The sequence below is a fragment of the Phytophthora infestans genome, genomic scaffold, assembly GCF_000142945.1.
Source record: "Phytophthora infestans T30-4 supercont1.3 genomic scaffold, whole genome shotgun sequence".
NCBI lineage: Eukaryota > Oomycota > Peronosporomycetes > Peronosporales > Peronosporaceae > Phytophthora > Phytophthora infestans.
The window spans coordinates 1,312,415-1,451,673 of record NW_003303756.1 but is presented as its reverse complement, the minus strand read 5'-3'; the positions used below and the strand labels follow the sequence as shown (position 1 = coordinate 1,451,673).

Here is a 139,259-nt window from a genome sequence, read left to right as displayed (position 1 = left end):
TGTCTACATGGACGAAACCAACTTTATCTTCTGGTCTTTGGGCTTGTCTTGGACAACGCGCTGTGCCATTCCCGTGCTAAGGAAGATTTCAATGAAATTGAGATTTCGGGAGCAAAATTGCTACGTTTGAGGCCCTTTTCGCCAATGCTAAGCCCCACTGAAAACGTATTTTCAACCTTCAAAAGCGTTGTAAGGAGTTCGTGACTGACAACCGCATGGCGATCATCGATGTTCCGGCGGGCGTCACAATGAAAGCCCATTGGCAACCCTTCTCGCATCGCGCGGCGAGCCGCTACCTCCCCGACGTAACCACAGCGAAGCGATGCCAGCCCTTCATCGCCACACGCTTCGCTTTCACACCTTGGTAAGCGACCTCCAAGACATTCCAGTCGGAATCTAAGGTAGCACGCAACGTTTTCATACTGCCAGTCAGATCTGCAAATTTGCTTTTCTACAAAATTCCTTTGGCAGGGTAGTTGTTTTCAATATAAATGATGTGTTTGACCTAGCTCTTTACAAAGTTGTTTATGCTCAATGCCGTTGCTGTTGACAAACTTGGGCTGGAAAAGGTGTATGTTGTGATTGCAATTTCTTCATATCTACTCGTCTGCCGTGCCAGAATCTGCGTAGTGTTTTGGCCGCTCGAGTGAAGGAGCACAAATTTGAAGTTGCACAGCTTTACCCTCTATGGCCAATGAAGGGAAACGAGACTAATCCCGAGTACAAGAAGCAGAGCTTCGAGTACAGTTATATTTTTTTTTAAATATGTTCTTAACACTGAACGGGGAATCAGGATATTCCGGTATAACCGGAAGGACGCCGAGTACACAATTGAATTTAGCAACTGGGGAGCCTTGAAGATCCTGAGCCGATGCCTTTGGCAATTTGTTGGTTTCTGGAGCCATTGCGCTAGTCACTTTGCGCGCCAAACGGCTATCTACTAAATCCAAGAGCGTGTTGTTGCTTGGCCTCGTAGGCCGATTCTCAGACTGCAGTACGTCCTTCCAACCCAGCTCTGACTACGATGGCGCTGCCGGGCTGCCTACCGTGGCTGTTGTAACATGTCGCTCAATCCGTTTTGTACAGGGCATGTCGCGTCCCTATCCTATTTCCCGCCTTCGTGCGCTTACAAAGGTATCTGGTCATGAGACCAAGATTAGCGCGCTGATTGCCATGGAGCTGTACGACGCACACAGGTACGTTCATGCCCACAACGACGGCAAACATGGGAGTACGGACACGAACAAGTGTGCGGAACACCATAAATGTGGCCGCTTCTTCCGCACCCGAAAGTCTAATGCGACAGAGACAGGAACTTTGCCCTTCGTGCTCGAGGTGAAGGGGTCTCACTCGGACAAGCTGACTGACCACAAGAAAAAAGGCATCCACCCTGCCTTCGTTGTGGAGGTGAATGCGGCTGCAATGAGCAAGGACGGCCCACAGATCATTCTTAACAGCCTGCACATGAAGTACCAGGATCACGAGCATATCTTGCGTCATCTACCAGCACGAACGATGCTCAAAAGCCGCAGGGTGTACCTCATGGACAAGGCAGCTGAAGCGGCAAAGATCGATTCGTTAGCAGACTTGTACCAGTGGGCACCCATACGAATGTGCCTGAACGAGGTTAGGTTTTTAATGGGAAAAAATCCGAGCACTGGAGTGACGAGGCTGCGCTTAGCGCCGAGACGGCGGGTGTCCAAAATGAGATGCTGTCTTTCAAGTGTTTTCAGCACCGCTTCGACGAGAATGGCGCCTCCAAGAAGTCATGCGGTCTTGTTTTGACTACGTGCCGCGTCTTTCGCAACGCTCTGTACGCGGTGGAGGGCCAGCAGAGTGATGTTTTTTTTTGCCGCTGCAGACGGCACCTACAAATTACACTATGGTACGTTTCTTCCTCGAGTGTTATGGTATGGCTATCATGTTTATTTGTTAAATTAACTGATTTTTTATATTGACTCGCATGGTACACTTTAGGGAACTGGGTCCTAGTGGCGTTTGGCACCTACCGCAACCGGAACGCCGACAAACACGTGTATAGCAGGAATTTCGTGCCATGGGTCTACTTGTTTGTCAGGACTGAGCACCAGTACGCATACGAGCAGCTATACCGGACCGTCACCGAGTGCGCAGAGTGGATTTCAAGGTAAACTTGAATGTAAAGTACGGTAGTTTGAAACACGCAGCCTATATCACCAACGCGTATATGGCTGTGCGTGGCCTGACATCACGTTGGTAGACTGCTATGCGCACGTGGCGCGCAGTGCCGAGAGAAAATCTGTCTACTCACGGTCCCAGACTACTACAAATTCAACGTGGAGATAAATATTAGGCAGCTGCACCACACGAGATCGTCGGAGGGGTTCAAGGCTGTGGCGAAGCTTTGCACAGACAAGTGGCGTGCGGACAAACAAGATGCGTACGCTGACTGGTTTACCGAGTGGTTTTCGTCAGAGCTTTGGTCGAGGTGGCACACGATGAGTGCCATCTCTGGTATACTGCCATCGCAGAATGCGTTGGAGTACCATAACAGGGCGAGCAAGGCGTGCGGCGTCAGGTTCAAGCGCGCCAAGACCGGTGTGGCGTAGCGGGATCAGCAAATCAGCGAGATTGCTGGATCCAACTTACCAACTGCGCCCAGACACCAACTAACGGAGGGGGTCCCCCGATGATCCGTGTTCTGCTGAACTTTCCTCACCTTGTGTACCCGTCGGTAGGGCGGGATCTTGCTCTCTCGGTAACTTCCGAAGAGCTCAAGTGGTGAAGCTTGAGTGTCTTGGCGAGACGTGGGGATGGGGTGGAGCAGCAGTGGTAATGTCTTCACGCTGCGTCCGTGGCTGGTTCTGGATCCTAAGCGAATATTCGAGCTTAAGTGGATCCAAGGCCTAGATCGTGGATCTGGCCGTAGGGGTGCCTTGAGGGTGTGTTCCCTTGCCTTTGCGTTTCCCTTGCGTCGTACTTGCCGCCTCCTGTGACAGGATCTTGAGAGTTGAGATCTTCTTGGGTATACCCGGTCAAGTAGTAAATCCGGTTAACCAGGTCGGATCTGCACGTGTAAGGAAAAAGCTCATTAAATTGTAGGATCTGGCCAATGTATTATTCAGTTATCACTACCAACACTAGATTCGCAATTCCCGACCTTCTCCGAGCTCGTACGGTCAATGTAGCTCCGATTCTTGAGGGCAGGAAGGCACTTGCGTGTTACTGTGCAAATAGAAGTCTGTATTGATTCTTAAGCCTCTACCTGCCTGGATTTCTACTTTCTATGTCTTTTACCTGTTAAATCCCTTACTAGGCTCGGCTGCATGTCCTTTCTCTCCTTGATCCATCATTCCAGCTGTATTATCATCAGATCCACCGGATTCATGGCGTAATCATTATAGTCACCCTATTATGGGTATACTCATCCGGACCCAGGTCACTTTGATCTACCTCACTGTAAGTGTACACTCGTTTTGGATCTGAGCTCTCCAATCATCCAACATCATCTTGCGACCGTCTGTGATCTCCATTGTCCCACGAAAGTTCGAGATCCACTGCATCCATCATCCCTGTATCCCGGATCCAGGTCCCTCTATGCGGGATCCTCCCCTCCTTGGATCCGAACTCAGAAGTATGGGATCCGGGACACCTCGCGGTGGATCTTGACTTCTCATTAGTCGTGGCTACTAGATCCACCTTCAGATGACACCTACCACCATTCCTTCATAGGACCCACACTCGATCCACCGCTACATAGTATATCCCATATCCACCTAAGTGAACCCAGGTAAGGGTAGATCCGAGATATTCCTTGTTGGATCTTGCCTTCCCGAACATCACTCATACCAGATCCATCGTCGTCTCATACGGGGTGCTGCTCGTCATGGCCAATCCACCTCAGGCAACTTGCATCCGCGCCGGACGATCCAAATCCTCTCTAATCGCTTGAAATTGTCACTGATTCGGGATAGTGACCCCTTGCTGGGCCCATTCTCTTATTTCTGAGAAAGCACTTCACCACACCGGTGCTGTCCTTAACGACTCGATGCCGCGCTTTTTGGCAATGGTCGGAGCAGACTCTCCTAAGGGTCCGTTTGGCCACTATTGTGAGGGTGCGTTTACTTTGCTTAGATGTCAGTGCCGGTCAGTGTTGCGTGGAAAATAATGTATTTTTTGTATGCAGGGCCTTTGCCAAGTCAGATGGTTCTTCGCGCTTTGGAGCACGTCGCCCCAGATGCACACTGAATGAAGCATGGTACAGTGAAACGAATGCGAGTTCTTCGTTGCATCTTTTTCAGCTCCTCCGCCTATATGGATTCACCGAACCGCGCCAAAAGCGGAAAGGTCACGAAGCAAAGAGCGACTCGGTGAGCTTTCTGTTTTTGCTTTAATCATGATCGTGTAGTGACATTACTGGTTATGCTAATAGGTATCGCGAGGCGAGAGACGGTACTACTCGGAAGGGCTACACCGTAGAGGACATCAACATCAACTACCTCTCGATTCAACAGGCTAAGGTCCTCGGTGAATCCGGTCAAATGGCCAGGTTTCGTTTCAGCCTCCAACCAGTCATTACTAGTGACAAGGTAGCGTGCTACGTCGGCAGACGAGCAGGACCTGATCTCATCGAATCGGATATTGCTTCGCAGATAAAGAAAATTCGAGCGCTATACAGGTGTGATTGCAAGGCGTTCATGTCGGTTGGTTGGGCCTGCTCGCACCTCGTGGTTGCCATGGCTCTCAATGCGTAGTTCGATCTCGATTTGGCTGCTACTAGACTCCCGACGATGAAGCTCAGTGGAGTGCAGCGGAAGGTCCTTGGTGCCTTGACCTTCGACGATCCGGCCAATGGAGCACTGTCGCCAACTAAGTCCTTAAAGCGACTGCAGCGAGAATCCCTGTATGTCCACAATTGGCAGGTGTGCAAGGATTTCGTATACGAGGAAGACGGCGTTGAGACGACTGAGTTCATCACTGGCAAATTTAAGAGCGCCAAACTGAAGAACGGACGCTTGAAGTTCGATGATGACGACGAGCTGTTCATGCATGTCCTCAGATACACGCGCAACAATGTCTTGGTTGATTTCCATCAAAGCTACGAGGAGTTTTTCCAGCTCGTGGGTCTTGTGCTGCCTTTTCTCGAGCTCAATTATGCGGATCCAAAGTAGGGCTGACGTAGTGCATTTACATCTGCTCTCGCTCACACTTGAATCACCGATCCGCATCGACACCACAATGGTCGCATCTTTACTTGTCATGCTTCTATGTTTGAACTTGTATCTGGTTTTGGGCTTGTGTGTTTGTGATGTTTCGAAAAGGTGAGTGGCAAAAATAGTCTAAACCGTGGCCGAAACCATGCCACCAGCGATTTAAATGGAGGGAAAATAATATCCGATCAGCGAGAACAGGGTGATGAAAAGTGCTGAAGACTTTTTAGACAGTGATATAGTTATTCGATTAGAAAGGAAAGTCGCTGAAGGCGATAATGTTGCATTAACGAGAGCATGTTTTTTTTCGTATCTAGTAGAGGAAGTACGATTCTAACATAGTATATCCTTCTCTCAAACTTGTTTAAAGCAAGTATCTACAATGTTAATGAAGGTTGTACTACATATCTTCAGATTTGATAAAGCACCCTAGCTGGTGTCACGAATTTCGTTCTTCACCGGTTGGGTATACATTCATCCACCTTTGCATAGAATATCAGATACCATCCAATATTCCGTCAGTTAAACCGAAATTAATATTGGAGTGATTACATCGGCATCCAGTTATTCGTTTATATAGGATCCACAAGGGTTTTCGATCCCATTTAAATATCCAGAGAACAAAAGGAGCGAATGGTTTCTGAATTGGGCGACCAGCTTCAAACCGAATGACTTGATCCTGCATATCGCTTTGTAAAAAGACAAATTACGATTTAGTAATATGTGCAACTCACTTATGTTGTTAACTATCGATGTCTACTGCATTCGTCTAAATCTGTAGCTGTCTCGCCCCACGGGGTTGCTTCTAAACTCGCTGTCTTATCAGGACGATTGGAGTGATACGACGTTAGCCTTGAGGCCGAACGTAATAAGGCCTGTGCATAGTGGACAGCATCGAACTACGCTGTCCGACAAAAGTATATATACAATCTTTTCTGTCCGTATCTTAAAGCCTATTTCTCCGGTCCATTAAAGAAATAACTGTCCACTAAACTTGTGATAACGTTTGCAATATCGACTAAATGTAGACGGAACGAGTTTCACTGTAAAGCCATTTATTCGCACTACCCCAAGTAATTTTTAGCACAGCGAGTTCTTGCCATTAGCGTCAATAAACGACCATTTAAATGATCACTTTGTGGAGGGCTGAGGGTTTTGCTCGCAGCGTCATCAGAAATACTAAGAATCAAACTTAAAAATACCCTGAAGAAAGAGGAAAAGGGGCTTATTCCAGCGATACATCACTAAAAGCAATCTGATTCATAATCGTTTTAAATCAGCCAACCAGCTTGACATACAAATTATCTAATGATGTATTTTTATCCAATCATATGAAACAGTTGGCGGTGACCCGGGTCACCGGTACTCAACTATTCTGTCATAAAACATATGCATTATTTAAGTTTCTGTAGTCAGGCAGTGCCGACTATCCTTTCCTTGCTGCAGCTCGAGATGCACTGCAGCTTCGATCCAACGTCCGAGCTAAGCCAAATGATCTCGTTCCTAAAAATATGTGGTGTCGCCATCAATAATTGAGGTTGCCGATACTGAACTGTTGTTATTGGCGTCGACGGCGTGGTCATTAGTCATCACTGTGCTGCTAGAAGTGCCCGAATTCGAATCATCGATATGCAGGCTGCTTGGTATTTGTGGACGGGGTATCAGAAAGCGCAGGATAAATGTAAATTTTGTTGTATGAGCTTGTTGCTTCCGAGGTCGTCCAATTGGTCACTTTGCTTGCACTCTTACAGCTATTTTCTCTTCGTACTTCTTTCACCTTTGTTAGCGTCATTAGGCTCGTCCTTATTCTCGCTGAATGCTGATTCATCCGGATAGTAAGTAAATACTCGGCAGGAATCGAGAAATATTTTAACGACAACGATTTGAGTTTTACTGCTCAACTTTCCAAGTGCGAAGTAGGGCACAAGCACGCTCAAATGCAGTATGTCGATTCCGAGGATTTTGTTTCTTCCGTGATGCAGTCTGACTCGAGCCACCTGTGCCGCCAGCTCGTCGTTCTGTCGTAGGAGGGTCGCTCATTTGAGCCAACAGTGGAAGGATCGCAGTCCAAACGAGAAATGGTACTGAAGTACCTGGTGCTAAAATTAAATAAATATTTCAGATTTTGCTCTAATAAAAGTTGGTGACCCAGGTCACCCACCGCCAATTGGTTCATATACGTAAGAAAAGGTCATGGACCAAACAAACAAAAGAGTTCTTTTAATAAAAAAAAACCTAGCTGTTAATTCCTTAACGAACCGGAGAAGTACCTAGAGATAGGCTATTAGCAATATATTTCAAAGCCACATTCCACGCAAATAAGCCTTATATATATGGTGTCCATAAGATTTGTCGGGGAGCAAAATTCAGCTATGTAAATAGGTGATCCAGCTACACTATCCGATTGATGTACCCTCTAGCTCTAAGTATTCTTTGAGGTATGGACAACACATGGGTGTATCGATATACTTTTGTCGCGCAGTGTGATATATCTATGGAAAAGCGGAGTCGACCACTGAGCGTCTCTGTTTCTCTCTCTCTGGATTGGGTAATTCCGTCCTTAGCCAGCCCTCTAGGGCCCATTGTCAACCGAACGCACCGCACCGCCTGCGCCCGCATCGGTTGGAAATGCCAATGTGACCTCATGTTCCAGCCTATTCCCTTGGTCGCCCTGATTGGAGCAACATCATCAGTTGAAATGTGCTATTATATTAGTTTCTCACCATCAAACTACTAGTATTGAGGTGTGTTTGATATACTTCCCAGCCTGCACACTACCTGTAGTGTATTAGCTTTGTAGTTAATCTGTGCTCAATAATCCCTTGGAAAATGCGCTCACTGTATTTGAGTGTGATGTGCAGCAAACTAGATGCGGAGCGGATTCAACATTTTAACTAGTCGGAATTATCACGTAGTCTGATTAGTTATTTGTCATGCGAGCCCTAAACATCGTCGTGCGGCTATTTTTTCTCTCGCATGTGTCGAAGGCGCCGAATGAGCGTCTATTTTTGTACTTTGCCACATGCGGCCACCTATCCCTGAAGTCCGTCTAAGCCAATCATACGCCTCTATTTGGACGCATGCGGCGGTTGAGAATGGGCCTAAAACCGGTCATGCTGAGACAAACCAGATTAGCACGGAGCCAGTGTCCTAATTAAGGATGGGAAAAGAACATCAATATGCCAGAATTTTAGAAAGGCACAATATTACACAATTATTAAGAGGGCCACTTTTCAATTGATATTTTAAGTTTCAATCTGTTATCATTTGCCAAACTGTCTAAAACACTACTCTACTAACGTGTCCGTCTGTCGGTGACTCCGTCCGTAGCACAGATATGCCCATCTCACTGAACGAAATGCTGTCGAGTGTGCGATGGCTGGCCCGGCCACCGGCTGGTATTTAGTCAAATCTTAGGGTAAATTTTACTGAATACTACTCCCGCCCGCTGATTAACTAATAAATTTGCGCTTCTTTCAGTCCGCCCATTTCGAAAAGCGGAGAGGCGGCGACAGGCAATGGACGAAGGGCGCGCGCGATTCCGGGACGAGCGCCGAGCAGGGGCCGCAGCCAACGTAGGTAGGTCGCAGTTTGCAACAATTGCTCGTTTCATGCATTCTAACGTAGCTTAGCCTTTTCATGACGACTTACTAGACAAAGAAAGACAAGTTAGCTTTGAACGATTAACAGTTTTGAAAGGATAGGTGATTTAGAGAACGATTTGTAGAATATGAGAATGAATGGCATACGAGTCAAGTGCCATTCGCTAAAAAAACTCGCCACTCACTTCACTTTATTTCTGATGGTAACGGCCAAGTCAAGTGAGCTTCGCTGGCGTGCCGTCACCTTAGTACACATCAACGACATTGAGACGGTAATCGTCGCCATGGTTTTGGGTGCTTTAAATGGTCTGTGCAGATATGGTATGCGTGCCTTCTGACTCGAAAAGCCGTTGAACGCGCTGTAAAAAGCATAAAACGACAAGATGGTCGCATGAAGTCTGCGGTTTTGAAGGTAAATACGCAGAATTACACCCGTGCTTATATATCGACGAGCTCCGCATTGTTATTAAGGCACGATTTCAGACACTTCGAAATACATCAGATACAACGATCTGTACAGTGCTTCGGATTGATATTCATCGCACCCGCAAACTCTGAGTAAGCGAGCAGCGAGGCTGCGCCTGCCGAGAATGCCGTGTACTACAGCAAGTTACTCCCGCTCTATTCTGAGCCTGACCAGCTTGTTTTCCGTGACGAGACTGCTAAGGCGGGACGTGATTGCGTGTGTCGCTACGCTTGGTCATCAAGCGGTTTGCCAGCTGTGGTAGATCCTCCTTTTGTTAGAGGAGAGAGAGTTTCGGTTCTTGTAGCAATATATACTTCGGGAATTTTGGCTGGAAAATGACAAGAGGAACATTTTCGCGAAAATAATTTCATAACGCTGTCCGAGAAATAATTGCACCGTTTTTAGACGCGTGGCCACTTCCAAGGAGCATCGTCATTCTTGGCAGTGCCAAGATACATATGTGCTGTGTGCTAAAAGAGCTCGTGCATTCAGCTGGCGCCTTACTTTTCTTCCTCCCTCTGTATGGCCCTCAATTGAACCACGTCGAGGTTTCGTTCTCTTTATTTAAAAGATGAAAGAAAACGAAACCCGGAGGAGCACCGAGCCAGACTATGTAGATGATTGGACAGAAAAATAGCACGAATAACGGAAGGCCGCGGACGATGAAAGAGGACTACCTCAATGAAATCACCTAACGATTCTGAAAAGCACGAACTACGGAAGAGCGGGCTACCATGGGAAATGGGAAGGAAAATAATTAAGAGCGCACGGACCACAGAAGAGAGCTGAAATAATGACACCCCACGGTAGAACACGTAATTGCGTCAGCGCACGGAGAAAGAATTGTTCCGCTACACCACGGTAGCGCTCGGAGCACGGTTGACGGACCGAACATGAAGCTGCGGGGGGCCATAAACGGAAGATCACCGAGTATCGGAACACGATATCAGGATAAAACCGGAGCTTATCGATCCACGGAGCACGATACCACCGGAGAACACGATAATACGGGTGGCAGATATACACTATGAGACCACGATAGCACGGTAGACGGAGCTACACCAATAGACCACGATATACGATAGCAGGATCACACCACTATCAGCACGTATCCCACGCAAGTGCACCCATGAACCACGAAATTGGACCACGAAACGTAGAGCCCACATAAACATTTGAGAGCAGCACCTACGGAAGAGGGTCGTGCTAAGGAAGAGCGTGAAACTAAAAGAGAGAGGGCGTATAACCACAAAGCTGCGTAAGATACGGGTGAGGAGGGAGCCACGAAGCCAGGAAGGCACGAAAAGACACGGGCCAGGGAAGAACGTGGTGTCCAATCTGTAGTACGGGACAACGGAAGCGTACGAAACCACGACATCGTACGGGTCACGTGAGACTACCGAATGGTAAGGTTTTTAAGTACACGAAACCACGACATACTGAGGTGGATGTGCGCACAGGAAACGTCGAAGTACAAGCTCGTCACCAAAACTGAGTGACACCACGAAGAACTTAAAGCGGCGGCCACCTCATCTCCAACAAACCATGCCACCCCGCCGCGTAGCGGCGGCGAACGGCTAGTCCTAAAATATCAAGGCTAGTACGGTGTTCGTCCGTCCATCACACGAAAAAGTCAAATTATTGACCATTCTTATTGGCTGCCGAGCCAAGCAAAGGCGCGTCCGATTTGTTTATTTAGGAGTATGTAGTTTACGTCAGTGAACTCATGTAGCTCACAGAGTACATTTGAGGATTTGCCCAAGCTATTCATAATTCGAAGGTGGCATCGCTCTAGTCAAATTTACTTTTTAATGATGCAGTGCTATCGCTTGATTTTAATGCTGCAAGGTGCTTAACGGACACGCAGGAATGCGCGTTTCCCACCGAGTCATGCACCGGCAAGTTACAATGACAATCATCGACTAAAAATAATTACCATGATTGTTGTGTTGTAAAAATTAGTTTCATAAATCACTTGTAACTTATTTTCACCTATTTACTCAGTGAGTGGGTTTCGATGAGGTAACTCTCAAATCGTAGTTCAACAGTAGCTGGTCGTAATAAATGGCCGTAAGAACAACGCTGTGCTAAACAAAACGTTGTCGCTTGAGCCACAACGATAGATAGTTTTAGATGGAGCGAAAACAACTCATATGTGATGGTGATAATTACTAATAATACTGTAATCGAATTGAACTTGGCCAATGGTTTCTAAAAGTTGGTAAAACAGCAAAAACTGATAGTACTTTACTGGTGGACGTGTCGCCGAAAAGGGCGTAGGATAAAGTTTTAAATGGAGTGGAAAGACAGCAACACAACATGAGATGCGCAAATTATGGCTGGTTAATTATACTCTATTAAGAAACGTTAAACTTAGAGTATAATTGATCGCTAAACCATCCTGGAACCTTAGTTAAACTATCAAATAAAAACCACCGCCGCCAACAACAACAGCAAGGCGTCTTGCGACGCATTATCCAGATGTTTTAATCACAACTGGCAGATTCAAATGTCTAGTGACTCAAATTAAATCAGCACAAAATGAACGTACTTCAATGCATTAACGATCTTACAGTTCGAATATTTTCTTAGATTTCATTGAGTTTGGTATGATAAGTGATCAATCTTCAGCTAACTACAAGATCAAACATGCCGTACAAGCGGGTATTTTGTGTAAGCTAAACAGGTCATTACTAGTTTTTGCATTGATGCGAGCTAAGGTTCATAGCAGCTCAGAAACGACCCATGATATCGAGCACGAAGCTAAACTAAATATATTGTGAAGTGTTTGTAGACATGCCATTTGAAATGTAGGTAATTCTGGGTGGAAGATGAAGGTACAGTGATAGCCTACAATAATAAAGAGATTGTGTCAAGATCACTGGAGCAGTCTTTGCTAAGCACGGTAAGTATGATGCTAAGGGCACTGTCGTTTGTAGAAATAATTGCATGGCTTACTGGTAGCTTAGCATTTTGTAGCGGCTGGTCTAAATTAAACCCGTTTTATATAATGAAAGAGGTCGATTTAGGCACATAGGGGCTCAGAGGTTTTAATTATCCCGCCGAAGCGAAGTGGAGGCGGGAAGTAAACAACTATAATAAAACCTAAACTACCGCCGTGTAGCGGCGGCGCTCGGCTAGTACTAAGTAAATAATTAGAAGTTGTCAGAGCTTTTTTAAAGATTAGTGTGTTAGCACGTAAATATTGTTTTGTGATCTCCTACAAACACTTCACTCAGATTTGATGCAACACGAGATGAGCAACAGAAATATACTGTGTAGCTCGTGTTTTGTAATTCTACGCGGCAAGCACTACGCCCCACACAACGTGTGTGGTAGGGTTAAGCATCGTACTTAAAGGAATATTTTCAGTTGTGCAATATCTTTGTTACCGTGTGCACTAAAGGGTACTGTATCGCATGCCAGCTCGATTCAGAGCCAGATACAGGAGTAAATTAAATCTATGTTTCATACAAACCTGTATATCTGATCCTCTCTGCATAAAGAGTATGAAGAAGGACCCAAAAGAATTAATCGGATAAACTATGCGTGCTGCTTAAATAATGTAAAACTTTAAAATCCAGATTTTTGCATTTTTAGGCAACATTTAATGTTAATTAAATGAGCCGCCCGTTTTGGTAACCAACTTGAGCCAGACCTTTTATGATCGACCCTCTACTCAATTCCATTTTAGCACCATCAGACGCTAGCTCACCCTCATTTAAAGTCACCGGATGACACAACGCAAGTGCTTGATACTCGAGGAGAAGCTCAAGGCTCATCTGAAGATCAAGCAAAACCCATCCATCAGCAATTCCATGCGAAATGAGTGGATTTACTAATCGTTGAAGGTCAAAGTAAGCTGTGCTACGCTTTAAGCGTCGCTTAGTATTAATGGGCTGAGCAACATACCCGAATCTTACTGTATACACGCCGATATGTCGGCTACAGAACGGCGTCGTGTAAAATACCCTGAATCTGAGCGCAGTTGAGAGACTTTTCCTAAAGAACAAAGAAAAAGTAAAACAATATAGGATGACATATTCTTGATGATGTGGCTAACATCCTTGGTATCGACGACAAGCAGGACCGTATCAGCAACGCACAAATCTTAAGCTTCAAGAAACGCAACGGTATTCGGTCGAGCGCTCTTAGCGGGGAAGGGGGAGGCGCGGTCTGTAGAAGCTGATGTCTTACGTGAGGCAAGGCTACATATATTTATTTAAATGCATGACTCAATGCCTCCACGGGTCACTGAAGGTGATTATACTATAATAGTGCTACCAAATATAAAGCGCTGTCATATCAACACCATTGGACAAACTTAGTGTTTTGTTAGTGAAGCTACTTCGCCCTTGGAGACGACGCTGCAGAATGCGATGGTGCTATCGCCGGGAGAGCGCGTTAACAGCACAGATGAAAACGGCCATTTCACAGTGGGTGAACCATTTTCACAGAGCGTGTTACCTTTTCACAGACCGAGGATCCCAGCTGTCTTATCGGATTTGCTTAAAATTAAAAGCATGTATCAGTACTTCCTGTTAAGTGTAAGCAAGTTTCCTTTAAGATACAAACTCCAAAAATGAAACAAACGAGATGACGAATGCCTACCAACGGAGGAGACGATAGCCATCGCCACATCGACCATAAGCTCGGGGAAAATAGGCAGCATTGATACGAATCTATAGCTTTTAACTTGCCGGCAGAGCTGGTGACGTAGGCAAAAAGCGACGGTTCCAAAGCGACAAGAGGCCATCTCGACCGCGGAGAAAGCCGCTGCGCTTGATGGCGCAGTCGTTCTCCCACTCGATATATTGCAGTTGTTCTCGTCACGATGCATGCCCTCCATTTTAGTACTGGATAGCAGGGATAGTAGTCTTCGCCCAATCGGTTTTCTCGTTTGGTCACTGCGCAACGCCAGGAAGCATATCTCCGTCAGTGTCGGGGTCCCGAAATCAAACACATGGGTTAATACTTTCTCGTCAAGAGAAGAAATAAATAAGTCAATTATTAGTATTATTCCTCCCAATTCTGGATCGTACCTCATCAACAGTGCTCACGTCCCACAAGTCGCGGTTGTACATCAGACACATCACCATCTCCAGCTTCTCGGGGTTCATTCGCTTTCGCAGGTCCAACAGCACGAGCTTGGCCGAAGATAAGAAGCACTCGCACTCATTCGAAGTCGGTGGGATGTAGGCAACATCCACGAAGTACGAGCGCCTGGCAACCTTGCGTCGCTTGAATGTGGTCTTGACAATTGAAGAATCGTCTGCGCCTATTTCGGGTGCTTGTTCAACACTTGGCGCTCTAAATTCTGCACAGGCCGTCTTCTCAGCCAAATTTAGCGCCTCACCCCGCTGCAGCTTGACCACACCTAGCTCTAAATCGGGATAGTTAACGATGGCAGCTGTCGCAGCTAGCCGAGGCTTCAGGGACGGGTATTGCTTGATGACTTGGTCGAAAAGACGCCGCACAGCCGATAGTGTCAGTGTAGACTTTTGTATCGTCTTAATAACCGCCTCAAAAGCAGTAAGGTCATCATCAACACCTTGACGCGCTCGTGCTTGCTCCGCCGCGGCAGCAAAGGTTGCACCCCATGGTAACAAGCATTCCGTGACCCAGTTTGAAGTATGGACGGCTGGAGCTTCACGTACCTCTCGACCATCTCGTACGTACTCGACCATATGATCTCATTCTCCAGGAGTGGAGACAGATGGGAGACCCAGCGTAAGATCGCTCTACCCTTGATAGTCCGAAGCTTGGACATCAGCGCGTGAACCTTCGTGATCAGCTCGTCCTGGTCAGACTAAATATGTGGCTAGCACAGCCGATCAAAGGAATAGCGCCTTCCTTGTTACCAATTTACTGGCTCACCGAGCAGTTATTTCCCACCATAAACTTAACCGAGTCCCAGGGCTTGTTGTAGCGAGAGAGTGTATCTGCAATGAAGTCGAACTGACTCTGTGCGCTCGGATCCCCTTCAAATTCAACAGTAGAGAGCGCCAAACGAAGGAACCGGCGGGACGTGCACTCCAAGTCGTCGAAATAGTACCTTGAAGTCCGAATACTGGTATTACCGGTATTACCTACTGTGTCGTACACCGCAATGGTTGCTAGATAGTGACGATTGCTACTAATCCAGCCGTCCAGTACGAGTCGAAACGAGTCAGGAAGCTCGTCCGCGACTCGGTCTTCGACAGCCTCACTCACTAGCCTTACGTACGTTGACAGCGTGTTCTCAGATACTGTAGAGAGAGCGGAATTCAGTCTCGTGAGGCGGTGCTCAACGAACTCGAACAGGAGCCGCCCGGAGAATCCCACTCCAGCCAGCGGTAGAGATCTCGAGTTAGCTGGCTGACAAAGCGTATGTTTAGGTGGGTTTTTAGGCGTACTGTTTCTTGGGTCTCTTGCTCGTAGTCGGCATGGTTGCGACGCAGGTGATTTAGTAGGTTTGTGTAGCCATTTTATTTCTTGTAGGTCTTGCCACTTGTCGTTCAGGTATGCATGTTGTCTCCAGCTGCGGTGAAAAGCATGGAGCAGACCTGACTACTCGTGAGAGCCATTGCGGGCCGAGAAATTGGTTGAGAGCTTAGAAAGAGGCTATCTGAGAGCTTGAATAAGAATTTAAGATTGACATACGTATTTAGAGTTGCTAGGGAGCATACACAACGAATGGTGGGGAGCTAAGAGCGTTGTCCAAATGAAGAAGGTGGTGACTTTTGCCGGTAACCACTTTTGGGGGATAGGAAAAAAAGTAGGCACAAGCAGTCATCTCCTTGTCCAAGTCTCGGAAAAGTTGGTGCAATGACTTCTTTGCCTCAGCCTTGTTAAGAGCATATCCTCTTGCACAGGTTTCCTTTCGGTCATGCTGCTTGGAAGGGTTTACTTTGTATTATGCTGTTCGAGAGGTATTCTCTCGACTGTCGCCGTGAAGCTTGTCACTCTTGCTACTGTGACGAAGCCGCCACCGTCGCTGGGGTTGCCGACCTACTACACGCAGTACGAAGAGAACCGCTCTAGCGCAAGTGATCAAGAGCCTATTAATCAAGAACCCCCGCGCAAAGAGCAAGGCGCGTTGCTCAAAGAACGACCTCTACGACAGCAGGAGAAGACACTTCCACCAAGCCCAAGCCTGCTGCATCCAAGGAAAAGGCTCGTAAGTCTGCCAAGCCTGTGGGCAATGGAACAGCAGCCACGGCAACAACTCGCAGGACACCTAAGCCCAAGATGGCGGGTATGCGCAAGTCCTCTGCAATCAGCGTGGACAAGGTCGTAACCGAGGCTTTGCAAACCACAACGCAGTCCACCTCAAAACCAAAAGTTAAACGCGCTGGCAAAAACTCGAAGGGTGGTCCGAAGGGCAAGGAGAAAGCAGATACGACGGATGTAAAGACGATGAAGTGGACCGTTCAATTGACGGCTTTGGCGATTGAAGCTCGTTTTCAAAACAAGCAGATTCTAAAAAAGTTTGCTACAAAGAACTCGAACACGAAAGCCCAACGTGCAATGTGGGAGGACACTATCACTGTATTTCAGCAGCGCGCCCTGTTGGAGCACGCGTGGGGTGACGATGAACCTCGCAGTGTGACTGTCAAGCAGTTCAAGAACAAGCTGGATGCTGTTCGAGCCGCATACAAGGCAAAGAGAGGCCGTATGCTTGCCACAGGAAATCACCCTCCTAATTCCGACTCCAGTAGTGACGAGAGAGATGACACCTTGCGCAAATATCCAGAAATGCCTGTGGATTTTTTCGTCGATGAGCCTGACAAATCTTCAGATAGTAGTGCTGCCGACAGCGGCGGAGGGCGCAAGCTGACGTGCAAACCCACGTCAGTGCATCCGACCTATCTGAAGGAACTTGGCGCAGATCTCGCAGCACTATGGCCGCTGCTGTGTGATGTGTTTTCGCGTCGACCTGGCTGCACGGGTGAAGCTTTCATGGATCTCAGCTAGAGTTAGCCTACCTACGAGCGAAAGTGATGACGATGATCACGCTGGAGATGATAACGTGGACTCTGATTCATGTGAATCACCAACCGAGGCTCGTGAAAAAGCGAAGGCAGCAGCTAAAGCAAAGAAACAACGTGACAAGCAATCTAACAACGTTTCCACAAAACGACCTGTAGAGCTAATGAGTGATACACTCAAGACGGGGTTTGAAGCAATTGAACGTGTTTTTTCGGCTCGTCACCAGTCGTCTCAAGACAATGGGGAGATATCTCGGCTGGTTCAAAAGCTGACGTCGTCGATTGATGAGTCGAATGCTAAGCAACAAGCCAACAGCGATGCACTGTTGACGAGTATTGCGGGTTTGCACCAAGTTACGGCTGGCTTCTACAGCGAAATGGCGAAGTGGATGCAGAACCAATCAAACGGTAGCTGGTGCTGCTCACGCTCGAGTACAACACTTGCTACACTCTCATTTATTCGTGATCGTTTTCGTAAAACCGATCTGCGTATGCATTTCTCTTTGCGAGTGCTAAATTAATTTCAGCTTGCGTTCGATCCCAACCCTCGTTAAACGCGTGCACCACGCGTCGTGAATTCTGTCTATCTTTTGCTTTCTGGGCCGCATTACGCTTCACTTTAAACTGCTTGTCTCCAATGTCGATCAGCAAATTGTGGAGAACAGCAGCGGCAGTAATCATGCGCTACTTAGGTGTTTTTAGTGGCAGCAATTCGGACCAGTCAATGTGGAATCAGTCCGCTGTTCTTGGTGCTTATGCTCGAGAGCTGTGTCCTCCAGGCATCAACTGGTTGGGTGATGCAGGCTTTAAACCGTGGCCTTTTCTTATGGTGCCATTCGATGAGCGGGGTGGCAAGAGGCTGACGGCAAAGCAGCGCTGGTAAGGATGATTGTATCGCACATTTTACGCGAAATACTGATTTGTTTCTTGCTATTGTTTGTTTTGTGGTAGCTACAATTATCATCTCTCGCAAACGCGCATTCTAGTCGAGTGTGTGTTTGGGAAACTAAAGACCCGCTTCAAGACTCTGCATGGAGTGACGGATCGAAAGAAACACAACCCCAACGCTCGAAATTTGTAGCGGTAGTCGATCGCAGCCAAACAATTGTAGGAAGGCTTGTCACTCTTGTCGTAGAATCCCTGCATCACGTACAATCGTTTTAAAACATGAACATGATGGAAACGTAGCATCGTACATACCTGAAAGTCTTTCGGTCGTTGAGTGCGTACAAGAGTCCCGTCGAAAATGCAAGCTACATCAGGAAAATCAGCATTGCGTGCAGCTAAACCATCGGCAAACTCACTCCATTCATCGCTCGCATCTGACGGAGGAAAATATATCACGTCGTCTTTCATTTCGAACAGAAGTTCTTCCAGTTTAGCAATATACCGACTAGCAACAGGGCGAGACATTCCGAGCTGCGCTGCAGCCCCACCGATTCCATCCCCGTCTTGACCACATCCGTTACCATAGTATGTCAGTAGCACGGCAAGCCCAAAGTCAAAAGCATACTGCGCGCTTTTTTCCGGGAAGGCCATACTTCTTGTAGTACAGCGGCTCCAAAAATGCACAAAGAGCGTCGAACGACACTGGTGAGCAACGCAGAGTTTTGCGATATGCTTTTGGTGATCGTTGAGCCTTCAACTTTGGGTAAAAATCTGAGCGAACCGTGATTTTCTCTCCGGGGGGCGCGCGAAGAGATCTCCAGTCCATCGAACCGAGTACAGCTCCCAGCATGATGAAAAGCAAGATGATCACGAATATCTCCATGGCTTCAACGTCTGCATCAGCTGCAGCGTACTGCTGCACTTCCGTGACTGTAGCTTGTGTCTGGGGCAACGGATGGCGCTGATCGTACGCGTCTTCGTCTTGAGAAGCTACATCGGCATCGATGGTTGCCTCGGCAACGTCCTCCGCAACCCCCACCACACCCAGCAAGCCGCTGTCGACGTCCATGGCGTCGCTACCGACGCAGGAACCCCTCGCGTCGCCGTCGCCGTCGCCGCTCTCCATGCTGAGTAGTGCTTCAGCTCTGCCGTCCCCCCAAAAAAGTCGCTGCAAGCCCAGAAAAGTTGGTCGCTGTCCTACTTTTATTTGCCGACTTAAAAGTTGACAAAATGGCTACCAATCTTTTTTCGACGGTCTTGGAAACGCAAAAAGTCGTTGTGAAAAAGTCATCACTTTTTTATTTGGACAACGCTCTAAAGATGGTATTGTTGGTTGTGGAGCCTATATGCTGTAAATTTATAAAAGTAGGTGCAATTCAGCAATGAATTGAAGCTTAAAACTAATAATTTAAATCTAAAATTTGAATTACTTTTTGTGAGAATTTGATTTTGAGACCCGTGGTCAGTGTCCCTTCTCCTGTGTGTTGGATCTCAGTGGTGAGGGATCAACATGCCTTACTATCGGGGCAAAGAGTGCTGTTATGACGTCCACTGTTCCGGAAGCCTCGTCAGCAAGTCCAAAGCCGTTGTAATGGGCCCTCCCAAGTTACATATGTAGGTAGTTTTATAGGTTCTTTGTAGTGGTTCACACCATTACATAAGTAGGTAGATTTGCATTACAAAAGTAGGTGCAGCAGCACACGAGTAGCGTGTGCTGAACTGCCGTCACCTTATTGGTTGAAATATGGGGAGCCAGACCCATAATCAACCAATAAGGAGTTGACGTGTATTTGAGTGGTCAGGGCAAGATGCCCTGGACCTAAATAAAAACAGAATTGATTTTCCTTCAGACTAAGTACTTGGTTTCAGTATCACTGGACTTGTACGCTTCCTCATCACTACGTGTAAGCAAGTAACGGACACCCCAGGCCCGTTACACCTGGTAGCACTTTGTAGTCCTTCCCATGACCAAGTTCACGATGAGCCAAGGCATGACGTCTGAAACTCCAGGGCCGACCCTGGAACATGCTGCTTTCCCTCATCTCACTCGTGTCGAGTGGGAAGCCCTTCACCGCCTCGCGGCGGTGTCTGGTGAGGCTGTAATCGCGTCGCTGCTGAGCTTAGCGACGTCCGACCAACAACGCCAAGCAGCCCAAGAGTTCATGGAACGCGAGCTAGCCGATGCGAATCGGCGGGCAACAACTCCCGCGCGTTCCTCGAAGAATGATGTCGTGAAGCTAGAGACGTCTACCTACTCCGGTGAAGGAGCGAATCGCCTCCCGCTGAACCGGTGGTTTCGCGAGGTCGACATCGCGATTGCTTCGAGAATGATCGAAGCGCAAGGGTCAAAGGTCAATTTCTTATTGTCCCGGTTGTCCGGGAAGGCCAAGGAATGGGCCCTCGGTAAACTTGTCGTTGATCACGACGCATTCCCCACTCTGGAGTCTCTCCAGAAAGATCTCAGGCTCGCGTTCGAGCCCCCTCAAGACGAGTCCCGCGTGCGTGCCGAGTTCTTCGCCCTTCGTCAAGGTAAAATGACTATGCGCGACTACGTATAAAAGACTCGCCACCTCGCGTCATGCATCGTGACAAATCCGATTGACACAGCATCGCAGGTCCATGTATTCGTATTCGGCATGCGTGAAGGCATGACACGGTACTGCCTGACCCGAGCGGAACCTTCCTCTCTCGAGGAAGCATTCGCCCTCGCATTACGCGAAGACTACGTTGTGGCGGCGTCTTACGCGCGCGCGATGTCTACGGCAGCTCGTGAGTCAGCCCCCGAGCCCATGGAGATCGACGCGATTGACGCGTCGAATAGTCACCGTCAGTCGACTTCTCGTGGGCCCAACGGCTGTCCTAATCGCCCGATCGCTTGCTTCCGCTGCCGGAAGATCGGTCATCGCGCGGCGGAATGCCGCGCGCCAGCGCCGGTACTCGCGCACACCGCCGAAGTCTCACCTGCCGTTCAGTCAAAAAACGGTCGGGCCAGTAGGTGCGGGGCGCCCTACTGGCTGGAATGGAGGTCCGGATCCCTCGGTGGCTACCCAACCTTCTAGCCCTCTTGTGCTCCACGCACACTTTAATGCCACCACCACGTCGGGCGACTCGAGGCTGATCATCGTCAGTCTTCATGTCGCCGGCGCCCGGCGACCACTTCGCGCACTCCTGGACTCAGGGGCGTCGAATAACTTCTTTCGTGAATCGTGCTTATCGATGCTTCCAAGAGAGGTCGCAGTCCGTAATGGTCGAGGTCAGGTCGTCGTCAAACTTGCTGACGGAAAGCCACGCCGCGTTGCGCGGCGCGAGATCACGTTGCCGTACACATTCGACGGCTTCCGCAGCAACGACGACTTCCTCGTGATTGAGATGAACTACGCGTTCGACTGCATCTTGGGTATCCCGTGGTTGTCACGATATCAACCAGAGATTGACTGGTTGGCTCGGTCGGTTAAACACCGCTCTGGCTTCGATGTGAGTGAGGTGTTCACTCACCTTCTGGTTGCCCAGAAGGACTGGCCCCGTGTCAGGGTCGTGGACCGGTTGTCCACAATGCAGGTTGAGCAGAGAGCGAGCGATGGCCCTCTCTGTATGACTTGCACAGCGCTGTTGCGCGAAAAACCCTCGCTGCGAAGCGAGGCTGTTAACACTTTGGCGGTAGAGCAGGGGCTCCCGCAATCCGAGCAGGCGGTCGAGCATGGGTTCCCGCCACGTAACACGGCGGTCGAGCATGAGTTCCCGTCACGCAACACGACGGTCGAGCATGGGCTCCCGTTACGCAACACGGCGGTCGAGCATGGGTTCCCGTCACGCAACACGGCGGTCGAGCATGGGTTCCCGTCACGCAACACGGCGGTCGAGCATGGGTTCCCGCAACACAACAAGGCGGTTGAGCATGGGTTCCCGCAAAACACTCTAGCGGTTGAGCAGAGGTTCCCGCAACGCGATTCGGCGGTCGAGCAGTTGGAGCTCCCGTCATTAACAGCGGTGGTCGATCAGTTGACACTCCCACCGGCTACGACGTCGATCGAGCAGGGGCTCTCGTCAGTCGATGGCGCGGTCGAGCATCGAGAGCTCCCGCGCACTACCGACACGGTTGATGGTGCCCCTCCGCGTCTAGAGGGGGGTGATTCCTCGTCCAGCAATAGCGAGTCTTCTGTCTCGAGCAGCGGCTCGAGACGCCACAAGAAGAAATCCAAGCGACGCCGTCTTAAGCGACGTGATCAGCCCACCGCTGATATCGCAGTGAATGAGTCCATACATGTCCTGAAACACGTAAAAGGAGGCGCCGTTCGCTCACGCACACTTGACATTGAGGGCCCACCTCGCGAAGCTTCTTCCATCACACGCCTTCCGGGTCTTTCCTGGAAGCATTTGCTGCGCGATCTGAAGTCAGGAGACATCGAGCAGGTCTGCTTGATCACCAAGTCTGCCTCGGCGGAAGCGATCCACACGGTCGCTACCGACAATCTTCCACTTCGTCCAAAGAACGCTGAGCCGAAGTCGGCGCGCGAAGAGCGCTTCGCTGCCCAGTCGTGGGAGTAACTCCGCGACTCGGGCAATCCAGTATACAACACCGTCCGCGAGTTCGCGGATGTTTTTTCCGACAAGATTCCAGCTGAGCTCCCTGCTGACAGAGGCATTCGCGATGAGATTGATCTCACGCCGGGTTCCAAGTACTGTGTGACGCGACAGTGGCCCCTCCCACGCGATCAGGTTAAAGCCATTGACGACTTCTTCGAGAGCCGCCGCAAAGCGGGTCACGTGCGCGAGAGTACCTCGCCACACTCGAGTCCGACGTTCTGCGTGAAGAAGGCCACGGGTGGCTGGCGCATTGCTCACGCTTTTAACAAGCTAAACGACGCCACCATTCCAGCACAAACGCCGATCCCTCGGAAGGATATGATACTTGACACCATGGGCCGCAGTATTATTTTCAGCACCATCGACCTGGCCGATGGCTTCTATCAGATCTTGATGCGACTCAGCGACGTCCCGCTCACAGCGGTGAGCACTCCCAGCGGGATGCTGTGGGAGTGGCTTATCATGCCGCAGGGCCTGAAAAACGCACCAGCCACGTTCAATCGCATGGTTTCCCACGTTCTGCGCCCACTTCGCGACTTCGCTCCGAGCTACTTCGTTCACAGCCGCGCTGAGGGCGATCTCAGCGCCACAGAAGCTCACTTAACTCACTTACGACAAGTGTTCCAAGTCATGCGCGAAAACAAACTGTACGCGAACTTGAAGAAGTGCATCTTCTGTGCCCCGGAGATTCCGGTGCTTGGCTGTTATGTGAGCAAAAATGGTGTCCGAGCAGATCCTGAGAAGGTCTCGTCCATCTGTGCGTGGCCCACGCCGCAGAATCAGACTGAATTGCGTCAGTGGCTTGGCCGCGCAAATTATCTCCACAAGTACACGAGAAATTATGCTGGTCTGATCCAGCCATTGTCTTCATTGCTAAAGAAAGACATCACGTGGTCGTGGACTCCCGAACATCAGTCAGCCTTTAATGCAGTAGAGAAAAGCTTGGCGGAGGCCCCAATCCTGGCGCTTCCAGATGATCCAAAGCCATTCCACGTTGTTTGCGACGCGAGCGACTTCGCCGTCGGCTGTGCATTGATGCAGCTCGACGACGAAGGTCGCGAACGCGTCGTGAGCTACCAATCCAGACAGATTAAGCCCGCTGAGAAGAATTATCCGGTCCACGACAAGGAACTCCTTGCGATGCGCTACGCACTGATCAAATTCAGAGTGTACTTACTCGGTGAGCAGACATTCGCGATCTACACAGATCACGCGTCGCTGCGAACAGCGACGAAGAGCCCTCATCTCTCTCAGCGCATGGCACGATGGCTGTCATTCTTCTCCGAGTACAACTTCGTCGTTCACTACAAGCCAGGCAAGAATAACATCCTTGCGGATGCCCTATCTCGGCGCCCCGATTACGATCCACGCCGAGATTTGGGTCGTCAGTCACTTGAAGACGCGGACGACGACGAATTGGACTGCGCCACGTGTGTGGCTGCAGGTGTGAACCTGATGACGGCGGTATCTTCAATACTTCCCCTGCGGGAAGAGATCTCTGCCGCGTATCGAGATGACTCGATATATGCCGGTATCCTGGAGCACCTTCGCACACCAAGTGATGCCACGCTAAAGACACTGAGTCGCTCCACGCGCGACCAGATTCACAGTAACCAACTTGACGGTGATCTACTGATGTACAGTATCGATCGATTCGATGCTCCTCGCGTCGTTGTCCCCAACGACCCCGATCTACGCGCAAGAATTATACACGAATTCCATGACGCTCCAGTGGGTGGCCACTTGGGCCGTGAGAAGACTATCGCAGCGGTATCCCGCGACTTCTACTGGCCTCACCTATACAAGTGGGTGCGCAAGTGGGTCCGCTCCTGCGAAACTTGTCAACGCGCTAAGCCGTCACCGTCATCGCAAGCTCCGCTGCGTTCTCTCCCTCTGGCGACAGAGGCGTGGCGCTCAGTGTCAATGGACTTCATATTCGGTCTCCCACCCGACACTGACGGTCGTACTGGTGTTCTGGTCTTCGTGGATCGCTTTAGCAAGATGTGCCATCTCGTTCCGGTTCCGGACTCAATCACCGCGGCCGATACCGCGGTGCTCTTCGTCGACGCTGTCTTCCGACATCACGGCCTTCCTGAATCCATCGTCTCTGACCGCGATCCCCGATTCACATCGGCGTTCTGGACGAAACTCTTCGACCTCCTGGGCACCAAACTCCTCATGTCGACGGCGGCGCACCCGGAGACTGACGGGCAAACGGAACGCGTCAACCGCGGGCTAGAAGATGTTCTGCGCAGTTATGCCCCGTCCTTCGAGAACTGGAGTTCCTTCCTGCCTCTTGCGGAGTTTGCACTCAACAATGCCGAGCACGCGTCGACGGGATTGACTCCGTTTTTCGTCAACAACGCGCGTCATCCACGTGTCCCCGCACAACTTGCTGTGAGCCAACCCACGGCGACTGATGGCTTCACTCTGGAGGAAGAGGAATGTGATAACCCTGCCCAACCGGTTCCGATACTGGTTCAGCCACCGGTTTCCGGTGAGACAACGGTTTTGCCGTCTATGAGTTCAGCTACTCCTGTAGTAGACATCAACGCGGTGACGCGTTTACAGTCGAAGAAGATCCTCGCACCCGCGCAATCCACGTCGTCGCCGTTAGTCGACTGGACACACCGAACGCTGATCGCTCCAGCACAGCCACACTCGACTGTGGCTAACTACGCGCCGAAACCCCCAGCGCGACCCGCTGACAAGGCAGCGGTATCCGACTTTGTCCTTCATCGCCAATCGGTTACCCGATTCGTACGTGACGCGCTACAACTCGCGGTTGACAAGCAGAAGGAAAACGCTGACAAACGTGGCCGCAAGAACACAAGTGCATTCAAGATTGGTGAGCGTGTATTACTCTCAACGGATGGAATTCGTACCTCTGCTATTACGAACCTAGGCGCGAGCAAACTCGCGCCGCGCTACATTGGGCCATTCAAAGTACTACGAGTTGTGGGTGATGCCTACACGCTAGACATTCCTACGTCGCTACGACTACACCCGACGTTCTACGTCGGGCGGCTTAAGAAGTATCTTCCCGCGATGATCCCGGAGGCGGAGCAGGAGCATGCGTTGAGCGGCCCTCGCGATGAGCCTGTCGAGCCAGCGTCCCATCTGTCCCAGTTCCCCGCTCGCGCGGAAGAGCTCCAGCCCTCGGTCCGCCAAACACCTGCGCCTCCAGACTACGCAGTCGCTGCAAGAGTTCACGATTCGACTGCCGCAGCCTACTCGCCGTCGCCTCGGCGTTTCGAGAGCTCTCAGCCGCCCACTCGGCCTCCTCCTGTGCGTCCCGAGAAGTGTTCAGCGCCTGCTCAACGTCGTCCTGGTCAACCAGGTCGCGTCGAATTCCACCGCGACGGTCCTCCGCCCATCGTTGACTCGAATGGAGATACGTGCTGGATTGTGGACCGTATTGTTGATCACGAAGATCCTCCCCGCGTACGTCACTCGACCAAGTCGTCGGCTCAACACGCGGCTCCCGCCGCGCGAAAGTATAAGGTACGATGGCTCGGGTTTCAACCTGCTGATGATACGTGGGAGCCTCGCGCCAACTTGCTTCGTGACGTTCCTGATGTCGTCCACGACTACGACTCCAGCCTCGAGTCAAACGCGGCCGCGAGGGACCTCGCGGCGATCGAGAACGCGATCGACTACGCGCCCGACGAGACGTCGAATGCGCCGGAGACGGGCTCCGTCGCGAGCGCTGTCGGCGCGAGCCGCCGCGAATAGCCGCTTGGGTGAACTCGGAGAGTGAGCGCTTATACTTCTCGATCCAAGCGTGTTCGGTCGGCATGAGCGGATACTCGCCAATATGCTGATCCCACTCAGCTTGCGTCGGGCGTCGCCCGATGTCACACGAACTGCAACCTTCGCGTACGTTGACATAGCACAAACGGTCTTCGATCCAAGCGTCGTCGCAGACTTTTAGGCGCAGATCGCCGAGTGAATGCTCGGCTTGTAGGGCTTCGCGATCACCGAGCCAGCCGACGACACTTTCTCCAGCCTCATGCATCCGATTCCACCGCCGGATGAATGCGCACCATGATCTCTGCAAAGCTTCGTACGTCGCGCCGTCGAGTGTTGTGTTCCGGAGACGCCTGAAGCGCCGAAAGTGGTCCTGCATGGTGTCCAGCGCGTCCGGGGTCACCGCCCCGGACAAGTCGTACAGCGCCCACGGCTTCATATCCTCGTTCATCACGCCGGGCCGAACCCCAAGTCGACTCACGCTCTCAGGTGCGATATCAGCGGTCCACCCACTGTTCAGCGTCGTCGCCGACGCTGGAGCCGTCCGCGTTGTTCCGCTTCCTGTCTGGTTCGCCGCCCCCGTCTGCTGCGCCATGTTGTTCTCGCCCGCGCAAGTTGTATTGTGCTGCTCCTGGGCTTCGCAGGAGCTCCCGCCTGTCAAGTTCTCAAGCGTTCTCTTCTCCGCCATTTCCCAGTTTTTTTTTTATTGTTCTCCGAAGCGCACCCCCGCTAGGTGATTGCTGTCTTAAGAGGGGGGTGATGTAATGGGCCCTCCCAAGTTACATATGTAGGTAGTTTTATAGGTTCTTTGTAGTGGTTCACACCATTACATAAGTAGGTAGATTTGCATTACAAAAGTAGGTGCAGCAGCACACGAGTAGCGTGTGCTGAACTGCCTTCACCTTATTGGTTGAAATATGGGGAGCCAGACCCATAATCAACCAATAAGGAGTTGACGTGTATTTGAGTGGTCAGGGCAAGCTGCCCTGGACCTAAATAAAAACAGAGTTGATTTTCCTTCAGACTAAGTACTTGGTTTCAGTATCACTGGACTTGTACGCTTCCTCATCACTACGTGTAAGCAAGTAACGGACACCCCAGGCCCGTTACAGCCGTAGAGGCTGGCGAGGGCTTAGCGAGGTCACTGCCACATGCGCCGTGGCTGCAACAACGGACTTGAGCACATTTGCACTAGTAGCAGCAACTACGAGGACGTCGGAGCTCACTAAGTATTAATACTTGTTAATGTACGTAGTATTATACTTGTAGTGCTTAAGTGGCCACCATCCTACTTATACGCTTACTTATCACTTACTTATACACGGGAATGGGGTCGGTACTAATTGCCAAGATTTGGCACACATTACTTAGGCCCGTTCTCAACCGAAGTTTTTCTTGACGCATGCGTTGCACGCGTGCCCTACCCCGTGTGCTCAGTTGATAATGAAACTGAACGACATTAATTGGTGCAACAGAAACAAATGCTGGCCAGTAAAATACGTTGTTTATGCTGTAGATCCGCGTTTCCCCCTTCCAACAAAACAATGGAAGCTGAGAAGGACCCGAATCGAGAAGTTCCAGTGGCTCGCCGTCTCGCGGCGGAGCTTGCTACGGTGGCACCTTCAACTACAGCACTACCAACCGATGGGGTGGTCGCTGTCACAATTCACGGTAACCGCTTTAATAACGTTATGGAAAACGCTGAGTCCGATGCCCTATTTTCCGTTTTGCCAGCTTCAAGCGATTCCCACGCAGCACAAATAAGGGCGAGAGATGCAGAAAGGATTGATACTGTCCCCACCATTCTAAGTGGCTCACTAACTGAAGGACATTTTGCGTGGGAGCCGTACGAGGAAAAATGCCACAGGATCTCATTCGCAAGGAATGCACCATACGAGAGATCAAGCTTAATACGCGGACAAATAAGGCCGATCGCATAAAGTGCCTCCGCCGGTATGGTGAGCTGGTAAACAGGGGCGAAGGCCCTACATCTGCATCGACAATGGCTTCTGGCAACACCCGTCGTATCAAGCACTGCATGTTCCGCTTAGCAAATGTCGTGCTGTCCAAGGATATGTTGACAAGATTTGTTGAAGTTACTGGTGTGAATCATGTTGGATATATTTGCCATGCAATTGACTATTTTGTTGTATTTGTAGGAAAGAACTTTGATCGAGCTGATTTAGACGACTTCCAGTTTTCTGAGAAAGCTCTTTTCTGGCGAGATGTTGAAACAGCGTACAAAGAGAATGACGAGGAATATAGTGGACTGATCGCTGACGACGTCGACTTCGTGGGAATCACCCCGGGAAGCATTGAACCGCATAATGCCGCAAAGTTGGAAGAACTTTGGAAGGAGCTGACGTCCTTCTTCAGTATCTCCGAAGCCAACTTTCGTCTATCCGGGACCCACGATCAGGAATTCAAGAAGTTTACGCATGGCAAAGCGGATGTGCTTTATTTGTGGTACTGGACCAAAGTAGAAATTTGGGCTTTAGTTTGCTTGCTGTCATACCGTGTATAGCATAAGCGATTGTACAATTACTGTAGCTTCGACCGCAAGCACTGAGCTGCGTTCGTGGTGGTATGTACGAGGAGGATGAGTTTGATTCGCTCTCCGCTCCCGTATCCACCCCAATGCGGGAGTGTCGTGCCACGCCAAGTCAGCGCGGTGGCAGCCGAAAACGCAATAAGCGCTCACCAACCAAAACCACACCGAACAAGAAGCAAAAATCTGAAGCTGCAGCTATGGATGCTCTCGTTACGCTTGTTGGAAGAATTACAGCGGCGCGGGAAGCTGAGGTCGCTCTTGGAAATGAGCAAGAACAAGAAGCTTCGATGCGAGTGCGCGGCGAGCAGCATAAAATGCTCGACGACATTCGCAAGCGCATTAGTGCGATTGAGTGCGAAATGAACTCCGCCGCCAGTCCTATAAAGCTACGGTTGCAAGGGGATTTAAAATTCTTTCGGGAGGAGCGACAGCGGATCATGGACTGTGTCCGCTCACGTGATAGCTAACAGCAAGAAGCAACAGCGCCGTCAGATCTGCTTCGTGACAATAATCCATGATACGAAAAATGTGCTTCAGGATGTACCTTTTGATAAAACGGATCGCGTGTACAACTGCCTTATGCGCTGTATATGTCGGTGTAGATTCACGCTGCAGACAGCTATCGTACGCGCATTGTTAGTTTATAGAATTTACTCGACGTCGTTGCATTCATCCAGTAGGTCAGTCACATTAGCACGGTCCACGCAGCCTTATCACGCTGCTGGTCATTCTCATGGGATAGAGTCGCTTCCTTCTGATCCGAGTTGTCCAGCTCAACTTTCTCGTTACTCCTAGTTTCATCGTTAAAACCTGCATCACTGTCTTTTCCTGGTTAGTGCGGCGAGTTCTTCACCAGGCTGCTCTCTCCAGCTCAAGCAGTTGACCACGATCGCCGGTTTGCCCACGTACGCACAGCACTCACGACACACCAATCTATTTTCCCAAACGAAACGTTGCGGTGTGTGCCACTGCCGAGCATCACGATGGCCTCCTCGCTCGTCGGGATGTCGTCCTCCAAGTCACCGTACGTCATGTGCAGGAAGTTCATCGGGGACAGCAACTCAGCCGCCAGCGTATCGATCTGCTTGACACACGCTGCCCCCCCTCCCCGCCGACACACACACGCTTACACGCTCACGCACAGCATGGTCGTGGTGCTGGGCCAGCACGTTCGGTGATCTGACGGGCCATCGAAGCCGTTCGCCCAGCATGGCCAGATTGAGCTTGGGCATCGAACTTCTCCATCCGGACACCGTGAAACAGATGTCCTTGGCGTCACGCACAACCTCGTACTCGACTTCCTTCCAGTCGCGGAGGTCCTGATTGATCAGGATCTGCTTGGTCTGATACTTCCACGCGGAGCCGTTGCGTGTATAGCTCTTTTCTTGTCAGCACACACACAGCTCCGCCAAGCTGGCAGCGAAACCCGAGCTCAGACTTCTGAGAGCAAAAGACGAACGCACCAGTGTAACCTATCGCTTTGGCAGCCTTCAGCGCGCCTTCGACGGTTAATACCGACTGACGCAGAGCAATCGTCTTGCGACACTCCAATATCTTGGCCGAGGGCTTCTCACGACCCCCCGTTTCGATGATCGACTCGAACAACGTGCCCATGGCGCGGACGTTGTGACGTTCCTGGTCGCCGTTCAGGTACAGCTCGATACCGACGGACAGGGCCGTCTGGTCACCCACACTCACCAGGACTCGAGCCAGCTACTCCTTCGTGACGCTCTCCAGCATTGCCTTTGCACGCGCCGGCACGAAGTGGATGTTGTCGACCAGAACCTGAGATGGCTTCACCGTGGCGATGTACGACGTGAGCGCCTTCCTCACGCACAGCAACGATGTCCTGGCTAGAGTAGTCGAGCTCACCAGCCTGACCGATCGACAGACCACCAGAACGAAACGCTGGGCGGTCGTGTCCATGAATGTGCAGATAGGTGGAACGCTGTTGCATTATCCAAGGGCAGGCCGATGAGGAAGCCCGTGTTCGTGGGGGCACCACATGCCTCCAGGTAGAACTGCGCCGAGAAGAAAGACTTGTGTTCGTGGATAATACCCTTGTTCGACTTGTCGTTGGCGCTAATTGAGAGGAACTTCTAGCCCTCAGACAGAGTGCTCGAGTTCAAAGAGTATTCCTGGCTCTGCGACGTGACGCAGCAGCGTGTAGAGCGAATGTCGATGCAGGACTGGTTCATACCGCAATTGCCGTACTTCAACTTGTCCGTGGTGACACCGGCGACCAGAGCTCGGTTCTGGCTACCCAGATAGATACCGAATATAGGCTAGATGTCCTCTTGGCTGAAGGCCCAACGGATGCTGTCGATGGTCTTACAGTCGGGTAAGCAGATCGTTATTGATGGAGAAACCTTCGTACTGCAGCTCGCTATCGGGCAGGTCGTAGTCGTAAGGCACGACCGTGAGCTCCACTTCCATGTAGGACAAGTACCGCCCGATGTTGTGCTTCTTTCCGCAGCGGAAGGATATGAACTTGGGAGACGCGCCCTTGTTGTACACGGTCACTTCCTCGACGGTCACTTCGGCCACGAGGTTCGCCTTGTTGGGCTCCACGATCTCAGTGGTTTGGCCCTCGAACACGACCTTGCCCAGCACGGCAGACACGCTTCGCGATCATGCGAGTACTTGGACACACTGAAGCTCGAGATCTGTACTGTTCCTGACTCGAAGGACTTGGGCAGGTTGAACGCACCCTTGACGTCGAGGTACGCCGTAGCTGCCAATAAGGGAATACGCCAGCACAAGGATCTGGCCGCGCTACGACGGATCGGACAGAGCCCCACCATACCCGCGCTGAACACTACCTCGGCCGAAATGCTCTTGTCTAGCCTGAACGAGAAATAGGCGTACGTAGTGCTATCGGTCAGCACCAACGTGCCACGAGAGGAGTTGTCTGTGTCTGCGTCCACGGAACACAGCACAGGCGGCCGGTACCGCGCTCTCCGAGAAGGTCACTAACGACATGCCGACGATTGATTTGTAGATTGAAGCTTGATGGAGCGGGACGAAGTGATGGTCCCGGTAAAGTGGTGCTTGGAGGCAAAAAAAAACAAAAAAACTTAGCAGCGAGTGCGCACAGACCTAAAATGGTAGACGCATCTTGAAGCGCCTCCCACGGCTGAACCGTCGGTAGTTGGCTATCACTGCGACTGGAGAAAGACTCACTAGGTTACACTCAGGCGCTGGACGTGGCTTGAATTTCACTTTGTTAGCAGCAACCGTTGCCGCTTTCTCGTGTGGAACGACGTCAGACTCAAAATAAAAAAAGCTTGATGACGGATTAATAATCCGCTGATGAACTCATCTTGTTACACCACTTGCCACTGCAAGATACTAGCTGTGCTTGTGCATCATCATTTGTGTTGTCTTGATCAGGTCAAGAGGGCCCTGGTGCTGATGAACCACTGATCATTTCTTCCGTCGGTACTTGCTGGGCAGTGGTCATTGCTGCATTAATACGGCCTTTATTTCTCAGTAAATTTCGCTGGGGACGATGCAAATTATGTCTTGAAATGCGATTGACTAATTCAGATCGAACCCTTTCGTCCAGCAAATCGACGTGGCTGCCATTTTCTAGCTCAACTTCCGACGAATCGTATGTGAGTGGCTCCTGATCGTTCCACGACCTTACTTCCCGAACTATTGCCCCCAAGACTTGATCAGGTGGTTTGGCTGAAGATGCACAACACTGGGTAATACATAAATTGTGTAGCCTCATACATGATGATATAATAACGCGACAATGACGAAGGCGAACATTAAGTGGCTGCTTTAGAATTCTCCACTTGTTCACGAGAAGTCCAAAAGCCATTTCAATACGAATTCGTAGCTGGCTTATATGAAAATTGTAGTTGTCACGGTCTCGTCTGTCTACCAACTGCGTCTTATTAAAAGGAGTCATTACACGCTTACTTTGGACATAAGCATTATCGCCGATGACGAAGTAGTTGCCTGAGACTTCTTGTAGAATATTACTTAGTTGCCAACGCTGGAAAGCGTACGAATCATTCATTCCACCAGGTTAGTTGATCGAAAATGCAGTAAATCGAGAAAGAGAGTCTGCACAAGCTTGGATATTCAGTCCATATTTCTGATAGTGTCCGGAGAAAAACGATAGTACGCGACCGCACTCATCTTGACGAGGAGCGCGTATTGGGCAAAGCCACCCGTCAATCACACCAATGCAATCATCAATAACACCTCGATTGCTGAGAGACTGAAATTCGCTCGCAACTCGCGTCATATCATTCAGCGTTTTTGGAAATTGAGGCACTAGAGCGTCAGTATCGTTGATAGCGTACATCACACGATACACAACACGGTAGAATGTTGCAGTACTACATCCGGTAATGACACGGATGTGGTGATGGCTCCCCCCTGCTAGCCATGAGAGCGCGCATTGTAGCGTTGCAGCTGGCGTGAGTGGAGGGACACCGCGAGAACGGCGTAGCGACTGGTAATAGTCGACTACCAAATAGGGTCCCACAACACATAGTAATTCCTCGAAAGTAGACAAGCTCATCCTGTAGTACTTCTTGAACGCAGACTCTTTCAAAAGCGTGATGGCATGGACTCGCCATGAAATGCGTTCACAAACAACAGGATCTACCTTCCTATGTGATCGATGGCGCTTGAAGACAGCCATACAGACGAGAAGACCGCACAAGGTGTCGTCGTCTTTCCACCGACCCCGTTGTCGAGCTGTAGGGACGTACCGCTGCTGCGAAATACGGTGGGACGAAATGAGATACGCGTCATGTCGATGGGAGCGGGACAAGTGGCATCTGAATTTCGAGCTTAACGGTAAAACGCAAGAAATAAAAGCAACATGTTATTGGTCCAAATCGGAAAACGCACGGCAAACGCATGCGTGTGGATTCTAATATGGGCACCTTTTTTGTTATACCCATCTAGCCAATCAGATCTCAAAGTGTCCCCGGTTGAGAACGGGCCTTAGGCTCGGTTTTATATCTGCCCACAATAGCGGGATGGGATGCCTGCAATTTTGAGGACTTCCAACCCGGTGTTATAGACAAGAAGGAATGTGTTATGGTGTGGCCAACATATATAAGAACATCGACTGGAACAGCAGCGCAATGCCATTGAGATGAGCGGGATTTGTGTATCCCAAGACCGTGCCACACAACGTCCCAGTGGGACGAGAAGGGGTGTCAACCTTACAGGTCATGCCAATATCCTGCAAACTAGATCGCTGATTGGTCCATCCCTATTTTGGGACGATATAAGACTGGGCCTTAGTAATTTACTTAGCCATGGATTGACGGATATTAGCAAGTCCTAAACCAGGACTCTACTACATAGCTCATGTGATTTGCGAAAGTGAGATATCCATTCTTGCCAAGTAATGCCACGACTTCTGTTAAAATGCTTGTATTACACTCTACCGGCAGAATTGCATTAGTTGATGTAAATCTGCCAGCTAATTTACGCTGCTTTCGAGCCTTATCCGTGGAATAATCTTAATAGCCGATACGCATTTTCAGCTAATTGTACAACAATTACTTGTAGTACAAATTATAAGGAGTACAGATAGATACACTTCTGCGTAAAATGACGAGTGTATCTGCGAGCAAATTTGCTAGTGTAATAAGTATAGCGAAAGGGAGTGACTTACTTGCTTTAGTAGTACAATTACGCCGGTGGATTTAATAGCATGACTCGCCAAGCACGCGCCTATTCGTCAGCAGAGTTAGTCTGCCTCAGCGCTGTGCCAATTTTAATTGCAATAATTTCATTGAAAAAATTGTCCATCCCAATGGCATTTTTTTATTGCACCTCAATGTGAAAATTGTATTGGTGGCTGCAACGAGTTGGGTTGTGCGAGCCCCAGTCCACCTCGGTTCACTAACCGGTCACCGCAAAAGCAATGGTGGACGTCAGGCCTGAGTCATAACGCAGCGTACGGCTCCTGAATTCACTCTTGGTTAGCTCGCCCAGCTCTAAGCCATGGCGCTGCCTAGCCGGATCATCTACCAAGCCTGGTTCCAGCCTGATGTAGTCGACGGCGGATACCACCACTGTATCTGTGGCAAAGTTTACCAGCAAGATATCAAGTCGGGCTATTCCAACCTGATGCAGCACCTGAAGGCGGCACACAAGGGCTACGAAGGTCTCACTAATGCGAACGGAACACTCCAGCCGAATATAACTGCGTTCCTCAGTGTGGACAAGAACGATTCGCTAAACAAGTGGGCCAACTGGATAGTCATGAAGTTTCTACCTATCAGTTTTTGTGAGGACCTTCACACTCGTGCATGTACTAAGCTGCCACGCGTATCGAGACGTACACTGAAGATTCACATGTTTGCAGTCATGAAGACGGTGGAAGAGTATATCCGGAAGCATCTCCCATACTCCTTTGGCCTCGTTTTTGACGGCTGGACTACGGCTGGTGTCCACTACGTTGGGCTTTTCGCTGTCTTTACTGCAACGGACTCTTAATCTGAAGGCCGAGTGCTGCTCGCTCTGTCCCCCCTGATTGATGAGAGTGATCTAAGTGCACAAAGTATGAGTGACGTCTTGGCTGACACGCTCTGTGAATTTTCGCGTCCCTGGGCTAGCGTGTTGTTCGTTGTCGGGGATAATTGCTCGGTGAACCAGTACCTCGGAGATAACGGTGGCATTCCTTTTGTCGGCTGTGCTAGTCATAGATGCAACCTAGCTGCTCAAATATTTCTAGAGGATCACAAATACTTGATCAACAAGGCCAACAAACTCATGTTGAAGTTGTCAACAGTAAAAGGACGTGCGTGCTTGGCGTCAGTGACTGGTGTACACCCAAAGATTAAGAACGAGACGCGTTGGAGCAGCGCAATGAAGATGCTGAAGCGATGTGATAAGCTGATCCCAGCTCTCCGGCAGCTGAGTCTGCAAAATGCGGTGTCGACAAGCTGATGCTATCAGCAGCTGAAGCCATGGAGGTGTCAGAACTGCTTAAGGATCTTCGAAAGCTGGACAGTGTGACGGTAGAGCTGCAGAGCGAGACACTTACTATGCTCGATGCGCGCGAGCTTTTCGAGTATACAATTGAGATCTTCCCGTCGATGAAAAAGTACTTGAGTGCGAACGCTTCGATTGTCAATAACGCCGTATTTGAACGGGTTCTCGTCAAGCTTCAGTCGGGCCGGAAACTGACTGCTGCTGAGAAGGCAGCCTCCGTTCGACTTCTTTCTCCCATACCGAATGACCTAGCAGCAAATGACAACAAGAAGAGCAGTGATGACGAAGACAACATCTCTTTTGCGGAGCAGGCCTTGAAGCGCCGCCGCCTGACAGGACCCAAGGAGACGTACATCGACACCAACTTCACTCCACCTACATCCAACATATGTGAGAGACTTTTCTCCAAGTCAAAGCTCTTTCTCACTGATCAGCGGCGAGCGATGAGGCCGGCGACACTGGAAATGCTTGTGTTTTTAAAGGCTAACCGGAGCTTGTGGTAGACATGGCGTTGTAGTCGATGGCATGAGTAGTGAGGCTGTAGTGAGCAATACAATATCGACATTGGGCAATTATAATTGTGGCGTCCAAGCAAATCTCAATCAATTATTCAATGTAAATTGGCACAACGCTGGTCTGCCTGCTTTGATTTCACTGCAGCTACGTCGGTCGTCAGCGCCCAGCAACAACAAGGTAGTGACCAAAAAAATGTCATAATATGGCTTAAATGAAAGCAACTGCATATCCGCCGGCAGATTTGCTACGGCCACATGTATTGTAATTCTGCCGACAGATTTAATAGCATGGCTTAAATGAATGCAAGTACATAGCTTCCAGCATATTTCTTTCAGTGACGCAATTCTGCCAGTAGAGTTAATAGTAAATGGTGTGTTCTGAATGAAGCAAGCGCATATCTGCCATCAGATTTACCTAAACTCGTGCAATCCAAGTAGCAATATGGCTTAAATAAAGGCAAATGCATATCTGCAGGCGGATTTGGGCGGCTTGGCTATTAATAGCTTGCAGGGGTTAATGGTAAGTCCAAAATCGGTGAAGTTAATATAGTAATAAAATCACCTGATAGCCGAGGTCGCAAACGTAATTTTCCGGTTAGTTGTATCCGTCCGAAAGCCATGGTCATGGAGTTTCGGATGACCATAGCCAGCCGTACGGACCGTTCGGCTGGACGAAATTAGCGATCGGTTAACCGGAAATTACGTGCAATTTATGTAAAGAATTAAAAAGGTGAAAAATCATTTTCTTATTTAATATTTCCGCTCAAAATAAGCTGGTTGAAGGCGCGAGCCGTCGCCAAAATTCTTAATAACGAAAAACATGCAAAAACATATAATCCTCTGGTGAGCTCGGACAACCATAACCAACCAAACCTGGAAGTCGGTTACGCGTACCCGTCCGTTTTTCAGAGAGGCAAACTTTCGGCAGAAAACAAGAACAAATACCTTGCTTACGCTATCGACATTAAACAACTGTAACGGTTTGCAGTTTTCCATCTCGATCGCCTTTGACTGTGTCACAGTGAAGTACTAGAGCAAATGCTCGTCAGTCTTTAAGCCTACTGCTGTTCTAGAACCTGACCGAAAGAGTTCTTTTTTTTGTGAGTCCTTGGCTCACAGAGGGTAAGATAATTAAAAACCAAAATAGTAATAGTACTACCAACATATTTTTTGATATTTGGTGCCAGTATGCTTGAGAACCATATGGGTTTTGCCAATACAGGTACAGTACTGCACCCCGTTTTCGCGCCCTTGGACCTTTAATAAACTTCTGGATATGATGATTCTGAACCCAAATGAGCATTAATTTGTAAGCTAAGATCTAGTTTATTTGCAAATCCTATATGGTCCACCCCCGCGAAAACGGGGTGCAGTACTGTACTGTACTGTATAGGTGGGTCCAAATGTAGCTGACTTTTGCACGTTGCCATGTGGAATGCGTGAAGAATAGAAAAAGGCTCTCTCCGTGATTTTGCGGGTTTCCTCTGTGAAAAGATATTTTTGTCTATCGCCGGCAATGTGCGGGGTGCGTTTCTGCTGCTGAATGTTCGCTACACGTACCGTAATATCTGATACAGTACCGTCAAGCTCACGGTGACCTCTATTAATAATTCTGCGCAACAGTTAGCTTTACAAATATTCAACACGACAACAATGGTATGTGAGTCACAGACTCAGAGTCAGAGCGTTGTTGTCGCATTGAATTCCTCTACAGCGGCTGGAATCAATTACATGTACCAGTGTTGGCAAAAAATATATTTAAATATTTTTTCAAGAAATAAAAATATCAAAAAAAAATATCTTTTTATTCGTATAGGTGCGATTCCTGAACACTGCTTTTCTGTATACGTAAGTTTGAAGCTACAGCGCACTATTCGGGTGTAACCCGAGATACTTTCGCCAGAAGTTCTGTCCTGGAATCCGGGAAGTTGCCAAGGTCCATGAGACTAGAGGACCACGACGAGGTATGTTGTCGGCATTCCAACTCTTTAGACGTGAAGGAGGAATAGTCGAGTGGGTTTTACTTCTCCCCAGAGCTGGTGCTGAACTTCATTGCTATTGGTACGCTCTCAAAGCTCACCTCTACCGCCAGTGCGTACAAGGTCATAATGGGGAGGAAACCAGACCGAGTTCGAATGCAGTTTCGAGCCCTGCCGAACGAGCCTTCCAACAACTTCGGAGAGGTTTTCCACGTTTGTCTACACTGTGAGGCTGCAAAGGAGGGTTTGGCAAGGGTAGATGAAGTAGCGGCGCAAGATATCGAGACCAAGAAGATACACGGTAGTGTGGTGGCGCTAAGAAGGCATCTAGAGGTCTGTCCTCATACACCAGCAGCGCGAATGTCACAGAAGGCAGCTACACATCTCGATCAAGCTGCAGCGCTACACGCAAGCAGCAAAGGATTACCCTGCGCGCCTCTCTCGAACGCGCAAGTTGAGCACATGCGGAAATGTTTAGTGGAATATCAAGCACAACATCGCCCCTGACTCCTTTATCGATGACCCTACAACGCACCGATTGTTTGCGAGTATGAACTGCAGTGTTGTCGACAATGCCAAACCGTAGGGCGCTTGGTGGTCGTATGTTGAATGCCTACGCTACTGAAGTGTCCAGCCAAGAATCTTTACGAGTTCTGGATTTACAGAACAAATCTGGCGGGCGGGTCAATTTTATCAGCGATGTTTGGCAAAATATCGCCAAACTACATCTTTTGGGAGCTCAACTGATATTATTTGGAGTGATTGCTACTCTTGGTCTGTTTACTACTGGTTCTCGACGACATGATGGTCTCGCGCTGGCTTCGCAAATGGAGAAAATTTTGCTCGAAGCTCAGGAGAAAGGGTGGAATATTGGTGGTGTTGTGACGGACGATGCTGGACAGTGTGGCCGCGCAAGAAGGATTCTTGCTCTACGGTGGCCAGGGGTTGTATTCTTAAAATGTTTCGCACATGACATGAATAACCTTGTGAAAAGTGTATTGCGTATCGATAGTTTTCGAAAGGTGGCAAAACAAGCAGAATCGGTCGTAAACTATCTAAACGCCTCGTCGTCGAAATGGTTACCTCGGGTTCAAGAAGTTATGCTGCAGACGTACGGGAAAAAATGGAAATTTTTGACCCTCTCACCAACGCGCTGGAATTCAATGCAGGGGTGTTTCGCGTCGATTTTAAGGGTCAAAACTGCGTTACGAATGTTTGCTGCAAAGTATCGAGACGATGCCGAATTCAATTCGACACTATCCGTTCTTGAAGATGATGAATTCTGGTCGTCGCTAAAGGAGGCAGAGCGTGTCGTCTACCCGATCTGTTTCGCATCATTCAAGCTTCAAAGTGACGAAAACACGCTCGCCGATGTCGTTATTGTTTTTCGCGATCTGTACAAACAGTTTCGAGGAAGTAGTTACAGCGACGACTTACTCAAGTTAGTGGAAGCTAGGTGGGCAGCATGCGAACAGCCGTTATTCATGCTTGCCCTCTACTTACATCCCGCGTACTACCATGACGCTGTAAGTTTGGTAGCAACCAAGATCTCTGGACACCAGAGCATCTGCAACATTGCAGAGTACTATTACAGACGTCTTGTTGGTGGCGAGCTTCGCGATACACTTGCAGGAGAACTGGATGATTGGCTCGGGGGATCGTACATGGGCAGCAATCCCAAAGATCTGAGTCACTTCAAAGCATCTTCAATGCCACCTTTGGCAGCGTTTTAACGCCATTGGAAAAACACCTACCCAGACCATTGCCTCCCAAAGCTGGCTATAGCTGTGCTCTCGATTACGGTGAACACAGCCACATGTGAGCGTTACTTTTCGGAGCTTGGTCTTATTCACACGGCACTCCGTAACCGCATGGACCCCGACAAGGCACGCAAGATTGCTGCAGTTCGGAAGCATGTGCGGGATAAACGATCAAGCAACGAGATCGAAAGTCCAGCAAAGCGCATTATCCCGTCGACCGAACCGCCTATGACAACGGCATTTGGCACACCACAAAGCCGAAGTTCCACATCAAGTAATGGAGCTGAAACCAGCGCGACTTCTCCTGTAGCCGTGGCGAACGAAGATGAAAATGCCGACAGCATAACAGACATCATAGCTCACTGGGAATCAGTTCTGTCAGCTATGGAAGACGGTGACGATACTGACCTGCAGGATCTTTTTGCCCTGGCTGATGTCGTAAACCGCAACGAAGCTGCTGAAGATGACATTGAAGAAGATACGCCACTCCCCGAGCGTGTCCCTTTTCCTGATGAAGATGACAGAAATTTCCCACAAGAGAGCATAGTTGTGAAGGGACTAAGAGGGCGGAAGGTTTCTCTTGCACAGCTGCGCACCAGTGCTCGCGTTCGGCTTGACTTCACAATGCTGTAAATCGTTTGAATATGTATTACCATGTCGTTTTTCCAAATTGCACCTGCTGTAGTTTAGCAACAGTATCATCTTCAGGAGAATGGATCATCTTAATTCGTTGCTCGGCAATTGAGCGGATCAAAGCCTCCTGATGGGCGATTGACCATTCTACCTGCTCCAGTTGGTTCGGAATTGACAGTGACCGAAGTTTCAAGCTGCTTTCAGACTGGCGAGCAGCGGTGGATTGTCGACGAAGAACTGAAGGAGGGATCGAGTCGCTCTGGTTAGTAGAGCTCACCCCTCGGCCACGGCTGAGGCGGTTTGGCTCTTCATCTTCGTCACGCTTGGACGTCGGCAGTAAGAAATCGTCAAAGTTGTACGAGCTGTCACTGCTGTGGAAGGGGTGACTGGGTCTAGCTGGTGGAGACTCTTCTCCGGTGTTCACGTCGTCTTCGCCGTAGGGGAGAATACTACGACGCTGGTTCTTCTTCTTCTCCCGTGCCATGTGAATCTTCCGCATGCGCTGCACACGAGCCGAGTACTCCTCGTCCGCTTCCTCGATATCGCCCTCTTTAGCTCCTCCTCTTTCTGCGTTGTTAAGCAGCTCATGTCGGCTACGTATCGCCCACCTGGGAATAATACAAGCATCGAACCCGGCCTCAGTCCAATATTGACGGCCAGCGAGCCCTGCAGTACCAAAGGGAACTGTTTGATGATGGTAAGAGCAGCGTAGAAGTTCGTATCCTCTCTCATCGTTCCCTTGCGCTCCTGGCGGATGCTGAACATGCACTTCTTGCACAACTTCACGCTGTTTACGGCAGGGTAACCCTCGGCTTGTCATTGTTGTAACTGGTCAACTCAACTGATGACACAAAAAGGAGAAATCACGGTAGTACCTCTGATGACGCTAGATAGGTACCCACTCCCTCTGGATCGCGCAGTTAAATCATCTAATTCATTCTTTGATTTTCCTGAAATCTAACAGGTTAACAGCCGCAAGACTCGATTTCCTTTCTACCATGTCTTCAAACGATGATTCAGACTTTGAACAAGTGGAAGATGAGCCTGCTCCAACGACTAAAAGTGGAGCAGTGGGGACACACGCGACAAGAACGAAGATAGACCTCAAATTGATCACTATTAAGCCCTTTGATGGATCGACCAAGGATGGATTCATAGACCCTGGCGCTTATGATTGGTTGGAACGACTCAAAGTACAGATACACCTGGCAGAGACACTCACGGAGCGAAAGTGGCCGGAAACGGTGAAGTGCGGTGTTCTTGCCTCCCGACTCACGAGTGAAGCTGGTACCTGGTACTACCGCAACAGCTCTAACCTTCCGAAGGACTCTTTCTGTGACCTCGCGAACAAGTTCATGGAGAACTTCCGGTGTAAGCTCCCGGTGCAGACGATTGCAGTCACTCTGGCGAACACACGCAAATTTCCCCAGGAAACATATGCTACCTATGCTCACCGACTCTCCCAGATTGCAGCAGGGCTGAATCGTGGCAAAGCCAACTCGTATACTGAGCAGCAGGCGCTGAGTACTTTCATCAACCATGCTTACCCTCGCTTCCGTGTTGATCTAGAAGCCAAACTTGATCAAGAAGCGGAGGACGCTACCGGAGAACTTGAAAGCGCAGTAGTCCTACTGACCAAACTAGCCAAAAGTGATGGAAAAATTAACCCAAACAAGCGACGCAGCGAAGATTTTAGCCGAGACGGCAGTGACAAGAAACCCCGAATTAGTGGCAGCGCTTCAGCTACTACTGCCAAGGCCCCTAGGCCCCGTTGGGACTTCTCAGACGCTTTGTGCAAGACATGCAATGAACGAGGTTACACGACAAACTACCACGATCGTCATGTCGCCCAGCAAGCCCGTAGCCGTGAAGTTCAAGGCGAACAAAACGAAAACCATGATTGAAGACACGGGGTGTTGACGGACACCGAGTTATTTCCGTTTGACCCTGGAACTCAAAAGTTTCCGCTGTACATTGACTCGGCAGCTTCTCACCACATGACTGGGGAAGCGAAGCTGCTGACTAATCTACAGCAATGTGCAACTCACGAGGTGGAACTTCCGGATGGGCATGTCATGAAAGGTGATCAATGGGGCTCACTGGTCTTATTTGGGACCAAAGGGACCAAAATTGACGAAGTAGTGTTTATACCAGGTCTAGAGAAAACCCTACTTTCAGTATCGAAACTATCTCAGCGTGGCTTCAAGTGTGACTTTACTGAAGATGGGTGTGTAGTCTACGGCCCTCCGCTCTTCCGAGGAAAGATGATTAATGGAGTTTATGGCTACCAAGAAGAAAGTAATACCAGATTGAGTGCAGAAGATGGTGTGGCGGCGGCAACGACGTCTTCAGCGACCCAAACTCACTTGAGGACTGGCACAGACGACTTGGGCATTTACACTACCAAGGCGTTATTGAGCTTGAAAGGAGTGGGTTAGTAAAAGGTCTGAAGATTATCGGCTCCAGAAAAATCCCGGACCATCCATGTGAAGACTGTACACTCGGCAAGATATCCAGTCGCCCGGCACCTCGTCGGAGTACAAGATCTCAAGAAGAGAAGGATCTAGCTTGCCATGCAGACCTTGCAGGGAAGTACCAGCGAAGCATACATGGGAACCACTACATGCTGGTAATCAAGTGGCTGAACTATACTCACGTGTACTTTATCAAGACGAAGGATGAAGCTGTGGGGTGCTTTAGAAAGTTCCTACTTATGATTAAAAACCGTGAAGACTCAAGGCAAATCCGTGTTCTGCGAACGGACAATGGAGGGGAATTCATCAACGAGGAGTTTAATACTCTATGTGATGAAGCAGGCCTGGAACGACAAATTTCTGAGCCCGACGTACACTACCAGAATGGTGTAGTGGAAAGAACAAACCGAACACTCATCGAGGCGGCACGGACAATGTTGATCCAAGCTGGTTTACCCCACAACCTATGGGAGTACGCTGTCCGAGCTGCTGCATACATGAGAAACCGAGTAACTTCACGCAGCGAACCATCGACAATGCCCTACGCTAAGTACCATGGAAAAATGCCGGACCTGTCGGACTCTCACACCTTTGGAGAAAGCGTTACAGTGCTTCTACCGCCCGGAAAGCGCAGCACTTTGTTCAAGTTTCGACCAGTAGGCCAAAGGGGAGCATTCGTGGGGCATGATGAACAACGCAAGGGTTACTTTGTATACGTGAGAGAAGGTGGAGCAAGAATTGTGAATACGTGCGACGTTAAGTTCCTGGGTTCACCGTTGAAACACCCAAGAGCACAGTACCCAGGTGTTCCAATGATCCCTCTACAAGAACAGTTCTCAACCACAACCAGCGGCGACTCAATGCGGGTAAGACCAACGGATAGGACATCCGCTCCCACCGAGGACGACCGAACACGGGAAAGAAACGCAGCTTCATATACAACGGCACTTGTCGAGGAACTCAATGGGGCTACAGATTTAACCAGGCGGAGACGATCGGAGCGGATATCCAGCCGTAACATTGGAGCCGCTTTCTTAGCCATGACGGAAGTGATCCAGGAACCACTGACATTGGAGGAAGCGAGGCGCTCCCCTCAGTGGTCAAAATGGGAAAAAGCCATACGGGTTGAGATCGAAGCACTACGATCAAATGGGACGTTCACACTGGTGACTCCCCCTGCAGGTGCTCATGTTATCGGGACAACTATGAGCTTCAAAGTTAAGCGCCATGCAGATGGCAAAGTCGAACGACTACGGGCCCGGATCTGCGCGCAAGGCTTCCAAGAAATTTACATGATTGACTATATTGATACGTACGCGCCCGTTGCGCGACTCGTTTCAATTCGGGTCTTCCTGGCCGAGTGTAACCACTCTGGACTCCTCATCAGACAAGGTGATGTCCCAACTGCATTTGTTAAAGCTAACCTTCGTGAGTTGGTTTATGTTAAACAGCCCCGAGGCTTCGAAGAAGGAGAACCTGGTCAGGTTTGGCTACTTCGTAAAGCTCTGTATGGATTAAAACAAGCCGGTCGAGAGTGGTACATCGAACTCGACAACTTTGCGATCTACTGGTTTAGAACCTACTCAAGAGGATCCGTGTGTCTACAAGCACCAAACCAAAGTCCTGATCGTACTTGTCTATGTAGATGACATCCTGGTGGGCTACAAGAGCATCGAAGATATGCAGCAACTGATGAAAGCATTGGAAGAGAAATATCAAATCAAGGACTTGGGAGAATTATCGTGGTTTCTTGGAATGCGTATAACCCGGGACATGGACTCTGGTGTGATGACTATCGACCAAGAACAGTACGTCACTGAAGTTTGTGAGCGTTTCGCCATGGACAATTGCCGTACTTGGGAAATTCCTATGGATCAGAGCACTATACTATACCCTGGCGAAGAAAAAGACGCTCTTGCCACTAAAGTTCCCTACAAACAAGCTGTAGGTGCTCTCTTGTACCTCAGCCGAGTAACAAGGCCGGATATTGCGTATGCAGTCAACCAAGTCGCCGCACGAGCTGCAAAACCCACTGTGAATCACTGGAATGCTGTGAAGAAGATTCTACGCTATGTCTGGGGAACAAGATCAGCAGCACTTACTTATCGCCGCAACAGTCAAGTCCCCAGAATCAAAGCGCTCACTGATGCAGACTGGGCGAACAACATCACCGACAGAAAATCGATCTCTGGAGATCTTGTCCAAGTGTATGGATGCACAGTACATTGGATCTGCAAGCGGCAATCTGTGGTGGCGAAGTCTTCTACTGCAGCCGAATTCATCGCATGTTCAATGGGAGTCGAGGAGGTCACGTGGATTCAGCTCTTCATGAATGCCATTGGACAAAGTCGCGAAGAAGATCAACTCCTCGTACTCGTAGACAACAAGTCTACCATTCACCGAATTACGAGCGGCAAGACATCGGAAGCTCAAAAGACTATTGATGTCATGTACCATTCGATCAAAGACGCGTACAAGAATGGCAGCGTCAAACTGGAATATTGCCCTACAGCTACTATGCTTGCCGACGGACTCACAAAAGCACTCGGAGCGAAACGATTTCTGGACCATCGCACAAGGATCGGACTCGCCCTTCATCTGACTCAAGCTGAGTTGCGGGGAAGTGTTGTAACTGGTCAACTCAACTGATGACACAAAAAGGAGAAATCACGGTAGTACCTCTGATGACGCTAGATAGGTACCCACTCCCTCTGGATTGCGCAGATAAATCATCTAATTCATTCTTTGATTTTCCTGAAATCTAACAGTCATGGCCCACAATCCGTGTCACCGGGGCAGGACGTCGTCTCCATGGACTGTATAACCTTGACGAGCACTTTGTAGCCCTCGTCGGTAGTCACAGTCTTGGCGTATTCGTAGTCCGCGTGACCTCTAGGCGAGAAGACCCGAGCAGGTCCGCTAGGCGACGCGAATGCCATCCACTTGGTGTCGAATAAGCGGAAAGGATTGTCTTCCGTCTGTGCTTCAAGTACCTGAAGCACAGCCGCATCCAAGAAGTAGTCACGGAACACATACGCACTGACGGAGCGTTCGTCCAGCGTCGTGTCATTGTTCGTGCCCCGAACTCGACAGTCATGTTGTCACGCACAGCAGTCACACCCTCCACCTCGGGCGGCGCCCCAGCAACAGACACCTGATGCATGCGGAGCTGCTCGCATTTCGAGCCTCGCAACCTTCACCTGTCCGCCGTCGTGTGCGCAACAGCCATCTCGCAGTGCACCAACGAAGCTAAGTTTGCGATGACACTTTCCTACACAGGCCACTAATCGCGAGACCGCTGTAGCACCTTCACTAGCTGTTCAATCTGATTTAACGGGTTTGGGTGAATAAAAAGATAAAAATGCATAAAAATAAAAATAAAATAATTTTTTTATTTATTTATATTATAATTTGAATAAAAGATTTCAAGTATTTTTATGCCAACACTGCATGTACATGTTTTGTTTGTTTACGGCCGAGAATCTGGTATGCCAGTATACAACAGTACATGTTTTTGGCCGACGACAAACACTTATACGACATTGGCAAACACAAATGGGCACCAGCAAACACAAAGAGCTATTTTTGACCACTAGCAAACACTTTATTGACCGCTATTAAAAGCAAACTAGCCATGGATTCTTTAGTACTTGTGCCCTCGCTGTGTACCAATATTGCTGCACCAATAATCTATTTTCTGAGTTGAGAAAGTTCAATAATCTATTTTGGTCTAGTCAGCTCCCTAACCCAATTATTTATTTTCTGCTTTGATTAGCAATAGATAAAAATGCAATATTCGGCATCCCTGGTTGTGGCCGCTGTTTCCGCTGCACCAACACAGTCGGCCACGCAGCCGATTCTGTTCGCCGCTACTTGGACAAACGAAACCACGAACGGTATAAATACGTTCAAGCTGAATACTGCCGACGGGTCCCTAACGCCGTACGGAATCACCCCTCTTAGCTTCGCAGCTAAGGGCCTCAACCCGACATACGTCCAGGGCTCGACGAAGAAGTTCTCGAAAGGTGAGCGTGTCATCTACGCCCTCAACCGCGCATCTTCCTCTGGCTACTTGTCGGCGATGACTCTGCAATCGAACGGCACTCTGAAGGTCATCAACTCGCAGGAGATGAAGGGTGCGTCTCCTGCCCACATCGCTCTTAGCCCCAAAGAGGATTTCGTTTCAGTTGCCAACTACGCCGGCAGCATCTCTCTGTTCCCACTTAACGCTGATGGCTCTGTCGGTGCTGAGTCGTTTTACCAGAACTTCCCCGTTGGCAGCAAGGTCGTGATGGACACCCAAGCTACAGGCCACATCCACAGTACCACGTGGTTGCCGAACTCGAACCACGTTGTTGCCGCCAACCTCGGCGGTGACGAGCTTCTTCAGTACGAGCTGGACGCGACCAAGAAGACGCTGAAGAGTCTGGCGACTGTGAAGCGCCCGGCTGGATCCGGACCTCGCCACATGGCTATCGGTGCGAAGGGAGATATCGCCTACGTCACCGACGAGCTGTCCAGCACCGTCGGAGTGTACACGATCGACAAGAAGGCGGCACTCTTATCAAGCTCCGCTATCCAGAACGTCACGACATTGCCAGCTGGATTCACCAACACTAGCACGGCTTCCGACATTCACCTTTCGAGCAACGGAAACTTTGTGTACGTGTCGAATCGCGGCCACAACTCGATCGTCACGTACAAGATCAACGCCGACGGCACTTTGAAGGCTCTTAATTGGGAGAGCTCCCGTGGTGTGACGCCTCGTGGCTTTGTGATTTACCAAGACTGGTTGATTGTGGCGAACCAAATATCGGACGACATGTACGTGTTTAAGGTGAATGGTGAGACCGGAGCCTTGACGTACACTGGCAACTCGTACAAGATTGATGGAGCTGTCAGTCTCTACGTCGCGGAGTACTAACTAGCTGTTGAGTTACCATCATTCATTGTTGCTGAATGTCATCAACGCATTCAATTACTGTAAATACACTAGCTTTCATGCTTGCCTACTCGTGTCAAGTCAAATGAGGTCTAGCCGATGTCCATGTCATCAGCAGGTGGCCGAAATTTACACCGGCAGATTGAAATCGGTCACAGTGATCATAATTTAATACTACTACAGTAGTATATTGTACTGTACTACATGTAGTAGTAGAATTACGGTAGTAAACTTAAAACGCACAATGGTTCTCGTGGTAACTTAATGTGATCTGAGCATTACAGTAGCTGTCGCAGAACTGTATACACCACGTTTTTTGGTCCTATGGGAATTTGTAAACTGATGTACAGTCCTGCACCTCCAATTCGGCAGGGCGGACCATATCAACAGTGGCAGGGCATAAGTGCACAACGTAAAGCAAAAAACAAACGCAAATCCAGTGCACTGATATCGTTTTTGTTAATTCAGTACAAAATTTACGTTTAGTTTTGAGACGATGCCTGTGTGGCACACAACAGTTTCTAATAGTCTTTGCAGATTGTTCTGGTACTCATTCTTCAGGCACTTAATGATGCCCTGGTCCATGGGCTGCAGGACGGCAGTTGTATTAGGCGGGAGCTTGCGAAAACCACAGCCCTGTGCGCTGCTGGAAGCGGTACAGCCACCCTCGACTAGGTGCATTGCCTCCGGGTAGCTGTACTCCTTCACGCTGAGCAATCATTAGTACCGTAGAGCCCTGAATATTTGCGTCTCCGTGCCAAGTCTTGAGCTCGTCAATCTTCTGCATAATCTTGGCGTCAGACGTGCGAATCGCGGGCGCGCAACAGCGCTTCCGGTCGCGATAGGCATCCGGCAAGACGGCAACGTCCGCCGACCGCTTAAGAATACTCTGGACGGTAGTGCGCTTTACTGCTTGGGGGATTTAAAAGCGCTCCGTTGCCCAACGAGCAAATTTGGAGTGAGAGCATGCAGGATCTGACTTGTGCTTCTCGCACAAAGACTACTTTTGTGCTAGAGTTAGGGACATGTAGGAGGAAGGGCGATGTCCCATTGTCTTTGGTGGTAAAAATCAAAGTGTGTGTTTGTATGAAGACGTCCGATCCAAAATTTAAAATCAGATCGATGCGGCGAGTCATCGAGGGGAAAACCGTTGAGGTTAATTGCTAGGGTGGTGATGGGCAAAGGTAATTGCGCATCCGATTTGCGTAATCATAAAATCTGGCAGGGTATCGACTGATACCGGTGCCGAATTGGAGGTGCACGACTGTAGCAGTCTTGTTTATTGATTGGTCGTCTGTGGGTTTTCGCGAATCAAACGAGAAAAAACGTTAAAACGTTTTTTTATTGGTCTAAAACCCGTCCTTTTGAGCAACATATGGTATCATGGACTGGAGGTTTTCACGCTCGTAGACCTGAGTAAACAGCATTGGGAGAAGGCATCGACCCCTCTTGAGCTTAGCATCTTATCAACGACGTAAGAATTGAATTTTAGCAGCTCAATCGGCTCGATACTGACACCTTTACAGCTCGCTTTAGTGCATCGTGCCCTTTCTCTAAAATTCCAATGAACATTTCTATCAGTTTTTAACGTTCCAGGCGAAAATTACCTGACTAAAGAAGTTATCTTTCGGTTAGTTTTGTATGCTGAATGAAACATACCAATTTATAGACGTAGAATTGATCTTCTATTGTATAAGGGCAATTCTACGTAAGCACTTTAAGATTTCAATACTGTTTATTCATACATATACCAAGTAGTCTAAATTTCCAAGTTTGAAATATTCTGCGTCAGAACTGTTCTGGGTTAAATTTCAGATAATATAAGAAATGAGTATCATGTATTGCTTGTGACCTAATTTTTCTGTTTAAACATTGATGACCGTGACAACAGCAAGCTCACATGTCAGTTTGATCAGATCGTCTTTTTAACCCCCCCAAAGCGAGCGGATTTCGTTGCGCCTATTTACCGAAACCCCATACACGTTATGGATAGTGGGTTACAATAGTAAGACCCAGCTATATTTTATCGTGTATTTAACAGAGTCGGTACAGCGCCCCACCCCTAGGGTCTTCATTTCTCGATATCGTGTATCAGGTATACTAACATGGCTGCACTGTACGCGATAACGCTGATATCGTGTCCTGAGTGAACAAAGACAACACAACATTTGTACAAAAACACATCTAGCGGGGAGTGACGGGTCATATTTTTGTCGATATTTAGAGAAGGATTCCACATGGCGATCTGCACAAAAAACATATATTCAAATCAAGTTATTTTTGAAGCCGGAACATGTGCTCTGACGACGATCTCACTAGATGCCGTCATCGTTGGTGTGTGGCCGCCATCCCGAACGACCTGAGAGGAAACACTTCCGATTTCAGCTCTAGACTGCGACTCCGAGTCGCTGGCATCAGAGCCACCGTCACTTGCAGCGCGTGCGGGCTTCCGGGCTCGAATTTTGCGCTTGCGTCCTGATTGAGGGATCATAGTCCCATTTTTCTAGTGTTTATGCCAGATATCCCAGCACGAAGTAGGTTTGCCTTTGCTGCAATGCTTCACCTTGCTGCAGAGGAATACGCGTGCGGCTAACTCGTGTCTTGATGTTGTTTTCAGCTTACATTCAGCACAGTAGAATGTCGTTTCCCCTCCTCGAGACGTGGCAGCGCCTTTTAGCACCGAACAAACCTTGCACGCACGCTGCCTACGCTTTCTCGTCTTATCGGAGTTTCCTTTGCGCCACTCGTCGGCCTGTACAGGCATGTGCGCCGCTCGAGCTTGTCGTGCCCGCGTTGGCGTCGCGTGATGCCCGCGGTGGCGAAGAAGCTGCACCCAATCTTCCGGTAGCAACTGACAGAGCTGTAGATGAAGCGTCTTCAGAAAAGTCACGTGGGAAACCCTTGGCTTCCCGGTTGCCGCGCGATGGTAACTGTGCACGATGAAATCATTGATGATAGCCATGTCTATCAGTCCCAGAAAGAGAGATTTGTAGTACTTCTTGTAGCGCCGAGCCAATTGCAGTGAATACCTAATAATACGTACAATACATGCTAAAACGATGACTTCAACGTGTATATACAGGATATTAATACTTGCCGTTGTAGACGTAACTGGTCGTGAACGTCGACTCCGCCCATGAAAGTCTGATAGTCTTTAACGATCCGTGGACACATCAACTCTGTCTGATCTCCAGCTACTGGGATTCCTACGCACGATACGGTCTGGTACTGCACTTTCTTCCAGCAGCAAGCAGATACACCGCTTGATTATCCCACAACGGACGGCCCTTGATCGATGGCACCTTTTTGGGAGGGGTGGCTACGTCATACGTTCCTGTGACGATCTGTGCTGGTCGCTTCTTTGATTCCTTCCTGCCGTTTTTAGTCTTCTTTGGTAGAATTGCTTTGACAGCCCCTTTCTGTTCGTCATTATTGTGCCCAAACTGTAGAAGTTCATGGTCAGCAGCTGCATAGCCAGCACGACAGAGGTGTAAAACCTGTCGGTGACTATGAGACGTCGCTCAGCTGGTCCGTTGACGCCAAAGACTTGACGTAAGTTCCGTACGACTGCGGCAGGTCCCGATTTTTCATCACTGGGTGTGCTACTGTCTTGCATTTGTTGCTTTCCACAATAGACTTCAAACCTGTAATATACACAATAGTTCAAAAGGTTTTAGCACGCCGAAGACACGATAAGGTAACTTTGAAACCAAAAAAAAAAGAGCGTGCCCGAAGGCACGCTCTTTTCCTTACCTGATGCATCACAACTTGGAACAGCACAGCATAAAAAGCTTTGTGCCCCAGCGATGGGGCTTGTCCTTCATGAAGATTCTCATCTTGTTGAACGGAGACGTGCACGGAAGCATCGCTTCGTCAAACGCCATTATTGGAGGTGGGATGAAACTGGCCTGAAATGTTTCTTGCAGCACGTCAATCACCGGGCGGAGTTTCCAAGCTCGATCGAAATGCGCTCTTGCGTCAGCATTGCTGCTAAAGTGGAGATTCCGCGAGATATGATAGAAGCGATCTCTAGTCATAAATGCGTTAAAACAGCCACGAGGAATAGCACCTTCATCTGTAGTCTTCCAATGATTATCAAACCTCTCTTTGTTGGGAGCTATGGTTCTTGCAATAAGTAATCCAAGAAAAATAGCAATTTCTCGTCCTGAAATGTCCTTCGTGTTCAGCAGCTTAGTCTTTATGATATCCGGAGGTCAGGCATGGAAATCAGGCCTTTTCAGCTTCCTATCTAGCTGCTTGGCGTGTAGACTCTCCACTCGCGCGTCCAGGTTCTCCATAAAGTAGTCGTTACTAGCACCCGCAATTCTTTCTAGTAAGTACGGCGGGACGAACTGAAAAAATGCACCAATTGGGGTCTCGGCAGCGCTCAACGCTGCAGCAGTTGGTCCATGTTCACCGCGAAATAGATCCAGATAGTCAATATTTGCCCAATCATCGCGACGCATGTCGTAGGGTTCATCCATGTATGGGTAAGGCGTCTGATTGTGTACTGGAGACCACCTGTTCTCCTTCATGTCGGCTAAAACATCAGTCTTGAGGTTGCCACGTGCAATCTCGTGAACACCACCTACTGCTTCAAGTAGAGACGCATCAAATGGAAGCTCAGGTGGGACGACATCTTTATCTTCAATGCTGGGATCAGGCTCAGCGAGCTCCAGCTTACATCATCGTCGTACACAGAGAATCCTCCCCCCTCCTCGTCCGAATCAAGACTTGCAAAGACATACTTGTCATCGCCGGGCGTTACAATGTTAGGATCGTCTGTTAAAAATATACATGATAGTTGTTATTATCATGTATGTGTATCATGTATACAAAGGAATTGTATATCGTGTACATACACGTTTGAACCTACCAGATAAAGACGAACAGGAAAACGCAGCGTTCGATGCCGCGTCCACGCGATCGCCGTCTGCGGACTGTTGCACATTTGTGGGGCTTTGCGGAGAGTCGTTAGAGTCATCTGACTCATCAGAAGACCCAAACAGTTCATACAGATTGCGCCTTGAATTGGTTGGCACAACTGGAAAAATACAACGTTGAAAAGAGTTAGCTACAACACCTTCGAATTGTATGGATGGCACAGTAAACGTACCGGGTGTGTCTGGACTTGACGAAAATAAAGCATCGATATCGTCGTCAGCTTCATGCGGCGAAGTAGTAATTAGCGGTGCACTGGAGTGAGATTGCCTTGGAGAGCTGGGGTGCGTCTGTTGTCGTACTGGGGTGGTTGAGAGTGGCTCTTCACGCACTGTACTAACTGCATAATACACGATAGTGTTAGACAGGTACGGTGTAATGTACAGGCGTTGTAAAATATACCTGTTGGAGGTGTAGTAGCGTCATCAGGTGGAGTGGCTCCATCGTCTTGCCTCGAAGATGCGTGTGTGGCGTCGTCGGTCTGTCGTTCATCTTCCTTTTGCCGCGCAAGCTTATCTATACACGCGTCAACGGTTAGGCTCAAGTTTTCAATACATCATTAGAATAAACAACTTACCAAGGTCTAGTCGATCCAAATACGACATCAGCTCCTTCTCCCCTACAAAGAAGTCTATTCCGCGGACGTCTGTCTTGCTTTTACCGGGCTTCAGATAGGTGTGGTCATTTGAGAGGCCTGTAGGAGGCTTGGAAGACCAGCCTTCTTGCCGTAGTTCCTTCCACCGGGCCCGAAAACCCGACATCTGACTGGGAGCGGGAGTTTTCTGAAATGAGCGCCAAAATGAGTGGCGTTGAAAATCCCTGCAGTTTCTTATATTGATTTGGCGTGAGCCACATATCGCTGAGTTTCCTCTAAATTTTTATTTTATGAAAAATTGTGCAATGCACCGCCTGCGCACACCGCACCAGGAAGGATGGGGATCAGGCTTCACATACCTATCCCTCTTTGGCTTAGCGTTTGTATGACCGTATACATAAACAAGGTGAAAAACTAGCAGATCATTCATGCACCATTTATCGTGTATTATACAGGATAAGCCCTCCCTACGAAACGTGTATAATACAGGCCGTCGCTTTGGGGGGGTTAAGAAACACAAAGAGGAAGAACGGTGTTTGCCTCGATGAAGATCGTTATATATGGGACACAGCTACTGACTTGTGTGACACAAGTCAGTTTATGAGCTCAATCCGACTACCACCTCTAAATTATCGCTGGTCATGCAAACATCTTTAAACAGAACTTCATAATTATATTGCTGCTCGAGGCTCACAGAATTGACTGGTCTCCTCGCATATTTGAAGCATACTGTTGTATTATCTACACTTTATTTTAATGGCTGGTGTAAAAAGCTGTTATTTAAGCGGATAATACCGAATAAAATGGCTCCATCTATTATTAATAGAACGCGTGCGAAATGCACCATGCCGGCACGCCGCAAGAGCGCTGAGATCATAATAATGAGGCTTAACCACCTGAACTGTTAGCACTGTTTTAGTGTGCAGATTCAATGAGAGAAAAAGTCGTTTATAACGCCCTAATTGTAAGATTATACAACGCGTAGTTCTTTTCGGTATTATACGTTAGCTGACTATACATCCGTACAAGCTTGCTTTGTTATTAACTACTGTATCACGTAAATACTGATCGCACAACAACCTGTTCATGATGAACCGTGAGAGTCAGCACTCTTGTGCACATGAACTTCATCTGCACAAGGATGCTGACTTTCGTAACGGTATGAGTGTTTACCTGCGCATGGGAGGGACTTTTCGAGGATAATCCTTGCGCGACGATAAGGCAAACAAAATCTCTCGATGGTGACACTGCCTCATTCTTCAATTTACTTCGCCAACACGCACACGTCGTCCTTTCTAGATGCGCGCACCATATTCTCTTCTGGGGCTCGCTGTTCTCGCTGCTGGTGCCACCGATGCTCTAGCAGGAGGAACGAAACAAAGTGCATCGCAACCAATCCTATTTGTGGGCACGCACACTCGCGACGAAGGATGGATGGTCGGTACTGGAAAGGGTGTCTACACGTACAAGCTCGATTCGACCGATGGATCATTGACTCCTTTCGGCATCACACCGGTCGGCGTAAATCCTGTCTTCGTCCTGGGGTCGACAAAGAAGTTTTCTGAAGGCAAGCCTGTGCTTTACGCAGTGAACGCAGTCACCGACGAATCCAAGACGAACCCTGGAACTCAAACGGGGTATGTGTCAGCTCTGACAATGGGATCAAACGGCACCCTCGAGCTCCTCAACACCGTCGAGTCACACAGCGGAAATCCGACGCACATTTCGTTGAGCCCCAGCGAGGACTTCGCTGTCGTCTCCAATTATGATGGGAGTCTTGCCATGTTCCCGCTAAATGGCGACGGCTCACTAGGCAAGGAGAGTTTCCATCAAGATTTCCCGACTGGAAGTAAAGTCGTCATGGACCAACAAGCTAGTGGTCACATCCACAGTTCCATGTGGATCCCCAACTCGAACCATTTAATAGCTGCTAACCTCGGAAGTGATGAACTACTTCAGTACGAGCTCGACACGAAGCAGAAAGCTCTCAAAAACCTGCATCCGGTCAAACGTCCCCCAGGATCTGGGCCCCGTCATATGACCATACATCCTAACGGAAACTTTGCTTACGTTGTTGACGAAATCTCCAACACCGTTGGTGTGTATGATATCAATGATAAGACAGCGCTGTTGCAAAGAATGGCTGTGCAAAACATCACGACGCTGCCGTCCGATTTCACGAACAAGAGCACTGCTGCGGATATTCATTTGTTGAGCGACGGAAAGTTCCTATATGCGTCAAACCGTGGACACAACTCGATCGCCATGTTTAGTGTTCGCGAGACAGACGGTACCTTGGTTTTGCTGGGCTGGGAAAGCAGCCGTGGCAAAACACCGAAGAGCTTTGCGATCTACGAGGACTGGATGGTGGTGGCCAATCAAGACTCGGACAACATGCACTTATTCAAGATAAATGCTGACACGGGTTTGCTGACCTACACAGGGAAATCATACGCCGTAGGAACACCTGAGCGTGTCTACATAGGCAACTTTTGAGCAACACTTACGGTGGCATGTTACCATGAATCCTGATTACCTCGAAGGAAGGCTTACTGGTAATAGACAACCCCATATCTCAGCTACCGATACCGTAGAAGATCAAACGGCCGCTGGTGCTCTTAAAAGCACGAACGTGTCTTTTTTTCAAAAAGAGGATCCTCATCGAGGATTCCTTAAACAGCTCATGAAGGGATACATGTAATGCGAGCGACGAAAACCAATCTGAATGTGTTGAAGATTCTTATCCTTAACAATAATGAGTGGTCTGGACGAAATTGACGTGGAATCTGGACATTGAAACGACAGCGTCTTTCATGTTTACTTTCGAGCAGAATGCCTGTCTAGTAGTGATCGAGCTACGTCAGAATTCTAAACGACCTGTGAGGACGAAGATTGCCAAGAAGACCCACAAAACAGAAGATTTATAAATTCCCCATATAAATTCGCACTCTGTTACGATACTAACATGGATAGTTTGTCAATAAAATGAAGAGGTGTGCATGTATAAAGAGGTCTACGAGCTCTTACATCGCGATAAACACTTAATTAGAGATGGTTCTTGGGCAGTCTGCGCTTCTGCGCCAGATCAGCCCCCAACGTTGCTGGAAGCGCTTAAAATGTCGAACCAAAACCCCAACGACGCAACCAGCGAGAAGTGTTAGGAACTAAAAGTTTGACACGATCGATGATGTCTGTCTTTGCAGACGACGTCCTTAAATATGACGGCAATGCTGACAGGTTTTTACCATTAAAGAACATTAGAGGTGGGGGCTCCACCTTATCAACACAAAAAAGGAAGTTGCTCGCCACTGTCATTCTTTTCAAACAACTCGAACCAGATATGTGACGCCCACCATGGATAAACGAGATCGATTTCAAGCGTCTCCCAAGTAGAGCTGTCGACGTCGCGACCCTTGGCACTGATTCGACGTCGACGACGCCGGACGTCTGATCTTTTGCACTCGATGTCGCGTTGCACCACGCCGACACTCATACGATTCTCGTAGTGTGATTGGTCGAAACTATGTGAGAGAGCCCAGTCATAACCTGCCATTTTTCAGCTTGCCAACTGCCATATTTACATGCGCATGACACCCACTTCTAAGAAGATCCTCATGGATCTTGGCAAGCCACGAAGGTTTACTCCGCGCCCAGCGCATCGTTCATTTTAGACCCATTCAGCGCCAATTCAGTACAGCCAGATTGATTTGGCGCCAAACTTGTGCACCTGTTCCGACCAAATGACAGGAAGCACTCGTGTGCACGAAACCAGCGCGGAGCAGTAATTGATGTCTGGGCACTGCCGATATTGCCAATCCCTGCTTGCTGCTGCGCGACCTGCGCATCGGACGTTCTTTGAGGGCTTGAAGAGCATGAGCAACAACGCCACATTTGGTGAGGTTGCTCTCCACAAACAGCAGCACCTTAATCCGAAAGAGTGACCCAAAGGTGGGTGTATTTTTTACGTCGTTTGCATTTCTGGATGTCGAGGTGTAAATCTTCGAATACACCAGCTCTACTCCCAAGACAGCATTGTTGTCCAGCACCGGCAAGAGCGCTGCACTGCTCTACACAGCATCTGACGTAATAGTCGAGCGACGGAAAGTTACTGGATGCAATTTAATCGCCATGTTTAGCACTTGAGAGGTGTTAAATTTCCTTGAGTCAAGGCTTGATATTTATAGCCGTCGCTAATTTCCATCACTGTGCGAAGCTTTAACGAATCTAAGCGCTTACTAGCAAACCCGACCTGCTCAACCTTGCTGCGCACTCAATGCTGCTCTTGTCTATAATGTATCCATGCGCAGTCCTGACTTGAATCAACACATGTAGGGGTAGGAGAGAATGCGTCCTACTAGAAGTCCTAAAGTGTCCTATTGTCCTAAAACCTGGGATAAAAAACTAGCAATTCGGCTCATAAACAAACCCATATTTAGGACAACACAATGAGTTTTAGGACGAAACAAGCCAGGGTCCGCGTGTCCTAATAGGACACTCGACAACTGGACACTCAGTCTGTCCTATTAGGACAGACTGCAACTCAGACCACTGTCCTATTAGGACAACACCAAGCCCAACATGCACTGTCCTCAAGCCATATCCTCAACTGGCCTAGCTAGAAACAATAAACATCTTAAAGCCCCTCTCTCCAAGAGCAGCCGATTCTTTGTTGTGCGCGAAAAGCACCTCAACAAAACTTCTCTACTACAAAGTGTGTGACAATATTTTTAAAGTGTTTCAAAGGATGATAGTCATTGAAGGTAATAATAGCCGCTAATAACGGTTGAGCGACTTCAACATGCACATAGCAAACGACGGTTAATAATCAGAACGTGACGACAGGGGGGGGGGCTCAAAAAGCAGCAAAGTACTCGCAAGGGCTACTTGGCTGCAAGTCGATCCGAAGACGCGGTTAGCAAGCGATGGGGGTCTTGGTTAGCGCGGCAGTGTGCTCGGCCTGGTTCGTCGAGTTGTCTGGCGTCGTCATGGTGTCGACAACAGGTGCGTTTGTGGCAGGCGAGTCCGGGCTGGGAGCCGACGTCGATGGGCAGTTGGACGGCACGTAGACTACCAGGTCGGCCTTCAGGTTGGAACCGACACCGACCGGCAGTTGGCACTCCTCCAGGTTCATGGCCTTCACGTCAGCGAGCAGGGTGTTGCAGGCAGTCGAGGCGCACATCTTGTCAATGGTGGCCTGGTCCGGGATCTCAGTGGTCCGTGCCGCACTGTTGAATGTTCGCGCTCGTGAGCAGAGCGGACAAGACACTGCTTCCGCAGGTGGCAGCAGAGGCCAGATAGGCGAGCGCCCTAGCTGCAGAAGGAGTAGCCGCAATGGTCCATGATGCTTGGCTGCAGTAGTGGAGATTCAGAAATGGTGCACCAGGACAATAAGTAAAGCCAATGTGAGTTTTAAGTAACTCTTACGTAAATTTACGTAGATAGTCCGGAAAAAGTTAATATTTGAGGTTTAGGACAATCTGGAGGACACAAATTATAATATTCTGTAACGAAGGATTAGTCGCTTTTTAGGACACATCTCCAAAATCTCCCTGTAAAATTTAGGACAAATAGGCATTATCCTACACCCATGTAGGGCGGTTTATCACGATTCTAAAATAAGTTACGAGCCATTCGTTACGAATGTCGTAGCTTTCGTAGGCTATGGTTTATCAGGCCATGTTGAAGCTGACCGTAAGATCTCCATCGCACGGCTATGCCCGACAAAGATCGCCATTCAAATGAGAGGGAGAGAAGAAGGTGAAGGTATCCAAGCAGCAGAGCGAGGTTTGTCATTGGCCAGTCCGCATGACGCGCTCTAGCCCGTAAGGTCATTCTTATCTCGGTAGGCTGTTCTTGTGCAGTTGCTGTCAGCAGTCCCCGTTTTAGCATTGCGAATCGCAATGCGATGTCTGTCATCCTGTAAAAAGAGCCAACTTCGGGAAAAGTTGTGCAAATCCGTGGTTTCGAAAAGATCACATCCCTGGTTGCGCAAAAAGGGTATTTTATCATTTCTGATTTCGACCTCGCATGAAGCAACACTGGCGTTGCGTTGCCGAATCAGGACAACAAAATGGAAAGATGCTGACAGATGTGACCGCCAGCAGTCGCGACGGCGGTTGCGTTCGCCAGGAACCCTCCGCTCATAAGTGAAAAAGCTGTCGGAGGTGTCATAACTTCCTGAGATTTCCGCACATGACCGGTAGAACGAACTCGCGTCGGGAGGCCGAGGAGGTCTTACCGCTGTTGGCATTGGAGGCCGGCTTGTCCGTCCACGATAAGGCGATCGACGCGGGCAAACCCATGGCCAGTGATCAGAAGCCGTACCAGCGCGCCGGTTATGTGTCCTACACGCTCAAGCCGGGTACCAGCGGCAACCGACGACAACTCACCGCTGTGTACGGCTCCATGGCTGCCGGCTCAAGCAGGAAGAGCGGCGTACCAGTGGCCCCACGCCCTACCGAATCAGACGCACTTCTTGGCGGTAGCGACCAGAACAGCAACCAAAGTGAAACAGAGAGCGACAGTGACGGCAGCTGCACTGCCAGCAGCACGGGCGGCTCGCTCCAGTCCATTCTGAGAACCCCCTCGGCTGATTTCTCGTGCCGTAGTCTCAAGAAACAGACCTCAGTCGAGTTTGTGCTGGATATCGACAGCGACGAGGATGAGGACACGAAGCGGAGGCTCGAAGGCTTCTGTGCCTCGCGATGCATGCCTCGCCGTCTCACCATTGAGGAAAAGGCGGCGCTGTACCGTGTACGCCCCGACCTGGAGCTCGTCCCCACTGTGCTACTGCTCTCGGAACTCGAGGAGATGCGGCGACGACGTCAACGCAAGCTCATGTTCTCCATGCTGGGCGCGTCGCTTATCCTGCTCATGATGATCGTTTTCTACTATCTCGTCTCGCAAATGTAACGTGAATGTTGACCTCCTAGGAACAAGGGTCACACACAGGGGGCCGGCCGGCTGCTTCGAAGACGCTGCTTGCCCGCTGTATGCTTTTTTAATTAACCGCAAGATAAATGCATTAGAAGAAACTTGCAGCGAATGCAATCAAACCCACCAAAAATGGATGCGCGTTGGTCCAGCAGCTTGCAGATACCGTTTGGATGCTGTAGTACATGGCGGCAAACACTCAATGACAACTACAATTATTCTACGTTTTACTGTACTACAGTTACTGCACTGCAGTACAGTACAGTACATGTGCTTCCAAAGTAGCTGTGCCCCCCCCCCCCCCCAACGATCAGTTTACATGTATTAAAACATTTTCATCGCTCTCACTAAAACCTCTCCTATCGCATGAAAGCATTTTAAATTATGCGATAACATGGTATTCGTCATTTCTAGCAGCCGTAATTCCTACGGCCTCCACCACTTCGTTACGGCTTGGTCGGCCTGTACGTACACACCGTGGCGTATCGAACTCGTCCGAGCAGCGTTCGAACCAACTGAAACTTGGATCTGTGCAGCTGGCCGGCGCCTTGTCCCGGTCGCGCCTCGTCGCTTCTTCTCATAATTGTCTCTCCATCCATCACAATAATAGTAGCCGCAGATGGATGAAGGTGCTGCTTTTAAGGAGCGCGAGACAGCGCTACTGCGTGAACTCTCAGCGCTGTACACGAAGCTCAACCAGGTGCGAGAGAAGCGCGTCAAGGCAGAGCAAGAAAGCGGCGATAGCGACCACGACACGGACGACGAGGGCGTCAAGGGCTCGAGACGGCGTCGTCGTGTGCTGCTGGTCACCCGCACGCTTCCCTTCTGGCTCGTATCTGAGGATGCACAATCGCAATGGCGTGCCGAGTTCCCGGAGCACGCGAGTCTCAACGGAGCCATGGAAATCTTTCAATCGCTGCACGAAAACTACGATTGCGTCTGGATCGGGTCAGTGCATGGAGAAATCGAGCCTAGCGAGCAAAATACTCTGAAAGAACAATTACTACAGGACCGCAAGTACTACCCAGTATTTCTGGACGAAAAGAGAGAACGACTGTACTATCAGGGCTTCTGCAAGACCGTCATGTGGCCTTTGTTCCACTCATGTCCACCCACAACGGACGACCAAATTACGCAGCATGAAACGATGGAAGGTGGACAAGAAGACGAGCGCAGTATGCAGAAGATGTGGCAGGCGTACGTAGCTACCAACCAGGCGTTTGCCGATGCCGTACAAGAAGTGTACGAAGAAGGAGACTTGGTCTGGATCCAGGGCTATCACTTGACGCTGGTGCCTCAAATGGTGCAGAATTTGTTCCCAAATGACAATATTTGTCTAGGATTCTTCATGCACATTCCGTTCCCGTCAGCGGAATTGTATCGGATTATAAACAACCGCGAGGAGATTCTAACAGGCATGCTGGGAGCGGATTTAATCGGGTTTCAGACGTACGAATACGCTCGACACTTTCAGAGCGCGTGTGTGAGGTTACTAGGACTGGAAAGCAGCCACAAAGGGGTGGATTTTAACGGACATTTCGCACGTGTGACGATATGTCCAGTGGGAATAGATGCCGAGAAATACATCGCAATGGTGCAGTCCGATGCTGTTAAGGAACAAATGAAGCAGTTGGAAAGCCAATTCGCACACAAGAAAGTGATTTTGGGCGTGGATCAGCTGGATCAGACGAAAGGATTGGTGCATAAATTACTTGCAGTCGAGGAGTTGTTTACGCACAAACCGGAGCTTGCGAAAGAAGTAGTATTTCTCCAGATTGTTACGGGAGCGTCCGTGTACGAGTCGGCTCTGGAGTCTCAAGTTGAGTCGCTCGTGTCTCGGATTAACAGCAAGTTGCAAGATATCGGGACTGAAGGTCCTGTCCAGTATTTGAATAAAGAGATCGCCGTGGAAGCGCTGATCGCCTTGTACGCGCTGGCTGACGCACTAGTGATCACGCCTGTACGCGACGGTATGAACACTGTCCCCTTTGGATACATTGTCTGTCGAGAAGCCACAGACAAACATGCTCGTGTGATCCTGAGTGAGTTTGCAGGCTGTGCTCAATCTTTGGGTGGCGCGAGACTTGTGAACCCCTGGAATACCGAAGAACTGACGGATGCATTGCAAGAATCTCTTCAAGACAACGACGAAGTGATGCGTGCTCACCAGCATATGTACAGCTATGTGAGTTCATTTACGTCGTGGCACTGGGCAGATAATTTCCTGGAGCAGCTTCACGAATGCAGTGAAGAGAACGCATTGTCTGTATCTGGACGTGAGCTGAGTCGTCGAGACATGACTTCAGCTTACTCGCGCTCCTCTCGACGACTCATTTTCATTAATTACGAAGGTGTCCTTGCAGCAGAGGCGTCGATCCCGGAGCTGGCGTATCCACCACAAGAGCTTATCTGGCAGCTGTCGATGTTAACTAAAGATCCACGCAATACGGTGGTGTTAGTAAGTGCACGCAGCACGTCAGTGTGCGAGCAGTGGTTTGCTGGACTCTCCGGGAATCTCGTGCTTGCAGCAGAGTATGGCGTGTACGTTAAATGGGTCGGTGAGAACGAGTATTGGCATTGTATGGTGTCTAATATGGACATGAGTTGGTGGGAACATGTGGTACCGTTGCTGGAATACTACACTGAGCGTACCCCCGGTGCGTATATCGAGAGGAAGGAGAGTTCAGTGGCGTGGCATTACCGAGATTGTGATCTGGATCACGGGTTATGGCAAGCGAGTGAGCTCCTGGTGTCTTTACGAGAAATCACGCGGTCGCTCCCAGTGTCGGTATGTCCTGGTAACCGGTATCTGGAGGTACGACCTCAAAAAGTAAGTAAGGCAACGCTGTTTGAACGCATATGGGAGTTTATGAACTGGTCTTTGCTGTTCCCCGACGAAGATCCAGTGACAACGGAGTATTTCGGAGAACAAGTACACCCACCGTCGTCACCGATGATAAAGCCACGCGGGTTTAAAACGGAGTCGATAGACGAAGATACTTTATCAGCGTTCAGTTTGGACGATCATACCGGTATTGGAAGTGAGTATCGTGGAGATCGGAAGGACTCCGTGAGCGTTACTATGGATGCTGGAGCGCTGTCTTTAGGTCAGTTGGAAGATGACGACAAACACGCCGTCGACTTTGTCTTGGTCATCGCTTCAGGTGATGACCGAACGGATGAAGATTTATTCTCGTTCTTGGTACCGCCTCCGATTGATCTGGAGGCATATTGTCGACAGCTGGAGAAGGATGAGTTCGAGAACTCGCCTGACGGTCAACAGGAAGCAGCAAAATCTGATGCAGATGATGCGTCTGCTTTATTATCTCGTCGAAGTTTTATCCAAGACCCAGGCGAGTGTGAAGGTGGCATCGGATCGTCCAGCTTTGGGGATATCAGTGACGACATGTCTTACAACGCCTTTCGACGGCTATTGGGTCGAGACGGCAGTTCTACTTCACTCGCTGCAGTGTCATCTGGAGAGCGAGCAGGTCTGTCGACTGCTGCGTCGTTGGCTCGACTCTCGCAGCCTAATGACGCGGATTTCCTCATGTTAGGAGAGAATATGACAAAGCTGACGCCACTCGCTAAGCCTTCAATCTCTGAAGGTGCGGCGAATATGTTCCCAGTCGCGATGCTGAATCGCCCGTCGAATGCTCGACGTGATGAGATCACTGAGAAGAGCAAGTTTACTCCTCGTCGTGACTTTCCGCCATCAGCAGCTTTATTCAAGGCTATGAAGGTGAAATATGGAGACAATTTCGGTATCCACAGACTCCCAGATACACCGGCAGCTTGCTGGGCACTCGTGTGTCCGCCTACGACACGTGCTAAGCTCGAAGATGGCGTGGGGGCACTGAGCCCGGAAGGAAAGTCCAGTCCTGGAGCTGAGTTAGCACCGGGATACTCGTCGGGTAATAGCTCAGCGAGTAGTTTGTCTCTGTCCCTTCCGACGGCTGATGCCAGTGGCAACGAGAGCAGCGAGATTGAAGACAATTCGCCTAAGACTGTGGCTGCGAAGGAGCTTCCAGAAGGCGAACCGGCCAGTCAAACGACGTCGGTATCTACCGATGAAGCGGAGGACGGTCGGTATCGCTTCCCCGTCAACACGTTCGTGTGCACTTTGGGTCGCAAACTTTCGCAAGCGCCGTACTTTATCAAGAACTCTGGAGATTTATTCCAACTATTACAAGAGATGGGGATGAGCAGCCACATTCGCAAGCAGCGAATGCTCTCCATGGGCAGCGTCAGCGATATGTAACGAGCTCTCACGCGAGGCCTTTCATGCGTAGCAAGCCGATAGCGTTCCCCACGCCAGTGTGGTGTGTGTATTCCTTGGCTGCGTCATGGGAAAAGCGTTAATTATTTTATTCAAAGGGGAGTACGAAGCAATTTTGAAATGAAAAAGCAAGAGGAGAAATCCCCCAGATATAAGAAGAAAAAAAAGAGTTGAGAAGTGAAAAAAGTACATACCGTTTTCATCGCACAATAGAAACAGCCACTCGGATGCATAGCGACGAACGTCGGTGTCTAGACATGTGAGGAAGAACTTCAAGTGTTTGAAGAAAAATGCCTTTGTCCTGTCACCGGCACTGGTTTTCTGTGTCCTGAGTTGGTAGAATGGCCTTTCTTGAAACAGGTGAGGATGTCTGGGCCACCTGTCTTAACCAGGCTTGTGGCATACGATGAGTGTCGGCAGCATCTCCTTGAGTGGTCTAGATAGTAAGTGTAAGTAAAACATTTGATACTTGCATCATGTATGCCTGCTTACCTGGTTTTCTCGACTCGCACTACCAGCAACATCGAGTGGAGATGGTCCAGCACTGGTACAAGTGATCTGTCGTTGAGACCAACACTTTCCTGTTGTTGCTGCTGGATAAATGCTGCCAAAAGACTTTCCGGAAGGAGCATGAGTACCTCAATCACCTTGTTCTTCAGGTCGAGAAGGTTGTCAGTTAGCGGAGATACATTCGGATGCTTAAACTGTAGAATCTCCAGTAGCAGACGCCCTAGTCTGTGGATAACGTTAGTCAATGTATATTAGCAATCGGGTAGTATAATGTTGTGAATATCATACCGATGCACAGTATTAAAAACGTCGGGTAGAAGTTTTTCCTGCTCTGCTGTCCACTGCATTTCGTTTACAAGTACAGCGATCAACTTGACCAAGTCGAGAAGCAACGTTGCACGGTCTCCAGTGACGATATAGGCCTGGTTTTGGTGCTTGTAGCCGTACAACAGTGTCTGAAGGGGTAAGATAAACAAAGGTAAGACCAAAAGCAAGCCATTTAGTGACAAGCACTGTAGTTGTTACCACGTAAATTAGCTGCCACACTTCGAGTGAGCTACTCAAATATCGTGGAATTTCAGGTGCTTCACCAGAGACCAGCAGGACTTTCCAGACCAGCCAATGTAGTGAGACCGTGCCTTCTTGTTTTGCGAGTCTCAATAGCCTCGCGACGAACCCCTTAACAATAAGAGTTTCTGAAACAAATTCTGGGCGAGAGTACACGGAATTGATCATGCATTTAAGAGCCTCCTCCCGCAGAGGAGAGCTCCATGACCCATCTTCTGCAAGCTTCATAAAGCTGTCAAGTGACTGTGCCATTCGTATTAGCACCGATATACTCGCTTATAATGCAATACTGTTCTCTTTACCTCAGCGGACAAGAGCTTGTCGATGCCTCTTTGATCGCGCATGAACACTCTGCACGCGCCCAAAAGTCGATAAATTGCTGTACATATACAAACGTCAATAACCATTTCTCAACAGCAAAAGCACAAGCGAGATCATGCCTTTATCGTTCTCTACTGTAGCAGTTTTCGTGTCTTCCAAAACAGCTCGAATCTTGTCCACAGCTTCCTCTCGTGCTAGTACCGCGTCTAACTCAGCTACGAACAAACCGTCAATATAAGTACAAGCACATCCAGTTGCAATGATAAGTACGTACTGGCACCGTTCTCGACAGCACGAGCAAATGTTTCAATCCACGTCGTCATAGCTCCAGCGATGGGCTAAATCGAGCGACGACGTTGAAGTGGATCGTGGCTTCAGCTTGTCCTTGTCGGATACCTGCTTGACTTGAAGTGAACGCAAAACTACATGTATTTTTCAGCCGCTGCTGGGCGCCCCTTTGGCGGCCTGTGCTTTACACTAAAGAATATGTCATACACCACATACTGCATTCTCAAATTCATTAACTATTGGGCAAAAATAAACAAAGCCTGTCCCGGCTCTGATTGGATACAAGTTTTGACCAATGAGGTTTGACCACTTGGAACGACGTGTGCACAATTGAAAAACCCAAGCGCAGTAAAGCTCAACATGAAGTGGACGGCGTTTCTCGTGGCTGTGGTGATGGCGGCCGTACAGGTGCAGGCCAAGGACGACCTCCCGCCTGACGCCCAGCTGCGTATCGGCGTCAAGCACCGCCCTGAGGAGTGCACCATGAAGAGCGAACTGGGCGACACGCTGTCCATGCACTACACGGGTACGCTACGCAAGGATGGCTCCAAGTTCGACTCGAGCGTGGACCGTAACCAGCCCTTCGAGTTCCCTCTCGGCGCTGGCCGTGTCATTAAGGTCGGTTTCTAGTTATTGTTGCGGGGAGGATATTGCTTGGGAGGTAACGTGGTTGATGCTGACGTTACTGTTGTCATGTCGGTGGATCTTTTGTTTGACTTGAGCAGGGCTGGGACCGTGGGTGCGTTGCTCTTTGGGATCATTGCAGACTGGACTAAAAGTATACAATACGGTAAAAACTAACGAGTTCTGCTGTGTATTATGTGTGGCGCTGTTATTGGCTGCGTACAGACTTGTGGACATGTGCATCGGGTACGTGGACAACTCGCGGTTGATTTTGAGTAACCATTTGTTGCTGAGAAGAGTGTTATTTGTGTATATTATGTGCTGTGCAGTGAGAAGCGTCGTCTGACGATCCCGTCGGACCTGGCATACGGCGACCGTGGCTCGCCTCCGAAGATTCCGGCCAAGGCGACGCTGGTCTTCGACGTCGAGCTGCTCGACATCAAGCGCAGCAGCGATGAGCTGTAGACAATTGGGAGTGTCCATTAAAAAGCACTTTGTTCACAGGACTTTCGTATCTTCACAACAAATAAGCTAGTGGATTAGTAAATGACAGTGTGACGATGTTACGTGGTTGTTCCGATGTTTCAGGCTTGCTTCTTTCTTTTTAACAAAGTCATAAAGATTTATGTAAATCTATACTTCACAATTACCATTATAAGCGAACTTAAGACGAACTTAGCGCAGTTTTCAAAATGGAGAGGTCAAGTAAAAAGCGGCGGGCTAGTGAGCTGCTTCCGCGTCGCGATGAGAGCGCTACAGCCATGGACGCCACGCGACAACCCTCAGGTTTCGATGCCAAGATAGTGCAACAGCAACTGGAGCTTTTCGTTCGCAACGGGGATGTGGAATCGGCCCAGATATTAGGCGACTTGCTGGTCTCTGTGGCGCTGTTCCCATCAGATTTCGAGTCCCAGAACGGCAAGAAAAACGTTCTAGCGGAAGCAGACGAGATTTTCCTATCTCGGAGGCATGGAGAGAATTTTGAAGCAGCAGCAATGGACGCCAGGAGGCTGTCGCCAGCGTTCCACGCCAAGACATTGCGATTATTTGCTGATTTAATGCTTGCCAACCGTGAATTCAAGCGCGCCATTGTGAGTCATAATGTCTTGCGCTAAGCTGACGTTGGCGAGTCAGTTCTGCAATATTAACGTCCCTTGATACAGCGATATTATCATCACAGCTGCAGGGATATGAGTGTAGTGACGAATGAACAAGAGCTGGAGGTGAAGCTCAAAGTGGCCAGGTGTTATGTGGAGCTCGAGTGTATTCACGAAGCTACCGAAGTGGTACGCTTTGGCTACAATTGTGATATACGAAACAATTGAAAAAGGCAACAGATTAACGATAATTTGTTTCACGCGCAGTTGAAATCGACACCGCCTGAAGGACGAACCCTGAGCATGAATCTACTACTTGGAAAATTGTATGTGAGCGAAGGACTGCAGAACAAGGCAGAGGAGAGTTATGCAACTGCTCTACGCCAGAATCCGTACGCATTGGAAGCAGCTTTAGCGCTCACCGAACTAGCAGCAGCAAAAGATGCATCGCCGGATGCATTTACAGGATCGGATAAAGCAACGCAGGTAAACGCGACACTGACCACCAGGCAACACGAAATCGAACGCTTCTACAGTGACAGCGCGCCGGAATCGCGACCAGCCGACGCAGGTTTATCTCCTGTGGACTCAGCGTGGATGCAGACGTTGGTGCAGGCTCACATGGATACCGAGAGGGGAAATTACCGTGGTATGTTATGGTTTTATTAGTATCAAACTGTAATCTAACGCAATGTTGGTATTTTTCCATGTTGGTAGCGGCCGTAGAGTCATTCAATGCGCTGGAACGAGTCTTTCCCAAGAACCTCCATTGCTTGTTGCACAAGGGAACACTCGAGAGCGACCAGGAGCTGCTTCATCAAGCTCATGTAACATTCAAACGTGCACGACAAACCGACGACTTGAACTTGTCGTTCATGGATCGCTACGCCAACTGTCTGCGCAGAGGCAACTCACGCACCAACCTCAACGACTTGGTACAAGAGCTCTTCAAGATAAGCAGCTCACGCGCAGAATCGTGGCTCGCTGCTGCGTACTATAACGACGTGAAAGGAGACTATGAAACGGCCTTGCAGTTCTCCGAGCGCGCTATCGCAGAGCAGCATCGCCATGCACCAGCCCACTTATTACGAGGTGAACTATTGCTCCGGATGCAACGTCCACAGCCTGCGTTAAAAGCCTTCTGGACTGCATGTCGCCTCACTCGGTCTCTAGAGGCTTACACGGGTATAATCACCAGTTATTGCGACTTGTTTGCCATCGGTGTGAACCGATACAAGGAAGCCTTGGCTACTGCCAAGAGTGTCGTGAAATTGTACCCGCAAAAGGCACAGAGCTTTGTGTTGTTCGGTAGTGTGCTCGCACTAAGCTCGGAGCATCGAGAGCAAGCGCGTCAAGCTCTGCAGAAGGCATTGTCTATGGAACCTCGCAAGCTCTCCACCAATTTTGCGCTTGCCGATTTGTTGGTTGAAGACGGCAACTTGCGCGGAGCCATTGATAGGTACGCATTAATTTTCAGATTTGCGTATACTTATCCACTCTATCTCACGCGTGTTTTTTGGTGTTATTACAGACTACAGGCATTGGGCGAGCGTCACCCACGTGAAGAAGTCTTCACGAAGCTAGCGTACGTTTACTCAATGGATAAACAGTACGCGGAAGCGTTGAAGTATTATCACCAAGCGCTGAGATTAAACCCGGGATCAACCGAGGCGTTGCAGGGGCTGGACCGACTTGAGAAGTTGATGCGTGGAGAGGACCCAGACGAACTCAGCAACAGCATGGAGCAGATGGATCCGGAGGGACAGGACGAGTCGATTGATACAAGTGAGTACTTGTCGCCATAGAGATTAGCGGGTAGATACAGTGAGTCTTTCGAAGCAAACAGGGCTATCCTTAGCTTTAGAGCCGACGGTGTTCGACGGCTTTCTGCCTCCAGTCGTGCAAGTTGCAGTGCAACCAATAAGAGGCCAGCGACGCACGTTCTCGGGGTGAAGACGTCGCTCTCATTGGCTTGCTATTGGTGGGAGCAAGCAGTTTCCTGCGAAGCCGAGCACCAGCAACAGGGACGTGTCGGCTAGACGGCAGTGCCGAGTGGTAACGTCGCTGGCAACCACTTCCTTCCCAAATATTTGACTAGCATTCTCATTCTGTGATGTGGCTCGTGAAAATGATGTCTCGATGGCAACTTGTTGCCGCTAAGAATGCAACTCAGAACGATTGATGACGAATCTGAATCCGACTGCTGGCGAAATCTTAACTTTACACTTCAACGTAAACTTCAGTCTTAGGATGCGCCGATTGTAAATTTGCCGGTGTAGAAAAGCACCGGGACATCTACAAATTTTGCGTAACTATGCGAGTTGCTCAAATTAACCTTACAGACTTGCAGTTGGGACGGCACGTTCGCAGCGAAGGAAGATCCCAGCGATTATCTCGCTCTTGGCGCGCCTCGCTCATAAGGGCAATAAGAAACTGCCGAGTCCCTCTCTATTTTTTGCCTGGAATCGCTAAGTCTAGCGCTTAGCTCGTCCCAGCGAGAGAAGAACCGCGTTAAAAATCTAGAGTTCAACTTGAGCAAAACGCTTTGCAGTCGAGCAAGCGTGTCAGACTCCAGGGTGCTTCCCTCGTCGCATGGGATCAATAAGTTGCCTTTTTGGTTCTTTTTTCGTGCATGGCAGCAAAGCGAAACGGCTGGCTAGCAGCCAATCAGCACCATACTTTATGACAGTCAAAGATCGGATCCCCGTGTTTTGCGTGTTTTGACAATGCGAGCCTTGGTTTTTGCCTCCATCCGTTAAGCCAGCGCCGCTCTTTCATTTCCAAATTGGCCCGCGTCTGCGCATTTCCGCGTTTGCTTCTCGCCCGATCCAGTCCGCCGTCGAGATGGCTCTGCTCTTCCGAGGCTCCCGCGCCAGCCGCGCGGCACTTACGAGCGCATCACGTCTGGCCAGCAGATTTGGCCACGAGCGATCCGCTGCTCGCTGCATGAGCACACAACCGGCCCGTGCCGCACTGCTGTCCAGCGACCTGGCCACGGCCTCCACGAACGCCAAGCCGCCGCCTGAGCTGCAGCGTCTGCAGCTTAACGCGGCCATACTGACGCAGCTGCAGACTCAGATCCAGAGCCTTGGAAACGCCCCCGGCAGTCAACGCGACGCGTTCTACGTCGTGGACACGGCCGCTGTCGAGGATCGCTTCAAGCTCTGGAACCAGTACCTGCCCGAGGTTCGGCCATACTACGCCGTCAAGTGCAACCCGGATCCGGCCCTTATTGAAGGTCTGGCCCGCCTCGGAGCAGGATTCGACTGCGCCAGCCAGACGGAGATCAGCTCCGTGCTTGGCAACGGCGTCTCTGCTAGCGACATTATCTATGCCAATCCGTGCAAGCAAGGCTCCCAGATTACCTACGCGCACGCAAATGGCGTCGATATGATGACGTTCGACTCGCAGGAGGAGCTTACTAAGATCCACAGTATCAACCCCAGCGCGAAGCTCGTGCTTCGTCTCTACGTGGACGACTCGAACTCCATCTGCCGTCTCGGCACAAAGTTTGGCGCCATGGTGCACGATGTCCCGGACATCTTGAACCACGCCAAGGCTCTAAATCTCGACGTCGTGGGCGTCAGCTTCCACGTCGGGAGTGGCTGCTTCAATGTCGAGGCCTATTCGGACGCCGTGGCTCTCGCCCGCAAGGTGTTCGACATTGGCCACTCACAAGGCTTCAACTTTAGCCTGCTAGACATCGGTGGTGGGTTCCCCGGTACGGAAAATGCCCCGATCCGGTTCGAAGACTGCGCTCTTGAACTCAAAAAGTCGCTGGCCGTCCACTTCCCACGGAGTAGCAATGTTAAAGTTATCTCGGAGCCTGGCCGCTTCTTCGCCGCGTCCACCCACACACTGGCCGTCAACGTGATCGGTCGTAAGGTGGCGCCCACTTTTGACATCCCCGGTCAGCCGCCCGTGCTCGCCAGCGCTGCGGGACCAACACCCAACTATATGTATTTTGTGAACGATGGACTGTACGCCTCGTTCAACTGCATGGTTTACGACCACCCGTCGATCCAGCCTGTCATCATGTCGGATACCGCCTCGCCAAGCGCCACCCAGATGTTTAAGGCTAGTCTCTGGGGCCCGACGTGTGACGGCATGGACTGCATCATGAAGGAAGTGGAGATGCCGTTGATGGACATCGGGCAGTGGATCCTGTTCCCGAGTATGGGCGCCTACACGTGCGCTGCCGGCTCGGACTTTAACGGATTCCAGCGCCCACAGAAAATCTACTTCGACTCGAACTTCGTGGCGGACGACCAGCAGCAGTTTGTGCACTAGACGCTCGACAGACAGCAGAGTGAAGAACAAAAAAGAGAGCGAGGACAACACTTAACCATTGGAACCGACGAGTCGGCGTCGAGGTCCTGGACCTGCAGGATTAAAACCACTCAGACTTGGAGCAGCAGGGTCTACCAGTTCTTTCAACAGAGGAGGAAGAGCTCAGCCTCGGGGGTAGAACTAGAGAGAGACGGCGCGCTGCTGTAAGTCTGTTTTTCTCTATATACAAAGTTTCCAACAATAAAATACTACTTACCGGTCGATTATTTCTTGCCAACTAATAACGATCAATTCATGTTGGGGTTATTTTAGTACTTTGTTTTTAGAAGTAGTATTGTCTATTCGAAATTACCGCGGGTGTGTGAGACTCTCACTGAGAGACACGACCAGGTAGCCTATCATACAGAATGCATTTTGACGTTAATACAGAATACACCTCTGACTCGCCATCTTCATTCATGACAAGTGCGCGCACTCCGAAGATGACGCTGCATTCTCCGCTCTGGCGTGATCATGCCCCACGTGCATCTCCATATCGTCCGCCAAGTCGAGCATCATTCAATCCACTCCAAGAGGACCCTCTCCCCCCCTGACCATCCGCCAACGCGTGAGGAAGTGACCACTCCTTTGCCAAGGCAACCAAGTCTCTCGGGAACTGAACCTGCTGTGTGACCTGCTCAAGGCGCCCCGGCGGGTCAAGCTGGTGAATTTATGGCTAAAGCCGCTGCTTCATAGGCCTCAACGGGGCTAGTGAATGTTCTGGATCAAGTTGCTGCACCAGTACCAGGTACAGATGCTCCAGGGACACCAGGCGCACGGGAAATCTCGGGGCTTGTGGATGATTATGTTGATGCAACAGCACCAAATTCTGTTTCGGTGAACCATGTAGCCACATGGTTGACAGAGGATGCTGCACCGGCAGCGCCGGCAGCAGCACCCCCCCCCCCTGACAATCGCTGTAAATTACTTGTGCGGACCATTGTGAAGACGTCCATTAATCAGCGTGATTCGTCAGCTGAAACACTGCGTGGTTCTGTTTTTAATTTACGGTCATTAAACGATATTATAAAAGCTGTTTGGGAAATGTTTTCTGGTCGAGTGAAGAAACATGCAGTCAAGACTGACGGTGTATGGAGTGTGGAGACTCTTCAGCTCGCAGAGCGAGCTAAACTTGTGAGTCTACGGTGAAGAAACGTGTAGTAAACTTCACCTAGTCTCGCCAGACATAGAACCAGTGGCTTGTGGTGACATAAGGAACAGCGGTGACGCTGATGATTTATGAGTATGGCATGGCCATTGGGTCGGCAAAAGATCGGGACGAGTTCATAAAGGCATGCATTTTGCCCGAGGAGGCGGACCGCGCTGGCGCTGCAGCAGAGTCTTCAGTCCGAGATGCGCTGTCACTTCAACTTCAACGTATATATGGCATCTCATTGGATAATAAAAATAGGTTTTCTTAATTTTGGCCTTTAACAACGCAGCGTCGATTCACCGTTCGCTTCGTGCCTTTCTCCGAATCGTCCCGCTTCGACAATACACTGGTTTAATAGAAGCAGCACAGCTCAAAACAGGGTTCACCCTTCTTTCCCGCTTAAGTACGCCAGAAATTCTCCCCTCATTCCAGAACCTGCCGTCTCGAGTAAAGATGGTGGTGGTTTCCCTGCAGTGCGCGATTGTCGGTCAGGTAGGAAGCTCGTTCGATGTGGACATCGACGCGAGCCAGCTGGTGGGAGACTTGAAGAATGCGATCAAGGCGAAGAATGCAACGACTATCACGGGCGACGCCAAGGACCTGCAGCTCTTCTTGGCGAAGCAGCCCATCGAAGATGAGAGCGGCAATGAGGTCGTCCCTGTTTACCGCCCTTCTGCGGAGGAGATGAAGGAGGAAAGTTTTAAGTGGCTCCCAGACGAACATCGGGCTGCTCTGAAGCTGGTGGAAGGAGAATCTGATGACTACATCCATGCGCTGACGGCCGGAGAACCGGTTCTGGGCTCAAAGACCATAACAACGTGGTTTTACACGAAGAACAACATGGAGCTTCCATCCAGTGAGCAAGTTCACGTGCTGGTGGTGGTTCCGGAGCAAGGGTCCTCGGTTCCAACAGTCTCTCAAGACGGTGTTTTCGACCACTGCAGTGATCCATTCTTCTTACAACTCCCGACAGTTGACCAAGTTGGTGATTGGCTCGAGTTTTCGTCGTTGCTGCCGCTAACGAGACGTCAGAAGCTCTACATTCGCTCTTCGTACCAAGTGATCGCCAACCAAGCGCTGCTCAATCCAAATGTGGGCATGGTCAAGTATGCTGTCGTCACGGGCACGCCTGGGGTTGGAAAGTCGGTGTTCGTCTACTATGTCCTGTGGAGATTGATCAAGGAGAAGAAGCGCGTGCTGCTTTTCGACAACAATGGGCTCTTTTACTTCGATGGATCGATGATGCTGAACTGTCTGGCGTTGCCAAGCAAGTTTAATTTACAGTTTTGGTCGCCTGATCTGTGGTGCCTTGTTGATTCGATGGACCCAACAAGTATTTCTGGGCTTCCCTACCGGCTATGCTCACTTCTTCTCGCAAGCGCACCGCGACGAGACTGCATCGGTGAGTTCAAGAAGCAGCCTCCTACTGCCGATGTTTTCTACATGCCACTGTGGTCGAAAGAAGAACTGGCGACAATTGCTCCCATGTATCCACATGCAGCAGCTGTGTGGGAGAATCGATTTGATTGCTTGGGTGGTGTACCTCGCCTGGTGTTGCAAGACATTGGAACAAACGCACAAGCTTTGCTGATGTCCGCATGCAGCAGTTGTTCTCTCGATGATTGCACTATGTTGGTGTCTATACACTCTAAGGGCAACTCGAAGACCACGATCGCTCAGACTTTGATTCACATTCTCAGCCAAGAACCGTATCGAGAATACGAAGTCGTCTATGCATCAGATTTGGCGATGCAGTTGATTGTTCGAACAAAGTGGCGATTTGACCGCGCGAGGTTGCAAAGCCTTCTCGGTTGGTCATATGGAAAGTCGCTAGCACAATCACTGTGTGGATACATCTTTGAGTTTTATTCTATGGATCGGCTGGAGCAGGGTGGGACTTTCGTGTATCGAGAGCTGTTTTCTGGAAAGAGGAAACGCACTCCAGCTGATGGTACAATCGATATTCCACGGTCATCGCAGCCTCGGCAAGTAGCGGAGCGTGTGGAAGTCGGTCAACATGCAAATCAGCTATACGTGCCTGGGACATCGAACTATACTGCTATTGATGCGTGGATGCCGCAGTTCGGTGGATTCCAGATGACTGTGGGAAAAACGCATGACATCAAGAGCGGGGCGGCAAATGATTTGGCGAAACTGGGTCAGAATGGCAATCGACTCTTCTTTTTGCTTCCACCACTCTACTACAAAACTTTCACCAAGAAGACTCCTCAAACCATCAAACAGTATGCAATCCTTGTTCCGTATCCGAGGTGCGTAATGAATTGAGTGCTTCAACGCTTCAATGACATCAGCTTCTCTTTCATGGCCTACCAAGATATTACCAAAATATTACTTCGTGATCTATTCGTCATCGGAATAACACACAATTAATTTTCATCCTGATAAATAAAAAGTTAGTTATGACGTACTCACCTGAACAATACCTCGCTAACAAAGAACGCATTAAGGCAGCACAGAAGCGCTACTACCAGCGCACACGCGACGCTCGCTTGTCATATCAAAATAGCTACGACGATAAGAATAGAGACCAAATTCGAGCTCGCAAGCGAAGCCCAAAACCGAACTTATTGATGACAAAACAACGAAACCGAACTTAATGAATTAATTAAAAAAAATTCTCAAATAAAAAGTCAATCCCAATATAGTCAATGACAATGGCTTAAAGCCTCCTAAAAGGTATAGCCCAAATACTTGAATTAATTAATTTCATAATGTTTTGTAAATCACTAAGATATAAAGTCGATCCTGATACAAGGTCAAATAATTATAAAGTCATACCGTATTCCTTATGTGATTGGCGACAGTCAAATTCTTGAGGTGGTACAGCCTTTCTGCCAGCATAAAAGATACCTGCATCGAAAAAACTATATCACATGCTCAAAATTATATTGGTCGCCAAGCACATAAAGCGCGACAACACGAAATTTAAATCAATTTGATTGGCTGCTGGATTTGTCGCTAATGACCGAGCGTCGCCAATCACATAAGGAATACGGTATCTACGGGGAATAATTTAGTTAAGCAAATAATAGGCAACATGTTTGCATACGAGCTCGAAGGATTAAAAGAGATTAAATATCCATAGCTACCGTGTTAGGGTACGTGGTAGAACGGGTAAGATGGTTTATGTAAGCAACGTTTCGCGCCCAATCAACCAGAGATTGGTAGCTAAGCAGTACAATGTTTCGACTGAAACCCTTGAGAGACACTTGTCGCCTGACTTCAAGGCTGATCCTAAGTACCGTTTTTACAATGGTAATCACATGGAATCACACCTATATGAGGGTGTTGAGGCTACTGATTTCTACGATAAGCTCGAGAACGTTCTTTTGACTCAGGCAAGTGCGTTCAAGATAAATGTTGCTCTCGGGTACGAACTTGTGAGCAAGACTGATCCTGATGACACTCGCTACTTCTATCCGAATCTCGCTAACACTTATGTGTTCAATAAGCCTGTCGCTATCAACAGCAAGGCTGATATTCGAAAGAAGGTGATTTCGGAAATTCGGTCTATGGAGTTGGCTGACAAGCTGAACTATTAAGGCGATCACTGCATTCGAGATTTTCGTCTACCATCGCGACCATGCTCTTGAGGATAGCGACGCTGTTATTCCTAAGATTATCCGCGAAAACAAGCATGTAATCAACTTCCCTAAGACCAACAACAAGTGCGTCTTCCACTGTATCGCCTTGCATACATTCCAGAGCCCTAAGAAGGATCCTCGCAGAATTCAGGCTCAGGTGAAGGAGGTATTCAAGTGCAACTGCTCTTTTAAGGGGGTGAAGTATACGTTGATTCTATTTAGAAGTTTCAAGCCTATTGACCTACTACAGCTCGATGAGGTTGAGGACTGCTTCCAACTCGGTATTAACGTATATAGCATGGATGTAGCTTCCGGAAATGTAGAATGCATTCGTAGATCGGACAAGGGGTATGAAGCTATGGATATTTTATCGTTCGAGAATCATGCTCTTTACATCAAGAACATTGACATGCTTCAGGCTAAGTATCAATGCCCTCAGTGTGAAATGGTTTTCGTCAGCGCTGAAAGAGTAAAAAATCACAAAAATAATCAATGTGAGCTCGTGAATATCGAAAGCTTCCCAGCTGAGCCAACTATCTACAAACCAGCTCAGAACGTAATACGATTACTGCTTACGAAGTATTCAATCAAGAATACTGACCAGTACATCGATCACTTCATCGTTTATGACTTTGAGGCCATTGTTAAGCCTACCGCGACTCAACACGGGGAGAATACTGTCTTCACGAACGAACACATTCCTGTGTCGGTATCAGTAGCTGATATTTTAACCGACGGGGTGCGTTGCTTTGTAAATGACGATCCAAAGATGCTACTTACGGAAATGTTCAATTACATTGGTGATGTATCAGTACAATGTCAATAAATATATGTCGCTTCTACAAAAAATCATCAATGCACATGCTGACAGGTATGGAAGTCCCAGGCGCTAATTCTGATAAAAAGTACAAGATGTCTGATGTGGAGAGTTGGATTGAAGAGGGGAAGTATGCCAGCTTCTTTGCCTTCCACCGCAGTCTTGGTTTTGGTAAGCAAAGGTCTGATTATGGGAAACTGAAACAGCAGCTTGACCAAGTACCATTATTCGGCTTCAATTCTGGTCGATACGATATTAACTTGATTAAGAAGGATTTGTTTGCCGTAATTGGTACCGACAACATTAAATCTGTCATCAAGAACCCCAGCTACATGTGCATTGCTACATCGGACATGAAAATGCTTGATATCACTAACTATGTACCAGCTGATACCAGCTACGACAAGTATCTTACAACATATCTCGGTGGCTGCAAATGCGATGAAAACTTTAGATGTGTCTGTGGTCTTGGTAACCCTTACGAGTACATCACCGCGTTCAATGTTCTAAACCAGACTACTATCTCGCCTAAGTCAGCTTTTAATAGCAAGCTCCGTGGAACGAGCATCACGAGCGATGACTACGAACGAGTGAAGTTCGTGTGGGATTACTACGAGATGAAATCGATCAAGGACCTACTGATGTGGTACAATAATCTCGACGTAGTCCCTTTCACCAAAGCTATCAAGGCTCAGCGAGAGCTATTTAAGCGCTTCGATCTGGATATGTTTGCGGATGGAGTGTCCCTACCTGGTCTTTCAGAGAAGGTCATGTATCAGACATGCTTCAATAATCTCCAATATCCGGATAAGAAACCTGCTAACGCATTCCGATTTCCGACGAAGCGCATGGCTGGCTACAAGAGTCAGGATGCTAAGGCAAAACGAAAATTTGGTATGACGCTCGAGCACGTGAATACATTGCTGCAAAAGCAAAAGTATCTGTGTGGTCTATGCTATTGTCAGCTGACTGCTGATACCGCTTCCGCTGATAGAATCAAAAACAATCTTGGGCACACTGATGGGAATATCTTGATCAGCTGCATTCCATGCAACACCGCTCGAAAATATATGTCTCTTAGGGGGTTCAATTACAAGAAACTGCTTGATTTTAACGCAGACAGATTGGTGTTTTCGATTGACAAGGAGGAATCTGAGATTTACGGGAAAATGAAAGCTAACATTGCTGGTGGACCATCAATTATATTCAACAGGTATGCTAAGCGAAACGAGACGAAGATTCGTGGAGGTAAGATCTGCAAGAAAATTATCGGATACCTCTATACCTATGGGCCCTTGGTAATGAGATGCCATGCGGTCGATTGACTACGGTTGAAGCGTATGATGGTATCATCGATGACATCAAAACAGACAAATTATTCGGCTTTCTTGAATGTGATATTCGAACACCAGAACACCTTAAACAGTACTTTGGTGATAACTCCAATTTTCAAGAATGTACTGATCGACTGTACGAATGAGAGCGTCATTGGTAAGCACATGTTCGAACACAATGAGGCGCGCAAGCAAAGCCGAGCAAAATCAGCTCGCAAGTTGATTGGTAGCTACTTTGGTGTAAAGATTCTCATCTACACTCCTTTGCTCAAGTGGTACCTTTCTCATGGTATTGAAATAACCAAGACTTACTGCTTTGTCAAGGCCAGCTTTCACAAGGCTTTCGCATGGAGGCTGTATCGAATGCTCGACGAGAGGGTGATGTTGATAAGTCTAAAGCAATGATTGCAGAGATGATGAAGCTGGTAGGCAACAGTGCCTTTGGTGGATCTGGCATGGATATGAGCAAGGACAAAGAGGTTAAGTATGAGTCGAGCGACAAAGCTATTAAGAACAAGATTGAACACTTTACGTTCCATGGTCTCGAGGAGCTTAATGATGCGTGTGAGATCACGATGAAGAAGCGCCGACTCAATAATAAGAACCCAATTCATTTGTCGATTGCTATCTATCAGCTTGCTAAGCTACGAATGCTTCAGTTTTACTATGACTGCATAGATTTCTACTTCGATCGCTCTGACTTCCAGTATCAGGAGATGGACACTGATTCGGCTTATATCGCTTTCAGCTGTGATAATCCGTTTCAGGACTGTATTAAGCCTGAGCTACGATCCCACTTCAAGGAGCGTAAATACGATTGGTTCCCACGCGATTTCAACACGGAGGTAGCTAAGTTTGATCGCCGTACGCCTGGTTTGTTCAAAGATGAATGGTCAGGTGATGCTATGGTCTCACTATCGAGTAAGAACTATATTTGCTACCTACCTGATGAGACATACAAAGTAAAGGTTTCAGCGAAGGGTATTCAACAGGGAAGTGGTCGAAACAATGGTGTTCTTAATCCTGATGGGTTTGAGACTGTCGTACGGGATCGCATCACGCTACAAGGAACAAACAAGGGGTTCAGATTATCGAAAGAAACCAAGTCTATCATCACCTATACTCAAACCAAAACAGCGCTTAACTACTATTATGACAAACGTCGAGTACTTGATGATGGTATCACGACCGAACCACTTAATATTTAAGCAGCTAACCACAGAATTTTTTTTAATGTATATATAGATCATGGACGCGCTATTAAAGAAACTCTACTATGACCCCAAAACCGGTTTTATTGGAGCTCAAGCTCTGTATCAGAAGGCAAAGGAGTTAAACTCTAAGATAACTTTTAAAATAGTAAAGGATTGGTATGGGAGTCAGCCCGATATTCAACGATTTCAGGAGCAAAAGAAGAGATTCAATGGTTTTAAAATAGCTTCGCATAACCCCAACTCGTGGCAAATTGATCTTGCATTTTGGGAGAAACGGCCAATTTTGACTGCTATCAACATCAACTCAAGGCTGGGATACGCAAAGCTCTTACGAAACAAGACGGCATCAACTGTGTTAGCAGCGCTTAAAGCGTTTGTTCGTCTCCACAAAGTTGCTATCCTAACAAGTGATAATGGTAGTGAGTTCATGAGCTTACAGGCCCAAGAGCTCTTCAAATCCAAGACAATACAACAATGAGCCAGGTGATCATGGAACTATGGGAAAAATTGAACGATTCAACAGAACGTTGAAACAGAGACTAACCAAAATGTCCCCCAAGCGAATTACGCAAAAGCTTATCACTGATGTTATTGAAAACTACAATACCACGTTTCACCGCTCGATTGGTATGACTCCAAATGAGGCAAAAGGCAAAGTAATGAATGCAGATCTGAGTCATAATCAGGCGGAAGCCGATAGAATTGAGAAGGAGTTTGACGTCGGATCAAGCGTATTATACCGCCTCAAAAAGCAGACATTTGATAAAAAAGCTGCTCGATGAACCAAAGCAGTCTATATAATCGTTGGAATTGATGACTACCGAGTCCAAATCCGTTCAAGAAATGGTCATACCCTCTACAAGGCGCCAAACGATCTGAAAATGGTTAGCACAGAGAGTACAGATGCTGGTATTAATCGGGGAGACATAATCGAAGCTAAGAAGATCTTAGACCATAAGTGTGACGGGGTCACACAGCACCTTGCGCTAGAGGAAGTTATCTTCCGAGAGTATACAAACTCTCAGTGAGCGGCAGTTCACAGGTCCCCTCTTTAGTTAAAGAGAGCGAAGTGACCTAAATAAGGTAGATTGTAAACTGAGTATATTTATAGGTAAGTTAAGTTTGGGTTTAATACAAACTATAAGTTACCTATAGAAATGCAATGTCATTTAATCAATGGTTGGCTTTGAACGACTTTGGTACCTTGTACCAAATATCCCGGAGTATGACGTGTCATACTCCTGAAGTGTGAAGTGTCACACTTCATGTAACCAGGGTACACTTAGGGCTACGTACCCCGTTACATCCTCCCCCACTTAGGTTTGGTTTACCGACCAATCAGAATGAAGAGGTGTTCGTCACAAACTCTCATTCTCAAAGTCGAAAACCATCGACTTGGCCGCGCGAGCGCGGCGGAGGCTCACTTCACAGTTAGAGCCTCGAGCAGCTACCTGTGCGCTCTTCGTCTAGGTCTCCACTTCGACCGTTATCATGCCTCGTGGCACTGCAAAGAGCGGTGCTAAGACACGCTCCAAGGCTGCTGCCGGCAAGGCGCAAGCCAAGAGCTCTAAGCCTCACGGCAAAGGCTCTGCACTAAAGGAGGCTACTCAGGTGGCCTCCGAGGCGATTGGTTCCTCGGGTGACGCGGCTGTGGGCAAGCGCGCGAGCAAGCGCCGCAGCCCGTCGCCCTCATCTTCAGACAATCGTCCGAACCCTCGGTTCGTAGAACGTGAGTTCAACTCGGGCAGTGAAGACGATGCCGAGTCCGAGAGCACTCATGATGCTCCTGCGGGCTCTGTGGGAGGGCACAGCCCAGTGCCCAGTGAGCACAAAGAAGACAGCGTGCAGTCGCCCGATAGTGATCACGGTGATCGCAGTCCCAGGACCTCTGTGCACTCTGAGAGTCCGGCCGTTAAGGCTAAGGGCGCTCCCAAAGCCGGTGGCGATGAGGAAGAGAATCCTCGCAAACGTCTCGCGCTTGCCGAGGGTCTTGCGCGCGCTAAGGCCTCTAAAGCCGAAGGCGCCAAGCCCTCAAAGAAGCGTACAGCCTCTAAGTCTCCGCTCCTATCAGAGTCTCTTCGACTCCTCGGATGAAGAGAAGGAGAAGGAGGAAGAAGAGGAGGAGGAGGGTGCTATCGTTGAGCCCCGGGAGGTCTCGAATGACCTCGACCAGCAGCAGGAGGAATTCCAAGCTGCCCAGCGTGTGCGTGGGGGTTCGGTGGCGGCACCCGTCAGCCAGGGAGCTGCCATCAACTCAAGAGGGTATTGGCCTCCCGAGGAGAGCTCTGGGGCTGACCTCTTCTTGGAGGTTCTCGTCGCTCCTCGTGGCCTTGTGGGCGGCCACACTTCTAGGGGCATCTATGAACGAGCCCTTGTTCAGAAAATACAGTCGCTCGTCGACAACTTGGAGGCTGCTCGGTGTGTGCTTCTCGCGCCACACCGCATTTCTCGTAAGGACTTCACGACTTGTCGTAAGAAGCCCGAGACCCGGGGTGGTCTCTATCCTGTTTGGGGATACCCCTGGGTTATGCCCGAGAACTGTCCCACGTGGAGTTCTTGTGAGGACATGTTCTGGGCGTGGGTGGAGACTCTCAAGTACTCGCCCACGGAGTTATGGGAACTCCATGAAGATCAGCAGCTGTCCCACATCCTGGACCAGCGTGATCTTCGTGTGAGGTTTGCCCACTTGATCAGCAAGCGTATGCTGCCAAGGGACATCCTGAAGCGTGCGGCTTCTAGCGCTCACGATGAGCGCGGGTACGGTATGTATTCATCGGCCGTACCCCGTTCGGGCAAGAAGCCCCGGACTACTTATGAAGCTGCCGCCGCTTCTGTTCCCAGATTGCGACAGCCTTCGGGCAGTCAATCAGGAGCCGTTCAATCGGCTCCCGCGAGTTCTCGGAGTGGGCATAACCCCTCCACTTCACGAGGAGCTGTCGCTTACCGCGACGCCGTTGCTCCTGGAGGATCCGTTCCACGTGGAAGTGGACTTCTCCATTCCGGTCTAGCAGGGGCGGAGGTGCCCTCGTACGAGTACGAGTACTCGGCGCCTCCCGAGAGCCACTCTCGTCCGAGTGCTCCGACTGCGGGTCCGACACAGGACCCTGAGGTTGACCGCCTCCGTCAACGTGTCCTCGTGCTTAAGATTGCACTTGGCCTTGGGACTGGCGGTAATGCGGCCGCCCAGGCCGGGAATTAGGGCGAGCTCGCTCGTCTTGCGGGCCGCCTGGACCTGGTGGAGCGAGAGGTCGCGAGCCTGCATCTGAGGGTGGATCGCCGGGCCCCTTCGTCCGATCTGGACGAGGCCTTTCGCATGATCCGACGGATCGAGGCTTTGTTGCCACGTCCGGAGCCGCCTGCGGCGCACTCCCAGACGTACGCGTATGGTGCGTACCCGGCGTACTCAGCGTACTCGGCGTATGGCGCCGGGGTCCGTTCGTATGGAGCCCCTCCGGCGTACGGTCTTGACCGCAGCCTTGCCGTCCCGACCGAGGCTTGGGTGCCTGCTCCGACGCCCTCGTCGACGACTGTGACCGGCCCTCGCTTCGAGGAGCTGGGACAAGGGGGGTCTGCGAGTCAGCAACCCCCTGCGGGTCAAAGTACCGCTTAAGACGTCCGACATAGAACGTCGGGTGCGTCGTCATTGACTTTGGAAGGTCGATGGTGTACGACGCACCATGTCTGGCCAGGACTGCAAAAGGTCCGATGAAGCGGTGCTTCAGTTTGTTGCCGCCGACAGAGCTAACAGTGTCTAGAGGTAGGTTTCTCGTGTCTAGCAACACTAAGTCACCAATCTCAAATATACTTAAGTTTCCTCTTCCTTGTTTGTCCGAGTACTCCTTTTGTTTATCTTGGGCCGCTGCCATGGCATCGCGGACCCTGCTGACAATGTTCAGCTTGGTATCTATAAAGGATTCCACCTGTTTCCGCAGCGAAACTGGCCTCGTATCCGAGACCTGGGAGGAAAGGGCTTTCCGAGCCTCTCCCCCACTTAGAATAGAGGAGTCAGTGTCTCCTCGAAGAGTGAGAGGCACTCTGGGGTGGCGGAAGCCGTTCAAGTAGAACGGCGTGAACCCCGTGGACGCGTGCACCGCGTTGTTGAGCGCAAACTCAACAACTGGGAGCTGCGTCGACCACGTACGTGGTGCAGCCGCGCACACACTGCGCAGAGTGTCTTCGAGCACTCGATTGACGCGCTCTGTTTGGCTGTCGGTCTGCGGATGGTCCGCAGTGGACATCTGCAGACGAGTTCCCAGTAAAGGGAACAGCGTTTTCCAAAACGCGGCAGTGAACCGCGGGTCTCGGTCCGAGACAATCGTCTCCGGGAGACCGTGATGGCGGAACACGCCATCGACGAACAACCTTGCGGTTACAGTGACAGGAACTGGAGCAAGATGTACCATCTTGCTCAGCCGACACACGAACATTAAAATTCCGGTGTTGCCGTGTCCGTCGGCGGGAAGCCCAAAGATGAAGTCAAGACTCATCGACTTCCAACAATCAGACGGTACGGGCAGGCTCTGTAGTGGAGCCGAAGAGTGCCCTGCGGGTTTGACCCGCTGACATGTTTCACATGTCTTGACGTACCGGGCGACCCACTTGTACATGTGGGTCCACCAGAAGGACTGAGAGACCGACAGAAAGGTCTTCTCGCGGCCCAAGTGGCCGCTGGAGGGCGCGTCATGCGCCTCCGCGAGGATGTCGAACTTCAGATCTTCGTCGTTGGGTACGACCACCCGTGGGGGATCAGTGGGCTTCACCCGGTAATAGAGGAGGCCCTCCTTCAACTCATATCGGTGAAGCCGTGAGCGCTGTCGCGACGAGAGCCAGTCGGACTTCGCGCTCGGTCCGGCCTTAAGGAACTTGACGATAGGCGCGACAGCCTCATCGTCCCGATACGCCATGCGTATCCGATCATATAGATCCGTTGTCACCCGCGTGATGTGGGCCAACTCATAGTCGGGACGCCGAGAGAGGGCGTCCGCAAGCACGTTGAGCTTGCCCGGCTTGTATTCGACGCGGAAGTTATATTCCGCGAAGAAGGACAGCCACCTCGCCATCCTTTGGGAGAGGTGAGGCGAGTTAGTCGCCGTCCTCAAGGACGCGTGGTCTGTGTAGATCACAAAGGGCCTAGAGCCCAGAAGGCGAACACGGAACTTCACAAGGGCATATTTCATTGCCAGGAGCTCCTTGTCATGGACAGGGTAGTTCCGCTCGGCGGCTTTGAGCTGCCTGGACTGGAACGAGATGACTCGTTCTTGTCCAGCCGTGTCGGCCTGCAGCAATGCACATCCGATTGCGTAATCCGAGGCATCGCAGGCGACGCTAAACGGCTTCGTCTCGTCCGGCAGGGCCAGAACAGGGGCCTCTTGGAGACTGGCCTTGATGCTGTCAAAAGCATCCTGGTGATCTTGCTCCCAGCGCCAGTCGACGTCCTTCTGAAGGAGACTCGACAAGGGCTTAGCGAAGCCCGCGTACCCTGCGCTGTACTTGTGAAGGTAGTTGGCCAAGCCCAACCACTTTCGAAGATCCTTCTGGGATCGGGGCGTTGGCCATGCTGCTATGGCCTTGACTTTGTCTGGGTCAGCCCGAACGTTCACGTTGCTTACGAAGCAACCGAGAACTTTAATCTCTGGTGACGCGAAAACGCACTTGTCGATGTTGGCGTAGAGCTTGTTCGCTCGCATCACGGCCAACACTCGACGGAGGTGTCCTAGATGCACCTCCATGGCCGTCTTGCCTCCCTCGGCACGGCTATGGACGAAAATGTCGTCGAAGTACGTCTGTACGAAGGTACGCAAAGGGCGGAACAATTGTGTCACCAGGCGATTGAACGTCGCCGGGGCGTTAGACAAGCCCTGCGGCATGACGAGACACTCCCAAAGCATGCCGCTTGGAGTGCTTACCGCGGTGAGCGGGATGTCACTCTCTCGCATCAGGATTTGGTAGCATCCGTCTACCAAATCCAGCGCACTGTACAGTACGCTCCCGGCCATGTTGTTCAGCAACACATCCTTCCGTGGGATCGGTGTTTGGGCCGGCACCGTTGCGTTGTTCAGCTTGTTATAAGCGTGAACCAGACGCCACTTTCCGTTCGGCTTACGAACGCAGAAAGTCGGCGTCGAGTGCGGGGATTTCGATTCCCGCACCATGCCTGCCTTCGCTTTCGCGGCGAAGAAGGCATCAATGACCTCGCACTGTTCGCGCGGGAGAGGCCATTGCCTCGTGACACAATACTTTGTGCCGGGCACGAGATCAATCTCGTGCCGTACGCCTCGATCCGGTGGGAGTTGGGTCGGTGGGTGTTTGTTCACCACGTCCGCGTACTCCGTCACCAAAGGATACACCGGATCCTTGGGGTTCTTGAGAATCTCAGAACCCAAGCGCGCCTGACGCTACTTGTTCATGTCTTCCAGGACGTTCTCGTCCAAGACAGAGGAGGAGTTCAGCTCCTCCTGAGTGGGCTCAGGTCTCATGAGTACCATTTCAGCAATCTCTCCAGCCTTGAGGTTGGTCAGGAAAGACTCAGCCGTCATTTCCTCGAGGTGCGGTATCTCTGCAACCTCTGGTAACGGTTCCAAGTGGACACCAGATGCCTTGACGGGGAAACCTGTCTCGCCATCGAAGATGTGATAACACTCTTCCACCGGCCTTGTCGGAGGAGCCCGGGCCCTGGACTCCGAGTCGCTTGAAGCGACGTCGATCGGAACGAAGTTCGGATCCGACTTGAGGCGGCGGCGGCGTCTTTGTCGACGGCGTCTGTGACGGGGAGCTTTGCTGCCCACGTCTAGGGATGTCGTCGCTACGACATCCGAGGCACTCGTGGCCTCGTGTGGTACTGTGGTACCCACACAGGAAGCGTGTTCAACGCCTTCCTCTTCAGTTAAGGTCTAGGCGACCGCGTGTGGCACTGTGTTACCCACACAGGAAGCGTATCCGACGTCTTCCTCTTCAGTTATGGTCTGGGCGACCGTGAGTGGAACTCTGTTACCCACTCTGAACACGCTTTTCTCAGTGTTCATGACAGCTGCAGCTGTCTGCGGAACTAAGTCACTCGCCTGTGGACCTAAGTTACCCACTTGGCCAGCGCCTCTTCTGGGCGCGGCCACCATCAAAATATCCTCGGAGTCGTCATATACGTCGACGACTCCCAAGCATCTGCCGGATGCTTTGGTACCCTGACAGCCCTCGCGGGCGCCCCGGGTCCTGACAGAGGTGGGAACATGACTCACCAATGCTCTGTCGGACTGCGCAGGGCGGCTGGCACCGATTGCCTTGCCTCGCCAGTCGATCCAGGGCTCGTGCTTCTCAAGCCAGGGCATGCCCAGTATCATATCATATGGATCCATATCGAGAACAGTGAGCTGTTCGAGGCTGTCAAAGTCTTCAAACTTGACGGCCAGATCCACTTGGACGTTGGGGACAGTGACGACCTTCCCGTCGGCCAGTCGCACTGACACCGTCCCGTTGCCCTTGCTTTCTCTCAAAGCATCTGACAACTTGTTGCTGTTACAAGCAGCCGTCTGGCGGCGTGCGAAATTCTTCGACGCCCCAGAGTCAATCAAGATTCTAAAGGGATGATCGTATCCCCGTACACATCCGTGTACTACGAGCAACCCGCCGCTGCTCTTCGCCGATTCGAGAGTGCGAAGACTCTCAGGGGCTAAGTCCCCGTGGTACGCGCCACCCGCGCACCCATCACGAAGACTTAGCTCTTCCCCAGTAGGGCGCCCCGCCCCTACTGGTTCCCTGCGTTCCCCTGTCCCCGGCAACCTGGCTTCTGCCAGCGACCCTTGAGGACGGGCTTGGGGAAGGACCGTCTGCGGAGTCTTTCCGCGGGGCAGTCACGCTTGAAGTGGCCCATCTTCCCACAGCCGAAGAAGCGGATGTCACGCTGTTCGGCGGACCCGAGTTCCATGGGAACTGGTCCGTTGGGGATTGTTCGACCGGGGGCCGACGAGGAACTCCTAGGCCACGCTGAGGCCGGCGTACGCGCCTGGCGATGGGCTGTACTCTTCTTGAAGAGCCACTTGAATCGCCTCTTCAAGGGTGCTTGACTGCACCCGGAACAGCTGAGTGCGGGCGGGGCCCACTCGAAGGCCATCCATGAACACAGTCATCTTGATGTGTTCGTTGAGTGGGTTTCCCACTAGGGACGCCGTGAGCTTCCGTTTCTCTTGCACATACTCGTGCAGTTCGCGCCTTCCTTGTTTACACGCGAGGAAGCGCGAACGCTGGAGTTCGCCGGGAGGAACGCGGCTCGGAGCTGTTCGCACAGCTAAGCCCAGGATGTGAAACATCCAGGGGATGTTGCTTCCCGAGTGTACACCCAACTCTTAGCACGACCGCTAAGGTTGGAGAGGGGCAAAAGCAACACGCAGTTGCTCGGTCGAGATCAGAGCCGCATCCATCGCGAGCTCTACTTCTCGGACCCAGAAGTGAAGGTTCTCGCCTTCCTTCCCTTCATACGGCTTAACCTTCAGCCGTATTGGCTTCGGGTGCGGCGGATTTGCTTCCGCCGCCGGAGCCTGCAGGTTCTCCCGCACATGCGCGATGAGGCCCTGCTCGTACGCGTCGAATGCATTGACGCGCTCGAGCTGATCAGCCGGTGTTGACACCACCAGGCTCTGCAGGGCCTCCATCCCGAAGATGCCTGCCATCTTCCGAACCGACTCGAACTGAGAGTCGTTCATATGGGAGAAGTCGTTCCTATCCATGACAACGAACTTCGGAGAGGTTCAGGTAGTCTACCCGCGGTGGCGTGGATTGACTACTAGTGCTACCAAGTGTGACGGGGTCACACAGCACCTTGCGCTAGAGGAAGTTATCTTCCGAGAGTATACAAACTCTCAGTGAGCGGCAGTTCACAGGTCCCCTCTTTAGTTAAAGAGAGCGAAGTGACCTAAATAAGGTAGATTGTAAACTGAGTATATTTATAGGTAGGTTAAGCTTGGGTTTAATACAAACTATAAGTTACCTATAGAAATGCAATGTCGTTTGACCAATGGTTGGCTTTGAACGACCTTGGTACCTTGTACCAAATATGACGTGTCATACACCTGAAGTGTGAAGTGTCACACTTCATGTAACCAGGGTACACTTGGGACTACGTACCTGTTACAATAAGAGTATGCGATCTGGTAAGTTTAAATATTTAATCCAATGGGTTAGCAATGAGCCTGATTCCTGGGAACCTCAAGATAATCTCCGATTGGTAAATACGAATCGGAAGTCGACGCTAGAAAAATAGTACTGGGCAAAAAAAAAACACAAATGAGTCATAATTAGCTTTGTGTAAAAATATATTAGAGCAATCCTCTGAAAGCTTTGACTCATTTATAGTATATTTACTATTTTTTATTAGATTTTGAAATAACTGACTTGATATATATAAACCCATATTAAAAATATGTGCCCCAACTGTTTAAAAAACCAACTTGAGCTTGCCAAGTAGAATCCAGAATGAGTTGGTGAATCTTGATGCATCAGCAAACTTCCGTAAAACAGTAGTAAATCGTAAGTATCGATGTGAATTGGAAGACATTTTCGGTGTCCCATTCCATTGCATTAAAGATAGCTACTTGAGTCTTATAAATGAGCGAAACCAAATCTGTCATTCTAATGCACCATTTGTCATGCCGAGTTTGTGGTAGATGTTAATATTTTTTTATGTTCCTAATGATATACACGATTCACTATGTTCCCTAACTTCGAATCGCTCGCTCAACGAGAGCAGAAACGACAGGAGCTTCTTGAAAGAGCTCAACGCCGTGTTCGTCAAGCCAACGCTAAGCGGGATATGTACGCTGGAGCGACATGGGCAAGCGATGTGGCAAGCTCTATCACTACTCTACCAAAGAAATCTACAGAATCAACGCAGACTGACGTTTCCGTCGGAACTGATGAAGCGGTACCTCCCGGAGTAAAGCAAACTATGAATAGTCTGATTGACCGAGTAATCGCTCAGTCAGACTTTAAAAAAAGTTTGAGAGATGAAAACTCTCAAACAAACCCTGAGTTATCACCACCTACAGTGAAGGAGAGCCAAAGCTCTCGCGGCTCGGCCCGAGTGTCTGACGATCCTACAAACGCTGTAGAAACAGAACCAGCGATGGTTTACGATGTAGAACATGAACTCGACGATGAAAGTGATGAAAGTGATGAAACGTATAAAGATGCTCTGATTAAGTACTTCGATCTATACCCAGTATTAAGTAGAATGAAATTACACCTCTTAGATTCGAATGATAGACAACTAACTCAGTATTACATCGGGAAAAATGGAAATATTTATACCCGTACTGCGAACCATCCAGTAAATAACCTAAGACGTGTAGATTGGAGAGAAACGTACTTATCAATCCAAGACGTGGTGATTCATGATAGAAGATTCCTTGATTATATTGCCTCAACCAAGGAGTCCAACGTATTTAAAGACTTCGATAAACCTTTGAAAGTTGGTCAGCTCATTGGAAAAAAACGAAAGCTTTCAGATCCGTTAGAAAATGACAAGTCCAATCAATCGAAGCAACGTCTTGATGATGCATATGCAGTTGACGTTGGAACTTCTACAGACGACGATCCAATTGAAGCTAAGGCAAGATTAAAATGGGCAATCTTTACGAATGCAAAAGCGTTAGGCTTGAATAAGAAAATCGTACCAATTTTTAATAGAAGGAACAAAAAATGTCAAAAGATTACATTTGGATTGACGGCGACTCAATTCGGGTCTTTAAAAATATTACCACCTAACCAAGTGAAGCATTGACCAAGAAAGTGGACTGGTTATATACATACAACGAATTTGTTAAGCTTGTCGAGGGTCGTAATGACATCAAACTGTTCATGAATGGATATAATGAACACACCGCCAGAAATTATGAAAACTTTATCCAAGGCGAAGGTGAAACACGCCGCGGAATTTTGTCAGGAAAAAACGAAGACGATGATAAAAATCTAAGCCCCTGGAGCTAAAACAATCCTAACCAAATATTATCAAAAGCTTCAAAAATCAAAAGTTGAAATTTCTTTTAAGCTGAAACCTTTCATTGATACGGAAGAAGGACCTAAATATCATGATATATACTACTTCGGTCAGCCAACAGGTAGGAGTATACTGAATATTATGTATGTCGATGCTGACGATGAAAACAAGGAAAAGAAGCTTGATTAAAAACTATCGAGCCAGCTAAAGAAGTCGATCCGATGGATGGACACATTTACAGCTTTATTGGATGGATTTGAAGAATTAGATAAGTATCTACATGATAACCCCGACGCAATGCTGAGAAAGAATCTTGATTATGATCTTCAGATCATGAATGACGCTCTAAACTCTAATACTAAATCAACGCAGGCTACAACCCGAATTAACACCTATAAAACAGATGACAAATATGAGGATGGCGCATTGAAGAAGTTGCACGATGATTCGGAGCAAGCATTTAAGAAGTGCGTTGAGGCTCAAGATAGGTATGAGAAGGTAAAATCTAACGCAAAGCATCAGAACTCAAAAGCAGCACGATCCGCACTAAAGGCCGCTTCTTCTGCTGTGAAGGCTACTAAAGCGGTGTTTGATATTAAAAAGAAACTGTATAATGATGCCGCCGCTGCAGACATAGATGACTTCAACGATCGACAAACGGACCGCTCAGTAAAACAGACCATGAATGGCATGCTTAACCAGGTCGGAGGGAGTGGTCTTAAGGGACGTGGATTGAGAGGAGCTGGTGTTGCCCCGCTGGATGGAGTTGTGCGTCGTGGGAGAACCTACAACCTCAATGAGATCCAAGGCTTAGCCACTCCATCGGCATACGTCTATCGACACCTCGGTTCTAAGTACATTCGGGTCCCCGATCTTGAAAACAAAACTCTGGTCATTGTTCAGCCGGATCGCCGTAGATGCGGACCAAAGCGAGATATCAGTGGTCCGCTGCAGTCAATGATTCGAACTCTTGCACTTAAACAACATATCGATCAGGAAGAGTATGACAAGCTCACTGTCGACGATAAAAAAATATTTAAAGAGATCCTCGCGATTACCCATCTACAATACAATTTCCATGATCGGCTTGAGGATCCGTTAGAATCCCTAAGAGCGGAGTATGATAAACTTAAAGGTGAGCTTGAGTTGGGTAATGATAATCCTTCAATCATCAAGCAACTGAAATCACTTAGTGTGGATATGTACTCCAATCGTTTAATTTCGGATTCTGAGTTCAAAAATATTATCGTCCGATTGATATAGAGCAGAGTTGTTCTCAGATCTGCGATCCTTCGAACTTCGTTCTAATAGAGATGTTCTTTTTCAATCCCCGAATTATTTCCAGCTCAGGTGGTAGATATGGCGATAACGCTGATCTCAACGTCGCAGAGCTAAAAACCATCATGAAAAATCTTATCATCCATGACCGCCTCAGGCAGCGGTTTGGGCAACGGATATTGACAAGACGCTCAAGAAAACGGATGCATCAACCCAGACAGAAGGAGGGAAAGTATGGGCATACTCAACTAAAAAAAATCGAAGTCTGTGAAGACATTTGCTATCTAAGCAATACCGAATCTAATAGCTCTATTCGCCATTCCGCGGTATATGCTAATTTTTTTCTCTCCGACATGTATTTCCATTATCGCATCCTCCCCAGTCTTTGCATCTCGGATAGGAACGAATGCACTATCTCCGAGAGCTACGATTTGATCAGCGTGCATGATTGTAGAACCAATTATCTGAGCAGGATCATCAGCAGTTAAATTCGTTTTGAGATCTTTGCTTAGTACGCAACCCATTTCTTGTATATTATTACCAAAGAAACTTCTTAGCAAGATAATCTGCTGTAAAAGGGGGATAGTCAATCTTATGACGCTTGTAGTAGCGCTCTCGTCGCTTTGGGTCGTTATGATCCAGGTGAGTAAAAGCTTTAAAAGGCGTTCGATCTCTAAAATGCTGATATCTTTTATCCCCAAAATCGACACGAAATAGTCTCTCACCATCTCTAATCCATACTCTATATTTTTGTCCTTCAATGGACTCAGCTGCCAGTGTTCAATTTTCGTCTCCCTGTATATTTTACTCGGAGATATTCGATCGTAGTTCATCGAGGTCAGCTTTTAGATCTCTGATTTGAGCAATTAATAACTTGATTGCTGCAACATTTAAAGCGCTTAATGATCCATAGTCAAGAGTGTATTGAAATCCTTCTAAATCAACGTCTGGGTCTTCAATAATCATATTTTCATTAGGGAAGAAGCTAACCAGTTCTTGAGATACCTGCATGGCTTCTTGCGCAATCAATCCTAGCTTGAAATTATCTTCTTCCTTATATCTATATGAAACTGGGTTTAGCTTATCATAGTGAGCAAGTGTAATATTGATTGGGTTGATATCCGTTTTACGACGGCGATCGCTCTCTGCATACACTCCGGTCTTCACAAGGATTGATCCAGTAAACAAAGCACTGAGCGTAGCACTATAAGGTCCAAGACCAAGATTAGAGTACGTACCACCTGCAACTTGGTAGAGGTATGCGGTTGCTGTCCCTCCAGCACCAATCGAATAAGTCGCATTAGTTCCACTAACATGAAGAGGGCAGGCCGGAGAACTTGTACCTATCCCAAGTCTTCCAGTGGTGGTAAGAGACATTTAAAGTGAGTTATTACACATAAATCGAACATCATTATTGGTAACGGTCCCCATATAAACTGCATTAGCTGTCGTCGTATTTGCTCCTGTCGATAGCTGAAACGCAAACCCGACAGGCGCCGAAGCATTAGAAGATTCAAGGAACATAGCGGTATCATACCCAGTGGAACCGTCGTTCAGGTCGTTTGAGCAACGAATATACATATTACCACCCTGAAGTGTTATGGGTGCTGTCCCGTACGTCGCATTGTTATAGGGAGTTGTAGTATTAAAACACAGCCTCGCTTTGCTTGATGAGACAGACAGTAAAATATTACCACCGCCGACTGCTGTTGAATTAGAAGAGGTGTTGCAAACCAAATTAAGAGCTGTGTGGTTTGTCGATAATTGGCACCAATCCGTCGTCCCCCAAGCCTGCGTTGCTTGAAGAAAGCCTTCGCAGATATTCGTTTGAAAATTATACATTCCACCGATTGATCCGTTAACGATCGCGAGAGGAATAAACGTTCCAGCAGAGCTTGTACCGCCAATTCCGGAAACGTCGTATCCATCGTATATCCTCAAACCCCAAGTCGGTTTTTGAATACTTCGTGATCTGCTTCCAATTGTGATTCCTTGGTCATCCCCTGCTCTGAAGATGCTCCATCGAGATTTAAAGGAAGTCGTTGTATCAAAGCTAAGGGCAAAGCTTGTAGCTGTCCCAAGCGGAAATGAGCAAACTCCGACCGACGATAGAGAAAGACACTTATTCGCGGCAGCGTCTCCTAATGATGATGGCTGGCTATCAAACGATAGAGTCGATCCACCGAGCTGATAAGAACCAGCATTTACCGTACCACTTACAGTTAGATCGCTCAATGAACCAAGGCTGGTAATATACGGTTGAGAACCCGTTTGAAGAGTACCGGTAAGATATGTAGAGCTGATACCAGACGAAGCATCGAGAACCAAAGCCTTGGACGCAGCAGCTGATCCAGCAGTTATTTATCAAGAGTTGTACGAATATTTGCGAGATAAGTTGGATGGATTTATTACCTTTGCCGATCCAGATAACCCTCCTAAGGTTGATCAGGTGCGTCATACTCCATTAAGCTCTAACAAACCGGAGCTTGTTATCATCGATGACTATAGCAATGATCGCCTACTACAGAAAAATCTGTTCTCTCATTACTATACTCGTGGTCGGCACTTCAAACTTAGTACGATATTCCTTAGCCATAGCTACTTTGCTACCGATAAGATGATTCGTTTGAATTCAGAATATGTAGCAATCCTAAAAGCGAACTCGAAGCGTGATTTACAGATGGTAGTCAAAGACTTCAACATCAAAGACGTTGATGATCGATCAATCGTCTATTTCTACAAGAGCGAAAAGGACAGATGTTGTTCGTGGATTCAGTCAAAGGTCAGCTTCGATACAATTTCGATAGACCGATCGCCAAAATTGATACGGATATTTATTCATAATCGTTGGTATATACCAACGATTATGAATAAATATCCGTATCAATTTTGGCGACAGCCATATACATTACCACAATGGCAAGCTTTGTTAAACTCGATTCCACTAACCTCGTTCAAGATGGATACAGCAGCACATGGAAGTACAACTTCCCGGTTGACTTTCGGGCTGTAGCATGCGCGGTTCAATCCATCTCGAGGTTTAACAGCGAATATAACATCGATGCAGCTCAGTTCCTGAACAATACGTTTAAAATTGAGGTCCCAACCGCTGGAACCACATCCACTGTTTTCGTTAGCTTGCCGGATGGACTTTACAGCTATACCGATATTAATCGAAGCATTCAGACAGCCCTCGTAAATGCCGGAGCCTATTTAATCAATCCATCCGGTGAGAATGTCTTCTATTTTCAGCTGAGTGAGAACAGTGTTTATTACGCGGCTTAATTCGACTTTAGCGCTACTCCAGCAACCCTTCCTACAGCTGGTGGCACTTGGACACGTCCTGCTACTGGACTTTACTCCTCGGGCGGTACTGGGTTACCGACTACGACTCGTGTCCCACGCCTAATCATCGATAACGCCGCGTTTGGTAAAGTGGTAGGTCTGTCTGCTGGTACGTATCCTTCGGCGTCCGCAACGGTTTCAAGTGCCCAGCTCTCGAATACCATGCCTCAAATTCATCCAACATCTTCTTACATTGTTCGATGTGATCTAATTAAAAATGAGTATGTAGCCTCTGGCGATATCTTATCAGCATTTGATCGCGGCGATGCTCAAGTTGGACAACTAATCAGCTATAAGCCGAGTCTGTATGCTTGGATGAGCTGTCACAACGGGTCACGTACCTCAATCACGATCAGTATTTACAATCAAAACGATAAGAAGGTTAAGTTCCGTGATACTTCTGTCTCAATCATGTTGTTGCTGAGGCCAAAAAAAAAGTATTCAATGATTTTTTTTCTTACAATCGAAAAGAGCCAGCAACCATTGGTTTCTTACGCTTCGCACGCAAAGCGGCCATTTTAGCCTTCATTTCAGGACTGCCTTTAGCTGGTTTCTTAGGGACTCCTACACCATAGCGTCTCTTTACCTCACCTCGAACCGATTTGATCAGGTTCTCATGCTCTGGCTTGGTTGCTTTTGATAGTAGAAACTTCTCACCTGCATCGACTGCATCAGTTAGAACCCTATTATGTTTAGCATACCCGAGAGCATTTTCGCCGCCTTCTTAGCACTTGCTATAGATACACGCCCCCCTTTTTCTCTAAATCACTGTCAAAGTCATATACTCCAACTCCTGTCAATGACTTAACCCCTTGAACGCGACGGCCTGTATTAGACACGATATCAGAAAAAGCTTATCCTGGACCATACACGATAAGGAATTTTGACTTGACGTTTGTATTGAGGTTTACAAACTTTAAATGAAATAGGGGACGGGGTGCCGGGTTGTCTCACCTACTCTTTTCCCGCTCGAAGTGCGTCTTTCCATTTTCTAAAAATTGAGTCTAAGAGGTTTTAGTGTGGTGTGGACTACGTATGACAAATTCTTACAGTCAATAGCTCACACGCCACTCATTTCACTCATTAAAGAATTTGCGCCGAGTCCAAGAGATGTCAGGTTTTCGCGCCCGCTGGGCTGAGCTGAAGAAGGAAGGCTGGTCTTCGAAGAGGCCGGCTGGCCTCTCTGTTGACTTCACATACTTGAAGCCTGGTAAGACCAAGAAGGACACCCGTGGCGTCGATGTTTTCGTCGGAGAAGAGGAATTAATGCGCTACTTAGACCGCATTGATCTTGGTAAGACCTTGAATTATTTTGCATTGCATAATGACAGTCTAAGGTGTTATATTGAAACAGAGAAAGCTGCCAAAGAAGCACAGCAGCCTACACTACCAGAAGCAGCCTCTGCTACGACTGCTGAATGCGTTGAGCCTCAGGAAGACGTCGATGCCACGTCTAGCGGTATTGTGATGCTTGGTCTTGAATATACACGATATTCTGCCGGCTAATGATGTATAATACAAACGTGGTACTTACAGCAGTTACGTTACGCGAGGAGAGCAATACAGAAGGTGGTGATCAGCAAAATGAGGACAGCAGAGACACGAATGATGTTGTTGCCCAAAAAACAACGCCAGTCAATGGTATGATGCTGTGTTTACCTGTATTATACCGTTTAGCGTGCGATCTAACATGTATATTGCTGCTGTGTTGTAGATGGAGTTAATGGCGTCTCGCGCAGTGATAGTGATGGCAGCCAGCCTTCACCGACGTTGCGCTGCACATCGCCTCATCTCTCTCCAACCCCACGAGTCGAGTACCCCGACGTGTCAGCTCGTATGACTTATAGCCTCCAGTCTGACGATGAGCCAAGCTCGGAAGATGATCCCGAGATTCAACGCAATCTGGACCCGGCGTTTGACGAGGTTGATGAGACCGTACGACAAGAAGAGATTACGGGTCCTCGCCGGTCGGCAAGGATTGCTGCGTTTTGTGATGGTGCGTTTTAGATCGTATGTACACGTTTGTGATACAGGCTACTGATCGTAGATTGTATACTTGTGCAGTAGCAGATATCAACATTACTGTAGACGCAGACGATCCTGAGGAGTACCAAGCCATGGTGTCCGATGCTGAAAACGATGACGGGTGTTCTGACGGCGCTGACAGTGCACTCGGAGATGAAACTGAAGGCGGAGACGAAGACGAGCTGGAAGAAGATGATGAAGATCCAGCAGAAGCATTGTTTGACGACGATCTTTTAACTGCGGTTGGTGGTATGGCTAGTACTAAAGTATAAGAAATACTACAAGTCGCTTTTTCTGGGCTTCATCGACCTGGCAACAGTCAATGCTTTTATTGTGTACAATCGACAGCGTACTATTGATGGAAAACCCAAGCTCAGCCATGTCAAGTTCCTGAAGCAACTACATTTGGAGCTGACGCAGTTGCAGGAGACGGATTGGGATGCTCTCCGCGCGGTGGAGCGTACCCCGAAGAAGTCACGCGCTCCGCCATTGCAGCGAACCCACGTACCGGTGCAGGTGGATGAGTGGAGGGATGGAAACAACGGGAAAGGTCGAAAGCGACGTCAACGAGCATGCAAAGTATGCTCGGTGCTCAAGGGCTCCGACGAGTCGCGAGGGGGCGAAACTACATTCTACTGTAGCACCTGCAAGCTACACACAAGCTCAAAGCAGCCACTGGCGTCGCGTGTGTACCTGTGCAACAATGTCAAGCATGTAAACAACGGTGAGTCCGTTTTGTGCTTCGAGATTTGGCACAAGCATTGGCGTAACGGCAGCCTGTTGCCGCCGTCACAGAGAAAGCGAAAGATCCGCGCGCGCAGGCCAGCAGCCGATAGTGTCGAAGAAGCAAAGTCTGCGAGTGGTGACAGCGGGGATGATGACACCAGTAGGCCGTCAAAGAGACGTCTCAACGACGCTGCGACACCATAAGCAGATGATTTTGCGATCTTAAATGTCTTGATAAAAGTATGAAATCTGTATCTCCCTTTTTACCTGAACTTGTTAGGAGAAAAGTGCGCTGGGCTGTGAGCAGTTTTTGTACGTTCCTGGACACGATATCTTGGTATAGTGTATTTTAAAGTCAAATATTCTTGTAGGATACACGATATCAAATTTTCACCATCCTAGGTGTTGGGGCTCAATGCGTTTAACCATCCTACAGGATTAATTTTATACCAGTCTAACTATTAAAACCCTTCCCCGACATACACGTTAACGTCGAAAGGGTTTCGGTAAATGGGTGCACTGGAAAACCTTCGCGTTCAAGGGGTTAATAGCCGCCCTTGCGGGGATTCCTGCTTGAGGGGTTTTAAACGCTGTAGCGATAGCAGGCACTGCCGCATCCAGACCCTTGCTGAGCAAACCACTATCTTCTGTCGATAACCCTGATTTGATTTTACTCCAAATGGATCCTTCTTGGAGCTTCTTGTAGCCTTTTTTTATCTCATGCTCGGTAATATCGAGTCTAACGCCACGACCCGCCTTGCGTGCCTTAAGTGCTTTCTCATACGAAGCTGGGTGGAGATGGATAACAGAGCCTGAACCCTTGAGTTGATCAGCTGTAAGGCTTAGCTTACCTGTCTTTTGGGCTTTAGTCAGCTTGGGAGCTGGAACATCGCTAGAAATCGTCAATTCGCGATACATTATTGCTATATTCTCTGAAACATATTTAATACAGAATTGACAAATTCAGATCTTTGAATCGATTCAATAGATTCATCTTATTTTTTTGCTTGCAATGTAGCCATAGCATACACCATATTCCGCAATAATCGCCATAAGTGCCTTGATATTGTTTGGGATTGTAACGCCCGATACCATACTTCGTAGGTGCCGCTTCTCCCATTGAATCGAAGAATTCACCATCATGAACAGCCTGCCAGTGTCCTACATCAAGATTAGGTGGTCTAAGTAGAACCAGATATGAACCTTGCTTCGGTAGCGGCTTTGTGATCTCATTTGACTCAAAGATAGCATCGAGATGAACCCCAATACGCTTGGCAAGCTCAATTAGATCATGATCGGATGTAATAGGCTTGACGAGATCCATAATAATTATTTTTGAGAAAGTATATTACATGCCATATAGAATCTCAACGATGTCTGAAACACATCTTTCCGAGAAATACCTCTACCAGAGCTCCCTCAAGAGTGATCCAGAGATTAAAGTCTCCTCTGGCAAGCGCGTGCCTTTCGTTATCGATCTTAACCAAGGATCGTACCAGAATGGTGTTATTACTATCGATGCTACATCCCAGCTTAATGGAAGTGAAGGATTTGCTTCGCTACGCGATGCATACATTATGCTTCCTTACAAGGTGAGCATGAAGAATACGCATACCACTACTCCTCAGGCTAATCCTGCTAACCGTTTTTGCGTTTCGCTGAAGTGCGGAAATTGGAATGTGATCGATTCGATGAGTCTTGAGCTGAATGGTAAGACTATCGTTTCTATGGATGACTACAAACTGTTTTGGAACAATATTCGTGCTCAGACTGGATATAGTCCTCAGTATGTTGAAAAGCATGGTGCAGAGTCTTTCCTCTTCCCTGATGCTGCTCAATCAACAAAGTACAGTGCTACAGTCGCTACTACTGAAGATGGCTATTCGAATAACACAACGTACTCCTCCACCTTCACCGCCAGCGCTACCTCTGCTACAGCTTCAGTAGTAAATGATGGTTTTGTGAAGCGCCTTCTTTCGAACCCACCAAATGCTGGAGCTGACTCATCTACGTCGTGGCCTTCCACTGGTGCCGCATCTGCTACAACCACCATCGCTAATCAGCTGGGGCGTGGCGTTTTCGTGACTGGTGGCTATGCTGCTGGCGCTATCATGGGAACGTGGAACTACATGCTAAAAATCAACTCCACCCGATTTTCAAGGAGCTTGATCTTATGGCTAACCCTCAAATCCGTCTTCGTTTCCGCGTTAATCAAGGTACTGCTGCTATTTATATTGATACTTCTCGCAATATGACGCTTACAAGTACTACACTATCGAGTGGTAATACATGCCCAGTAATGGTCGGGCGTAGCTTGGTCCGCACGCTGTTTGATCTTGACCCGGTGAAAGCTTGAATGGGAGCCACATACAGAGCGTGCCTGTCGCTCATTGACGTATTTCGGCCAATCACATTAGCCTCGAACTAAGAAAAATATTACGGCACACCGTTACGGATTAGAAAGCCCTTTTTAGATCAAGACAGTCTTGATCTAAAAAGACTCCGAAGGGAGTCTTGAAGACTCCCTTCGGAGCTAGTTATAAAATGCGGCAAAACGACAGAAAGGCACAATACTACGTGCCGCTAATGGAGCGTGCTGCGCGCTCGCTTCAGCCTCATCTAGGATATCGCTACGCACCACACTGCATCCATCGCTTTCCTACGGGTGTAAATTGATTAAGAACGTGTTGAATCGTCGCCATCTACGAAAAGTCCGCGGACAAGACGGTACAAACTCGAGTGCCTTGGGCGCATCGCCACCCAAGGAAATGTAGGTCATGTTTGCTTCGTTTGTCTGTTGTGTAAGCATTAAACGCATCCCTACCTACACCAAACGTCGCCTCGCACGTCTAATCGAGCGATTGATGCCAGCGTACGCCTACAGCCATGGCCCGTGGCTGGCCACCGATTGGTATCAGCTTGTGCAATTTTATTCGCGGGATTAAAGTTATTCTGATTTTGAAAGTCAGAATAAAGATCAGGGATGCCGAATATTGCATTTTTATCTATTGCTAATCAAAGCAGAAAAAAAATAATTGGGTAAGAGAGCTGGCAAGACCGAAATAGATTATTGAGCTTCCTCAACTCAGAAAATTGATTATTGGTGCAGCAATATTGGTACACAGCGAGGGCACAAGTACTAAAGAATTTAAGGCTGATTGAACACCGCCCAATAGATTATTGGTGCTACAACGAGGCGAAAATAAATAATTGGAATTACTCTTTAGAAAGCCTCCAATAAATAATTGGTGCTTTCTTATTGCAATAATTGCAGCACCAATTTATTTTTCGGCATCCCTGATAAAGATAATCCGAGAATAGCTTCTAAGCCAATGAATTGTCGTAAAGGGCTAGGTTAGACTATCTTCATTTATTTTTATTCTATTGTCACCAATTTGCCGAAGCGGAGAAAGGCGCGAAGCGAACGGCGAATCGACGCTGCGTTGTTAGAGGTCAAATTAAGTAAACATTTTTTATTATGCAATAAGAAACTAGATACACGTTGAAGTTAAAGTGACAGGCTGTCACTGACAGCGCATCTCGCACTGAAGACTCCGCGCACTTGTCATAAATGACGATGGTGAGTCAGAGGATTATTCTGTATTAGCGCCAAAACGCATTCTGTATGATAGGCTACACGATTGGGTGCGATTGGGCTTGTCGTGTCTCTCAGACGCCCGCGGAAATTTCGAATAGCGCACAATACTTAATCTCAAATGAAACAGCCGCTTAGGGGCTGTTTCATCATAATAATAACGAGACGAATCGAATACATAGGAACTGCATTTAGAAACTGGGCTAAAATCTTGGAGCCTGAAGTTGTCGACAACGGTTCTGAAAAGCAAAAACGACATTCAAGTTCTACATGTCTACACGCTGTATTGCTCATTTATCATCTAACTGAAAGGATGAATTGCGTCGTCGAGAATTGAATGCTGTCCCTGAAAACACGGCACTCGACGATCCAGAGGTTTCTGGCGAGGAAGGATCTACCGTCAAGGCAATATGAGACGGAGCGTCTTCTTCTGCTACTATCACCGACGAGTTTTTCGTTTCAAGCTTTGGACGGCTCTTCCTGCATCGTCGCATCCACTGCCATCGCAGCCAGAGACCAAGTACAGCGACCACAACAAAACCAAAAATACCGCGCGTCTGCTTTTCCGAACGTTCACGCGCTCGAACAATCGCAGCAGCCTCTTCATCCTGTGTAGCTTGCATGTCGTTCTCCATCTTCGCTACTTCCTCTTCTTCTTCCTTATTAAAGAGGCCACGACCTTCGATCGAAAACCCAATAGCATGTTGCTCGATCGGCAGGTACTTGGTGTTCTCAAGACTTAAAATCAGCGATGGAGTCCCATTACCGTCAGGTGCACGTGGGTTCAGCATGAAGCACGTGTACTGTCCTAGTCGGCGCATCTTACACTGCACTCGATATTTATCCAAATCACGTGTAAGGGACGCTGCAGTGCCATCACCGCCTGTAAATTTCTGCAAGTGAGTGATCAGTGGTTTCTGATCTCGTCGTCCAGTAAGTTTCGCTTGATTGCGATGCATGAAAATGATGTCACCTTGCGGATCACGCTGAATCATCGATATGCCGCAGAAGAAATTCTCTTCTTCGTTGTATAATCCTCCCAGCGCGACAAGGTGCTGCACCATATAGAAAGGAGTGGACGTATTCAGCCACGCCAGACGGAACAGATCTTTGTCACCCCATACTAATTGCCAGTCTGTTATCAGTCGTGGCATGTGTGACGAGTAGAACATGAGTTTACTCAACGCCGCTTGTGCTCGCGAGCGGTTGACCAACAACTGCCCACTTTCTTGCTCGAACATATCCGTGAATGGCATGTCCAGTAGCGTCCATAACGCGCTTTGCTGTTGCACATTAAACGGCGTGTCAATAGCCGGTCGCCAGAAATCCGGCCAAAACATCGCGCCATGCTGGATAAACTCGGAAGACTCGAACAAATATGTCGGATCACGAACCGGGATATTATCCGAGTCGAGCCACAACACACTCTCGAATCTGGAATTGTATATTGCGTACGGTTTGGCGTGGAACTTGGAGGCGTTCGGGTCTCGGATGACTCGCACTAACACGTTGTAGTGCTTGACCAGTTCCACCAGTACCGAATGTTTCGCTCTCATCTCGGTCGGATCGATCCACACCTCGACGGGTAGAGCGCATCCTAGAGATCTGAGTGTCCTGACAATCGCATACAGTCCGGCCACCACCTTGGGATATGCGATCATGACGATGCCTCGCTTATCTGCAGCGTCATCTTCGTCTCGTCCTGGTTGTGGGGGTGGGAGCTCCGGTGGTGGATGAGTGTAGCTTGCAGCGTGGACGCTAAAGTCTGTGAAGTTCCGTGCATCATTGCACGAGAGTGTTGGTACCAGATACCATTGCCAGCTCTTGCACGTGGCCAACATGACGCGCAGGATCTCGCCACTCGTGCGGTTGCGCACCTCGCAGAAGCCACTGGTGCGTGGCATTGGCTCGCCACATTTGCGATCGCGGGATTCATCTCTAGGGCCGTACGGGTCGCAATTGTGTGTGGCCCGCCAGCCTAGACACTCGAAGTCGTCGTCCGTCCAGAGCGTCTGTGGACGATCAGAGCCCTGGAGGTCCACTTTGTTCAGCTGCGGTGCATCATACGTCCAAGCCTTGGGTTTGCCACCACCGGTCACTTCATATACGATGGCTGAGATGATGGAGCTGACCAAGAGGAAGAGCGCCAGCAACAGGTGCCGCCGCAAGAAGCGCGCCACCCACGCCTTCACAGGCATCGGACACCAAGAGCAGGAACTGCAGTTACAGGTACCGGCTTCGATGAAACCGGTAGATACCGATATAGACGCAGTTTTGAAACGCTCTTCAACTGCTCGGCTCCTCAACTGTAAATCCGGTCTGATCCCGAATCTGACTGTAGACAGAGATGCTCTTCATCTACAGACACGCTTTTCAACTGTGCGGCTCCTCAACTGTGACCTAATCAGATTTGATCTGATCCTGCTGATTAAATAAAAAAAGCTAGGAATCAGATTAAAACAAAAACCGGTTCTAAGTGATATAACCGGTTTGTTTGGGACGGAAGGCTCAGAGCCTCCCATTGAGTAGCTCACTTTGTCGATGCAGCACGCTTGGGGTCGCGTTCTGGTGCGCGCTGCGCGTAGCAGCCGTAGTGCTTTAACCAGTGCACGCGTTGCATCGCATCTCCGCTCTGCCGCGCCGTCGTCTCGCGCAGTGGCACGTTGCACTGGCGCCGTGCGCTTCGAGTCTACCGAGTCGACGCCTTCTCGTTTTTTGAGCTTGGCAGACGAGGAGAAGGCGAAGAACGAGAACGGAGATGAAGGCGAAGGAGAGGGAGGTGACAATTTCGACGCTCAGGACGAGGATTCCGAGGGACAGGACGGAGCCATCGAGGTGGACTCTATCCCGGACGTCAACAAGGGCGGCGTAGAGGAGAACGACGAGCTGGACGAGCTCGTGATGGAACTTTTTATGGAGAACCCACTGCGATGGAACTCAAAGACACTAGCACGCAAGTTCCACCTGTCCAAGCCTCGCGTAGAGGCCATTATCTGGATGAAGCGCATGGAAGCCGAGCTCACACCCGAGGAATTCCGTGCCAAGGTGCAGGAAGCCAAGAAAAAAGCTCAGAAGGAGATGGACGAACAGGCCAAGAAACTCGCGGATGCTGAGGCTTCTGGTAACGACAAGGAAGCCGCTCGTCTTAAGAAACGTGCACGACAGGAGCACGAGGCTACGCAGCCTGACCACGAGCTGGACGCTGAGGAGGAAGCCATGGTCATGGGTATTGACGACGAGGCCTTCCGGAACCCGGACTTTTTCTTCCTTAGCGACGAGTTCGAGGGCTACCCGCCTCTTGTGCGTCGTATGGGCAAGCACGGACACACGGATCAGCTGTACCCGGAGGAGGCGCTGGAGCTGCAGCGACTGGCTGGTAACAACAAGATTGAGTTGCACAAGAACTTTGCGAGCCCCGCAAACAGCGAGAGCAAGGCCAAATTCCGTCTGGCAGTCAAGGACATCACCACCAAGAAGAAACATCTGCTTGTACGCGACGAGAGCCGCTCGCTGCGTCTCGCCACGAACGACGAAGTGCTGCCCCGCACGTGGGTGCGTAGACCAGCCCACTTCCGCGGCCTGGCCAAGGAGCTCGCTTAATCAAGTGACACCCATCTCGGTGTATAGTATAGAGGCACGCATCGGAGGACGGGCTGGCTGGACTGCAATTAGGAAGCGTCGGAAGTTATGGCGAGGTTGCAATACAAGAGGATCGACATGCATTTTGACTGTCTATCAGTTATGTTGTTACGCTAAATGGCTTTCCCTACTTACGTACCGAAGTGTGTGACGCGGTATGTTAGAGTCATGAGGACCCATAACACTAACTTGCTTTGAGCAAGCGCTATCTGCGTCTCTAACACGAACGCTAACTGATCGTAATCCACACTGCCACATGATCCCTGTTAGCGCAACGAGCGAGACCAGGCACGTTCTGCATGTCCACTACGTTTGCAGTGGTGACCAGGGATGCCGAATATTGCATTTTTATCTACAAAGTATTGCTAATCAAAGCAGAAAATAAATAATTGGGTTAGGGAGTTGACTAGACCAAAATAGATTATTGAGCTTTCTCAGCTCAGAAAATAGATTATTGGTGCAGCAATATTGGTACACAGCGAGGGCACAAGTACTAAAGAATCCATGGCTAGTTGAACACCGCCCAATAGATTATTGGTGCTACAACGGGAGCGAAAATAAATAATGGGTCTTCCTCTCCTGAAAGCCTCCAATAGATAATTGGTGCTTTCTTATTGCAGTAATTGTGGCACCAATTTATTTTTCGGCATATTTCAGTCTAATATTGTGCGCTTGGAAGATGAACCATACCCAGATTGAAGACCCCCGTGGAGAATAGGAACAAACGCTTTCAAATATTCCGTAAGAATAAGACACTCCGCTGTGAAGAGCACTTCCAGAGATCCGTGGAGGATATCGACAGTGTTGGCTTCGGATTCGCCAGCTGTGGTCTTTGTACGCGGGACCTCATTGTCAGGCTGGACCACTATGGATGTGCGAGGACTCATGAATACTGACAACTTGTCAGTGACAAGCGTCGAGGTATTGAGGATGCTTTTGCAACGACGTGAATCATACTGCACGTTAATGGAATCGAGTTGTGTGTGGCCCTTGCCTTCTGCTTCTCTTCGATCTTGTTAAGCAGATCTTTGCCTTCAGACGATACATCGTGACAAATACAGGAGCAGACTTGATTACAGGCAGGGAGTCGTTGCAAATCGTTACATTCTGATCGAATTGTGGCGAGCAAACTCTTGGTATCTTGAATTCTGACAGAAACACCGAGACGTGTTTGGATCTCCCGAGTTCGTTCATACAGCTCAGCGAGGTCGACTGCTGTTTGTATGAAGTCGACGGTCATGATCACAATCAGAGTTGTAGTTGACGACGACGTTTGCATGCACATTGCCAAGTAAAAATCATCAAAGAAGTCAACGGTAAGGATCACTTGTTCGGGTATGGTATCTTCCATGTGATTAATCGTGAACGTGAAGATATTTTTCAAAACTAGTTTGAGGATAGGGAGCAGCATAAGCACAGGAATCTCGTAATTTGTATGAAATACGGAGTCAAGCAGGAGTAGATGCTGACCATGATCATTTGAACTAGTAGGAAATTGGCGCACTGTCGGAGCCTCTTTCTATGAGAAAGAATGTATTGAAAAATTTGTTTTCCAAGCATGAATCGGACCGTCACCACAAATATCAGAAACAGAACACTCGATAGTGTAAAATTGACGAAGAAAATAGGGAACATCCAGTGCGACGCAACCAACATCGCTGTGGCAGTATGACCCACGCCTACAATGATACCTAACAGCACAGATTGCTTTAACGAGAGCGACATACAATTCAACAGATTGCTTAGCTGAATTTAATGTTGTGCAGCCTTCTCCAAATCCTAATATCACCGTTCGAATCCAAAAGCCAAAATTAACATTCCAGCCTTCTGCAGGATCTTGCAGGAGGATGCTTTCTTGGCATAATACGAGGATAAGAGCGGGAAGTGGTGTTCCGATAACCACACACAGCACGCGAAGAAATGATACTTTGTGAGTATGCTCTTCAAGTGCCAACATCTGCTCGACGGAATACTTGCCTCCGTAATGTGTGATCTGAATTACAAACCATGCGCTATTGATATTCATCCCCAACACTTCCAGATGTTTGCTTAGACGTGTGCATCCACGATTTGTGGAAAGGCGGGTTCTCGAAGAGCGGAATCGCCAGGCCTGCTCGCATGTTGCGGCATTGTGGACGTCGTCCAGAAAAAAATCTTTTGCAGGCAGCAGAAATATATAACAAGTTTCAACATTGTCATCACAACCAGCTAGAAAGTAGCATGGATGCAGCCTTCATTCTTACTAAATTCTGCACTAAGTACTTGACGTAGACACTAACAAAAAAACGACGTGGTAAGGGAAAATGCCAATTAAGGGCCGTTCAAAGCAACCTTCTCTTGTTTTGACTGTATCTTTTGATCTAGTAAAAAGTAAAATATGGCCTTGGCACCAATCAAACGCTGACACAATTGTATATTGAATTGTTTTACATCAGCTATGGTGCGTTCAGTTACTGTTTTAATTTGTCCTTCTGAACTTCAGTAGGACAAATTAAAACAATGCTTTGATTTCACTATGGGTTGCTTGTTAATCTCTTATTATGATACCTTTAGTAGTGGCCAATGAAAATAGATAAGCCTAAAATTCCGAATTGCCTATTGGCTAACCCGAATCCGGCCCTTAACTGGCCACCGGCCCCTAATTGGCATTTTACCTTACTACGTCGAAATAGCGCCATGAACCACATAAACCTGAGCGAAAAATCGACCGCACACAAGAAAAAAAAGGGTTTTATGGGCATTTTTTATCAACTGGTTTCAGTAGAATAGATATGTAGAAGTCGTTCCAAAGTGTGTGACGCAGTAGGTCAGTGCTGTTAACACCCAAAGCACCAGCTTCGGCTGTATAAAATTCGCTTGCGTCTCGAGAACAAATGTTTTGATACAACGCATGGATACCACAATTTCGCCACATTATAAATACAAGTACGACAAATGATGCGGATTCCAATACTGCGTAGATAATCACATTTTAAATAGTACTTCCGACATTTTCTGCTGTGACTTCAAGTATTTTGGAGCGATAAAAACACTCGGAAGATGCACCATGACAAGCACAACATTTGCGTAAAGAACCGGCACGATAGTTTCGAGATAGTCAGTAAGAACAAGACACTCGTGTGTGAATAGAACTTCGTGAGCTTCGCGCAGAATATTCAGTTATCGTTAATGGCCTGGAGCATCGTGCAACGTTGGGATTGTCTGGCTTGAGGTCACTGGCCCCAACGCTCCCAGGCGCTGAAGGAATCTCCAGCTGAATACGAACAACCCGTTGCATTCCTCGTTTCCACTGAAAATTCGGTACTGAGATAATGATGATCTTCTCGTCGAGTCTTGGCTTGAATACTTGAACGAACTATCAAACGGTCCAAAACGCGGACGGCGATCCATTTTGTCAAGAATTTTCACTCCTTCTTGTGAAATTTGGTGGGAAATACATGATTGTACTCGAAAGCACGTGGGTTGCCTTTTTCTACGTGTCAAAACTGCATGATTCACACAATGCTCGAGCAACGGCTAGCAGATTTTGGTTGTTATTTTTCAACCCTAGCGCTCTGTTTAGTCGCTCCAACTCACCCTGCGTTCGCTGATAAAGCTCGTGCATTTCCAGAATAGTATGCACAAGATCTATTGCCATAATTGCTATCACCGCTGTAGCGGTTTTCATAGACATCGCGAGATAAAATACATCGAAGATATCGACAGTGAAGATGACTCGTTCAGAAATTGTGTTCCTCCTTGTGTAAAATGGTGAAAGTTGAAATATTTCTTAAAATGAGTTTTAGAATCGGGAGTAGCAACAGCTACCGGCAGTTCGTAACCTGTTTAGTTTACTGCGTCAAACAGAACTTGATAGTAAGGGTAGACAATAATCCATGAACATTTGCACCGTGAAAAACTTGGCCCATTGACGAAGTTGCTCCTTTTGCGAGAGAATTCGTCGTATTCTCTGCAACTACCGGTAGCACAGCGGCAGCTGTGTGGCAGATTCCCACACAAACACTGAGCAGTATAATTTGTCGTAGTGATAATTTGATGCTATCTAGGAGGAACGCAGCTTGGATTATCGTTGCACAGGCTTCACCTATTGCCAATGCGCCCATGCGGAGCCAAACCCATAGTTGGCACTCCAGCTATCAGACAGATCCTGGAGTGGGACTCTTTTCTGACATAACACCAATACGATATTATAGTGGGGAGCATAACCACAAGGGACAAAGACGTGTTTCGAGTGTATTTCTCGAGTGCAATAATCCGCTCAATCGAGTATTTACCTCCACAGTGAGTTATTTGCAATGAGACCTAGGCTTGGGATAGATTAGCCGTTCAGCTTTTGACCCGGGTGCGTACATTTCCCTCGACGCGTCGATACGAAGTCTGCACAATGTCCAAGCTGAACGGGAGTATTGATGTGAGCACCAAACACAAAGCTAAAAATAATGTTGCCTTGCTGCGTCTATTTCAAAACTCCAAATATTTGTACTGGATGTTTACGGCTTAGCTTGCATTTCTAAATGAAGATATGTAATCTGAGTCTGTCAGGTGAGTGAAGGTGAGTGAAGGAAAAAAAAAGAATTAGGATAAGTATTCATCTGTATTAGTATGTCGTGGTCTACCAGATAAATATGTGGGCCAAAAACAAAGTGCAGCGGCATGCACTTAAGTGGGTTGGAGGCAGACTTTAGCGAGTAATGTACGGGGCGATGGTCGAACTTAGCTTTATGCGAATATCCAGCTTTGCTGAATATCCGCGAGCATGGGAAGCGTAAACTGAGAGCAGGCGCTGCCTTCCTCGCGACGTTCGAGCTCGGAAAGCAACAGCGCGACCGAGTTGCGCTCAAATGCCGACGAGAAGAGCTCCACGTTCTCGTCATGACTCGACTCCTTCGCAAACTGCAGCAAGATGAACGCAGCGAAACGCGCGAGAGCTTCCGAGTCTGCAAGCATCCACTTGATCGCTTGGGCGAATCCGGAGCGGTTCGTTTCGAGGAAAAGTCGACGGTTGCCGCGATGCCGGCAGTGGTTTTTGACCGTCCTGGCCACCTCGTAGAGTGTGTCCACGTCCAGTTCAGCGTTCATTTCCTTGATAAGTTGCGCTGCCTCTGTGTCACGAATGGCATAGCGACGACCTTTGAGTTCCTGTGTGGCATCCAGCCACGGTTCAAGTGTCGACTCGGCGAAAAACAGCGGCTGGGCATCGACGTCGCTGCAGCGAGCGCGAATGCACTCGACGAGTTGGTGGAAGGCCATTTCATCGCCAAATTCACGACGGAACGCCACCTCGTACTTGTCTTGTGTGCCCTGTTCCTTGGAGAGCGATATGAAGAACGCAATCTCCTCCGCGACACAGAGCCATGATACACGGAGTGTCCACTGGTTCTCGACGCGTACAGAGCAGTCGAACGGCTGCAATGCGTTCTGTAGTGTTGACATAATTTTCTCGGGGTCTGAATAGGACGGAAAACTCGGGAAAGCGGAGCCGAAGAACGAATCCCATCCTTCCTTGATTGGAACCTCCACGGCCGCAGAGGGGGACAAGGGGGACGCAGCAAGCTGTTTTTGCTTGGAGAACGGAGTCAAGTCAAGCTCCATTGACGACTGCTGCTTGCCAGAGTAGAGGCTGAAGCTGTCGAGCTCCTCGAATTGGTTCAAACATGCGGTAGTGAACTGGAATGGGGCGTCGCGGTACTGCGTCGTTGTGGACGACACGTCGCCAGCGACGTAGATTGGGGCGTCGCCTGTTGGCGGAGCGAATTGGAGATGCAACTGTTCGTCGAAGTCGTCAAAGTCGCTCTGTACCTGGAAGATAGGAGTTGTCGTAGTAGGAATGCTACCAGTGTCGTCGCTAGTGGAAGACGCGGTCGCACTGTTCATATTGTTGAAGTGTTCAGTAGTTTGGCAATTTTGTTGTGAGGCGTTTACTTGCAGAGACTTTGCCCTCTTGGGAAAATTCGCACTCAAGTGTGTTACTATTGGTCAAAACTCGAAAAGATTGAGTGATGGTCATTCTTATCTGATTTTCGACCAATCGCAATGATTTTATGTTCTACATGTACAAAGCATGCGACCTGTGATGTTCCGTTCGATCGTAGATTCTATTTCGACAGAGGAGTAGGCCCTGGATTCGACGACGGACTTAGTGAGGCACACAGCGTACGCGTGCGCGCTCACCTGACATCAAGGGGTGCAAAATCGATGGCGACATAGGTGTCCCGCACGCCGCGTCCATTCACCCGCGTGATCTTTTTTACCAATGTGAACGACACAAATGTCTGCAAAATCCATTTTGCATTCAGCAAGTGCAGTTTTTGCTTATGAAAAAAAAGAAATTGATTTTTTCATCAGAATACAGATTCAAGATAGCTTACGTCACGCACAAATACTTTTGCTGCAGTGTCTCGAGCTCGCCGTCATCGCACGGCATGGCTCTAGCCACGAACAGTAACTGAGACCTATTAGATTTTTTTTTCAGCGCAGCCACACCACCACGACGGACACATTGTCCGACGTACCGCGGAAAAGTGCCTCCTGCACCAGATAATTGGCGATTTGCACCTTCCGTCGCCTACGAGCCGCCTTGATCATCGATCGATCACTGGTATACTGCTGTGACCACTCGAAAATAGGCACACGGGTGTCACTATGGCCACCGCTGCTCCAGGCCTCGCGTCCGCCCAGTTCGCCGCTCATAACATCTTGCACAAACTCCACCACTTCGCTGCTGGTAAACACATCCCAAAGCCCGTCCGACGCGAGCACAATGAACTCGTCTTTATCGTACTCAATGTCATACTGTCGGATCTCGGCCTCGCCGATCACAAATGGCCGCGAATCTCGGTCTCCAATAGCTCGTGCCACTGCCAGGTTGCCATTGACCCGGTACGCTCCGTACGGTTCGATGGGCTCGCCTTGCGCATCCACATAGCCATACCACTGCACACGACCACCCAATGACTCGATCCTGGCACGTTCTTGTGGGTCGTTCGGCTTGTGATCTCGAGTAAGATCGACAGTATTCCCTCCTCGACACAACACTGCGCGACTGTCTCCCACATTCAGAGAGTACAGTACATCTTCGAATAAAAGAACTCCAACTGCCGTTGAGCCTTGAAATTTCCACTCGTTCTTGGCAATAACCTCCTGATCCAGCTTTTGCACTGTGTCTCGTAGCAAATCTGCAACTTTCTGACGTCGACTCGACTTTGCCGCCACATTGTTCTCTTCTTTATTCTCAGCTAGAATCTGTAGATCCAGTTGAGCTAATTCCGGTGAAATCATAGAGAAGAGTTGGTTGCGAAGAAATTGCGACACAGCGGCGCCTCCGTGGCCGTCGTATACCGCAGCAAACCGCTTGCAAGAAGAGACATACGACGTGTCTTCCATGTACGCGCGGTCTCCTCGCACGGCGGCTGTGCTCACTACCATCTTGCCGTCTCGTACGCTGGTCTTCCTCTTCCGTAAAGTACGTTTCTTTGTCTCATTCTGCTTGACGGCAGCTTTGACCTCCTCCTTTTGCTCATTGATGAGCTTGGCGATCTCCTTCGGATCCTCCTTCTCCTCCGCCGGCTCTTTCGCGTCCGCAGCCTTCTCTGACGCCACGAATGCCATGGCTGCCGCAGCCAACGCTAGTCCGGCCCACAAACGACTCCTTCCGTCAAATTCTGAAGCTGGAAACTCAGAATTCTGACCAGTCGTTGACGAGAACGGAGACGTCGAGAGGGCTGCGCGCTGTGCGCCGACGGACTGCAGCCACGACGGCGAGGCCGTCAGTGCCACTGAGGACGAGCGTGACGGTCGCGAAGGTCGCGCGGCGGCCAGGGCGCGGCCTCGGGCTCGCAACACGGTCTGCATGGGCCACCACCGGGAAAATCTGCGAGTGTTCCGGCGCCTGAGAATTTGGACGAGTGAGGATGGGGTGAAAAGGTATTTTTAACTTCAACCTACCCCATAACTTTCCCATCTGGCCACTGAAAACCTATGTAACAGCATGTTTCTGGCCAATCATGTGAAGAGAGGTAATATTTGTGAGTGAGTAAAAAAAACACGCGCCACTTGCTGCTTCTGTGCCGGGTCAATTTGCCTCTACGGTTGCACTGTGGGTTATATCTACCTATCGTCGCTAGCTCTCCTTGGACTCCATGGGTTTCCAGCGACTGGGCAATCGCTCCCTTGCCGGTCGACCTTTACACCACACGAACGCGATGATGGCCATCACATAAGTTAGCAGGAACAGTGCCACAATGTACTGTACTCGCATAGAGCTAAAGCCAAGATCGTTGGCCAATGCATCGTCGATCAGCAGTTGCCGTGCCTCGACAGAAAACTGGATCGCCAGGTCCTCAATCGACGCGTAGATAGTCGAGTCAATAGGCGTAACCTGCGTCGCTGGTCGGCCGTCCGGCAAAGAGTCTGTGCCGATATAATAGCAGCACTCCTTGTGTGCATACACAGCCTGGAAGATGCGGTAGTCTCGCGGGTTGCCCTCCAGAGAATACTCCTGGATATGGCTCATAATACGTGGCTGATCCGGCTTGCCATCCAGCTTAATAGAATTCCGATGGAAGAAGACGAGGTTGCCTTGCACGTCGTGTTGGATCATAGCCAAGCCACAGAAAACACCCTTCTCCTTGTGCAAGTCCAGCCCACCTACTGCAGGTGGGTATTTAATGAAGTGGAACGGCTGACTAGCATTGAGCCATGCTAGTCGGAATAGGTCCTTGTCTCCCCAGATAAGGTGCAATTGCTCCAGTAAGCGAGGCTGGTGTGTCGAGTAGTACATGAGTTTGTCCAACGCGCGCTTGCTACGCAGTCGATCGATCAGCACTTGGCCACTCTCCTGTTCGAACATGTCGACGTAGTTCACGCCCGTAAGTTGCCATAGTAAACTTGTGTTTGACAACTGGAAAAGCGAGTTAGATGGTTGCCAATAGTCAGGCCAGAAAATAGCGCCCGTGCGGAGGAACTCTGGCTCTTCGAACAGATAAGTTGGGTCTTTCGCGGGCAAATTATCGGCATCCAGCAGCAATACGTTGTCGAAATTGCTGTAATAAACTGCGTACGGCTTGACGTGGAAGCCCATAGCTCGACGGTCGAAGATTGGTCGCATCCGTACATTGTAGTCCGACAGAAGCTTGTGAATAATCGGATTGTCGATCGACATTTCATCAGGTCGATACCACAACTCCACTGGCAATTCGCAGCCTTGTACACGCAGCATCCGAATGGTAGCGTACGCAGATGGCAACACACGGTCGTAAATGATCATCAAGACGCCATTCGTAGGCTGACGCTTGCTAGTGGCTGCATACGGCAACGCCAGCGATGGCGCCACAGGCTTGTGCTCGTATTTAACCGAATGGTAGCCAAATTCGGAGAAATCACGGGCCATATCGCACGTGTAATAGCCTGTCGGTAACGAGTCACACCCGCTGACCATGAGCTTGTACAGGTCTCCAGACGTGCGGTTCCGCACGATGCAATAGCCTGCCATTTGTGTGCCTATTTCCTCCGAGCATCCAAGAAAGTCCTTTTCCGGCTCTGGTGTCTCCTTCGCTTCGTCCTCAAGCTTCTCTTCCTTGCACGTGTGAATACGTTTCCAGCCCACACACTCGAAGCTTGCGTTCGTCCACGGTGCAATCACAGGTGTGGGCGCCATGTGAATGCCGTCGTCTTTAGTCTCGGTGATCATGTGGTTAATAAACACATCGCGCGGCTTCCCCACTACAGGGTCTTTTCGTGTGGAGCGTAGACCCATGTAGAAGCTAACAAACACTAGCAGGTACCATTTCTTGTGCTTGACACGCTGCAGTAGCGCCCACAGCGAATACAGCATCACCACGAGGCGTTGTAGCAGCATCACGACCTGACAAGCTACTCAAATAGATAGTGAAACAGTAGCACGAAGACGCAGTCAGTCACACGAGGAGCGTCACTAGAGAGGAAGTCCTACAATAGGCTGAACGTTTCACTATGCCTTTACCAGTACGAATGACTGTACCATTCTTGTGGTACCATCACAATTTGCCCACTACAACGTGACGACCATCTACAGTAGTGGAATGTAGCCATCTCTGAAATTGTTATTTACACTGCAACGACCTGTACGAACACCTCGTTCTCGATAGCGAGGTTGAGCTCAAGTGTCTGCTAGGTCAGTTATATAAGAGCGTTGGCGCTACAAGTCGTTCACTGCCGCTTGCGGAGTGCTGGCTCACCAGAGACGACAAATCTCTCCGAGATAGCCGAAGCTGCAGCGCCGAAGGCCTCTTCCTTCTTGGACACACGCGCGTGGGCACGAGCGCTCGCGTTGGAAACGGTACGACGCATAGCCCGTGGTTGATCGTTCATACTGAGACCTCCACTTAATCCAGCACCAGGCAGGCGAGCGTTCAGATCCGCCTGCGCCATGGAGCTCCTAAGTCGGTGTTGATGCACGAAAGAGCGGATAGATTGGCGAATAGCGAAGATGAAGTGCGTGAACCACATGAATGGTACAGTCCACTGGACAAAGAGGTACACCACAAATGCCAGTAGCAAGTACTTGTTTGGGATCACGATGTGCAGTATACAGCTCACGATGAGGTAGAGCAGTATACGTGCCGTGTAGAACGTATCTTCCCATGAGAACATGAGCTCGAGGTTGTTGATGATGCTCGACCACCAGGCCATATTGTTCTGCACGGACTGCAGCGTTCTCTTGGTCTCTTGATCGATAGTAACGTGCGTCATCTTGTTCATCAGGTGGTTAAATCCCGACGGCAAATTGTACTGTCGGAAGGATCCATTGCTCATGTCGTTGTCCAGATTCGGGTGTTCTTTGCCATCATTCGACGATGCGAACGAGTGGAAGTTCAGCTCGAAGTAATTGCGCAATACAAACGCAATAAGCGCAAGATGGATGACCACTGGTAGCCATTGTAGCGACAGACACAGCCACACACAGAGCGCAAAGCACATGAACGAGTGCGTCGGATGCTCCCAGTTGAGCGTCGGTAAAACCTGCCAAATCACCTCCAAATACGGCCAGAGGTTGTCCAGTAGCACCCAAAAGTTGCTGTACAGTTGTGCTGCTTGGAAATCTGGCCATTCGTACACGTAATCTTGTTCGGCGGAGAAGTAGCTGCAGAATTCAGCCATCCGTGAGAATTTATAGTGCAGCAGGACGTGGATGCGACCTGCTCTAGCGTCGTTATTGAGGCCTGCACGGTGGAGTTTCTCCGGCATTAACAGATCCAGCCACTTGTTATGTCGTCGCTGGTCCATAATCTGCGAGAGCGGGATCGTAGCTTCGCCCAGCTTCGTGGGTTGACTCAACTGACCATGGTTGTACACCTCCAGTAACAGCTCAGCTCCTGGTGCACACACATTGAACACAAATGTTTCGTGCCAACGTGGGTTGAGTGTGCGGGACTTTTTCTTGGTGCATTTAGTGTTCTTCAAGTCGTTGCCCCACTCCTGGCCGTGTGACCACTTGCCCGTCAGCATCACTCTGACGAACGGATCGTTCGTAATGGAGTCGGTTGATGGCAGTCCAATAGCCTCAACCACCTTCACGTACAGCTGTCCGATATGCACGCGGCCTTCAATCACGGGGTCAGGTTTGCTTTGGATCTAATCAACCACAGCATCAGCGCTAGAAGATAGTATTGGCCAGTACATTCGCTTACCTCTGAAGAAGAATGACCTGACCACTCCAAGGATGCAAAGTGCTCGTCAACCGCAGCGTAGCAAGTGTTGCATACCCGCATAGGCTAGCAAGATACACAAAATGTCAGAAGAAAGAACAGTAGACCACTCTATTGCTCTCTAAACCTACGAAAGGGTCCGTGGACGAGATACGACGCTTGTGCGGCGAGCAGTTCTGACATACGACGTTGCCGCAGCGTCGACAGTGGTGCTGTAGATACATAATAGTTAGTGTAGGCTGTGTAATATCCCCGTGGACGTCTGTACCTTGCGCGTGATCATCGTAAAGGGCGTGTTGCAGTGCATACAGTTACTGGTCTCATCATCGTAGACCCACTGCAGCGAACGTTCACTGTTGCCACCCGCAGTACTCACGAGCGCCGTGCTGCGGCCTTGGTTGCGCACCGCCGCCGACGGAAGGCCGCCGAACAGCGAAGCCATGCTGATTCTGACTTGTGATGAAGAGAGGCTTCATCTATGACATGATTGGTCAAAACAAATAGTAATTTAGCCAATAAGGATACGTCGTACGAACACACTGTCCACAGAACACGTCACTCGCCAAGTTGACGTCTGGAACACCGGCACAGTCTTGACAGCACCAACATGGCGTCTCTACGGCAGCGTAAGACCGCGTCGAACTCGCCATCGTCTACAACAGGAAGTGTATCGTCCTCTGCATCAGAAGAGCCTTCTACGACGTCTGTAGAGACCGTGGGGCCCAAGAACGACGAGGATGAAGCTAGCGACTGGCCCTCCATCATGTTACTGCTGCTGTTGTACACACTGCAAGGCATCCCCATGGGTCTTTCGAGCAGTATTCCATTCATTCTTCAAGAAAAGGTTGGCTACGGTGACCAGGCCACTTTCAGTCTCGTATCGTGGCCCTTTAGCCTCAAATTACTATGGGCTCCATTCGTGGACTCGCTCTACAGCGAACGCTTCGGTCGCCGCAAGTCATGGCTCATCCCCGTGCAGTTTACCTGTGCAGCACTTATGGTGGTGGGCAGCTGGTTCATGAGCGACTTACTGGGCGAAGGCGAGGGTCAGAAGCCACACGTCGTCTACCTCACCGTCTTCTTCTTCGTGCTGTACTTCATGATGGCTACACAAGACATCGCCGTGGACGGATGGGCAATTACCATGCTTTCAGAGAAGAATGTCGGTCATGCATCCACATGCAACACGGTAGGCCAGACTGTCGGCTACTTTGTAGCGTACGTGGGCTTCCTGGCTCTCAACGACCCGTCCACGTGCAACAGCTACCTACGTAGCGAACCAGAGGACGAAGGACTCGTGTCATTGCCCGGTTTTATGAGTTTCTGGGGCTGGGTCATGTTCTTCACCACTCTAGGCGTGTGGCTCTTCAAGCACGAGAAGCCTGAGGATGAGAACAGTGAGCGCCTGACAATTGCTCAAACTTACTCGCAGATGTACTCGGTGATGCGTCTCCCCAGTGTTATCTCTCTGTCTATTATGCTACTGACGAGCAAAATCGGATTCGCTGCTGCGGAGAGCGTCGCGTCACTTAAACTTGTGGAATACGGCATGAAGAAGGAGAAATTGGCTCTATTAACACCGATTTTGATCCCCTTGGGTATCGTCATTCCCGTAATGATCGGTCGATGGATCAAGCCATCGCAACCGCTTAAGCTCTTTCTCTGGGGTTACCCAGTTCGACTTGCTGTGGGACTTTTGTATGCGGGGCTTGTGTACATCACCCCCATGGCCATGGCACAGGACGAGAGTTCCCACTTCGTTTTCTACGCTGTCATCCTAGCCATCGGTGCGCTACACGAGGTTGCTGCCAACATGATGTACGTCCCGCAGATGGCTTTCTACGCTCGTATCAGCGATCCGTCCATCGGTGGCACGTACATGACTTTCCTCAATACGGTCACAAATCTGGGCTCCAAGTGGCCCAATTCTCTCAGTCTGGCGGCTGTGGATCGTCTCACAACACGCGAGTGTCTGGGTGGCTACTTCCACGACGAAATACTGGACATTGGATCCGTCACGTGCTCGGACGCTGAGGCACGTAAAGCTTGCACTGACGCTGGAGGCGAATGCCTCGTCATTCGCGATGGTTTCTACGTGGAGTCAGTTATCTGCTTGGTGATTGGTGTGCTCTGGCTCCTCTTCTTCTTCCGTCGGATCCAATTCCTACAGAACCTCAAGATCGACAAATGGCGTGTGAATGCCACGGCCGATTAAAAACGACTTTTGCTGCATACAGAAACCGCAATAGATTTTTTTGTTCGGAAACACGTTTTGTCATATTATTACGAAGGCGACCGGGATACTTTAGGAAATGACGGCCACGCATAAAACACTACCGTCGTCCTACTCTTCCTACGTCATCGTGGCTGAGAGACGACGTTGCACGAACTCAAATTGTGACGACTGCACTAGCGAGGGCCGGAACACTTCACGAGGTGCAAAATCTAGACGCGGTTTCTTCTTCTTGTTGCAGTCGCGGTATGCAGACTCAAGGTTCAGCTCAAACATCTTGATCACTTTAGCCATATCTTCGTCATCGTCGTCTTCGAATTGCGACTCCTTGAACACAGCACTCGGGTTCTGTCGAGCTAACCGGACTTTTTCCTCCATTGTCTGAGGCTTGTTCTTCCCTTTTCGAGAGCTCGTCGTCTTGGCTGGTTTTGGATCCGGTTCTTCTTTCTCGTCGCTGCTGCTCGACTCTTGGTTGTGTAAAGTATTCTTCTGAATCGTAGCTGATGGTTTTGTCTCGACTTGGTCACTGGAGTCGCGAGAAGTGGGCGGCGTTTTCTTCTTTTTGCGTTTTTTACGCTTCTTTTTACTAGAGGAAACGCTGCTGTTATTGGAATCGCCTGGATCCGACGAGTTCTCTCCGTGTAAATGGCAATTCTTCTTGGCTTGTTGTTGCTGGATATTCGATGTCGCGTTCGGATTGTTGCCGCTGCCATTGATGAAAGTAACTAGCTCATCGACACTTGGCTGGTCGAACTCCACGAGTTCATACTCCTCTGTAGAGAGATCGTGATCCAGAGTATTAAACATGTCAAAGTCGAAGCCAGCCATATCACTTCGCAGCTCACAACTGCATTCGACGTCAGGTGGGTCTTCTAGCCCAAATTTCTTCCGCAGTTCATCCGCTTCCGATGTCGCGGACATGATCTGTGCAATGGATCGGCAGGTTAAGTCCACGAGCGGTTGAATATCCAGATTTGACGCCACCTTCGCCAGATCGCACAGCTCCTTTGACTCGAGACTGACAAACTCGTCTTCCCAGTCTAACATTGCAGTCTCTACTAGGTCCACCTGCTGTTTGTACAGACAACTACAGGCCACTATTAGATCTACACTAACTCACACATCACTACCGATAACCGCCATACCTGCAGTAGTCCAATGCGCACTGTACACTGTCTGTAGGCACGTCAAAGATGGGAATGACGTGCTGTTTGACGCCGTTCTTGGACTTCTTCCCGGACACATCTGTAAGTACACGCATTGTATCGAACGTCAGTAATTCTGTAGGTCCATCGGTTGGTATTTCATAGCGCATGCTCACCTTGCATCAACACCCAGAGCGTGGATGACATCATCGCCTGTTCGTATGTCACGTCAAACGTCGTGCCGTCCCTGCATTTGAGCTGCAGCTTCGAGTGGCGCGTCGTGTGTGTGTCACTCTGCAAAGGCTTCGCTTCTCCCTCGTCTACAGCAGCTGCAGCGGCCGGGAGCTTCCGCTTGCTGCGCTTCTCATCGCCGACGTTCACCCTCATGGGAACGACCTTAGGTTTGTGCAGAAAGCGCCGTATCTCGACGACCGGAGCAACTCCGCCGCTAATTCTTTCGCTACAGGGTAGATCTGTGTCTACTGTGTATGGTGTCGCTAGTAAGCAGGTCCTGAAGCTACTCTAAGCGCGAATAGAGACTGATTTGCGTTGTTGTCGTCCTGCCGGCGCTTTGTGGTATGCCGACTGCGCTTTTCTGCTGAGTGTCTCCTCCCTTTACTATTTTTTCGGAAGAAAAACAATGGAAGCACTCAAATTTTGTACCATGGGTACAGCCAGCAATAATGAGTGCAAGCTAAATGATTCAGCTCAGGAAAAAAGAACTATCAAATGCATAAATTATGATCCGAAAAACTAGATGCGCCGGAATGCTGTTCCTCGATTGGCTACAAAGCTCGGGCGGGATAGGTGAGTGAGCGCTGAAAATCCGATCTGCCAAATGGATTCACGATGCGGGACGTTGTTGCGATGTTGCTCATTGCCTTGCAAACGGCCATCACGCTGCGTAGCTGTTACGAGGGTACATGCAAAGCTCTACAAGGAGGCTGCCACAAGCTGATTGACCAGGTCGATAGTATTTCAGCAAGTTTCGGTGCTAAAACGTCGTTGAAGTAGTGAAGAAACAACATGCTCTGTTTGATTCAGACTATGAACGCATCAAAATGCTGCACTTCGCACCACGTCGATTAGATCTACATAGACTTCCACATGTTGAACCATGCATTTTCTAGCAGTTGATGAGGCTACTATAGCTGAAGGGGCCTCGATCAAAGTCGTACTCGCATTGGATGGTGACGCGTCGAAGTGGTCATCGACGTGGTGGAGACTTCGCCGGCCACATTGCCATCCTTTGTAGTGTTCTCTTACGTCTGGATCTAGTCGGACTGGGAACTGGTGGACGAACTCTCGGAGGGCTCGTCATTGCCCTGCGAACATTAATGCATGTACGTGGACTCAGCGCTGTAAGTGTAGACTGAGCCAAACATCTAATAGTCGGTAAATTCATCCAGGCCGTCATTACATCCGAAACAGTCTCCTGACTGGCATCGACATTCTCACCGACAGTGATCCGGCCTCGGCTGTGCGTTCCCCCCCTGCCATTCACGAGCTCCAGCATCTTAGCCTGACACCCGTCAGTCTGTGTGTATGCTTGTAAGCTGCGCGAAAAGTAGCGTAGCTTGCTCGTGCTGGCCAGTACAGTGGCGACAACAAGCAGAAAGATGATAGAAGAGCGAATGGAAGCGTCCATTTTTTAGCTGACACGTTTCAACGCGGCAAGCTGAAGAATGAACAAGAAAGAGCAATCTTGGCCGGTTGAGTCTCAACTTGAGAAGGGGTCATCGATCAGGAGGAGGCATGAGGTACAAGCTGGCAATGCCCTTCGCCTTCCGCCGTTAATTGCCACGCTGGCCACGAAATTGCGTCCTGCCCTGAAAGAAAACGCTGGCCACGAAAATGCAGTAAAAGAACACACGAGCACTCCTGTCCGAGCCGCGAAGAGGATGTCGACCAACTGTGCTGTCAAAGCAGTTGGACTCCAGCCTGAGCGCACTCTTACCAAGGTTGAGAGTGCCTCGGCACGAAAGGATTCGTACGTGCTGTTGTCCGAGACCAACGCGTTATTGCCAAGAACTTATTGGCTACAAAGGTTGAAGTCGCATGAAAAGCGAAGTGATTTGCTAGATATCACCACGAAAACATTTGGAAAATAGTAAAAGTCTATTGCACACACGCTACGAACTACGATAATACTCACGCACGAGTAGCTATGAGGCTGCCTACCACAGTTTACTCTGCTTCACGCAAATACAGGGTGGACACTATTGGTCTTGCCCCTTTAAACACTGAAACAATCACTCTGCTCACTTCTTGGCCTTGCAACCGGGAACCTCTGTGGCAGGAGGCTCAGTGTATGGAGTTTCGGTAGCTGGAGACTCGGTTACGGGGGCTTCGGTGGATGGGGCCTCCGTTACTGGAGCCTCGGTGGATGGAGACTGGGTGGATGGAGCTTCCGGGGCAGTAGTGGCAGGCGGGGCCGTCGTTGTCGGGGCCGTGGTGGTGTAGTCCTGCGTTGTGGACGCCTCACCTGCCACGTCATCCTGCTGGGTTTGCTGTTGGGTCTGATCGGTCGACTGCGAGGAGGTCGAGCTGCCGCTATCGCACGCCTCCGTATCGCCAGCACCAAAGTCCTGCGTCCAGTAGTGTTTGTACGTGCTGCCGGCATTGTAGGCATAAGCCGTGCCGAACATAGTGTAGTCGGCACCTAGAATGTTAGCGCGGTGGCCCTCAGAGTTCATCCAAGACTCCATTACAGAGGCAACATCCTCCTGACCGGCAGCGACGTTCTCGGCTACCGCAGTCCACGCGTACCCAGCATCTGTGATACGTTCCGACATGGTAGACCCGTCCGAGCCGTCGTGCTCCATAAAGTCGTGATCGGCCATGTCTTTCGAGTGACGGGCTGCTGCGGCCGCTATCTTCTTGTTCGTGCACAGAGCGGAAAGACCCGCTTTGGATCGCTCAGCGTTCACCGCGTCGAGCATCTGCTGAAAGTAGCCATCGTAGCTCGAGTACGACTGCAGATTGCGCGGGGTAGTGCGCAAGTTACTGAAAGCAGTGGAGAAGTCTGAAGAGATAGCTGAGACCACAGCCAAAAGGGCAAGTGAAGAATGGGTGATGGTCATCATGGTCGACGTCGGATGGGCGCTTGTTTCGATTGATGTTGCTCCGAATCGGCAAAGCGAAAAGTGAGCACGTGCTTGTTGACCATACAGCTAGCGGAGCGAACAGCAAGCACACGGGAGATAAGACGACAGGCAGAAGGGGTGCCCCGTAAGCGAGCGAGTATCTGCCTGCTGATACGGTACGAGTCTGGCGCGGTAGTAGCGACAAATGGAGTATCCATCTGACCAACACGGTGTTGAACACCCGGTGGCGAATGGTGCTTGCAAAGCAGCTGTGGTGTGTCTGTGTGCGACTAAAGTTGAGCCTTGCCACCTTCGTTGTGAGCTCTAATAAGCAGCGGTGGGATGAATGCAAGACGTAGACTGGGGCTATCCTGTGCCACACAGACGCGTTGTACGACGTACTGAAGTGGTACTTGCTCATTCCGCGTGACGAGCGGCCTCTTGCCAAGCGTCAAAAGCATCACCCGGTTGAAAAGCAATCTTTCTTAGCCCGATAGTGAGCATATTTGTAAGGAGTTTTCAAGGGGGAGGGGGGGAGCTCTTAAAAAAAACTCTATTAATAGTCTTGGTGAGCGGGTGTCAATACGACGATTCCTGCGATCATCGTGTAAAGCAATGCCCGCCGTTGTGAAGGAAGATCGCGTCAGCTTTTAATCCGTGGTCCTAGATGGCTCTAGTGCTGCTGCAAAAGCAGTTGGGTCACCCTTAATGGACTCGCATAAAAGGATGATCATCTTCGCGTCCCGCAGCTTTGACTTACTACAAAACAGTTTTTCGAAGACAGCAGGGTCAGCATCTGTAGACCACGTACGGGTGTTCACTGTTCACTTAACCATTGAAGCGCATGATGCGTTCGGCTCCAGCTGGAACACCACGTAGGCTGCTGAAGGAGAATGATACAGGTAAAAGCGATGAGTCTGTCCGTGACGTAAAGGGTGTCCTTGTCAAATTCAGACTCGGTGCCTGCTCGAATAGTAATTGTTTCTGGCTAGCCATGCGCCTACGCAGTCGTCCACAAACTGTGGCTACAGTCTGTGGCGCGGCAGCATTCCACGAACCCGGCAGTGAAGTTGCTAGCGCAGGTGACACATCCTTTCTACAGCTAAAGCGCTGCATTTACACTTCGCGCCGCGGACAGTTGCTCTTTTTTCTATTTTGGACCGGACTTAAATACATTACCGGTAAAAGTATTCAAGTCCGGTTCTTTTTTAATGAGCCGATATCGGGCAAACTGTCGCTTTTTGCGTCAAGCTTCCGGCTATCGAGATTGACAAATATATTTTCGCACCTAACCGGGAATGTGATATTTGGTGAAAACCTCCATTAAACAATGTAATTTATTATTTCATTATAGCAAAAATTAAAAATACTGACTCACAATACTCCACCCAAAATATATCGTCATTTTGAGGGCCCGAAAATGGAGATAATATCTTTGGGCGACCATAATCTCTTCATTTTTAAATATTCCGTAGCTTTCAAGTGCTCGACGAGATTCGTTTTATAGTGCTTAAGTCGCGATTTATACTTAGGTTCGTAAGCATCCTTTTGTTTGACGCCGAAATTTTCGTCTAGATGGGCGAAATAACTTGTAAAACTAAATTATTTATTTGTACAGTATTTTGCCTCAATAAGACAAGCTCAGATATTCATTTAATTTTCATGGTATTGTCGTAATAGAGGTTTAAAGTGCATTCTGTTTTGAAAACTGAAGATACAGTGTCAAAGGATATTAGTTTTTATAGCTTTGCTATTACGGCAAAATACTGCACCGAGTTTCAAGATTGACGGTCATAGCCATGTTGTACGGCGGTTTCAAAAAAACATGTATCATTCAGTATCACGTAGCGCTATTATTCACAGACATCATGCCACGTTGCATGTCTGGCAGAGACTTGAGTGGCAATCGCTCTTGAAAACTCGACCTGGCATTTCCCATTCTGCAGCTGTGATATAATAGCAGCCTGGTAACGGTTTGAGTACAGTGAACAACAGACTTAACGTGAGTGTCTGAATTGTTTTCCTTATTCCTGGCAGCGATGGCCACTCAGCTATTTATTTCGTGAATGGAGGATGATCTAGTCGCCTAGTGGTAGACGCCACCAAGCTGAACCGAACCGGACAGAGTGTCTCCGTCTACATGTAGTTAAAAACACCAGCTACAGAGTTCTTTATCATGCGACTCACGATGTAGATATTGGTGCTCCAGTCGAATCATTCTCCTTTTTGCCCTCCGAGAGTCAAGTTTAACATCTTCGACATTTTTATCAAATTGCACCTGTAACCATGTCGAGCCCCGTGCAGCACTGCCAATACTCAAAATCGACCTTCCTGCTCTGTGCACTCCTCATTGCTTTGATTTGCAATACGGCCACGGCTATCGATGATGATGTTGCTCCGGAGCACAACGCCACTAATGTCACTGTGCGAGACCTGCAAACCCAAAGCGGATTCCAGGCGCTCCTGTTAGCTGCGGTGAACAAAGAGCGCGCGGCGGTCGGTCTTCCATCGCTCTGTATGAACACCAAGTTGCAGTCCGCAGCTCAAAAGCACTCGAAAGATATGGCCGCGAACAATTATATGAGCCACACAGGTTCGAGTGGGTCCTCAATGTCGCAGCGTATCACGGCCTCGGGATTCAAGTGGACGGCCGTCGCGGAGAATGTTGCAGCCGGTCAAATGGATGCGGCCGCTGTAATGAAGGCGTGGATGAACTCGCCTGGTCACAGGAAGAACATCCTGGGCAGCAAGTACAAGATGCTCGGCTGCGGCTACGCGTACAATGCGAATGCCGTTTACAAGCGCTATTGGGCGCAGGAGTTTGGCACGGGCAGCTCGGAATCGTGTTCGTAAATAGAGACTTGACTTTCGTAGATGATAAAAAGCTAGACCTGCATGTTGTCGATGTAAATAGAGTACGCATGTACAAAACCAGAAAATCAAGTTAAGCGTTTGTGGCGACAAGTAAGCCTTGTTTATAAAACAAGTAGGACATGCAATAGCTGCTTCTGTATGGTAAAAAAAAGATTAAGACACTGTCGATGCAAATCATTCTCGAGTCGATAATCTTGACAGAAGAAAAAAACGTGGCAATCTTGACATAAAGCGCTTCATCATGAAATGGCTCACTTTTGCGAATAGGTGGCAAGTTGTAGCTTGAATTACTGCGAAGAATCCATCTTTGCTGTGTAAATGATATCTGGATATCACTTTTATTCAAGTTGCAGGGGATAAAGAGGTGTGGCGACCTTGCCACTAGCGCGGCCAGTGTAGCGCGGCCAGTGGCAGATTCGTCACTCTGCAATTTACTCGTTGAGTCTTAAATCTGGCCAACCCGAGGTGATCGTATCATGAACTTTTTCAAATCCGTGCCCTGCTTCTCGTTCTCATTGTCGGACAACTCGACACCTCGACTGCCCAAGATGCCGCCACTCAGATCGCCCAGATTGGGACGGACGCATTGAGCAGAGCTGAAGCCACGGCATCCATCGCGAGCTCTGTCGGTGCCGCCCTCGCCCGGATTAATCCTGCAGGTGACCCGCTTCAAGATACCGTCGCACGACTTGTTGAGCTTGCCAATGTCAACGCTGCTGCCAACGCTGAGCTCAACGCCAAGCTGCAAGCTCTACTGGATTCGATTTCCCAATCGTACACCGACACAGAAGACAACGTTTCCTCCATCTTCAACGGCCGCAACCTTCACGTTGAAAGCGACAAGTAAGCGTTCAGCCACCGGTGCCACCACCAAGATGCCACTTTGTGCAACTTGTAACTGTTTCTATTTTGCAAAATCGGCGAAAAAAAAATTTCTCGCAAAAAAGTGCATGAAAACAAAATGTATATCTGGCATTTGGAGAATGAATGTACTTCACCCAGTGGTTGCAACCTTACGCCGTCGTCTCGTTCATCTCGCGTTCGTAGCGCAACTTGTCCAGCTTGGCCGCTTCCACCCACGGCGCCTTCTGCTCAGGAGTCATGTCTTTCCAAAGCCTCACGAGCTCTTTCATGACGTCCACTAGCTGCGCGTCCTCGCCTAGCGATCGCTTCACCTCAACTCGAGTGGCCACGCTGAACTGCACGTATGCACTGCGAGGCTTCCGCACCGAGTTCAACGCTCCTTCCTTCTTCTTCTTTTCCTTCTTGACTTTCTGCTGCTGTTTCATGGCAGTCGGGGACCACGGAGATCGCGGTAAACGACTTTTCTCCTCGGACTTAATGGGAATTACGCCGCCACTGACATCTGTCATGTGTTCGTGCTTCAGTACCTTGTTCTCTTTCTTCAATTTGACCTTCCCAACATTGGCAAACTCCGGCTTGATCGTCCACACGAGCGATCCCTTCGTGGCAAGTTCATCCAGTTCTGCCACTTGACGGATCTTCTTCAACACGTACGAAGGTTGCAGCTCTTCACGCTTCTCATGACGGATCTTGGCGCAGAAATCAAGCGCAACTTTCGCTGCATCCATACTTGTCGCCTGCAACAGGAACGACACCAGAGCTTCCGTGTGTTGGTCAACCATTTCCTCGTTCTCATCGCGTTCCTTGCGCTTCTTGGCGCGCTTGGCTTCACGTTGACGTTGCATACGCTTGGCCTCCTTCATGATCAGTTCATCCACACGATCTTGATGCTGCTTGACATCCGCACGCGCCGCAGCAAGTTGTTGATCCAGCCTGGCACGTTGCTCCTGCAACACGCGACGCACATCGTTCTCCTTCTTCTCCCGGATCTCGAGATCCGCATTGTCCTTCTCGCAAATACGCATCAGCGCGTCACAGCGACGTCCGATCTCCGCTGCAGTACGTGACCGCAGATAATAGTCGAACGCGAACATCTCCATGCTGCAGATCTCCTGTTTGATGCGGTCCCATGCGCCGTAGCCGAACTGGTTCACCAGACACAGCAGCACGCGGTCCTCCTCTTCAGTGAACACCTTACCGCCCTTCCCTTGATAATTAATCGGCATATCTTCCCATGGGTTCGCGTAGCGCTTGACCTTCCGCGCCGTCTCCTCCGTCAAGCGCTCGATCTCAAGTAGCTTGGACTCTCCTTTCTCGATCGACTTGAAGATTTTCGGCCAATCGCTCAACTCGTCTTGACCTCGAGACAGGAAAACCTGCGAGTAGCGCTCGATCTCGTCCAGTGGCTTCATCATTTCACGAGCCACCGCTTCAATATTTCCACGTCCATAACGAGCCAGTAGCTTGATGAACAGGAAGAATTGCGGCTTGTTCCAGTCGCTAAAGCCTTCGGACAACAGCTGCTCCTTCTCTTGCAATTGCTCCTGGGTGAGATACTGTGCATGCGGTGGGAGCGGAGGCTTCTCCATCTCCGTCTTGGCTTGTTCATAGTTCGCACACTCGATCTCGTGCAGCTCAATAAGGCGCTTACGGTTGTAGAACTGCCACTCATCAATACGAGGCAAGCGCAACGCCTTGGGCAGCTGTTTCTGCTTCGTTCTGTGCTTACCTTCCAGCGACACGTGACTGTGACGAAGCACAGTACGACGCTCCCGCTTGCCCATCCCCTCAGCCATCTGACGTGCAAGCTCGGCATCAGCAAGACGCTTCAACTCTTCTTGACGTTCCTTCTCGTTCGAATAGTCGATACCGTCGTGGTTCTGACAGCCTCCTCCGTCAAGCTTGAAGTCCAGCATGTCGCCCTTGTCATGTACATGCATCTTCTGCTTCATCTCCTCGGTACGTTGCTCACCCCTGGCAAGAATCGCGTCGATATCCTCGTCCGTAATAGTCGAGTCGGTAGTACGGAACACCTGGTCAGCACCAAAGCGGATCATCTCGAGCATATCGTTCTTCGTCAGCTTGCTCTGCTTCTCCTGGAGACGTCCTTGCTGCACCACCATAGCGTCCAGCTTCAACTTCTGCTGAGCACGCTCAATAATCTTCTCCTCGACGGAGTCTGTAGTCACTAAACGATACACGTTCACCTCCTTCTTCTGCCCAATACGATGCGCACGATCCTGTGCCTGTAGATCGGCTTGCGGGTTCCAGTCCGAGTCGTACAGAATGACCACGTCGGCCGTGTACAAGTTGATACCGAGACCACCAGCGCGTGTAGACAATAAGAACAGGAACTTGGACGAGTTGGGCTTGTTGTACTCGTCAATTGAGCTCTCACGGTCCTCGTACGACGTCTGACCATCAATACGACAGTAATCGTACAGACGCATGCGACAGAAATCCTCCATAATGTCCAAGACGCGCGTCATCTGCGTGAAGATCAGCACACGCGAGCCACGCTGCTTGAGTTTCGTCAGCAACTTGTCCAATAGCACCATCTTGCCGCAGTTTTCAACCACGTGTTCTCCTAGCGGGTCCAAAGTTCGATCCTCCTGTCCTTCGAACAGATACGGGTGGCCACAGCACTTTCGCAGCTGCATCACAATATTCTGCAGCGCGCTCTTCGAGACTCCGCCCGTTCCGCCCATAATTGTGTTCATATCACGCAGCAGGAGCGACTTGTACAGCGCCTTCTGCATCTCCGACATGCCCACGAACAGCAGCGTTTCTTTCTTGGGCGGAAGACTCTTCTCGACATCAGCTTTGAGGCGACGCAGCATAAATGGACGTAGGATCTTGTGCAGTTGACTAATCATCTGCTTCTTGGCTTCGTCATCGTCCACGTCCAGGTTGAACCAGTCGTCGAACTCCTGTGACGAAGCGAACACATCAGGCAACAAGAAATTCAGTAGCGCCCACAGTTCGTGCAGGTTATTCTGGAGAGGAGTGCCCGTCAGCAACAAGCGGTGTTCGGTGTCCAGCATCCGGACAACAGTCGAGAACTGGGAGCTTTCGTTCTTGATACGATGCGCTTCGTCGATAATCAGGTATCTCCACGCAAACTTGCACAGCGCCGTCTTCTCCTTCAGACACATCTCGAACGTCGTCACACAGACGTCGAATTTGCGCTTGTCATCCGGTAAACCGGGACACAAAACCTCTTGTACACAGCGCTGACGTTCTTCCTTGTTACCATGGAACTTGACAGCACGTAGAGACGGACACCAGCGTTTAAACTCCGCCAGCCAGTTACTCAGTGTCGACTTGGGCACCAACACAATGTGCGGACCGGAAATGTTCTCGAATTCGTAGAAATACGCCAGCACTGAGATCGTCTGTAGGGTTTTGCCTAGACCCATCTCATCGGCGAGGATGCCGTTGATACCTTGGTGTGCCAGGTTGATCATCCAGCTCAGTCCTTCAAGCTGGTACGCACGCATCGTACCAAACTTAATCACTGACGGTTGCTGCGTGATGCGAACACCCACGTGGCGAGACGAGTCCATTTCGTCCTCGTCGTCATGGCGTTTCTTGGTCTTCGTCTTCCCTTTCGCCTTCTTGGAGTCAAGACCCTCTGCACTCTGCTCTCCCGTCTCTGCGTCTTCGTCAGCATCGAGTGCAGCACCCTTTTTGCCCTTTTTCACTTGTCCACTGAAGTGAGCGAAGATGTCGCTTTGAGACAGCAAGTATTTGAGTCTGGCCGATGCGATCTCGGACTTTTTCTTGGCAAGTGCCTCCTTTTGACGCTTTTCCTCGGCTTTAAGCTCGTCTCGCTCGTCGATCTCCTGCTGTCGGATCTCGTGTCGCAGTCTCTTGGCTTCCAGTTGCTTCTCCGAGAGTTCGCGTGGCTGGCGTTTGGGACGTGTCTCCTCTGTTACTTGAGTCTACGAAAAGAAACGTAAAAACAGCGTAAAACCAGGAATAAAAGCGACGAAACTTCTAGCGTCTCCTACTGACCTTCTTGCGCTCACGCTTGCCCTCCACGGCGCCATACATATCCTCTCGCTTACGTGCACGCTCGCGTTCCACCTCCTCATCGCGTGCGCGGCATTCTTCGTCGTAGCGCTTCTTGTCTAGCGTCCCGAGCTCCACGAACTCCTCGCGATCCCCAGCCGACAGCTGCACCCAGCGTGCGCTGATCTCCTTGGAGATGCTACCTAGTTCCACAGGCTCGTTGAGCTCGGCTGCCTTGGCCGCCACGTCACGCTTAACATCGTCTATGACGCGTTTTTGGAAGAACTGGTAGGCTGTCTTAGCCTTGGCCGGCTGGTTAGCCTCGACGCTTTGAAACTGCGCTTCGACGGCCACCCAGTCTGCACGACTTTCCTTCTTCTCCATAGCGTGCTGGCTGCGCGAGTGACGTCTGCAGACGGAGATACGAGCGTGGAGGAAGAGGCTCTACGACCTGCACTCCTTCAGATGGCTAATGAGGCGCTGGTGTGTGAGCAAGTGCCTCAAATAGAGCGCAAGGCCATGTATTTGAGAAGGTTACACGGTTACGTCGGGAAATGATAGCTGCACATTTCTGGGTTTTAATCAGTTTGTGGGTGAAGTCTATTCAGGACAAAAAGCTGACAGGACGTTTTCTGTGTCAGATCAAACTGGGGTTGAAGCCCAAACCCATAGGAAGAAAAGCGATGCAGTCGCTGGAAGAAGATGCGCGCTCGGACGCTGCTGTCCACGATGACGGTCTCCAATGGGATGCCTGCTTCTCGCACAAGGACTGCGACTCTTGTCTGAACGCCAGTGTGACGTGTCACTTTTGCAAGAGTGACTTCCAGTGTCATGCCATCGGATCTCCTTTCGGGTGCCCAGTAGGCGTATCAGTCTGTCACCACCTCGAAGGTCAATTAGCTCTATGGCAGCCCCGCTTCCACTGCTTGATATATCTTTTGACTCTCTGTCGATTACCTGTACTGCAGATTGCGAGCGCTCGAAGCCGCAGTACGTTGGCTACGGGCCACCGCCGTCCGTGGTCATTGCGGTGTTGTGTCTCATGGTGACGCTGACGTGCTGCTTCTGCGGCATGTCAGCCATTTGCTCGGTCTTCTGTCGAGGCGAGAGACCGGCGTCACGACGTGTCAGACTCGCAGAGGCTCTAAAATCTGACAAGAAGAAGAAGAAGGCAACTCTCAGGTGCGTCTATTTTGCTTCGTATTGCGGCTCAAACGTTGCTAATTATTACTGTCTCTGATGCGATAGAGATGATGAGGAGCGTGCACAGGCTCAGAGACAACCTTTGCTACTTGGAGAGATCCGAGAGGGTGAAGTCCGGCTGTTCGAGAACGAGGTGGATCAAGCGTCGCTTGAACGACTGCATACCCGCTACGAACACGACGAGCGGCAGTTCAACTGGAAGGCTTTTGCGTCTCGGGTGACGTGGCTGACGGTGGTCATCTCAACGACAGTCCTAGCTCTCATGTTCTATCCTCGTATGCCGGACTACAACGTGTGCAATCGCGAGTTTGAGTGGGAATCCATTCTACACAGCATCATGGGCTTGGAGCCAAAGGTGGAGTACCAGGTGCTCATCAGTGTGATCAACGAGAACCGTTTTGGCTTCGTATTGGAGTCTGGAACTGCTGATATCTACCACAACTCGACTCTAGTGGGAAAGTGGGAACTAGACAAGCCATGGGAGGCCAAGGCGGGTTCGATCACTGACAAGATCGCGGCGATCAACATTAAACCAGGATATGCAGAGGGGATTGCTCTCTGGAAAGACTTTAGCAGGAACGAACTCATTTTCCGGATCAACGCTACAATCACGGGGTCTATCACATGGGGGAGACATAAGGTTCGTGTCGTTATCGACTGTTAAGATGCTGCTACCTGACTGTGCACTTTGTTTTATTGGTCTAGATTTATCGCATTTCGTCCTCCACTCCGGACGTTGAGTTCCTTGTTGGAGCAGAATATGATCGTGGTCTCTGCAAGTGCACCGAGTACCTGACACCAACTTAAACTGCTCTGCACGTGTCAGATTTGCACGAAGACCCAGACATTTATGAGGCTATTTCGCAACTACAGAGTGTGCATATAACGTGATAAAAATCTACTTAACCATGCAGTTAGAAGCTTCCACTAGGCTGGTAGCTCACCATGTCGCCTCCACGTGCCGTAAACACTTTCTTCAGCATCTCGTCAGCACAAGCCATTCGAGCTCGTTCCGGTGTCACGGGGCTACGCAGCTCAAAGTATCCGTGGTGACCAGCATCTGCTCTAGCAGAGTAAATCGCCTCCTTGACCGCGAAGAAGGCACTGGAGCCCAAGAACAGTGGTGGCTCTCCGACGGCTTTACTCGAGTGGACTGCGAACTTGTTCTTCTGGTTCGACTCGAGCCACACATTAAAGTCCAGCGGCACGTCGTTAGCACTCGGGATCTTGTATGCTCCCGGTCCTCGAGTAAACAGGTTTCCTCGCTTCACCCACGGGTGTCCATTGTCTCCCCACACCAGCTCTTCCAGTGCGAACAAGCCGAATCCTTGCATGAATGCGCCTTCAATCTGGCCAATGTCAATAGCAGGATTGATACTAGCGCCGAGATCCATCAAGATATCCACGCTCAACATGTGGAAGTCTCCAGTAAGCACATCCAGCTCCACAACAGTGCAAGCCACGCCGGTCGTGAAGTAGTTAAACGCTGTACCCACTGCAATATTCTCATCAACAGACTTGGAGAAATCGTAGCCACAACGTTCGTTCGGAATGATGTAGAACCCTTGTGCCGACATGTTGACACGTTCAAAGTAGGCGGCATTAGTGACGTCACTAAACGAGGCATCGGGGCCGAGACGTTGACGTACTGGAGCCAGACGTGCCAAGATCTGCTCACACGCATCCAATGTAGCCATTCCATACAGATCCGTGCTCATGGAAGCTGCTGACGGCTGGGAATTCGGGACTTTGTTCGTCGACGTCTCCTCGATATGAACCAGTTCGTGTGAGATGCCAAAGGCTCGTGCAGCCACTTGAATGACCTTTGTATGCAGACCTTGTCCCATCTCAACACCGCCGTGTGATACCAGTACACTGCCATCAGCATACACATGAACCAACGCGCCACCCTGATTCATAAACTTGGACGTGAAGCTGATCCCGAACTTGGTGGGCAAGATCGCAACGCCGCGCTTCTTCCAACGATTGTTCTTGTTGAATACCTCTGCCTCTGCTTTCTTGGCTTCAAAGCCACTGCGATCGATCGTGTGTTGCCATAATGTCCGCAAGTTGAAATCCTCCAGAGGTTGACCAAAGTGGGTCGTCTGGCCTTCCACATACATGTTACGAGTGCGTACGTCTTCTGGACTGAGTTTCAGTGTACGTGCGATGTGATCGATGTACGTCTCTGCGATAAACAGACCTTGGGGACCTCCAAAGCCACGGAAAGCAGTGTTTGTTGCAAGGTTAGTGCGGCAGACAGTACCATGGCAACGAAGATTCGGGATCTTGTACGCGTTCTCGCAATGGAAAAGCGCACGATCCATAACTGCTAACGACAGATCCATCGAATACCCTGCGTTGTTGTAGATATCCACATCTAGCGCCAAAATGGTCCCATCTTGCTTGATACCGACCTTATATTTCGCGTAGAATGGGTGTCGACCGCCAGTAGTTAACATGTCGACATGACGTTCCAGGAGACACTTAACTGGTCTCTTCATGACGTGACTCGCGACTGCAGCTGCACACGTAACAAACACAGTACGAGTCTCTTTTCCACCAAAGCCACCTCCAATACGTTTCGTCGTACTGGTAATACGGTTCGAGTTGATCCCGAGGACTCTCGCGACTAACACTTGCGCCTTCGTTGCAGCTTGTGTGGACGAGATGACCTTCATGCCACCCTCTTGAGGCGTGCAAAGCGACACGTTGGTCTCGAAGTAGAACTGCTCTTGCCCACCCATATGCACCTCGCCTTCCAGCACAATGTCCGACTCGGCTAGTCCTGTCTCGACATTGCCGCTGTTAATTGTATGTGCTGGAAGAATGAACGACTTCTCTCGAATAGCTTCTTCAATCGTGGTCACAGACGGTAATTCCTCGTAAACGACCTGGACTTGATCCGAAGCTGCCATCGCTAGCTCGTGTGTATCTGCAATGATAATTCCAACCGGTTGACCGACACAAAGTACCTCCTTTGAAGCAAAACACTCCTCGTCCTTCAATACGGGACCAATTTTATTCGATCCCAGCTTTTCCGTCTCGAAAACGGAGGCGTCAAAGAAGCGATGAACTCCTTCCATAGCCAGAGCTTCACTTGCGTCGATACTCTTGATAAGTCCGTGAGCACAAGTAGACAATACCAACGCACCATGAAGCGTTCCGGGTGTGTTTGGGATGTCATCAGTGTACAACGCTTCGCCGCTTACCTGCAAATACGCCGACTTGTGCATAAGTGGGTCTCCCACTGGTCCTCTCTTCGTCTTGGCGTCACCTATGGGTTGATGCTTGGAGTCTTGTAGACCTCCAGTCTCCCTTCCAAACCTCTGAGTGCCATGCGATACAGGACGTACTTGATGCAGGAACGACGTCCCTGCTGACTGCATCGTACTATCAACAACTGGAGCATCAGACAGCAGCGAACCTGTAGCCTTTATCGCTTGTAAATCAAGTTGAAGTCGCTCAGACGACGCCACGTAGAACTTGTATAAGAATGACGAACATAAGCTCTCCCTGTACTTGGCCATACCGCCTGGAACGCCGTCAGGGAGCTCGAAATCGCTCGAGTGTAGCACGTCACACGCTTCACCAAATGTCGACGCATTAAATGTCTTGCCAATAAGAAACTGCTCCGTCTCCGCGGCAGATTTCGTGATCGGTGCCATGCCGCCGTACACCGCAGATGCATCTTGGATAATCCACGCGTCATTATCTCCTGAACACTCCAATCTCACGCGAATTCCCGCAGTTACGATACTGATATCATCCTCTCGACGACGTGCCTGCTTGAACGGGAGCATGTATTCCCATTTCTTGGTGTATGGAACATACACAGCCGTGATGATCTCGTCCGGCTCCATTCCTACCTTACGATAGGAGAGAAAGAAGTCACGAACGCGAGTGTATTGGGTGCCTCGTGTAGATTGCAGCTCGATGTACGCATTCATAGCTGCAAGTAAAGGATTCATATCGGAGATTGGACTGGCTGTGACGAGGTTACCGGCGATACACGCCACGTTTCGGATGTGTGTGCTAGCAAACCACTTGAGCATCTTGACGATCGACTCAAAGGCACGTGTCTGATAGACCGGCATTGTCTTGATAAGCTCCGACAATTGCTGCTTGACGTCTGTGAGTGTCACGGCCGCACCGAGCTTCACGCCTTCGAAGGGCTCAGCTCCAGAGAACACAGTCTGGTTGATAGGATCTGTTTGTGTCACGTCTTTGGTGGCCACGAGTTCAGGAATGCGACTCACGTTGATCAGATGTGCGTACTTGAAGCCTTTGAATTTGGTCTCGATCCCCATTTCCGTGTTCCCCACGGAGATTTTGGCATCAGGATGTTGCTTTTTGAGCTGGAGAAGGTGTGTGATGGTCACAGGAGCGAACCATTGGATATATTTACCGTCGATCTGCAGCGTTTGAGGTGCCATCGCCTTCTCCATCAACTCATTGGGGAACGAAGATACCGCCAAAGCCTTTGTGTTCTTTGAGGCACCTGTTACGGTGTCAACGTCGTGCTTTTCACGAAGCTGACAATGTTTAGCGAGCTCTCGGATCTTTCGAGAGGAGCAACTTGTGACTTCTTGATGGTTATCGCCGTGTAAATCCTCGATATCAACGTCTGCGTCGCCATTTTTGGCATTGGGACAACCTGGACACGTACCCTTGCAATGTGCCTCGCCCGCATCGTCACCGAAGCTCTTGGCTGCGTCCAAGATGGGACGGTAGCCTGTACAGCGACACAAATTACCGTCCATTCCGTGCTCGATGTCTTCCATCGTGAGCTCCACGCCTGACTCGCGTTGTTTGACCATCGAGTAGAGCGCCATGACGAAGCCGGGTGTGCAGTAGCCACATTGTGAGGCGTGTGACTCGGCTAGTACCTTCTGTACCTCGTGGAGCCCTGTGGCTTCGCCTGTGGCTCCTGTTATGGTGCCTACACCTTCAACGGTGGTGACGGCGCAAGTGTCCATGGCACAAAATGGGGCCAGACAAGAGTTCACCGACACGTGACGGACGCGTCCAGTGGCTACGTCGAACTTGGAGACCATGACGGTACATGCGCCACAGCCTCCCTCACCACAGCCGAGCTTGGTGCCGGCGAGCCCTAAATCATGGCGCAGGAACTGCAATAGCGTCTGCTCTGGGTGCACGTCCCTCTCGGAGATCTCGATGCGCTCTCCGTTCACATACAGCAGCAGATCGCGGCGCACGCCGGCGGTCGCTACAGGTGAAGATGGAGTGGCGGAATGCGGCGGCATCTGGAGTCCAGATTGTGGACTTGCTGCTCGGACCGCTACTTGAAGAATGCGCCGATGATCGCAGAATGCGCACCCAAGGGAGACAGCGTCGTTCTGATAGCACCCTGGTTATGTGGGTTTAACTTTCAAGTGAACCTTCACATCACATACCCTTGTAGATCCGATCGACACATTTGTGATCTACAAATCAGTTAGGGAAAATGTCAGCACGTGTATGCGTTCGCAGTTAGTCGTGGATTTGCACTTTAGTGACATCACAAATTCGGAATATCTGACAAATATGATCAAATCTAAAGAAAAAGACCGGTTTTGAGCAGGTCTCTTCGGGATCCAGTATGCTCGGTTTAAAAATAAGACCGGTAATTTTGACAAAATGGACAGCTGAAATACCAGTATGTAGGGCACACCA

The 139,259-nt window shown here is 49.4% G+C and overlaps 26 protein-coding genes and 1 pseudogene across 26 annotated transcripts; 14 read left to right on the top strand and 13 right to left on the bottom strand.

Annotated features, from left to right (window-relative positions):
• Positions 1 to 28,307: 28,307 nt before the first annotated feature.
• On the top strand, positions 28,308 to 28,973 carry PITG_02317 (uncharacterized protein; the record flags this gene model as incomplete). The annotated part of the gene is made up of 2 exons (XM_002907211.1): positions 28,308 to 28,551; positions 28,609 to 28,973. The coding sequence occupies 2 exons, from the start codon at positions 28,308 to 28,310 to the stop codon at positions 28,971 to 28,973; spliced, it is 609 nt and encodes a 202-aa protein (XP_002907257.1).
• A 12,009-nt stretch (positions 28,974 to 40,982) lies between these two features.
• Positions 40,983 to 41,630, bottom strand: PITG_02315 (uncharacterized protein; the record flags this gene model as incomplete). Its single annotated transcript, XM_002907210.1, has 3 exons — positions 40,983 to 40,992; positions 41,042 to 41,432; positions 41,474 to 41,630. 3 exons carry the CDS (start codon positions 41,628 to 41,630, stop codon positions 40,983 to 40,985), a joined length of 558 nt encoding a protein of 185 aa, XP_002907256.1.
• A 5,496-nt stretch (positions 41,631 to 47,126) lies between these two features.
• Positions 47,127 to 48,263, top strand: PITG_02314 (uncharacterized protein; the record flags this gene model as incomplete). The annotated part of the gene is made up of 1 exon (XM_002907209.1): positions 47,127 to 48,263. The coding sequence occupies one exon, from the start codon at positions 47,127 to 47,129 to the stop codon at positions 48,261 to 48,263; it is 1,137 nt and encodes a 378-aa protein (XP_002907255.1).
• Positions 48,264 to 55,251: 6,988 nt separating this feature from the next.
• On the top strand, positions 55,252 to 56,313 carry PITG_02311 (uncharacterized protein; the record flags this gene model as incomplete). The annotated part of the gene is made up of 1 exon (XM_002907208.1): positions 55,252 to 56,313. The coding sequence occupies one exon, from the start codon at positions 55,252 to 55,254 to the stop codon at positions 56,311 to 56,313; it is 1,062 nt and encodes a 353-aa protein (XP_002907254.1).
• Positions 56,314 to 57,097: 784 nt separating this feature from the next.
• Positions 57,098 to 57,370, bottom strand: PITG_02310 (uncharacterized protein; the record flags this gene model as incomplete). The annotated part of the gene is made up of 1 exon (XM_002907207.1): positions 57,098 to 57,370. One exon carries the CDS (start codon positions 57,368 to 57,370, stop codon positions 57,098 to 57,100), a length of 273 nt encoding a protein of 90 aa, XP_002907253.1.
• Positions 57,371 to 58,735: 1,365 nt separating this feature from the next.
• Positions 58,736 to 59,093, bottom strand: PITG_02309 (annotated as a pseudogene; the record flags this gene model as incomplete).
• An 880-nt stretch (positions 59,094 to 59,973) lies between these two features.
• Positions 59,974 to 60,785, top strand: PITG_02308 (uncharacterized protein; the record flags this gene model as incomplete). The annotated part of the gene is made up of 1 exon (XM_002907206.1): positions 59,974 to 60,785. The coding sequence occupies one exon, from the start codon at positions 60,010 to 60,012 to the stop codon at positions 60,727 to 60,729; it is 720 nt and encodes a 239-aa protein (XP_002907252.1).
• Positions 60,786 to 61,369: 584 nt separating this feature from the next.
• On the top strand, positions 61,370 to 65,011 carry PITG_02307 (alpha,alpha-trehalose-phosphate synthase [UDP-forming], putative; the record flags this gene model as incomplete). The annotated part of the gene is made up of 3 exons (XM_002907205.1): positions 61,370 to 64,005; positions 64,087 to 64,623; positions 64,798 to 65,011. 3 exons carry the CDS (start codon positions 61,370 to 61,372, stop codon positions 65,009 to 65,011), a joined length of 3,387 nt encoding a protein of 1,128 aa, XP_002907251.1.
• A 402-nt stretch (positions 65,012 to 65,413) lies between these two features.
• On the bottom strand, positions 65,414 to 66,750 carry PITG_02306 (uncharacterized protein; the record flags this gene model as incomplete). The annotated part of the gene is made up of 5 exons (XM_002907204.1): positions 65,414 to 65,465; positions 65,522 to 65,764; positions 66,216 to 66,349; positions 66,409 to 66,485; positions 66,702 to 66,750. The coding sequence occupies 5 exons, from the start codon at positions 66,748 to 66,750 to the stop codon at positions 65,414 to 65,416; spliced, it is 555 nt and encodes a 184-aa protein (XP_002907250.1).
• A 299-nt stretch (positions 66,751 to 67,049) lies between these two features.
• Positions 67,050 to 67,913, top strand: PITG_02305 (uncharacterized protein; the record flags this gene model as incomplete). The annotated part of the gene is made up of 4 exons (XM_002907203.1): positions 67,050 to 67,333; positions 67,441 to 67,454; positions 67,565 to 67,585; positions 67,669 to 67,913. 4 exons carry the CDS (start codon positions 67,076 to 67,078, stop codon positions 67,802 to 67,804), a joined length of 429 nt encoding a protein of 142 aa, XP_002907249.1.
• Positions 67,914 to 68,031: 118 nt separating this feature from the next.
• Positions 68,032 to 70,241, top strand: PITG_02304 (anaphase-promoting complex subunit 7, putative; the record flags this gene model as incomplete). The annotated part of the gene is made up of 5 exons (XM_002907202.1): positions 68,032 to 68,430; positions 68,503 to 68,625; positions 68,704 to 69,085; positions 69,154 to 69,895; positions 69,968 to 70,241. The coding sequence occupies 5 exons, from the start codon at positions 68,032 to 68,034 to the stop codon at positions 70,239 to 70,241; spliced, it is 1,920 nt and encodes a 639-aa protein (XP_002907248.1).
• A 983-nt stretch (positions 70,242 to 71,224) lies between these two features.
• PITG_02303 (ornithine decarboxylase 1) lies at positions 71,225 to 72,726 on the top strand (the record flags this gene model as incomplete). Its single annotated transcript, XM_002907201.1, has 1 exon — positions 71,225 to 72,726. One exon carries the CDS (start codon positions 71,281 to 71,283, stop codon positions 72,724 to 72,726), a length of 1,446 nt encoding a protein of 481 aa, XP_002907247.1.
• Positions 72,727 to 74,370: 1,644 nt separating this feature from the next.
• Positions 74,371 to 76,349, top strand: PITG_02302 (Crinkler (CRN) family protein; the record flags this gene model as incomplete). The annotated part of the gene is made up of 1 exon (XM_002907200.1): positions 74,371 to 76,349. The coding sequence occupies one exon, from the start codon at positions 74,372 to 74,374 to the stop codon at positions 76,202 to 76,204; it is 1,833 nt and encodes a 610-aa protein (XP_002907246.1).
• Positions 76,350 to 96,066: 19,717 nt separating this feature from the next.
• PITG_02297 (uncharacterized protein) lies at positions 96,067 to 97,017 on the top strand (the record flags this gene model as incomplete). Its single annotated transcript, XM_002907199.1, has 4 exons — positions 96,067 to 96,282; positions 96,337 to 96,415; positions 96,458 to 96,897; positions 97,006 to 97,017. The coding sequence occupies 4 exons, from the start codon at positions 96,067 to 96,069 to the stop codon at positions 97,015 to 97,017; spliced, it is 747 nt and encodes a 248-aa protein (XP_002907245.1).
• A 2,812-nt stretch (positions 97,018 to 99,829) lies between these two features.
• PITG_02296 (uncharacterized protein) lies at positions 99,830 to 100,570 on the bottom strand (the record flags this gene model as incomplete). Its single annotated transcript, XM_002907198.1, has 3 exons — positions 99,830 to 99,854; positions 99,905 to 100,169; positions 100,276 to 100,570. The coding sequence occupies 3 exons, from the start codon at positions 100,568 to 100,570 to the stop codon at positions 99,830 to 99,832; spliced, it is 585 nt and encodes a 194-aa protein (XP_002907244.1).
• Positions 100,571 to 100,619: 49 nt separating this feature from the next.
• Positions 100,620 to 101,415, top strand: PITG_02295 (uncharacterized protein; the record flags this gene model as incomplete). The annotated part of the gene is made up of 2 exons (XM_002907197.1): positions 100,620 to 101,334; positions 101,411 to 101,415. 2 exons carry the CDS (start codon positions 100,620 to 100,622, stop codon positions 101,413 to 101,415), a joined length of 720 nt encoding a protein of 239 aa, XP_002907243.1.
• Positions 101,416 to 102,754: 1,339 nt separating this feature from the next.
• PITG_02294 (uncharacterized protein) lies at positions 102,755 to 105,039 on the bottom strand (the record flags this gene model as incomplete). Its single annotated transcript, XM_002907196.1, has 3 exons — positions 102,755 to 102,807; positions 103,392 to 103,724; positions 103,815 to 105,039. 3 exons carry the CDS (start codon positions 105,037 to 105,039, stop codon positions 102,755 to 102,757), a joined length of 1,611 nt encoding a protein of 536 aa, XP_002907242.1.
• A 334-nt stretch (positions 105,040 to 105,373) lies between these two features.
• On the top strand, positions 105,374 to 106,563 carry PITG_02293 (uncharacterized protein; the record flags this gene model as incomplete). Its single annotated transcript, XM_002907195.1, has 1 exon — positions 105,374 to 106,563. The coding sequence occupies one exon, from the start codon at positions 105,383 to 105,385 to the stop codon at positions 106,439 to 106,441; it is 1,059 nt and encodes a 352-aa protein (XP_002907241.1).
• Positions 106,564 to 111,199: 4,636 nt separating this feature from the next.
• Positions 111,200 to 114,331, bottom strand: PITG_02292 (protein phosphatase, putative; the record flags this gene model as incomplete). Its single annotated transcript, XM_002907194.1, has 4 exons — positions 111,200 to 112,346; positions 112,652 to 112,752; positions 112,849 to 112,868; positions 112,993 to 114,331. 4 exons carry the CDS (start codon positions 114,329 to 114,331, stop codon positions 111,200 to 111,202), a joined length of 2,607 nt encoding a protein of 868 aa, XP_002907240.1.
• Positions 114,332 to 114,536: 205 nt separating this feature from the next.
• On the bottom strand, positions 114,537 to 116,336 carry PITG_02291 (uncharacterized protein; the record flags this gene model as incomplete). Its single annotated transcript, XM_002907193.1, has 1 exon — positions 114,537 to 116,336. One exon carries the CDS (start codon positions 116,334 to 116,336, stop codon positions 114,600 to 114,602), a length of 1,737 nt encoding a protein of 578 aa, XP_002907239.1.
• A 329-nt stretch (positions 116,337 to 116,665) lies between these two features.
• On the bottom strand, positions 116,666 to 118,606 carry PITG_02290 (uncharacterized protein; the record flags this gene model as incomplete). The annotated part of the gene is made up of 4 exons (XM_002907192.1): positions 116,666 to 118,090; positions 118,147 to 118,230; positions 118,296 to 118,376; positions 118,433 to 118,606. The coding sequence occupies 4 exons, from the start codon at positions 118,604 to 118,606 to the stop codon at positions 116,666 to 116,668; spliced, it is 1,764 nt and encodes a 587-aa protein (XP_002907238.1).
• Positions 118,607 to 118,771: 165 nt separating this feature from the next.
• PITG_02289 (acetyl-coenzyme A transporter, putative) lies at positions 118,772 to 120,379 on the top strand (the record flags this gene model as incomplete). Its single annotated transcript, XM_002907191.1, has 1 exon — positions 118,772 to 120,379. The coding sequence occupies one exon, from the start codon at positions 118,772 to 118,774 to the stop codon at positions 120,377 to 120,379; it is 1,608 nt and encodes a 535-aa protein (XP_002907237.1).
• Positions 120,380 to 120,517: 138 nt separating this feature from the next.
• Positions 120,518 to 121,929, bottom strand: PITG_02288 (uncharacterized protein; the record flags this gene model as incomplete). The annotated part of the gene is made up of 4 exons (XM_002907190.1): positions 120,518 to 120,864; positions 120,925 to 121,484; positions 121,543 to 121,642; positions 121,719 to 121,929. The coding sequence occupies 4 exons, from the start codon at positions 121,927 to 121,929 to the stop codon at positions 120,518 to 120,520; spliced, it is 1,218 nt and encodes a 405-aa protein (XP_002907236.1).
• A 1,874-nt stretch (positions 121,930 to 123,803) lies between these two features.
• Positions 123,804 to 125,049, bottom strand: PITG_02287 (SCP-like extracellular protein; the record flags this gene model as incomplete). The annotated part of the gene is made up of 2 exons (XM_002907189.1): positions 123,804 to 124,567; positions 125,031 to 125,049. 2 exons carry the CDS (start codon positions 125,047 to 125,049, stop codon positions 123,804 to 123,806), a joined length of 783 nt encoding a protein of 260 aa, XP_002907235.1.
• Positions 125,050 to 127,954: 2,905 nt separating this feature from the next.
• PITG_02286 (chromatin-remodeling complex ATPase chain, putative) lies at positions 127,955 to 132,764 on the bottom strand (the record flags this gene model as incomplete). The annotated part of the gene is made up of 2 exons (XM_002907188.1): positions 127,955 to 132,292; positions 132,384 to 132,764. The coding sequence occupies 2 exons, from the start codon at positions 132,762 to 132,764 to the stop codon at positions 128,516 to 128,518; spliced, it is 4,158 nt and encodes a 1,385-aa protein (XP_002907234.1).
• Positions 132,765 to 133,063: 299 nt separating this feature from the next.
• On the top strand, positions 133,064 to 135,137 carry PITG_02285 (uncharacterized protein; the record flags this gene model as incomplete). Its single annotated transcript, XM_002907187.1, has 3 exons — positions 133,064 to 133,196; positions 133,349 to 133,562; positions 133,629 to 135,137. The coding sequence occupies 3 exons, from the start codon at positions 133,064 to 133,066 to the stop codon at positions 134,245 to 134,247; spliced, it is 966 nt and encodes a 321-aa protein (XP_002907233.1).
• PITG_02284 (xanthine dehydrogenase, putative) lies at positions 134,498 to 138,850 on the bottom strand (the record flags this gene model as incomplete). The annotated part of the gene is made up of 1 exon (XM_002907186.1): positions 134,498 to 138,850. The coding sequence occupies one exon, from the start codon at positions 138,848 to 138,850 to the stop codon at positions 134,498 to 134,500; it is 4,353 nt and encodes a 1,450-aa protein (XP_002907232.1).
• Positions 138,851 to 139,259: the final 409 nt, after the last annotated feature.